The sequence below is a fragment of the Callospermophilus lateralis genome, unplaced genomic scaffold, assembly GCF_048772815.1.
Source record: "Callospermophilus lateralis isolate mCalLat2 unplaced genomic scaffold, mCalLat2.hap1 Scaffold_79, whole genome shotgun sequence".
NCBI classification, from domain to species: domain Eukaryota; kingdom Metazoa; phylum Chordata; class Mammalia; order Rodentia; family Sciuridae; genus Callospermophilus; species Callospermophilus lateralis.
In genome coordinates, this window is record NW_027515935.1 from 5,223,656 (window position 1) to 5,367,834 (window position 144,179).

General features: G+C 35.2%; 1 non-coding gene and 1 pseudogene across 1 annotated transcript; both read right to left on the reverse strand.

The window, feature by feature from the left end:
• Positions 1–5,781: 5,781 nt before the first annotated feature.
• Positions 5,782–5,854, reverse strand: Trnaa-ggc (transfer RNA alanine (anticodon GGC)). Its single transcript has one exon. It is a non-coding gene; the product is annotated as a tRNA-Ala (tRNA).
• A 3,083-nt stretch (positions 5,855–8,937) lies between these two features.
• Positions 8,938–117,242, reverse strand: LOC143640942 (mucosa-associated lymphoid tissue lymphoma translocation protein 1-like; annotated as a pseudogene).
• Between the last annotated feature and the right edge of the window lie 26,937 nt (positions 117,243–144,179).

The following is a 144,179-nucleotide window of genomic DNA, read 5'->3' on the forward strand; positions in this document are numbered from 1 at the left end:
TGATCAGAATTACCTACCTGTAAACTCTATTCCTTATAGGCTCTGATAAAATTCCAGCTCTTTACCTCCTGCCTGTATCAGGCCAAATAAAGAAATGCCTCATCATAGATAGGCAGCTCTCCCTTAGCTACAGTTTGGTTACCCACTTCGTCTTTGAGCTTTTGCAACATCTATGCCTAGTCCTATTCTTCCATATTCTATTGGGAGGACATTACAATTTGACAGCTAAGGGTGTGGTTTTGGAGCCAGACTCCGTGGGTCTAAAATCCCAGCTCTGCCAATTTTTGCCAGTGCTTCTTTGTACCATGTTCTTCATTCATGGTGTTTTAAAATAAAATAACCTCTCCTCTCAGAGCTTGATATCAGGCTGGATGCAAGAATACACATTAAGTACTGAGCATAGACCCAGGAAGGGAATAAATGCCCCATCCATGTTACCCATTGTTATCTCATTACACCAAATTTAAATTGTCCATTTCCTTGTCTTTCTCTTGTCCTAAGCCCTAATCATCATGAAGGCAGAGATTATATCTTGTTCAATCTTTTATCTCTAACATGTACTGCAAGGACTAGCAAAAAGTTAGTGTTCAATAATTGACCATTTTTAGTATAGTTCAAGTCTCTAAGAGAGTTCAGAATAAAACTTCATTAAAGCCCCCAGAGCACACACTGATTTCTGCGAATATTTACCACACATATGAAGGGTACCTCTCTAGTGTCAATTTATAATAATAGGATATTTTATTGTTATAAATATATATTTTATTTTTATTTAGCTGCCTGGTCCTGCGAGTTTACCCACACTGCTTTGCCTCACAGACAGCCCTGCACCTGAATCCTGCTTGCTTCTCTTGTTCTTTCTGAATCATTGAGTACGTCATTGTGTGTCTTAGATCTTTGTTTTTCTCATCTGTAAAGTAGCTTGACCTTGCAGCAGGATCTGTAGTGTGGTATGAAGATGTGTTCTACAGTGCCTGAGATGGAAAACATCTTAAGTAAATTATACTTATTATTACATGGAAGAATGTTCCCTATGAATATCTGTTGATTTATTTTTGGCCTCTGTTCTATATTCTTTATTCACATAGCCTGATCTTTTGAATCAGATTTCTTTTTTTGGTGACGGGCAGGCAGGTGCCAGGGATTGAACTCAGGGGCACTCAACCACCAAGCCACCTCCCCAGCCCTATTTTGTATTTTATTTAGAGACAGGGTCTCACTGAGTTGCTTAGTGCCTTGTTTTTCTGAGGCTGGCTTTGAACTCGAGATTCTCCTGCCTCAGCCTCCCCTAGCTTCTGGGATCACAGGTAGGTTAGATTTCTTTGTAAGCATTGTTATGGTTTCGGTCTGTGCCCCCAAAAGATGTGTTGAAATCCTAACACCCGAAAACCTCAGAATGTGACCCTTGATCTACCACAGAGAACCAAATTCTTGATCTACCACAGTTCCTAAAGGCTTTTATTTTCCCCTTGAACTTTCAAACTTATTTAGTAAAGAAGTTTGGGTCCAAGGAGGACTAGAAAGCTTTCAGTTGTTCTTCTTCCTAAAGGTAAGAACATCCAATTTGCATTTACTATTTATGAGCTGTGTCTTCATATCGTCACGTGATCAAGTGATGCTCTGCTTTTAAAAACCTGGGAATGAGATGAGATTCATTATTTTTTAATGTAAAAAGGATGATGGCAAACTTCACAGTGTCATACAAAACTGGGCTGTCACTCCTCCCTGCACTTGTATGATGCTGACGATTGAGAAATTAATAGCTACATGCCATACTTACAAAACCTAGGGTTTGACATTAACGCAATATTTATTTTTTTCCTTTGAAAGCAGTGTTTGAGTGTTTAATTGCAGTGGATGATTCACAGGGAGATCTTCAACCCTGAGCAGTTCCCTGGTACTTATTCAGGAGCGCATTTTTCCAAGTAAGACACACATCTACTGAGGAAGCCCTTTAGCTTTGCTCTCGTATTTCTCTTTCCACAAGGGGGCTGCTGCTAAGTTTTATTTGGTTTCTAAGAGCATGGTGAATGAAATTAAAATTAAAATAGTCAAATGAGTTGAACTAAAAATTAACCTTATGGTTACCCAAAGTGTTCTGGAAGAAAATTTAATCTGTATTTATTTATTTTATTATAATTATTATTTTTTTGGAAAGTTCTTCTTCTGGAATGAGAAGAACTTTGGAATTGCAGACTAAAATGATGTGTCTGGAAATCTAATCCTTCCATGAAAAATCTGCAAGGCCTGCCCTGTGCACATGTTCAATGTTCATGTTCCCCACTGACCTCAGCCTCAAGGAATGTCTTACGTTATGCAATGACTTCCTCTCATTTTAAGGAAGAAAATTGACCCTTATTTCTTTAGGTCATTTTTTTATTAGCTACACATGACATTACAATGATCTTTGGGTCAACATTGGGTCAACTTTTGGCTTCTACTTTACCTTTGTAGTTTTTTTTTTCTTTAGTACTTTTTTTTTTTTGCACCAGCGATTGAACCTAGGTGTGCTTAACCACTGAGCCACATCCCCAGCCCTTTTCATTTTTTTTTTATTTTGAGACAGAGTCTCACTAAGTTGCTTAGAGCCTCACTATGTTGCTGAGGCTGGCTTTGAACTTGTGATCCTCCGGCCTCAGCCTCCCAGGTTGCTGGGATTACAGGTGTGTGCCACCCACCGTCCCTGACTCTTTAGTAATTTTTATAGTTTGATTTTTTTTCCTAGATTTATTCTAAAACCGCTGGGTTATCATAGAATTATTTTCTCTTCTTCTCTTGAAGTTCATCTCCTATTGCTTCTGGTTTTATCCATCCCTGCTCCCTAAAACACCCAATAAATCACTTTCTTTTATGTGTTCATTCATGCAACTATTTCCTGCCACTGGAATCGGTCCACTAGGGTCTGCTGCCTTATTTATACTACTTGTGAGCTAACAGTGCTTTGTAAATTTAAAAAAGATTTTTTAAAAAATGTCAAAAGAAGTTTTAATAAAAGTTCACTGACCATATTGAAAAAAAAAAGTCAAAAGAAGAATGCTGTTTTATGGTAGGTAAAAATTGTATGAAATTCAAATTTCAGTGTCCATAAGTAACCTTTCATTGTAAGGAGGCCACATTTATCTGCTTACCTATTGTCAATGGCTGCTCATGGCCCATAGAAGCCCAATGGCCAATCTAAATTCTCAAGAGTTCTGGCTTCTTCTCACGGCTCCAAATCCACCATCCTTGCCCAGAGGTCTCTTATTCCTGTCATGCACCATTGCTTTGTACCTATTTTTCTTTGCTTGCTACTCAGCACCTTTTGTGTGACTCTCTAATACAGGACTGGATGGCTTGATCCCAATCTGTTCTGTTAGAGGCAGAACTAAAGTCCATGATCTCTCTCCTGACATACCCACTTCCAGCCTCATCTCCAGGTTGGAATCCCAAGTGCTCTGAATCTCAAAGGGAAGCTTGGATAGTATTGAAATAAGAGTCATTAATACTTGTCCAAAAATAGGAAGGGCTCTCAACCTGATTTTTTTTTCCTCTTCTTGCCTTTGTTTAATTGAATTTTTAAAAGCTTAGATGTTAAGAATCTCCTTTCGTAGATGTTAAATGTTTCCATGTTGGTTTTCGCCCAGGGTTGGTGCCTGCAGAGCTGGTTCTGAAACTTCACCTTGTTGGCCATTGTTCTGCCTTCTAGCTCAGTTAGGTGTTCCAAAGATTTTTTTTTTTTTTTTTTTTTTTTTTTTTTTGCAGAGGTATGTTCTACATTCAAGAGCGTTCAATCCCAAATAGAGCTATGTGGCACTGTCCTAAAGACTTCTCTGCAATTCAATATTGATCTGTTAAGCGGCACTCACTGGCTGTAGTTCATTCAAATAATTGCTGATCCCTTTAACAACACACAATTATAGAAGGCCATCAGGTGCTTTGCTAAAATCACAACAAACCACATGGAAGCCCTTCACCTACCTGCTCTAGTAGCTTAGGGGTTCCCATCAGGCTGAGGATGGCAAGAATAAAAGAGAGTTTCTGGAATCAGGCAGACCTAGGTTAAACTCTGTGTCTGCCAATTCACCCAGGAGACTGCTTGTCCTCTCCTCCACGTGGTGGTGAGGATTCAATGCATGATCTTCCATATAGTCACTCTCCTCTAAATGGGAGTTTTATCACCAGTCATCATGATGATTTCTTGAAATCATCAAGAAAGAATGAGATCAGTTAAGAATGGCTTCTTAATAAGTTCACATTGGCATCTAGTGGAGAAGAAATGGTTTCTAAATGCCCGTGTCTCTTTTTTGATCTTAGGTTGCTATGGTTCATATGTGTTTAATGTTTAGTATACTTCTGTGGTTCCTGAAGTCCACCATTGACTGAAATTTGTCATCCTACTTATCTGACTCCAATTCTTCCAATCTCCTATTTATTTAAATTCTTAAATAGCTCTGAAAAGTCTTTTTTATTTTCAACGCCCTAGCATATGATTGTCTTGAGCAAGTGGATGTCAATGTGTGGGATGAGCCAGGTGTTTCTGAACCTCTTTCTCCTGTAAGGTTTCTCTTTAGCTGAAAAAAACTTGATTTGGGGCTAAGCGCTCAGGATTGTGAATGAAAATCTTGAGATTCTGGTGCTTAATCTGCTCCTCAACTGGCTATGCATTCTGAGATGTGCTTTCTGACCTCTCAACACCAGTTTATTTCTCTGTAAAATTATTAGGTTGTACCAGAAGCTTTCCATGCATATCTGCTTATTCTAGAACCTTCTTGTTCATTACCAGAAGCAACCTATTGAGCATGTGCAGGACACCCATAGAGAAGACTGGAGACTCCTCTGCTCCCTGGTTGCCCTCTCCTGAGCTGCTTACCTCTGCCATCCACTTCCACCATGATGCTCTTCCTCATCTTGGGCCCAGAGCAATGGAGTTGGCTGACCATGGACGGAACCTTGGAAACCATAAGCCCAGATAAACTTTCCCTCTCCTACATTGTTCTTTTCAGGTCTTTTGCTCACAGCGATGAAAAAGTTGACTCAAACTCTCACCAGATGTTGGCAACTGTTCTTAGATTTCTCAGCCTCCAGAATCGTGAACCAATAAATTTCTGTTCATTATAAATGATCTTTTCTGTGATATTCTGTTATTGTAGCACAAAAGGGACTAAGGTAAATTCTGCCAAAAGAAGAAGAGAAGAAGGAGAAGGATGAGGAGGAGGAAGAAGGATGATGATGATGATGATAATGATGATGATGATGATAATAATAATAATAAAGTAGAGATGGTAAAGGGTTGATGTAAGGTATAAAGAGTTTTGTTTTGTTTTCTTTCAATTCTTATTTTACTTTGTCAATGCTTTAATCCTCCCCAAGGTAATGCCAATGTGACATATCGACCTGCCCACCACTCTCTGGAATACTGCCTTGACCTTCTTTAGAAGAACTAACCTCTGTTTCCATCTCAGAAAAGAACACCATTTTGAGGCAGTGTACAATTTTAGTTGGAAAGAAAAGGCATTCAACATGTAAGGATGTATAACACAAAGACAGGGTAATTCAACAATTGTCTTAGGGCCTCAGAAGCATTTGTTCTAAGTAACATTTGGAGGCATACAACTCAGATAATTGATACTAAGTGTTTGCTTCTTCGTAGTTAGTCGAGGCTGAGGGGAGAATCAATGGAGGGATGGATGGCATTGGGTTTTTATGCTCTTTCAGGGCACACAGTGAAAAGTGCTGTTTGAAATCTAAGTTCTGGAGTCAGATAGTGGATCCACTCTTCTTTTTTAAAAATGATTATTATTATGTGTGGTGCTGGGGATCGAACCCAGGGCCTCATGCATGCCAGGCAGACACTCTACCTCTGAGCCACATCCCCAGCCCACAGAGCCACCCTTTTTGATTGGGTAAAGTTGGAGAAGTTACTTAATCTCTTTTACTTCATGTTCTTCTTTTTAAAATAGGCATAATAATAAAATTGCAGTGAGAGTCCATTCAGGGTGGAACACATACTCACACAGAAGAGCTTAGACAAGTCATTGGGTTGGAGCAAATACCCACTCAATGCCATTTATTACCATTCTTAATGTTTTTTTATTCTCCCATAGATACATCCACATTTTATTAAAAAGGAATAACGTATGGAAACAGGACTCAATGAAACGCTTATGGAATAGTATGAAAGGAAAAGAGAAATGTAAAAAATCCTGACTATGTCTAAAGGTCCAATTGCTCATAGCCGCTGTAAATTCTTCCTTCCTATCTTTTTTACTTTTGAATTTAAAAGTGTTGCAGGAAATTTTTAAATTATGTTAGGTTTTTTTTTTTTTTTTGAGTGATCTTTCTGGAGCTTAGAAAAACCATCATGCCATTTGACTCTGGTGACTGTATCACTTAAGACCAATTAATGTACTATTGAAATGTCATTAATGAAACATGGCAAGAACACAACGCATATCAGAAGGTAAGCATTGTTTTGCCAACACCGATCTCATTTTAATAGATGCACTGTGTAAAGGATTTAATTATGCAATAAAGCAAAATAATGGGGAATTCATTGAAAATCATTAAAATGAGTAACAGAATGAATAACTCCTTTAGGAGTTTTTTCGGCAGGAGGAAAAAAAAAATGATTACTACCTGTCAAATCAGTGTAATAGATCGGATGCTCTCAGAATCCCCGTGACTCTTTGTCTTGGGTGAAATCAGTGGTGGGAATCAACAACGGAAGGGTGTAGCGGGGCGAGATAGTGACAGGAGGGCGTGAAGAAAACATAAAAAGGCTTGACAGAATTAGGGGCACTGGGTGGGAAATATCTGCCGCTTTAGGGAATCAACTAGATGATGTTTTAAAGCACTTTGTGCATTCTGTATCCCGTAACAGAATTAGCAGCTATTTCTTCCACTCTGTATTTGTTTTCTTTGGGGAGCTTTCTGACAATGAATTCTCTCTGAGTGTTTTTTTCTTTTTTTCTTTTCTATCCATGCATACTGTTGTTGGGGACGAAATGGGAAGCTGGTGGGGAGCATCTCAAAGACATAATGAGATGAACTTGGTCCAATGGACATTTAAAGTGTAAGAAAGGAAACCTCTTGAGCAGTGAGAGCTCTTAGGCACTGAAAGGCTCTTTGCTTGATACAGTTAAAAGATTACTAAAAAGTCTAGAAAAATAGATGCAAGCAGGAACACCGCTCTGCATGGGTTAGATGCCTCGGTGGAATTTTCCCATCTTGAAGTTCACAGGGCATTCGTTTATTGACTGGTGTATGGGAAGGATGTTTGCTTATGCAGACTGAGTAGATTTGAAACAGGAGAAAACAGCTGTAATGCAACCACAAGACATTGGCTTGTGCCTCAAACTAAAAGACCCTTCACAGTGAGCTCCTTCCTGGATGCCAAGCCTAGGTGACTGCTTAGTAAGAGGTTACCTGTGAGTCCACAAAGGGTTGGAAGAGCCTATCCAGGAGGCATGTGCATGAGAGAGGACACCTGCTTAGGTCATTTCTTTGCCATTGATTCTCTACCATGTCTTGTTTTGGCCTCACAGGATGAGTTTGGGAAACGTTCTCTCCTTTCTTTGGGAAGAGTCTGCAAAGACTGGGTGCTGATTTTAATGTTTGGTACAATTCAGTGGTTAAGCTATCTGGGCCTGGAATTGTCTCTGTGTGACTTTTAAAATTACTAAATCTTTTTCCTTGTTATTGCCAATTTTCTTTTAAACCTGCTTTTACGTAGGACACAAAATGATAAGGATATTATCTCTTAAGCCCATTTTAAATTACTAATTCTCTATTTTCCCTTGTTATTTCTAGCTGCATTTCAATGCAGCTTTTAGGCAGAATCACAAGTGATAAGAATATCATCTCTTAAGTCCAGTTAAGTTCAAGAAGGAAACTAGGCACAGTGGTGTATGCCTGTAATCCCAGCAGCTTGGGAGGCTAAGGCAGGAGGATCATGAGTTCAAAGACAGCCTCGGCAACTTATTGAGGCCCTACGCAACTTAGTGAGATCCTTATTCTGTCTCAAAATATAAAAAGGGCTGAGAAGTGGCTCAGTGGTTAAGCATACCTGGATTCAATCCTCAGCACCACCCCCCCCCAACAAAAAAAAATTCAAGAGGAAAATATATGTCATCAACGTTCGGAAGATTCAGATAAACATCTACCAAAATTATATCTCTATTCTTAATTCTGCTGTCTAGCTTCAACACAGATAAACATTTCATCACCTCTCGTGGTTTTGTGAAATTATGAACAAGAAATTTCAGTCCTTTCTACATAAGATTTATTTACAAACAATCTTAACTGACACTTGATTCAAGGTCCTATGATTATTAACTGAAGTTTATACATTGCTCAAGATAATATACAGATATGTGTACCTACCTACCTGTCTTTCAACCTATCTACAAAAGTAACAGTTGTCTCAGAATCTGTCAGGAAGGCAGGAGTAGAGAAAACATGGGAACAGAATTCTAGAGTCTCAGTTCTGATGTCAGCTCCAACTTACACAAGAGACTTTAATCTTTTTTCTCCCACTGATAAAACTAGGTTAAGCATGATGATCAACAGGATTCCTTCTGGTGTAAAATATACAACGACTTATTCTACAACAATGCCATTCCCATTGCTACTAACTCAGAGTGATCAAAATGAAAAGATTTTTGTTATGTACATGTACTAACACACACACACCCACATTCGCACCCACACATCATTCTTACAGAACCAACCAACCACTTTCACAAAATCTTAAAAGAGAAAAAAGAGCAAGAGGAAGTCTGTGGTTAAATAATATAATTCCAACAACTCATAAAGTCCTAAGCCTGCTATGAAACAGTTGTTGCTTATTTTCTTTGTGTGTGTGTGTGTGTGTGTGTATGTGTATATATATAATATTTTCCATTTCACAATGCTCACTTTTTAAAAGCACTATTTCATGTGAGGCATCTAATAAGAAGGTCACTTTTCAGAAATCATGAGCCTATCAGAGAAACTGAATGGTATTTCATCAGTTGCCTCGACTGGCACATTACTTCTACTGAAGTGGCAGGAATAATGATGGGTATGATAATTTGAAATAAATGCATTAGGAGTCTGGCTGCAATGACACCTGTCTGATGGTATAACACTGTTTGAATTACTAAGATATGAATGGTAGACACCATGGAATGAGTCCTGAGATGAATGATAGTGCCCTGCTCCCCCCAAGGTGGATGTGGAGCTATGGAAAGGCCCATCAGACATAAGACGTGTAGGAAGGCAAGTCTTTCTTCCCAGACTTCGGTGCATGTCTAATTTAGCAATGAGAGGCTTCCCGAAGTTCACTTCCTGCTTCTCCTCCACAGTGTCTTCCAGTCCTGAGTACTGATAAGACAAACATACTGTGAAGATTAGATGTTCCTGAAAAGGAAAAGAAACGAGGTTTACCATTTTATCAATGTTAAAAATATCAATCTTAAGATGTAATTCCCATACATAGAACAAAAAGCCATTCAGCCCTCTATCCCAGGTTCCAATTCTCAAGGCATCCTCTCCCTCTCCCCTAAATCAAAAAAGGCTGGCCATTAGCCATCTCCTTTTCCTTCCTTCAATACTGAACTGAACAAGATAATGGGCTAAACCTTTAAGAGATGACTTTAGCTAATACATAGTTATACGGCTATGAAAAAGTTAAAAACTCAACTTTTCTAAGGATATGACTTTATTAGAAAGTTTAACCATGTAGAGCTAGCTTCTCATTATCAAATCAACTAGAAATTTAAAAAAAGATTAAAGAGAAATTCCATACTAATTTGCTGTATATTCTGTGGAAAGTCATAGAACAAGGAAATGATGATTCAAAAATGCTAAGATATTTAAAAGTAGAATATGCTGCATTTTCCTAACTTCTCAAGAGTATGGATGATAAACACATATACTCTCACACGAAAGTCCTCAAGCCACTACCGGAGAAAGAATATAAGGACACTGAGAGGACCCACTGTAGATCGGTTATCTCAACTTCAATTTAATAACCAATAAAGCAGCATATGTATGGATTTTGCCAACAGACTTTTCAGTTTCAAATAATTTTTCATTAGTAGCTATAATTAGGAAAAGCAATAACCTTTAATTTTTGCAGTGAACTGAGTCTTGGATACAGGCAATGCTTGGGAAGATCCTTTGATACTAAATAGCTGCCAGTTTCTTCAGGAGTTCCTTTATTTGCATCTTTTGGATCAATATCCAGGTCCTGTGGGGGGGTGAATCAATGAATGTTATTGATGAAATCAATCAGTCACACACTGTCTATGGTATAACATCTTGACAGGTATTGCTCTCATGAATTTGACATAAGTAGTGATTCCTTACCCAGGATTAAAGAAGCAATGAAAACCACATTCTATGATTACAATAGAATTGTAAATTCTGTACTAATATATTTAAAAAGTAAAGTTAGCTCTGAAAGGGTAGTGCTAACTTTACTTCTCTTTGAAATACTTATTATCCTACTCAAGTTTCTTTTTCAGTAGAGAGAACCCCATTAGTAATTAGCTCCTGAATTCTTTCTCGTTATGATCATATGTTTAGAATATTTAAGAAGAATAAACGAATAAGCTAAAGTCAGCCCTTCCCTTTTTATTTTTTTAGAGTCAACCACTGGTGAAGGATACTGCCCTTCTGCTTTTCTAGAGGGACGCCCCAGCAACACTGGGTGGCCTAATCTGAGCAGTGCTGCTATCACTGGAGGCCGGCTGAAACTAACTGAGCGATTCTGTACTAAATCATTTGCTGTCACATGAAGCAATGGGTTCCATGAAGTCTCTATAAATAATAAAAAAAATAAATAAAGCACATATTTTTGAGCTTACTTCTCAGTTTGTCATACCTATGTAGAAAGAGGGGTACTATTTATTAGATTCTTTTGATCAATAAAAAATAAATACTAGAAATAAATGTTTGGAAAGAATAGAATTAGATTTCTATTCTTCCAATATATGACCATAACTTTACAAGAAAGTTTTATGTGTTATAATAACACAATGGAAACAATAGATTTTTTTAAAAGAAAATCCCCCCACTCTATATATGTACATGTATGTATAAATAAAATATTTTGTTCTTCTACATTTGACATCCTATTTAAGGACTGAGAAAGGCATCCTTCCTGAGTGAACTTTAGACATTTTAAAATTAGACAAACTTAAGGTATTTTGGCAAAATTAATAAATATCATGATCAATGTTTCTAAACTACAAAGAAGTAACACTTATATAAATATATCTCCCTTATATTTACCATCAACTTTTAAGTTTTTAAAAGTTTAGAAGTTTTTTTTTTTTTTTTTTGTGTTTGTGTGTGTGTGTGCATGCACGCTGAGTACTGAACCTAAGTCCTCCTCACATGTGCTAGGCAAGTGCTCTACCAACTGAGCTACATCTCCAGCTCAAAAGTTCAGTTCTTTAACATCACAATACCACTTTTATTTTTCTTCCCAGAACTAGGATTTGAAATCAGGGGTACTCCAACACAGACACACATCCCAAGCCCTTTTTTATTTTTTGAAACATTGTCTCATCTTGCTAAGCTGCCAAGGATGTTCTTGAACTTGTGATCATACTAGCCTCCTGCCTCAGCCTTTTGAATTGCTGGGATTATAGGTAAGTATCACCAAGCCCAGCTAATATCACTGATTTTATTTTATTTATTTTTTTTTCACTTTTACTTCAAAATTTTATTAACAGGTTAAAATACAGAAAATAATAAATTAGTAAAGCCTATGTATGTTTCCAAACATTTGATTGACTAGGATTCTGATTTTTCTATTGGGAAGATTGTATAAATCTCAGATATCCCAGAAGAAAGACCTAATTTTTTTTTTAATTAATTTTTATTGTAGGTTGTTCAAAACATTACATAGTTCTTGATATATCATATTTCACACTTTGATTCAAGTGGGATATGAACTCCCATTTTTACCCCATATACAGATTGCAGAATCACTTCAGTTGCACAACCATTGATTTACATATTGCCATTCTGGAGTCTGTTGTATTCTGCTGCCTTTCCTATCCTCTACTATCCCCCCTCCCCCCTCCCCTCCCCTCTTCTCTCTCTACCCCCTCTACTGTAATTCATTTCTCCCCCTTATATTTTCCCTCCTTTCCCTTCACTTCCTCTTGTATGTAATTTTGTATACCCCTGAGGGTCTCCTTCCATTTACATGCAATTTCCCTTCTCTCTCCCTTTCCCTCCCACCTCTCATCCCTGTTTAATGTTAATCTTCTTCTCATGCTCTTCTTCCCTACTCTGTTCTTAGTTACTCTCCTTATATCAAAGAAGACATTTGGCATTTGTTTTTAAGGGATTGGCTAGCTTCACTTAGCATAATCTGCTCTAATGCCATCCATTTCCCTCCAAATTCTATGATTTTGTCATTTCTTAATGCAGAGTAATACTCCATTGTGTATAAATGCCACATTTTTTTTATCCATTCGTCTATTGAAGGGCATCTAGGTTGGTTCCACAGTCTTGCTATTGTGAATTGTGCTGCTATGAACATGGATGTAGCAGTGTCCCTACAGTGTGCTCTTTTTAGGTCTTTAGGGAATAGACCGAGTAGTGGAATAGCTGGATCAAATGGTGGTTCCATTCCGAGCTTTCCAAGAAATCTCCATACTGCTTTCCAAATTGGTCGCACCAATTTGCAGTCCCACCAGCAATGTACAAGAGTACCCTTTTCCCCACATCCTCGCCAGCACTTGTTGCTGTTTGACTTCCTAATGGCTGCCAATCTTACTGGAGTGAGATGGTATCTTAGGGTGGTTTTGATTTGCATTTCTCTGACTGCTAGAGATGGTGAGCATTTTTTCATATACTTGTTGATTGATTGTATGTCCTCCTCTGAGAAATTTCTGTTCAGGTCCTTGGCCCATTTGTTGATTGGGTTATTCGTTATCTCATTGTCTAATTTTTTTAGTTCTTTGTATATTCTGGATATTAGGGCTCTGTCTGAAGTGTGAGGAGTAAAGATTTGTTCCCAGGACGTAGGCTCCCTATTTACCTCTCTTATTGTTTCTTTTGCTGAGAAAAAACTTTTTACTTTGAGTAAGTCCCATTTGTTGATTCTAGTTATTAACTGTTGTGCTATGGGTGTCCTATTGAGGAATTTGGAGCCCGACCCCACAGTATGTAGATCATAGCCAACTTTTTCTTCTATCAGACGCCATGTCTCTGATTTGATATCCAGTTCCTTGATCCACTTTGAGTTAACTTTTGTGCATGGTGAGAGAAAGGGATTCAATTTCATTTTGTTGCATATGGATTTCCAGTTTTCCCAACACCATTTGTTGAAGATGCTATCCTTCTTCCATTTCATGCTTTTAGCCCCTTTATCAAATATAAGATAGTTGTAGTTTTGTGGATTGGTTTCTGTGTCCTCTATTCTGTACCATTGGTCCACCTGCCTGTTTTGGTACCAGTACCATGCTGTTTTTGTTACTATTGCTCTGTAGTATAGTTTGAAGTCTGGTATAGCTATACCGCCTGATTCACATTTCCTGCTTAGAATTGTTTTTGCTATTCTGGGTCTTTTATTTTTCCATATGAATTTCATGATTGCTTTCTCTATTTCTACAAGAAATGCCGTTGGGATTTTGATTGGCATTGCATTAAACCTATAGAGAACTTTTGGTAATATCGCCATTTTGATGATGTTACTTCTACCTATCCATGAACAGGGTATATTTTTCCATCTTCTAAGATCTTCTTCTATTTCTCTCTTTAGGGTTCTGTAGTTTTCATTGTATAAGTCTTTAACCTCTTTTGTTAGGTTGATTCCCAAGTATTTTATTTTCTTTGAGGATATTGTGAATGGGGTGGTTGTCCTCATTTCCATTTCAGAGGATTTGTTGCTGATATACAGGAATGCCTTTGATTTATGCGTGTTGATTTTATAGCCTGCAACTTTGCTGAATTCATTTATTAGCTCTAATAGTTTCTTTGTAGACCCTTTTGGGTCTGCTAGGTATAGAATCATGTCATCTGCAAATAGTGATAATTTGAGTTCTTCTTTTCCTATTTTTATGCCTTGAATTTCTTTCGTCTGTCTAATTGCTCTGGCCAGTGATTCGAGAACTATGTTGAACAGAAGTGGTGAGAGAGGGCATCCCTGTCTTGTTCCAGATTTTAGAGGGAATGCCTTCAGTTTTTCTCCATTCAGAATGATGCTAGCCTGAGGCTTAGCATAGATTGCTTTTACAATGTTGAGGTATGTTCCTGTTATCCCTAGTTTTTCTAGAGTTTTGAACATAAAGGGATGCTGTACTTTGTCGAATGATTTTTCCGCATCTATCGAGATGACCATATGGTTCTTATTTTTAAGCCTGTTGATGTGATGAATAACATTTATTGATTTCCGTATATTGAACCAACCTTGCATCCCAGGGATAAATCCTACCTGATCATGGTGCACAATTTTTTTGATATGTTTTTGTATCCGGTTCGCCAGAAGTTTATTGAGGATTTTTGCATCTAGGTTCATTAGAGATATTGGTCTGTAGTTTTCTTTCTTTGAAGTGTCTTTGTCTGGTTTAGGAATCAGGGTGATGTTGGCCTCATAGAATGAATTTGGAAGTTCTCCCTCTTTTTCTATTTCCTGAAATAGCTTGAAAAGTATTGGTGTTAATTCCTCTTTAAAGGTTTTGAAAAACTCTGCTGTATACCCATCCGGTCCTGGGCTTTTCTTAGTTGGTAGTCTTTTGATGGTATCTTCTATTTCCTCAATTGATATTGGTCTGTTTAGGTTGTCAATATCCTCCTGACTCAATCTGGGCAAATCATATGACTTAAGAAATTTATCGATGCCTTCACTATCTTCTATTTTATTGGAGTATAAGGATTCAAAATAATTTCTGATAATCTTCTGTATTTCTGAAGTGTCTGTTGTGATATTGCCTTTTTCATCCCGTATGCTGGTAATTTGAGTTCTCTCTCTTCTTCTCTTTGTTAGCGTGGCTAAGGGTCTGTCGATTTTATTTATTTTTTCAAAGAACCAACTTTTAGTTTTGTCAATTTTTTCAATTGTTTCTTTCGTTTCGGTTTCATTAATTTCAGCTCTGATTTTAATTATTTCTTGTCTTCTACTTCTTTTGCTGTTGTTTTGCTCTTCTTTTTCTAGGATTTTGAGTTGAAGTATTAGATCATTTATTTGTTGGTTTTTTCTTTTTTTAAGGAATGAACTCCAAGCAATAAATTTTCCTCTTAGAACTGCTTTCAATGTGTCCCATAGATTCCGATATGTTGTGTCTGTGTTTTCATTTATCTCTAAGAATTTTTTAATTTCCTCCTTGATGTCTTCTATAACCCATTGATCATTCAGTAACCTATTGTTCATTCTCCAAGTGATGCATGATTTTTCCTTACTTCTTTTATCGTTGATTTTCACTTTCATTGCATTATGATCAGATAATATGCATGGTATTATCTCTACTCCTTTATATTGTCTAAGAGTTGCCCTGTGACATAATATATGATCTATTTTTGAGAAGGATCCATGTGCTGCTGAGAAAAAAGTGTAACTGCTTGATGTTGGGTGGTATATTCTATATATGTCAATTAAGTCTAGGTTATTAATTGTGTTATTGAGCTCTATAGTTTCCTTATTCAACTTTTGTTTGGAAGATCTGTCCAGTGGTGAGAGAGGTGTGTTGAAGTCTCCCATGATTATTGTATGGTGGTCTATTAGACTCTTGAACTTGAGAAGAGTTTGTTTGATGAACATAGCTGCACCATTGTTTGGGGCATATATATTTATGATTGTTATGTCTTGTTGGTGTATGGTTCCCTTGAGAAGTATGTAGTGTCCCTCTTCATCCCTTTTGATTAACTTTGGCTTGAAATCTATTTTATTTGAAATGAGTATGGACACTCCTGCTTGTTTCCGAAGTCCATATGAGTGATATGATTTTTCCCAACCTTTCACCTTCAGTCTATGTATGTCTTTTCCTATCAAATGCGTCTCCTGAAGGCAGCATATTGTTGGGTCTTGTTTAGTGATCCATTCTGCTAGCCTGTGTCTCTTAATTGGTGAGTTTAAGCCATTAACATTAAGAGTTATTATTGAGATATGGGTTGTTCTTCCAGCCATATTTGTTTATTTATGTTACTAAACATGGTTTGTTTTCCTCTTTGATTATTCCCCCCCACCTTTACTGTACTACCTCCCGCTGTTGGTTTTCATTGATATTTTCCATTTCCTCTTCCTGTAATATTTTGCCGAGGATGTTTTGAAGAGCTGGTTTTCTAGCTGCAAATTCTTTTAACTTTTGTTTATCATGGAAGGTTTTAATTTCATCTTCCATCCTGAAGCTTAATTTCGCGGGATACACAATTCTTGGTTGGAACCCCTTTTCTTTCAGTGTTTGAAATATGTTATTCCAGGATCTTCTAGCTTTCAGAGTCTGTGTTGAAAGATCAGCTGTTATCCTGATTGGTTTACCCCTAAATGTAATCTGCTTCCTTTCTCTTGTAGCTTTTAAAATTCTCTCCTTATTCTGTATGTTGGGCATCTTCATTATAATGTGTCTAGGTGTGGATCTCTTATGATTTTGCACATTCGGTGTCCTGTAGGCTTCTAGGATTTGGGATTCTGTCTCATTCTTCAAGTCTGGGAAGTTTTCTCGTATTATTTCGTTGAATAGATTGCTCATTCCTTTGGTTTGGACCTCAATACCTTCCTGTATCCCCATGACCCTTAAGTTGGGTCTCTTTATGTTATCCCATATTTCTTGAATGTTCTGCTCATGGTTTCTTAACAGCTTTGCTGAGCTGTCTATGTTCTTCTCCAGTTGAAATACTTTGTCTTCATTGTCTGATGTTCTATCTTCTAAGTGTTCTACTCTGCTGGTAGTATTCTCAATTGAGTTTTTAAGTTGGTTTATTGTTTCCTGCATTTCCAGGATTTCTGCTTGTTTGTTTTTTATAACCTCTATCTCCCTGTATAATTGATCTTTTGCTTCTTGGATTTGTTTATGTAATTTATTGTCGAAGTGGTCGAAGTGGTCTTTCATTGTCTGATTTTGCTGTCTAATGTCTTCCTTGAGACTCCAGATCATCTGAAGCATGTATATCCTGAATTCTTTATCTGACATTCCATCTGCTGCAGATATTACCCCTTCTAAAGTTGAGTTGACCTGCATTGCTTGTGGTCCTTTCTTTCCTTGTCTTTTCATACTGATCGCGTTTCTTTCTGCTTGGTGAAACTGTTGTGTTATTGATTTTTCCCCCTATATATTTATATTGCTCTTGTATAGCTGCAAAGTCTCCCTCGCAGGCTTTGGCGGTGGCTCTGCCCCTCCTCCAATTGAGGCAATGTGCCTTCCACGCCAGGAGGCCGCTGTACCTGTACTTTCGATGGGCCTGTTCTTTCGGTGGTCACAGGTCCGCCTACCTTGCAGGCGTGAGCAGCGGCTTTGCCCCTCCGCTGGCCACTAGGCCTGTTCTGTCTGTCGGTTGCAGATCTGTCTACCTAAAAGGCGCTGGTGGCGGTTCTGCCCCTCCCCCGACCGGGGCGATGTATCTGGCGGGCCACTGGGCCTGTTTTGTCGGTGGTCACGGTTCCGCCTACCTTGCACACGCGTGGAGCAGCTGTTTCATTAGTGCCTGGGCACACTCTCCTTGTTTACCTCCCTCAGGCCCTAAGTTTGTAGAGCTTGGGGCTGAGAACCCGCAGCAAATTTGCTTACCTTCTGGTAGCCACGCCCCCGTATCTGGTGCAAGAGACCTCAGTTGTCAGCACTGGTGGGAGCTGTAGCTGGGAGACCCGCGCCGCGCGGCTCCCGCCGGCTCCTGCATCAGCGCCGCCTCAGCTCCCGCCGGTTCCCGTGCCGCTGCCACGGTTCCCGCCAGCTCCGGGCAGCTCCCTCGCCGCTCCTGCTAATTTAGAATCCGCTGGGAAGGAATCTCTTTGGCCGATCTTTGGTGACTTCCCCTCTCTGCTATGGCGGGCCCCTGGCTCCTTGCAGGAGTTACCGAAGGGAGAGGTGGAACTGGCTTGTCTCTGGTCTGACACAATCTCTGGTTTTAGATCCCAGTTCGCTAATTCATAGAGGCTTGGTTAGATTTCCTTCCCATCCTCTCAAGGGGGGGAGCCCTTTCCCGGGTGGGCAGGGCCGTTAGCAGAGCCGGAAGGGCACGTGCCTTCTGTCGGGCCAGGTGGGGACCCTTCTGGCTGCGCTGGGCCGCCAGGGGCGCCCACAGAGCCAGGCAGATGGCGCCCGCGTGGCTAAGAGCCGGGCGGGGTGACCCTTCGCAGAGCGGGCGGGCCGCCAGGAGTGCCGGGATGGTGGGAGCTGTCTGCCGGCCGGGCAGGGACCCTTCTCGACGAGCAGGGCCACCGGGGGCGCTTGTAAAGCTGGGCGGCTGCAGCCTCGTGGCTAAGAACCAGGCGGGCGGGGTGGCTGTTTGCAGAGCAAGAGCGGGATGGCTGGAGCTGTCTGCCGGCCTGGCGGGGACCCTTCTCGCCGAGCAGGGCCGCCGGGGGCGCTTGTAAAGCCAGGTGGCTGCAGCCGTGTGGCTAAGACCCAGGCGGGCGGGGTGGCTGTTTGCAGGACAAGAGCGGGGCCTCCAGGGTAGCCGGGATGGCGGAAGCTGTCTATCGGCCGGGCAGGGACCCTTCTCGCCGAGCAGGGTCGCCGGGGGCGCTTGTAAAGCCGGGCGGCTGCAGCCTCGTGGCTAAGAACCAGGCAGGCGGGGTGGCTGTTTGCAGAACAAGAGCGGAATGGCGGGAGCTGTCTGCCGGCAGGGCGGGGACCCTTCTCGCCGAGCAGGGCCGCCAGGGGTGCTTGTAAAGCTGGGTGGCTGCAGCCGCGTGGCTAAGAACCAGGCGAGCGGGGTGGCTGTTTGCAGAACAAGAGTGGAATGGCGGGAGCTGTCTGCCGGCCCGGCGGGGACCCTTCTCTCCGAGCAGGGCCGCCGGGGGCCGCTTGTAAAGCCGGGTGACTGCAGCCGCGTGGCTAAGAACCAGCCGGGTGGGGTGGCTGTTCGCCGAGCGAGAGCAGGGCCGCCAGGGTAGCCGGGATGGCGGGAGCTGTCTGCTGGCCGGGTGGGGACCCTTCTGCCACGCTGCTCTGGGCCGCCTGCTGCTTGCAGAAGCGGCGGGTGGCCGCGGGATTGGACTCTGAGCCCGCGCTGCCGGTCAAGTTTCACTTGTCTGGGGCAAACTGTCACGTCTAATAAACTTACTAATTCTCGGCAGGTCTCCTTTCAACAGAATTTTGCTAGAAGATCCTCAGTAGGTAGAATGTAGCTGTTTTAATGGGTGTTTCTGATCCCGTTAATGTGGAGATATTGAAAGTGCTGCTTCCTCGCCGGCCGCCATGTTGGATCCCCTACCATATGATTTTAAAGAAATTTATTTATTTTCCTGCAGCCATAGTGTAGAGAAATTCCTTATTTAATTTTTCTGTAGTAATTAACAAAGATAAGCCCTAGAATCCACTTTAAATAACCTAACCTTACAATCATACAAGAAATCTATAATAAATGACGAGTAAAGAAAAAAGTCAATTATAGAAATTTAAACCTTTTTCTTTTTTTGAAATCAATGTCTAGCTGCATTTTTGGATCCTTTTCTCATTTTTAAGCCAAAAATATATACAAGAAAGAAGTTTGAACTTCAAATTTATACATGAGATATGTTTATTAACTATAAAATTCAAAATCTTTAGAAATTTTAGAAATACAAAATAAAAACCCATCATGGAAAAAATTAGGTAATATTGATGAACATTTAAAACAAATTAATAATCATTAACTCAAAAGGAGTTTAAATTAGTATCTATTTGTGGAAACTATTTTGCTATTGAATATACAGAGAGAAAATAATATTTTTCCAGACTGACATCCCTGTGTTAAGAGCTAAAACTACATTGATGGTCTTTGAAGAAATTTCATACAGTTCTGTCTCTGGGTAGTTTTCTGTGGGCTGCTGAATTGCCACTTAGTATCCAGATACCCATGTTTTTTCATCTGTTCTATCGGAATAATTTTAGAGGGCACAGATGAATAATGCTCTTCATGGAGGCTATGAATACCTGTATGTTCTATAGTGCACAGCTGACAAAGCCCCTGGAATACACTGTGCAGATTCTATTTGGTTAACCGTTATCTGCCACTCACATGAATTTTCTTTCAAAAGCTTGTAATAACCTTTTCACTTTAGGCATCCATGTCATCCACATTCCCAAGTATAAAAGTTTGAATCTTTGTTTTCTGAATTCCAGGTTCCATTTCTCTTCTGGTTCAATGTGGTACATATAATTATGTTTTTTTCTTTCTTTTACACTGTGTTTCTAATAAAAATGTTCTCTGTTCCAAACCTATATTTCCCAGGTCCAGCTATGTTTAGAAAATGACATAGATAATTGTATTTGATAATTTATAAAGGAGAATTGAGAATAATTCTTGCTCATGTTTCCCTTCCTTAGAAACTGAACCTTTTCACAACTGTTCCTGAAAAGGGAGGATCATAATCAATCAGATAAATAAAAAAATGTTGATTGATTGTATATTCTCTTCTAAAAACTCTCTGTTCAGATCCTTGGCCCATTTCTTGATTGGGTTATTAATATTATTATTATTACTATTATTATTGTTATTATTATCATCATCATCACTATTATTATTATTTACTTAATTTTTTGAGTTCTTTTTGTACCCTCGAGATTAGTGCTCTATCTGATATGTGAGGCGTAAAATATTCCTCCTAAAAGCTAGGCTCTGTCTTCACCTCACAGATTGTTTCTTTTGCTGAGAATAAACTTTTTAGCTTGATTCTATCCCATTTATTGATTATTTGTTTTAATTCTTATGCTATAGGTGTCTTATTAAAGAAATTGGGGCCTAATCCCACATGATGAAGATTAGAGCCTGTGTTTTATTCTATTAGACACAGAGTCTTGGGTTTAATTCCTAGGTTCTTGATACATTTGGAGTTGAGTTTTGTGCATGGTGAGAGATAGTGGTTTTTTGAAGAGGCTATCTTTTCTCCCTTACATGTTTTGACACCTTTGTCTAATATATAATAATTATATTTTGGGGGGTTAGTCTCTGTGACCGCTATTCTATACCATTTGTCTGCAGTCTGTTTTTTTTTTTTTTTTTTTTTTTTTGCAAATGCAATGCTGTTTTTGTTACCATTGCTCTGTAGTATGACTGAAGGTCTGGTATCGTGATACCACCTGTTTCACTCTTTCTGCTGAGGATTACTTTATCTATTCTTGGTCTCTTATTTTTCCAGATAAATTTCATGGTTGCTTTTTCTATTTCTGTGAGGAATGCCATTAATATATTGATCAGATTGCAGTAAATCTGTATAGTGCTTTGGTAGCATTGTCATTTTGAAAATATTAATTCTGCCTACTCATGATCAAGGTTGATCTTTCCATCTTCTAAGGTCTTTTTAAATTTTTTCTTTAGGGTTCTGTAGTGTTTCTTGTTTAGATCTTTCACCTTTTTTATTAATTTGCTTCCCAAGTATCTTATTTTTTTTAAGTTATTATAAATGGGGTAGTTATCTATCTTCATTTCTTTCTCAGAAGATTTTTCACTGATATACAAAAATGCCTTTGATTTATGGGTGTTGATTTTTTATCCTGCTACTTTGCTAAATTTATTTACTAGTTCTAGAAGTTTTCTGGTGGAGTTTTTTGAGTCTTCTAGGTATATAATCATAACTGGCATTTGCAGGTAAATGGACAGCATTGGAGAAGATAATGTAAGTGATGTTAGCCAATTCCAAAAAAAATATAAGGAGGCTGATTCATAATGGGGTAGGGAGGGGGAGCATGAGAGAAATAGATGGATTCTCAATAAAGAATAGGGTTGGAAGGGAAAGAAAGGGGGCAAGAATGGTGGAATGTGATAGAGACCATCATCAAAAGTACATGTATGAAGACACAAATTTGTATCACCATACTTTATATATATACACCAGAGATGAAACACTGTGTTCTATACATGAAATAATAATTGTAAAGCTTCTGTTGTCATTTCTTTAAAAAAATGATAGAAATATAAAAAAAAATTGTTCATAAATTGTATACATTAAATATGTGCATGTTATATATAGAATATATACATATATATATGCACATATATGTTTATATATAGATCTAGGGAAAGGCAAGTCTCTTTCCTGAATTTTTAAAAATCAATTAATTTATTAATATGTTCTAACTTGATAATAGAGCAGAATGCATTTCACTTCATAGCACACAATTTTATTTCTCTTGTTGTACAGAAAGTATAGTTACAAAACCCATGAACCTCTAATTTGTGTACAACAAGATTTTCATCTCCTTACACCATCTTACCTACCTCTATACCATCTCCCATCACCTCCATCCTTGCTGTCTTATTCAAAGTTTCTTCATTTCTTCCATGCTACCTCCCACTTTCCTCATTGTGGATCACCATCCACTTAGCAGAGAAAACATTAGGTCTTTGATTTAGGAGGATTGGCTTACTTACCTTAACATGATATTCTTTAACTCCATCCATTTACTTCCCAATTCCATAATTTTATTCTCTTTTAATGTTCAGTAACATTTCACTGTGTAAATACACCATATTTTCCTTATCCATTTATCTATTGAAGAGCATATAAATTGGTTCTATAGTTTACCTATTGTGAATTGTTTTGCTATGAGCATTGATGTGGATATGCCTCTGTATTATGCTGTTTTTAGCTCTTGTTGGTCTAAATTGAGGAGTGGGATAGCTGAGTAAATTTTGGTTTCTTTCCAAGTTTTCTAAGGAATCTCTTTATTCTTTTCCAGACTGGTGTCACCAATTTAGAGTCCTAACAACACTGTAACAGTGGGCCTATTTCCTCACATCCTCACCAAACCATATATTTGCTTGTATTTTTAATAATTTTTATTCTTATTGGAGTAAGATTAAATTTTGGAGTAGTTTTGGTTTGCAATTCTTTAATTGCTAGAGATGTTGTTTTCAAAGCAAAACTCAAACACACTTTGTTATAATTAGTAACCGAAATATTACCACTACATGTATAACTACTTGGATTTTATGTTTGTTTGTGAATACCAGATTTCATGAAAATTTTAAAATATCAATTCAATCAATTATTTAAAATAGTAACCTGTTATACTTTTTATTCACCATATGGTTTACTCATGCATCATCTCTATATACATAAACCCAGGGTACACCTATTTTTATCCCCAAACTCTAAAATGATAGGGTTTCAAAACATGCTCCCAGAAATTGTGGAAGAAATATGCATATCACCTGCTCCATGTATTCCTTTCATCACATTATCTTCTGGACACAAAATGCAAAACTCACACTTATCTTATTCTTCTCCCAAAGCCTCATTTTAATGAGAGCATGGATTACTAAAATCATCTATGTCTGCATTGCCTATTGTTTTCAAATTTCAATCTATGGTGAGTGTACACTTGATTCTTTCAAGGATAGTGTGTTCAACTACCCCCTGTTGAAATTATCCCTGATCTTATCACTCATTTTGTACTTTGCCTGATCTCCTAACATCCTTATTGATATCTATTTCCCCAAGTGCCTTGTTGTGACTGACTCTTCATGTGTGCTGACATTCCCATTTACACATTAATAGAAATTCATTGAATTGCAAAAAGGGCCTTTGGTCCCAATCCTAAACTCACTATTCTTTCTTACCCTACACTGGAATCCTACCTACTCTCTCTATTTCACTGCAATTTCTCTTTTACATTCAGTAGTACCAGGTACAAGATCTTGGCCATTATCTATGGATTTAGAGGATTCATCTCTGCAGAACATAATTCAAAACTATGTATCCAAATCAAGGGCCCAACAAACTTGTGTGCTTCAGATCTTACCTAGTTTTCTATTTTCATACTTACATTTCACCTTACATTCGTATAAATATCCTAGTTGCCCAATACGCGTATTCATCCAGCAGAATGACTCCTAACCCAAATCGAACATGATATGACCCTTAACCATACTCTGTTACCTCAATCTATTTTCACATAACAGCAGGTCCTGAGTTTATCTTGCAATACAGGTGTGTAGGGAATCCTACAGCTGCTGAGAAGCTCAAAGGTAGATGCAGAAATGATCCCTGGAGCAAATGTAGGCAGCTAAGTAGGACCTGTGAGGTCTAAAGTCATCTTCCATGGCCAAGAACCCAGTCAGGATGAAGGGATGAGGCTGAATCAGCCTCTCTTCTCAATGCAGGGAAGATGGACACAATCAGGTCTGTGTGGATTGCTGATCCCGGGCTCCTAGGGTATATAGACCTTTATGTCTTGTGAAAATGTCACAGGAAGTTAGCAGCCTCCATCTCATGAAACCCATGGAAACAACAGTTAGGACAAAGTGGTTGCCAAGGCAGTGACCTCATTCACTTCCCTGAAGGAAGTGACCTCACCTCACTTCCTTGGTGTTGGAACTCTCTGAACTTGGGATCCAGGAGGCGAGGCATCCAGAGGCAGTTCCACTCCCAGTGGGCTCACTTGATTGTCTGTACCAAGGCCAGAGTCATTCTTTGTTGGTACCTAGTGATGTGTGGATAGCCAAATGCCTTGAATGGTCTCAACAGGGGCCTTTCCTGAGAAAGAAGTGTTGACTCATTGCTGGCTCCGGACAACTACACAGAGATGGCCAAGGAGACCAGAGTTGAGAGAGGACAGGCCACTACTGAGGAACATATTTTCACCCACCAGTCAGAGGACAGAGTGGATAGATGAAGACCAAATACAGGGGTGGTTAGTGAGTCTCAGTGGGTGTGTGTTTCAATTTGTGGTTTTGTCTCATGTTCTGAGAACATGAAGGAAAAAAGTTTGGTTTTTTTTTGTGGTTGTTGTTGGTTTGAAATGGACTGTTAACTAGTGAGCCTTTTTATGTCAGTGGATCCCACTCGGTTTGTGGTTAAAGAGAGTAGAGAAAAGAATGCAGCTGTGACTCTGTCCTGTCTAGTGCAAATCTTTGCAGAACTCCTCATGGCCAATTGATGAATGGACTGCTGCTTGCCTTGCAGATGGGCAACACCTACCAATATCCTAAGTTCCTGTATTATTCCTGAATTTTGGCCACTCTCTGAAGGGGTTCGTGGTTTTGTGTCCAAGATGTGTACCGCATTCAAGCTCTGTGACATGGCCATGGACTGGATTCCTAATGGGCATGCCAAGCATGTCAGAAAACTCAAAAATTAGCATGACTGGTAAGGATCTCTCTGGAGAATCCCTGCTTGGATAGATAGTAACCCAAGTTGCATGATTACGAGCTGTCAGTGCCACAGTGTTCAATTAAAGAAAAGTTTTTCTCCAGGCTTCTTTCTTCCCTATTGTTCTGTTCCCCTGAATGTCAGGGAGGTGTTTGCCTTAGGGCACTCCTTTGGGACTCCTCAAAAAAACAGTTTCAAATGGAAATGAAGAGGCCTAATCTGTTCCTTTTAATTAAAGTGCTTTGTAAAAGCTGTGTCTGAATCAGACTCTTGGCCCTGTGTGTGGCTGTGAATTACATTCTCAGCACCCCAGGAAACTCCAGAAAAATCCCATGTGTCCATCCCAATCTAAAAGAATGAAAAAGTGTACTATTGGATGAAGTCTCTAGCCTTCCTCTGATCAGGATCCTGACCCCTATGAAGTCAGAACAGGGATCCTCTGGGTCAAAAGAGTTGTTGCAAGCCCTCCAGTAACTAGCACACAGGTGTTTGGGTTTTTTCATGAGTCCAGTACACATAAAGAATCTACTCCTGGCAGGCAAGAGGCCTTAATTTGACAAGCAGAGCAGTATTAACTACAGGCCCATTATATCTATCCTGTTTCTCAGGAAGGGTGTCCAGGCCACCATGACATTTGGCATATGATGGGTATGGGAGCTTACTTTGCACACCATCTAAGACTGCTCACCCTATAGAAACCTCAGCCAGATTGTTATGATGAGTGTCTGTATGGAAGAAGATGAGGGCCATGTGGGAGTGTTTTTGTTAGAATAGTGGTCTTTTGTGTGGTGGTTGGAAAAGATGACTGGGTCCACCTCAGCTTGAACTCTGGTATGATGCCAATAGAGACTGAGTTCTGGAACTGATCTCAGAGAACTATTGCCATGAATTATGTTGGGACTTTAGAAGGCTGGGCATTAGAGGAGACTTTGGAAAGGAGATCTAGGCCGAGAGTGGCTTTCTCCACAGCACTGGGAATCTCAGCCAGGATTTCACATTATTTTGCTGTGAAAGCCTTTTCAGCTACAGTTGAGAGCCAAAACTCACAGGAACCTCATATTTTAGACCCCAATGGGCCTGGATTCCTGTGATCTTTCGCCATTCTTTGGGAACCTTGCCTGCATGCGATCTCCAGAGCTTTTACTGACAGGAGATTCCTCAACACTTAATGGCTACTGAATGAATCAAAACCCACAGTGTCAACTTCTTCATTCTTGAAATATGGCTAGGCCAATACCATGAAGTTTTTGAGAATCCCATGACCAGAAATCCCTGGAGAACCTTTAGATCTTAGCGTGGCTAAGAACCAGCCGGGTGGGGTGGCTGTTCGCCGAGCGAGAGCAGGGCCGCCAGGGTAGCCGGGATGGCGGGAGCTGTCTGCTGGCCGGGCGGGGACCCTTCTGCCGCGCTGCTCTGGGCCGCCTGCCGCTTGCAGAAGCGGCGGGTGGCCGCGGGATTGGACTCTGAGCCCGCGCTGCCGGTCAAGTTTCACTTGTCTGGGGCAAACTGTCACGTCTAATAAACTTACTAATTCTCGGCAGGTCTCCTTTCAACGGAATTTTGCTAGAAGATCCTCAGTAGGTAGAATGTAGCTGTTTTAATTGGTGTTTCTGATCCCGTTAATGTGGAGATATTGAAAGTGCAGCTTCCTCGCCGGCCGCCATGTTGGATCCCCTCGACCTTTTGGGTCCCCTTCTTCCTCCGGGAGAAGTCTTTTCTGCTGCCCTTTAATAAATTTCTAATTTCTACTCTGACCTTGCCTCGGCGTGTGCTTTCTGGTGTTATTCTTCAACATTGGGGAAGCAAGAACTCGTCACTGGTCAACAGCGGTTTCAATGGTTTCAGAGGTCTTAGTTCATTGATGGTCAACTCCAATTCTCAGAGCCTAGGGTAAGGCAGGACATCATGGCAGAGTAGTGTGGCAGAGAAAAGAATATCACTGATTTTAAATAAAAAATAAAAATAAAAAAGGAGAGACTTACAAGTGGGAAATCAGTAACATTTGCATCACACATTATTATCTCAGGTGGTTTGTGGACTATACTTGTATAGATTATCATGACGTTGGAAAACTCAGCTGCAAATCCTAATTGAATCTGAAAACCACATTGAAATTTAAGACACATACTTTCTGGAAGTTCTGAAAAAGAACAATAGGGACAACTTACAAAGAGTGCTTGGTAAATTTTCTGATAAAATAGCTAGTATTCTGTATAGGATAAAATACAATTAGAGACTTTTCTTTTCCTTAAAAAATGTTATATAACCAATATTATTTAAACACAAATTTTTTCTGGCTAAACATATCAAATCTTTTATTATAATTCTTGCCCATCTGCATATATACTTTACTTAGTGGTAATCAAGAGTATATGCACAATGATAGATATATTTTCACTGATGTCTCAATCTTCATGACAATAATTTTTTCTGGTGCTGGAATGAAATCCAGGGTCTCATGAATGTTAGGCAATGCTCTACCAGTAAGCATTTTTCACTTTTATTTGAAGACAGGGTCTTGCTAAGTTGCCTAGGCTGGCCTTGAACTTGGGATTCTCTTCCCTCGGCTGCTGGAATTACAGATGTGGGCCACTGCACTACCTTCTCTTACCATTTTATGCTATTAAGAAACCCCAAAAACCAAAAAAGCTATCTTCTTACTAAATTTGTTACAAATACCTTCTACCTGACTTTTTAGTCTTATTTTATAGAAGGTTTTGTTTCCTATTGATCTTTACCACTGTAACTTTGTGTTGTTCAGACTTATTTACAGAAAAGATATTCAATTTTAATTACTATGCAATTATCTGGAATGCCAAGATAATATGTTTACAGCACTTTACCCTTTAATGTGCTCTAATATGTTAATTTGCTAAAACTATTATGAAAAGAAATATGCTTTATAGGCATTCAATAAATGTAATTATTTTTCAATTATTTCTAGCAAGAGATTCACAGAATAGATATTTGGAACTCAAGGGAAAAATCTAAAATCTTTATTAAAGTCAATAATTCAAACTTATTTCACTAAATCATAAAAGGTAAACTGCAAAATAATTGCCAAAATGTAATTTAGGCTACAGATAGGATTTTTATCTCACCTTTTCCCTTTTATAACCCCAAACCAATAAAGTGTCACAGAGAGAATGGCAGTAATATTCATGGGCCACGCATGTCTTTCAATCACAGCAATCCTATCTAGTAGGATTTCACTCTCATGTTATAGATAACATGTTTACCAGGTGGTAGAAACTAGGTCAGAACCCAGACCTGACTACACAGCTACACATTTCAGTAGTCACAGTATAAGACAAGCTAAAGACTACATACTACACAAATAAAAAAAATCTCATTTAAAAAACACAAAAATAAAACATACTCTGTTAAATTTTAGCAATGGTAAAAACAATGGGCTAAAATTTTTGAAATCTTTAACATAATATAAATTGGCATAATATCTATAATTTAAACATTTGAATTTGCCCACTAAGCCAAAAATTTTCACTATAAAATTGGGAGGAAATCTATTTAATCAGAATTAAAAAAAACCTTAACAATTTAAAGTAAGTTTATGGTAGAAAGATTTCACAAGAAATCTACCATACCATGAGCCTTGGCCCACTGTAGATTGCACACTAGGGATTCTGCAGGATGAGCTGTGCCCTGAATTCCTGAATTGGATCGGTGAGTGCTCTCTTCTCAGACAACTGCTTTGAATCTCTAGAGCTTGTTTGCCTTTGGTAAGGTGACATTTACCCATATCTAAAAAAATAAGAAAGTAAGTAGTATTTTTAAAGCCAGCAATTCTTTTGTTATGTTTATAACATTTAGCCAAGAACTCTCTTATAAATCAGATTATATTCTCAAAATGATCCACTGACTCAAAAAGTGTTTACTGAGCACTTACTCAGACATAGATTAAGGTGCCAGTGATGTAGCAGTAAGCAAAAACAAAAATACTGGACCAGTTTCTAAGAGCTGAAAGTATTTTTCTAAAAAAGCAGTCATGATAATTTTATGTCTATATTGGCTTACACTATGACCCAGCAATTCTAAATCTTAAATTTATATCCCAAAGAAACTCTTGTAGGCACACTCTAGGAGATATATACAAGAATGTTACAGCAGCACTATTTCCAGTAGGAAAATGCAGAAGTAACTCAAATGCCCATCAACAGGAGAGTAGGTGGAAAGAAAACTTAATATGTTTTAATAGTGGAATTTTTACACAGAAGTCACAATGAATGAACTATAGTTATGTAATAATACCAATCTTGGCAATATAATATTAATTGAAAAAACTTTTAGTCAAGTCCTGAGAGACTACATATTGTGTAATATCTCTCTATAAAGTTAAACACAACCTAAAACAAAAATATACTTAATTTTGGGGGACATATGGAAATTCTTTTTTGCCCCCTTTCTTGGTACTGAGGACTGAACCCAGGGGCACTTAACCACTGAGCCACATTCCTTGTCCTTTTTATTTTTTATTTTGAGTCAGGGTCTCACTAAGTTGCTGAGACTGGCCTTAAACTTTCGATCCTCCTGCCTCAGCCTCCTGAGCTGCTGGGATTACTGGCATGAACCACTATCCCTCGCAGAACATATAGAAACTCAATAAAACTATGTAAGAAAGAAACTGAGGGCTGGGATGTGGCTCAGTAGTAGAGATGTTTGCCTGGCATGCATGAGACCCTGGGTTCCATCCCTAGCACTACAAGAAAAATTCACACACCGCGCCCCCCCCCCAAAAAAAAAGAAAAAAGAAACAAATTAAGTAATAATAAATGGTGGTATTTAGAAATGATTATTATCATGGAAGGTGGCAGGGAACAGATAGAGGAAACATAATTAGATGTAGATTTCTGTAAATGTCCTAGATTCCGGTTGTGCATCGGTTCACAATACATACCTCAGAAGTAAGTTTGTCAGTACTACTAATTAAATAAGCTTTTTTGTTTTGTTTCTGTAGTGCTGGGATCAAATCTACATACTAGGCAAGTCCTCTACTACTAAGCTACATCCCCAGCCTGTTTTATTCTATTTTTAGTCAGGATCTTGCAAAGTTGCCCAGGCTGTCCCCGAATTTGGGATTGTCCTGACTCAGTCTCCCAAGTCACTGGGATTATAGGCTTGTGCCACTGTGCCTGTCTAAATAAGTGTTTATTTCTAGCAGGTCTTGGAGTTTAAATATGAAGATCATTTTCAGATATCTGAAAGCCAAACTGATGAACTAGACTAGTGAGCATTCATTTTGCCATTTCAATCAATTGAATAGGCTGTACTGAATAGTACAAAAAATTATGTTCTGGAGCTACAACTATTACAGCGATCAATTTATTTCACATATTGTTTTACTTGTACATAGCTGAAATTGGCAATTTTAATTAAGGAGACATGGTAGATCTAAAAAAGATCAGCAAAAAGCAAAAAACTTTCCTGAGACGTTTATAAGAAATTAAAAAATAATCACATAACATACCAAGATGTCATTTGTTGTCATGGCAACTTGGTAAGTAATCCTATACGGGTAAGTGTGGAACTTTTTTTTAATACTTTAAAAAATAACTTTATTTAAACTGGAACAAGACAGGGATACCCTATTTCACCACTTCGATTTAACATAGTTCTTGAAACACTGGCCAGAGCAATTAGATGAAAGAAATTAAAGGGACACACATAGGAAAATAAGATCTCAAAATGGCACTATTGGCTGATGATATGATTCTATACCTGGAAGGCCCTAAAGTTCCACCAGAAAACTCCTACAACTAGTAAATGAATTCAGCAAAGTAGCAGGATATAAAATCACACCCATAAATCAAAGGTGTTTCAGAATATCAGTGACAAATCCTCAGAAAAGGAAATGAGGAAAACTACCCCATTCTCAATAGCTTCAAACAACAACAACAACAACAAAACAAAAACAAAAACAAAAAAAAGACTTGGGAATCTTGGATAGGCAGAATTAATATTATCAAAATTCCAATGGCATTCCTCATAGAAATAGAAAAAGCAATCATGAAATTCATCTGGAAAAATAGAGACCCAGAATAGTAAAGCAAACCTTAGCAAGAAGAGTGAAGTAGGTGGCTTCACCTATACCACACCTTAAACTATGCTAAAGAGCAATAGTAACAAAAACACATGGTATTGGCACCAAAATAGACTGGTAGACCAATGGTACAGAATAGAGGACACAGAGACTAACCCACAAAACTACAATATTATTTTATATTAGACAAAGGTGCCAAGAACATGCATTGGAGAAAAGAGCCTCTTCAACAAATGGTGCTGGGAAGTTGGAAATCCATATGCAACAAAATGAAATTAAACTCCTATCTCTCACCATGCACAAAACTCAACTCAAAATGGATCAAGGACTTAGGAATACAACCAGAGACCCTGTGTCTAATAGAAGAAAAAGGAGTCTCTAATCTCCATCATGTGGGATTAGGCCCCAACTTCCTTAATAAGACTCCCGTGGCACACAAATTAAAATCAAGAATCAATAAATGGGATGCACTCAAACTAAAAAGCTTCTTATCAGCAAAAGAAACAGTCTGTGAGGTGAATAGAGAGCCTGCATCTTGGGAGCAAATCTTTACCCCTTACACAGCAGATAGAGCACTAATCACTAGGATATATAAAGAACTCAAAAAGCTAAACACCAAAAAAACAAATAACCCAATCAATAAGTGGGCGAAGAACCTGAAGAGACACTTCTCAGAAGATGATGTACAATCAACAGACACATGAAAAAAATGTTCATCAAAACTAGCAATAGAGAAATGCAAATCAAAAACACTCTAAGATTTCATCTCACTCCAGTCAGAATGGCAGCTATTATGCATACAAGCAACAATAAGTGTTGGTGAGGATGTGGGGTAAAAGGTACACTCATACAATGCTGGTGGAACTGCAAATCGGTTCAGTCAATATGGAAAGCAGTATGGAGATTTCTTGGAAATTTAGGAATGGAACCACCATTTGACCCACCCAGCTATCCCTCTCGTACTCAAAGGACTTAAAAACAGCATACTATAGGAACACAGCCATATCAATGTTTATAGTAACACAATAGTAATTCAATTCACAATAGCTAAACTGTGGAACCAACCTAGATGGCCTTCAGTAGATGAATGGATAAAAAAAAATGTGGCATATATATACAATGGAATATTACTCAGCAATAAAAGAGAATAAAATCATGACATTTGCAGGTAAATGGATGGAGTTAGAGAAGATAATGCTAAGTGAAGTTAGTCAAACCCAAAAAAACAAATGCCAAATGTTTTCTTTGATATAAGGAGGATGATTCATAGTGGGACAGGGACAGGGAGCATGGGAGGAATAAATGAACTCTAGATAGGACAGAGAGGTGGGAGGGGAAGGGAGGGGGCATGGGGTAATTAATGATGGTGAAATGTGATGATCATTATTATCCAAAGAACAGGTATGAAGACATGAATTGATGTGAATATACTATGTATACAACTAGAGACATAAAAAATTGTGCTCTATATAATAAGAATTGTAATGCATTCTGCTGTCATATATAAAATTTTTAAAAATTAAAGTTAATACCTAAAAAAATAAACTTTTATTTATTGCCTAAAAATAACTTTATTCATTTGTTTTTATGTGGTGCTAAGGAACAAACCCAGTGTCTCATTTGTGCTAGGCGAACACTCTACCACTAAGCCACAACTCCAGTCTGGTGCTTTCTGCTGTTTTAAAATAGTTGAAATATTCACTCATTCATGATACTAGGGATTGAACCCAAGAATATTCTGCCTCTGAGCTACATCTCTAGCCCCTTTTGTCCAAGCTGGTTTGTGATCCTCCCTGCTTCAGCCTTCCAAATAGTACACCGAGCTTAAAATATACTTTAAAAATGAAATTAGGCTAAAAACACTTTAGAGGCTCTGAAGCACCTTAATGGATCTCAGTATAAAAATAACTAATATAATCCAAATATTTTACTTTTTTGTTTGTTTGTTTGTTTTAAGCAGAAGAACCTTTTCTTCAATTGACACTTATTGGGAAGCCCAATGTGTAAATGAATTAAAAGCAGAACTTCTCTGGAAAAAAGCAGGAGGGTGGGGAGAAAACCCAAAGCCCTGGCAGGCTACATTAAGTAAGAGAGTGGTTAAGTCATGGGGTATAACTAAAATATCTACATTGACAAAAACATGAAAATAAATGTGACTGACAGTTGCTAGTGAAATAATTTACACTCAAACTGTTATCTCAGGAACATCCATGAAACTCATTTTTAGGGAGTGCTAGTTTGCACTAGCATTACCTTATTTTTGGTCTGGACCATAAAAGGACATTTCCACAACACTGTAATCTACTGATTTAACATATACTTATTCAGACCTGACATGAGCACAGACAGCAAGCACTGTACTAGAAGGCAGGGCAGGGAACAAGAGGATATAGAAGACACAACATTAGACCTCTAGGATCAAGCCTTTACAGCAGGCTTCAAAAATACTAAGCTCACCAATTAAAGAATGAACTTGACTTTTTCTATCAGAGTGTCAAAATTTCTGTAAGATTCTCTCTCTAATCCCAGAAGAGACTGTTCACTGGCCTTTTTCCCCGCTTTCTTCCAGGCAAGTACAGTGGGCAGCATCAAGGCACCAGGCACAAAAACAAGGTATAGTTCTGAGGATTACTTTATCACTGTGTCTGATGTCAGCCCTGTCAGCTAAGTGATACTGCACAAATGCCATGAAGCTAAGACTGCACGGAGAGAAGAAAGGAATTAAATAGCAGGAGCTCTGATGAACATTACATTTAAAAATTGTTTTATAAAATAAATGTCAATTCCAAATCCACAGGGTACTAGTAAGAATAAAATAATCACCAAACAGGGAAACCTGAGTAGGTTTATCTCCCACTCCTTTTTCTGAGTTCATTTCTTTCTTTAAATTTTACCTTCTGCAACTTCATCCAGGAACACAGTATTTTTTTTATCTTCTAATAATCTATCTTTTAAAAATTTCATGAAGATTCCATTTGCCAATCCAGAATGCTGGATTTCAAAAGCTTCTGCTCCTTGACACCTTAAAAACACCAAGAGAAAGAAGTGAAATAAACCAGGCACAGAAAGCCAAAAGCCACATTCTTATTTACATGTGGAGGCTAATCAAATCAAACACAGAGAAGCAGAAGGCAGAATGGTGATTCCTGGAGACTGGCAAGTAGGAGGAGTGGGAGTTGCTGGTCAAAGGACAAAATGCTATTAGACAGTAAATATCTTGAGGTGATGAATACGTTAATTTGTTTGATCCATCACTCCACTTTGTACTCCATAAATACATAAAACTATACTTTGTCAATGTCCACTGAATAAGAAATTAAAGAAAGAAGATTTTAAAGAAGCAAATACTTGCTACCTGGAGTATCCATATACAGTGATGAGCTTCATTCTCTCTCCTCCTCCCCTACAATGACATCCCTAATTAAAGAGTTATCTTTAAGCAGGAACTAAATGCATTGGTGCTTAGTAATAAGATACCAAGACATTAGGTACTGATGTCAAGTATTTAAAACTTTGCACCAAGAACATCAAGGAGGCAAATTTATGTCTAGATATCTATGCATCTAGGCATCTAATCTCCAATCAAAAGAAAACATCAAAGAATAAATAAAGGAATCTCAACATAACCATAAAATTTTCTTACGTGGCATATCCAAACACAATATTGGCAGTGACTTTTAGTGCATCCAAGATTGGAATGGTGTCATCATAATCATTTCTATTTAAAAGGAAGAAAGGAGAGAAGGACAGATATGAAAAGTTGAACAGAATTCTTTAAAGAATATAAATAATATAATGAAAAATACAATATATTTTTAGTATAAATTATTTAAAATTACAGGTTCCAAATTGCTTCATCTAGTCAGCAATTTATTTACCAAAAATAATCTCAGGCTCCTAAACACACAAAAAGGCAAACAGTCACATCTTCTGTCAGCTTTAAAAATGGAGGTACATTTAAACTTGGGCATTGGGTTTGATTGGTAAATGCTGAGAAAGTGAAAAGCAGTAAATCCAATAGTCATTGGTTCTGTTCCTTAGCAATGCAGTGGCAGGCAAATGGGATCCAAACCTTTAAACATTTGCTTCAGCTATCCTTTCAATATTTGCAGATCCAGGGCTAACTGACGTGTCCCAACTCTAGAGGAATGGTTTTGTTTTAATTCCTGAAGGAATAACTGTAGTGACTGTCAGAAACATGTTCAGGCATTCTGGAGAGTTAACTCTTTGTAGTGTGATAACCATGCCTCTTAGTTCTTCACTTTTATTCTCTGACAAACAGGAATAGAATAAAAATAATTTGATATACATAGAGAAACAAGGAATTTTTTTCTAGTTTTCTTCTTTCAGTTTCAATTTATAATCAGAAATTCAAAAATTCAAATTGTTCTTGACTTCTTACAAGTTTGCCTTAGGTTTATCAAGGTGGATATTTAACAACAAAAGTAATTTAATAAACATTAAAATTTTACCTTTTCCTACACATATCCAACAAGAATACATTGAGTCCAGTTTCTTTTTCTTGCATCAATTTCAGTATATTTTGTACACACAGGCAATTTTCAGACCTATATGGATTTGGAGCATCTACAGGGACCATAAAGCTGTTTTCAAAGTTTTCATAACCATGTCCTGCATAATATAATAACCCTGGAGAGAGGGGCAGGGAGAAAAGAGATAGATGGTAACTCTAAGAAACACCCAATATAAATTCAGTCAATGTTAACTTCCATTTTAAATTATTGGGGCAACAGTCTTTACTTAAATTCTGCATTTAAGACATCAAGATGCAGTATGAAGTGTATTCTAATTCATACAAGAATATATTTATAATATGAATTGCAGTTTTATCTCAGGTTGTATAAAGAAAAGGGTGTAGGACTGTTTTCCTGGCTCATTTATCACAAAAGGTGAAGATTTCCTTCAGTGCACAGAAGTCTTAAATTCATCTGTTTATTCCTGGCACAAGGAAGGAGCTTAGGAAATATATAAAAGATGAACAGGCAAGCAATGTTCAACATCATGAGCCACTACGAAAATGCAAATCAAAACCACAATATCACTTCACACTTACTAGGTTATCTATAGTAAAAAGACAATAAAAAGTGCAAGTAAAGATGTAGGGAAATCGAGATCCAATTACTTCTGGAGGGAATATAACATGATGTAAGAAGTTTAGAAAGTTTAACAATTCTTTAAAAAGGTAAACAAAAAATTACCATATGACCCAGCAATTCCACTCTTAGGTACATACCCAAGAGAACTGAAAACTTAAGTCCACCCTAAAAATGTGTACCCAAATACTTACAGCAGCATTATTCATAATATCCAGAAAGTGAAATCAATCCAAATACCTACCTGCTGATGAACAGACAGGAATAATGTGGTATATTCATATAATGAAATATTATTCAGCCCTAAAATAATAGAGTCTGATACAGGCTACATTATGGATGAAACTTAAAAATTTTACACTAAGTAAAAGAAGGCAGACATAAAAGACTATATATTAAATTTGCATTTATATGAAATGTTCAGAATAGGCAACTCCATAAAGATAGAAAAAGGTAGGGTATGGAGGAAAAGTACTGACTACTAATGGGTTTCTTTTTGGGTTAAAGAAAGTAGAGAGTTGGTGATCACCAGTGCACAACTTTGGGGACAGTCTGACCCACTAAATTATACATTTTAAAAGTAAAATTGATACTAAGTATTCAAAATATTACTCTATTTCCTCATCAGTGACTTCACTGCTTATTTTAAATCTTCATGACTTTTATTCATTGATTGCCCTATATTTTAACCCCTCCTCAAAGAGCATCTCAAGTTCAGACTCCTGGGCAAGTTATCATTTGCTTATATCTTTCTAACATACTGCAATCTCTCCCTGCTTTGAAAAGTGGTGGCAGTACATTTTAATAATCACTGACTTTGACTAACATTGTACAGTTGTACACACACTTCATTTTTTCTGATAGAAAATGATCATAGTGACATGTACTTTCATACAATCTAATTTAAATACATATAACACAATCTATAAATTACTCCTACCTACATAGATGAGAAAATTAAAAAGATTAAATGATTTGCTTAAAATCACACAACTGATAGGTGAATAGACTCCACAGACAGTTCTTTGTCCCATTATATTAAGGAACTATAATTTTCTTGGGAGAATAGATCTTGTTTTTTATTCTCTATATTGCTCTCAGCAGTAGCACATTTCTTATCTGGACTGTGGATATGCTAGGAATCCAGTAAGTACTTACTGAACTGCATTATATCAAACTGATCAAGACAGAATCAGATATAGAGCCCTTTTATAAAAGGTCTGATTTAAGTAAAAGTGGTGCTATTCTAACTATGGATATTAGAGAGCATCAAGCAGAAAGCCTGGGTGCTACCCACATCATATCATTGAACATGCATAGCTTTAGTAAGATTTGGTCTGGGAGAAGAAGCAAATCAGGGAGGGAAGAGAGAGAAGGTTTGTTTCCAATCATCTAGGGGAAAGCTAGGTATGGTTCTACTATGTTAGTCATATGCTCAGCCTTGTAACTGCTGAAATCAAGGTACTTAAACCAAAATACGTCTTCTTCCCAAGAAGATTCATGAAAAGTATAAACATTTTCTATTACAGCCTGCAACCAAATTATATTAAGTGTTTTTATGTAAAGTAGTTGAGATTTATTTTAAAAATTCCATCTCCAGTAATAATAAACTAACCCATTACTCAAGGACAGAAGACAATATAGATGTCTATAAAATCTCAAAGAACCTAACATGGTCAGAGATATAATTCTGCACAATAGATCTTTAGGGTATTTATTTCTCTGGAATATGATTTTCAAGAATAAAATTTGCCAAAGCTATTTATTTCTGACCACAGAAGTGATATTCACTTCTCTAGAAAACTCTCCCTCCTGAGAGGATCTGCGCTCCACCTAGCACAGTGCTCTGATGAGGTCAACCCCACCTCTGGGAGACTCAAGAGAGCTTGGTATGCCAGGTCTGGCTCCAGGACAGCACTTCAGTTATGTGACCTCATATAATCCTCAGGACAAGGTATATAATATTATATTATCATTACCCCTTTACAGATGTGAAAACAGACAATAATAAGTTTATAAGCTTACCTGAATTCAAACCACTAAGAGATAGAATCAGAATTTGAATGTAGGCCAGTTTATCACTGTGCTGTATTATACTGTCTCTATTATTTACTGCTGACTTTTACTTAACATTATTCCAGAAAATATAAAGTATAAAATGTTAGTATACCAGTTTCTCACCATTTTACTACTTTATGAACTCCTCTCCCCCCACCTCCTTAGAAACCTAATGGAGGCCCAAAGCAGAATGCTGCCTAGTCTAAATCCTCAACCTAAAAATAAAGGTTGAATTAATTTCTTTAATAAATTTTCAGGAAGTCGTCATTGCTGCAATATTTTGAGCACTTCAAGGTGCCAGGCATGGAAGTAATTATTTGCTCTTACTTTTCCTTTACCAATCCCTTTAATTTATTACTAATCATTTTTTGAGATCACTGTTGGCTTAGAAAAGGTAAACCACCTTAGTTACACTGCTTGTAAGCAGAAAAGCCAGAGCCTGGGCTAGCTTACTCTGAGGCCTCCTTCTTAACCACTGAGCTGTCATGAACTGAATAACAAACTCTTTCTCAGTGAACAAGTCTTCTGCCATCTTTTGACCAGACACTTTTATTTCTTCCCCACAAAAGCACAGATAAGCTGCAGCCAGTGATGAACATACTAAAGCATTTGGTGGATGGATAATAAGCCAAACAGCTACTTTTAACCTTAGCTATCTGTATAACTAAAAATCTTTATCTTACTTATCTTCAAGGACACCTAATATCATTCAATTATTTCTATTTTTAAGGCATTTGTAAACATAAGTTTCATATGTTTTGAATTACTTATTTTCTGTTCTACTGTAACTTATATTTTACAAGCCCATAAATAACATAAAAATAATAATGGCATATACTTGAGTCCCTATGTTTTTCTAACCTAAAGTTGTTCAAGCTGAAATCCCCATGACTCTACCTTCACCTCCTCTCCACCACTCAGGTACTACCAGTCATCTGGGGATATCAATCAGAGTCAAAGGCACAGTCCAAACAAAAATGAAAGGTTTATTTATGAAATGCCCTAAACCCTCAGGCCTTTAACACACATTTAATGTAGATGTGTCTGATGTTTTGGATAGTCATAATACTTCAAAATAAAATGCAGCCACTCTGTTAAGACATGAATCAGTGGGATTTAAAAATGTTCTAGCTTCCTTAAGCTACCATTTTGCCCTAACATGTCTCTTTACTCTATACCCCAAGATGATGTTTTTATAGTGGGGCCTCAACTGAAATCTTTCCCCAGCTTTTTATATTTCTGGTTCTCTATTTAGCAGGGACAAGTAAAGGTTTTGATTTGATTAGCCAAATAAAAAGGCTTAAAAAGCAAGGTGACACTGTCAATAAAAATAAGAATAGATACTCAAATACATACTTTTTCAGAGAATTCCTTCACTCTCAATAGTTTACCAATCCAGAAATCTAAATTTATCAATATTTTTTCTTATATCTCATTGCTTCTAAAGAAGTTTTGAAGACTTTTCCTGTTTAAGCCATTTAGGTACCTTAAAAACTGGGATGGATACACTTAAGCAATCCACCTGAGTCTAAGATGAAAGTATAAGTCAGTAATAGGGCATCTTAGTACAGTATATTCTTTCCTATTTTCATAAGAAAAATGGATGGTTGCACCCATCAGTTATCATCCCATAATGCTCATTAGCAAAGTTATACTATTACAACATGAACATAATAGCTGAAGTTGCAAATAGTAGTTACCTTGTTAACTTCAGCTGTGCCACAGTGGTAATTCTCATTATTCAGAAAATGAAAGTTATTTAAATAAGATTTTTTTCCTTTGGTACTTAACCACTGAGCCACATCCCCAGCCCTTTTTAATATTTTATCCTTTTCTAAGCATTATTTTTTTCAGATTTTTTATTTCTCTTTCAAGTCCATAGGTATATTGTCCAAATTTATCCTGACTCCAGTCTTCATATGCAGAGATTTTAGTGCAATTTGATCTGCTCCATACTCCTCTACCCCCTCCCCACACCAAATGAGCTTTGTTTGTTTTCTCTAAGTGGTATGACACCATCTGGTGTTTTCTGCATTTGACCCAGAGCTATGTCTAGCATCATCAGACTAATCAAGAGGTGGGAAGGGACAGGGTCAGGCATGGGTTAGTGGCACAAATCACTTGGTAAATAAAAAAAACAGATATAACATTTGCTCCCTGCATAATAAAATGTGTATTGCAAGATTCCAATAAAATCCTGTTTTATTAATCACCAGCAATTGGAAGTTCAGAGTTTATGTTTGTCAGATTGATGCTGTGGATAATATGAAGTATAAAATTTCAAAAAGACATTGAGAGGCAGTTAAAGACACATTTATTCTTAGCCCACATTTTCACATATGTTAAATTCCTCCCAGAAAGTATTGGATGATTAAAGTACAAGTGATTGAAGATAATAAAGTATCTATGTCGTCATCCTTCCCATTCAATCAATAATTGTGGCCTTATACCATTTGCAGACATTGTGCTAGCTGCCAAAGATATAAATGGGAATTTTTGAAACTGTAGACTTTTTAAAGATATATGGAAAGACTAAAATAAATAACAGGAAAATGAGATAAGTAATCTGAAGTCAGCTTCCATAGACCAATAATCCCAGAAAGCTTAGCAAGAAAATTAATGGCAGAAACTAAGCTTGGATATTTCATAATTCTCTTTTAGCCACACAGAATTAAATCTGTAATTCTGAGAAGACTCCGGCATAGATATGAAACTTTTACAAAAACACACAGAATATAAAAAGTACATTCTTGGCAGAGAGATGACTCATATGCATAACAAAGGTTTCTGTTTGCCCTGTAACTCAGAAATCTATAAATATAGAACATATCTTATGTGGGGAACTAAATATCTCTGCCAAAGCCTTGAAATCACCAACCAATGGACAATATTTTAGAGTCTTATAAATTAACCAAGTCATATCATACAGTATTTAAATTATAGTCCTATAATATTTTACTACATAATTAAGCTGAAAACATATAGTATTTATAAAATTCCATGTTTTGAAATTTAAATCCAAGTTTAGACAGATTTTATACTATGTATTATTTAACTAACCACATTTTATATTAGAAGATAATTCTGTTTTAAGAAAAACTTCACAAAGCACACTAACATGGGCAAAGTTTTAACTTTGAACACAATGGATAATAAAAATATAGAAAAAATTATAAACTAACACATTAGACCCTGAAAACATAGAAATTACAAGGAATGAATTGAAGCCTTTTATTGTGCTATACTTTAACCAGAAAAGCTACTGAAACTCTTTTTCCAAGTCACTGATTTAATCTACAACTTTTTTCGACTCAGAAGAAGCAATATAAAATGTGAACTGGTTTATATCTTGAAATGAATGGATATTCAAATACAAGATTGGGGCAACTTGAAGATACAACTTTGGCCTTACAAATCAAAAAGAAATAAAATTAGAATGAAGACACTTCTTACAAGTTTTAAAATGTAGACTGCTAAAGCTATTTTTTCTAATTCTTTGTCTTCTCTGAGGTTCCATAAAAAGGTTTCAAAAGGCATTGTGGGCTAACATAAAATAACTACCACTATGCATGAAATTTCTTAAGATATTATCTACTTAGAAGATAGAATCAGATAGTAAGTTCAGTGAATCTGTACATAGTCACTTTTCTAAAACAGCAGACTTTTGGCTATACCACCTGACAATTTCTTTGTCCAAGTCACACTAAAAATAAGACTTTAAATAATGGAAATGTTGAGACATTAACTATAGCAATGTGAATGAGCGCCACTGTAATAAGGATTTCTCATCAACTCCTGGTTTATGTTATATTAACATATGAAAAAGCTATTTAAACATTAAGATTAATACATCATAAAACAATGGTAATGCTTCATACAAAATATAGTTTTATTTGAATCACAACTACTCACAATAGCTATGAATATCCCCATTCAAATTGCTATCATGAATATTGTATAAAATGAGAAGAATAAACTAAAAGTAAAATTAGAATACTGCTTTATAAATTATAATATGTCAGGCTAACAAATGGTAGACTTGTCATATTGAGCAACTAAACGTCTAAATGATCATTCAGCACTCATAGTGTACAAAGAAAAAAACATTGGCTTTGTTGCCTCTAAAGCAGTTGCTCGATTTTTCATACTGTCATTCTGCTCTATTAGCAAAGCCTAACACAATTAGGTATGAATATGCAGTAATAACATGCAAATTGTTCCCTCACAATTGCCCTAAGGCAGCAGTCTCAGCCTTTCTAAGCTTGATTCCTTCTACATCATTACAGCCTTGGCATAATTCATCAGAATAAAAAATACCTCAGCCTTATTGCAAGTGGCCAGCTAGTAAAATCATTGGTAGCTGTTAACCACTCTCCCTCGATGGGTTTGTTAGCGATGCTGTCCCCAGCTCCCTGCCACTCCTGCTCTTGTACATGTTTCCCTTGGGTAATGTTACATACTACATTTGAGCCTGCCAGAACAATTAACCCTACTGTTAATTAGAATGAAATGTCAGGCGCACAGATGGTACAAGCTGGCACCCTGCCATCCCGCCAACTGCTGCTGAAAGCAGCAACCCTACTGCTGACAGCTGCTCAGCCATGTCCCAAACCAGCAGATGTAAAAACTTTCCAGCTGAGGAAGGTTAAAAAAAGCAAAGAGGAGGGGTTTCTTATCCCAGTAGTGATGATGACTGTTTTAGAGCTATTGTATCTGTTACCTGTTGTCATACTGTACCAATCAAGAGGAAGTCTGCAGAGAGACACAAATTTAAAATAATGATACTAATAATCATAACATAAATAAACACAATATGACTAAAACTCAAGACAAGCACAAAAATAGTATGGGCAGCAAACAAAATCATTGAACTTTTTCCATGAAATTCTCAGCAAGTCAAGTGGTATATTTTAATGTACATTTTCAAAGAGGAAAATACCTCTTTGCATTCCAAAATCAAATTATTAAAATGGACATGAAATATTGCCTCTCTAAGCTTCAGACAAAATATGCACTTTGTTTCCAGAAATCATACCTAGGAATGAAATTATTATTGTTCCTGATATCTTTCATAGTTCACATTTATGAATATATTGTGAGATGATAATTTATGTTTGCCTCAGTTTTCAGACACATATATATTGTGACCCAAAAGAAAGAGGGAAGCATGAACCATGAAAAATGTCAAAAACTGAAGTCTGATTGGACAATAAAATCATAACTGAATATCATTTTGGTTAGAAACTAGCTTCAAAATTCTGACTGGAATGTTGTACTAAATTTTACGGCTGAACCAAAATATTAATAATCTCATGAATTATTTGGAAAGTCAACCTATTTCTAAACACAAGAGGACCATAGCGTAAATCCCTACTACGTATTCTTTACTTTAAAAAACAATTTTGTGTCTGATTGTTATTAAACATGGAAAGTGTAGAAATGTGAAAGCAATCTCATTTCAATTATGCTATTTTGAGTCATTCTCTTTAACAGCATGAATGCAGGTGGATATTATAAACTAAATGCCACAGGAAATATGCCATAAAATTTAAAGTTCATGCTTCTGCCATTTCTACTTCAGGCAGACATAGTTTTTTGATAAATAATTCATTCAGTATTACATAAGTATGCACACATACCAAAAAACACAATCTAAAATTCTTTTATGTATTCAAAATGAGTTAAACATCATATACATAGTAACCATTCACTAAGCAGAAAGAAATGATACTAACAGATATATGGAGCATATAACAGTGATTTTCTGTCATGCATAACCAAAATCAACTCATACTAAGAGAAGATTTGGAGGGAAGGTATGGAGTGATTTACAGTAAAAGAAAAATTTTAGACTGACTTGGTAAGGACAGGGAAGTCTGTGAAATTAAGAGAGAGAAACAATGGACAAAATAGGATACCAAGATGAATAAACTAAAATAATTTATTCTAAAAACTCAAAAATTCTGTTGTACTACTTTATCCACTGTGCCAAAATTTGGTATGTACAGTGTAACTTAATATATCCAAAAAGACTAAAAAACTGTTTCAGTTATTATTATCAGAAGGAAAGCAAGTGAATTCTAAGTGTCAAAACAAAAAATGACAGATGATTAATACCCTGTGAAGTCAGAGCCAAAGCATTCCAAGGTTGAAACCACATACATGAGTACTATTTAGGGGATGAGTAGATATCACTAATATGATAATGAGTATAACTAAGATATTGCTTGAGATGATAATTGGCTTTGTTGAACATTGAACATCTCACTAGAACACACCAATATCATCAATAAAGTCTACTACTACTTCTAATTTTTTTCTATTTGTTCCTACATTTCTATATGACTTTATAAAGTATTAAAAAGAGTCTTCTTTCTTACTATAGTCCTGAAATAGATATATGTACACTGACGTTTCACAAATGAAGAAACAAGTGGTGTGTCAAAAATATAATAGAATAGATATATGAAAATGTTTTGTGCTAACACAAAGGAAGAATTTGATATTTGTTAGAAACAAATTTAAGCTAGGAAAGCTAATTTTTTTTCTTCAGTTGGTAATGTTTTTGTACAAGCAATGTAAATGGAATCTGTGAAACATTATCTTATATTTTACTATTTTATTCCAAAAATATTATTTGAGCAACCAACTATAAAATGTCAGACCCAAATCAAGAGAACAAGGGTGGTGAAGGAAGTGAGATAAACCTCGCCCTAAAGAAAATTAAGTCTAATGTAAAAAGACAAACAAGTAAGCAAATATAAAAGTAGTTTATGCTTTTCAGGAAAATGATAGTCTGAAGAATCATGAGGACATATGAGGGGAAGGATCAAGTCCTCCTCTGTGGGAGAAATCAAGAAATGTTTTTTAGAAATATGATTATTAATATACTTGAAAATTAATATTCTTTAAAATATTCAAAAATATCACATAGCATACAAAAATACAAAAAAATTAATTAAAATAAATAAAAATAATTGAAGATAAATCCACTCATCAGATGAACAAATAATACATTAAACAAAACAAAATGCTTGGGATTTTAGCACTTCTTTCTATAAAATATCTCTTTGCAGGTAATATATTAAAATCAAGATACTGCTTAAGTTCAAAATATGTGCTCAACTGGAAAATGTGTTACTTGCAACTAAATTTTAACTTTAGAATGACATATTAAAAATGCCCAGGATATAATATCAAAGTTTCCCCTGACTGCCACAGTAATTTGTTATACTGAAAAATAAGATGATATTAAATTGAAAATATGAGCATGGTCAAAATCTATTTGAGTCTGCTTTTTCTTTGGACAAAAAGGAAAATAATACTTGCTAAAAAATTAGAGTATACATATAATTTATGCATAGCATTGTATGATTTTGCCATTTCTGTTAGAATCCCATAACATTAATCATATTCTACCCATGTACATAAAATTAATTTTCTAGAAAAGTGTATAATTGCAATCTGGTAATTCTCTGTCTTTATTCTCTTAACTTACACTTTTTTAGGCATTAATGCCATTAGATATTAGAATGTTGAACATTGGCTAACTCACAAATGTAACAACTCAAGTCATATCATTCAGTCTCACCAGAAATTAGATAAAATATATATTTTTTTTCCAAATATCCTATTTTGGTGGCTTTTCTGTCATTCACAACTCTTTTACAAACAAGGGCTGATTCTTATTCTCTATAATTATTAGTACACAGATTTTGATTTTTAGTTTTTGTTTTCCATGCTGTACATAGATGAAAGTTATATGTTTATATATTTTAATATGAAAGTGAAATTTATCTGTTTTATTAGTTGCAACAATTGATAGTAAAGGTTTTTATGAATTTATGAATCTTTATGAATTTATGAATTTTATGCACACATTGAACTTCACACAGTCTATACAACATGGAAGATGTCATCCTCACTATTGTGTGAATTTCTCTGGATCACAAACAAATATCTGAACTAAAGTCCATCCCCAGATCCCAAAGCATGTCCATGTTCCTTCTAAATTAACACCATCTGTGAAATCAATTTCAAAGTCCATCAGCATAGAGTAACAGTATTACTGCCATTTTGTTGATCATGCCTATTTTCCTTTATTTGAATCAAATGATAGAGATTGGCTCTGTGTGTGTGTGTGTGTGTGTGTGTGTGTGTGTGTGTGTGTGTGTGTACACATGCCCAAAACCGGAGTTTGGAGCAAGATAAGCACTCACTCTACAACTGAGCTTCTAAAAGAAGGAAACATCTATTCACCTATCTTTCTCAGCCACCACCACAATAAATGTCAAAGACCTCTAGAAAATCTGGAGAAATGAGCCAGAGACTTTTAGTAAACAGTTGTGAAAGTTTCACAGTATAGGCATTAACCATTTAAGCAGAAATAATGTAGCTTCTGTTTCCTGCATAATTAATAGTTCAAATGTGTGATAAATTTGCCAGAAGAAAAAATGCATTTAAATTGAAAGACATGCCTATTTAGAAAAATGTGGCAAGACTTGTCTGATAAAGTGTGACATCTTGCTTAGACCTTTTAAATCTCCCACATAGGGCTTCCTTGGTATAAGAATAGGGATGAAAGAAACAGAGAGAGAGAGAGAGAGAGAGAGAGAGAGAGAGAGAGAGAGAGAGAGAGAGAGAGAGAGAGAGAACAGATACAAACAGGCATATAAAAGGGGAAATGTAGGGAACTTGTGTAAATAATTAATAAGATTAAATATAAAAATATAAGAATGTAGAAAAAATATCCCCTCTGATTCTAAGAAGAAAGATTCCAGATAGAGCTGGTTTGCCTATGTGAGGACCCCTGTTCTTTTAGTTCATTTGTCTTGGTTGCATTGGAGTATTATTCTTAGGAAGGATGTTTTAATCATTAAATATCTCTTGTAGGGTTAAAGCACTATTATTACTGTTAGAAAAATTATGACATCCCTGGGGGGAAAAAAACTTTATTTCTTAGCTCAAAACTTCCTGTTTTAAAAACATGGATTTTGAGAACTTGAGAGTCAGAGTAATTTGCTTTAAATTAAAAATCATGACCATATTACCACTGAGGACTCCAGAATCCTGAGTGCCCTGTGGAGAGAATAATGGCAGCAATCATAATGGATGGTATTTCGAGGGTCCATTCTTGAGCAGCCAGTGCTCTCAGACAATTCCATATACCATAACTTAGATGGTACTTTGTGTACAAGTTCCTTCAACCTGTATTAAACAGAAGAATGAGGAGCCTTTCGTCACTGTTTTAGGAAATGAGAAGAAGAACAAAAGAATGACTTGATTGTAGTTTTAATGAGAAGAGATCTATGCTTAACCATTCCACATACTAGGGTATTGACCAAGATTTGAGAGCATTTTTTTCACAATAGTCCTTCTACAGTATCTATTAATTTCATTCATCCCTGCTCTCCACTGCCAAAGGAATCTAGTCAACTGTACTTTTTGTATAAAATATGATTAGAATCTATGGCTTGAAATCAATGTCCCATAAGGTTTATATTATATGTTAGAAGTTATTAAGAGCCATTGTATTATTTATACTTCATTTTAAAAAATTAATTCAAATGTCTATTAGATATTACTTTGTTCATAAAATTCATGATTATTCCCAGTAATTGAAAGCAATAGAAAGAAATAGCCTACAATTCATGTTTGTGTTAATCAAGACACTATGGCCCTATCCCTCTAGATAGTCTGCATTATTATAGTTCATCTTTTTAAGAAAAGGCAGATTGATTATGCTCTCCCTTCTCTCCAGAATAGTCACTTTCCATCCTGTCCTGAAACACTTCTTTCCAGCTAGCAAGGCTCAGTTCTCACGCCACCGCCTTTACAAAGCTTTCCCCAGACACACTGCCTCAGGCATCTCCTGATCTTTAAACTTCTATTGCAGTGTAAAACTCTTTCCAAGATTCATCACACATCATGTTAGATTAGAACTATTTATATACATGTCTTATCCTCCTTCCTAGATGAGAAATGGCTTTGGTCTAGGAACCCTCAGTTCTATCACAGAACCAAGCATCGTATTTTTTATAAATTCTCAATTAATATGTGTGTGGTTTTGAATGAATGATGAGTTGAAGCCGTGGGATATGTAAAGACAAAAGAAATAGGAAATACAAGATTCTCACTGGGCTGGAGAAAATGCCTTGAGTGTCCTTTTCATATTTCCACATACTGAGATCCCTAATGTTTCTCCTAAAGATAAGCAAACTTGCATAATATGTGCCTACTGTATTTTGGTAATAAGAAGACACAGATAACACAATCCTGTAAGGAAAGCCTTTTTCAAAACTATCTAAAGATATTACATATTGTTTTCGTTTGCCAGTACAACCATAAATCCCTACATGAAAAGAAAAGTGGAAAAACCTCTAATCTGGCATAGGATGAATAAATCCAAAGTTCCACATTCCAGTTCAGCTTCCCTTTGTGCCTGCAACTTTCTCTAGTTCTCAAGGGAATGAAAAATGAAAGACATACCAGGCTCTGTAGAAAAAATACAGTTGATCTGATCTAAAATTGTTACAGCTCTTTAGTGACTTGTGAGGTATGATATTCAATTTCTATTGAAATAATATAAAATGTGCTTAAACTTTAGAAATAACAAATGAAGGTACATACATTTAAAAGAAAAGTATCTAGAACTCTATTTTGGTTTGTGTGCACAAGGAACTGTTTTAGATCTACATAGGTAAGAATCTGATATGTAGTCTCAGCCCTTGTAGAGTTGACACTCCAGAAATTCAATCACCATAAATCAATCCATCACATATTTAAATTTTGCTAAATAACAGAATAGAAAAACCTTTTTGGTGAGCATTTAAGTGAGGAATCTTTTATAATCTAAGGAACTGGATGACACTTCTTCAAAAACATGACATAAGAACTTAATATTGAAGACTATTCATTTTCTAAATTTTTCAAAATTTCTATATATTTCTAAAAGAATAATGGATGATTTAAATTTGAAGAATTACAGATCTGCTTTAGAACGTATAACCTCCACTCATACAGAAAACATGTCAATTGTTGAAAAATGTGTATCAAACTTAATATGTGTATTTTTATGACTTTTGTAGATGGATTTCCTAATTGGGATGCATGTGTTTCAGTGGTGTTGTTTATGAACAAGTGTAGAGTATTTTAGCTGGCATTTAAGCCAAATAATTTTGCTAGGATGTTCTGATATATTAAGAGGAGGTTTAAGGTGCCATATAACTACATGTGTAACTACACTCTTATTGCTGACCTTACAAAGCACTTAGTATCTTATACTTCACTAATGCTGTCTCTACCACCACAAGCAATTTATTCTGCCTCATGTTCCTTAAGTGCTCATAAATCAGCATTAGATCCTTTTACTGAGTTGCTGATTTTAAGCCAGCACAGTAAGAAGGAGCATTTGGATTCAAAGTATAATATTGGCACACATATTGATTTTAATTAGTCTAAATAGTTCATTACACTAAAAATCACACATATCATTTATTACATCAAACCTAATGGCATATGATCAAGGATTTAATATGATAATGAAGTAGATCAATTATCACTCATAAAGGAAGTCATTAACAAGTGTAAACATTGTCAAGCTGAATACCATTACAAATTATAAAGTCACAGCAAAGACAATTTGCATATACACACTAATTATATTTTACAATCTTCTATTTAAAAAATGAATATGATCTTGTTTTTAAGTTCATTGTCATATATCCATCAATACTATTTTAAGGTATGCACAAGCATTTTAACATAAGTTGTCTGTTTAAATACTTGTGACTCTATCTGGAAAATTCTTATGTTACAAAAATAAATTAATATAATTGACTGAAACTTAAATCTATTTAGACTTCTATCTTTACCTTGAAAACTAAAAGTTTGTTTCCTTTGGCAGTTTAGTGGTCTGGTTTGCATAAGAATAAACAAACAAACAATGAGGGTCAATGAAATATGTCTGATACTTGAGATACTGGACGTGATTTTTTTATCTTTAATTAAATAATAATAGCAACATATACTTACCTTCAGCAAGGACCAAGATAATTGCAAAAAGATTTCAGATTACAACCGTATGTACTCATTTATTAATGCTTCTTTCAGCTTTAACATTACCAAGACATCTTAAATAAGAGCAGCCAACTGTGCACACTGGTCCTAACTCAATGCATTGCCATTTATCATTAGTATTGCTATCATTACCCATTGCTTAGGGTCCCTTCACTCTGTTTTAAATCCATTTGACAGTAGTGCACATTCAAGCCTTTCAGAATTTATTTTTCGGGTAAGAACTTGTGAGGTAGTGTATAAAATATTTCCTTGATATCCAGATATAACATGATTTAATTGTCACCCTCTAATTGTTAAACTTCCCCAAACAAATGCAGTCTCAGGAATTCTTCTAAACCTCTCTAGAAAGTTCCCAAACAAAATATGAACCCTTGCTATTGACAATGATGTATATAAAATCTAAAGTTGCATTATAAGTGTTACTGAGTAGTAAATTCCCATAGCTAAAAAAAAATAAAAAAAGAAAATATCTTCCTAAAAGACTATCTCATTCTGTTGTCAGGAGCAAATTCAGAAATCACACTCTGAATTCCTCACCTGGTTCCTCTACTTCATCATATGTGCCTCATAGAACACTGAGGATTAAATGAGTTCATACCTATGACTAATTTGAAATGTTCACTCAGAAGTGGGTACAAAGAGGCAATGTTCAATTGTCTTACATTTTCCTAGTCCAGCAGCTTCCCAGAGAAAACTACAATGCACCAAGTATGCACTTCTCAGTCTCTTACTTTACCTACTGCACCTGGCACAGAGTCTGCCACAATGATACAATTTCTTAATGGTATTGAAACTGGAGTTTGGGGAGGAAAATAGATTCCCCAATTCAGCTGGTAGGCTGCAGGCCTCACCAATTTCCTTTCAGGTTCTTGTCTTACAATTTTAAAGAATAAAATCCCCAGACAATAATGAAATGGAAGAGTGAAAGGAGTAGGATTTACTTAAGTGAGAGCAGATAGAATTTCTTTGATGCCAAAGGGGATCTGATAGTATTATAGGGGCCTCCTAGGAAACTGAGTGGGACCTTCTAGGAAACTGAGGCAGTGTGAAGATCCCACCCGCATCCCTGATTCTTGAAAATAAATAAAATATTTTAGACATGTCACTCAGAGTAACCAGGCAATGAGATTATTAAAGGGATAAGAAAAGGGAAAAGGGGACATTATCGAGGGAGAGAGTGTGTTCTCAGAGAGGAAAGGAAGAGCGTGCCTCTCTAGAACTCAGATTTTATTGGGGAACCCCAGAGAAGTTTCCAGAAAGCTCCATCAAGATTCACTTTTGGACTTTTGACTGACAGCAGGATGACATCAGATTTTCAAGTCCCCCCTGTTATGACAACTCTAGGTCACTTTGGCCCATGCTGACTGGTTCTAATTGGATTCTTAACCATAAATTCTTATAGAGTTATGGTTAGGAAGAATTTTATCCTTATCTCCCTGCCTTCTAAAATCTAGTCTGTTAAAAGGGTCACAAAAGTCTCTTGCTTCAGGGTAACTTGGGTTCTTATGGACATTATTTCGGGCCTGCATTTCTCCTGCAGATAACAGATAGTTTGCTGAGGACTGTAACCTATCCTGCCCACTTAAGCCAGACAGGGCTGCAGGTAGATTCCTTCTTGGAAAAGAAAGCATGGGAAGGGGTGGGTCAGCACATTTTATAGAATTATCACCTAATGTCATATTCCTACCACTCCTTTCTGTTCCCTAAGAGTATTACCTTACCAAACACTTTCAAATAAATACATCCTCCTTATTGCCATTATCTTCCAAAAGCTAAATTGTAAAATTGTCTTCTCATTAGTATTTCTTTGCAAGGAGAATGTTAAGCTCAGATTCCTTATCATAACATTTCTCAGTCCTATTGCATTCTGACTCTACCCAAGGTGTGTGTGCTATAGACACAACAGGTTCTCATTGTGTCCTAACAAGCATTGGCTGATAAGCTTCTGTGTTCTACATATCCTAGGTTTGCATCCTGGTGGCTTCTCCCTCATCTTCCCTGTTAAATTCCTAATGATTCCCCAATATCTTTTTTCAAATGCATTCCATTCTTCATGAGGAGCTACACTTTTCTGGTTAAATTATTTAATCTTTGTGAGATTATGAGGTTATGTACATATTGCATACAGTGTCCAGTATATAATTGGTGCTGAAAGCATTGTGATTACTACTGCTGTTTTTATATTTTGTTTTGCTTAGATATTTCTGGAACTAGCGATGCAATCCAAGGGCACTTAACCATTGAGCTATATCTCCCCTCCTTTTTAATTTTTATTTTAAGACAGGGTTTCACTAAATTGCTTAGGGCCTCATGAAGTTGCCCAGGCTGGCCTTGACCTTGAGATCCTCCTGCCTCACTCTCCTAAGTTACTAAGATCACAGGCATGCACCACTATCCCCAGAACTACTATTTTTAAATTTGTTATAATTCCATCATTCAAAAAAATGAAGCCTCCATTTTTCAACCAGGATGCAATGAAATATATACACTGGGATCAAAGCACTTAGTCCTGAAGGTAAAAAGTCCCCCAAGTCCTAAAATGTGTGTTGCCCAGTGGGACACTACCAGTGAGAAAAACAGAGGTAGTAGTTCAAAACTGTGTAAACAAAAGATATGCAGACTGCCTAGAACTAGAGCTTAACAAATGATAAAGAGGCAACTACTGTGGGGGAGGAACAACTCCAAAAGGCAACAATGTTGTCAAAGGTTATCCTGCAAAAGTTTTTTTTTTTAATTAATTTTTATTGTAGGTTGTTCAAAACATTACATAGTTCTTGATATATTATATTTCACACTTTGATTCAAGTGGGATATGAACTCCCATTTTTACCAAATATACAGATTGCAGAATCACATCAGTTGCACAACCATTGATTTACATATTGCCATTCTGGTGTCTGTTGTATTCTGCTGCCTTTCCTATCCTCTACTATTCCCCCTCCCCCATCCCTTCCCCTCTTCTCTCTCTACCCCCTCTACTGTAATTCATTTCTCCCCCCTTATATTTGCAAAAGTTTTTAAAAATATTTTTTAAAACATTTAAATATAGGAAAATCCTATTATTTCATGAGCTCTACCACTGTTTTATGTCATAAGCAAGCATAAGCAATGTACCTGCAGATTCATCTACTTTGCAGGAAGTAAGAGAAGAGGCACACCTCCACCTCCTTTCATGATCTGTCAAATAAGCCCTGTGCTTTCTCTGTCAAGATCACAAGCTTTGGTGAGTTAGTCATGGGGTTTTTTGTTTTCAATTCAGATAAGCTGATTGTTTTCTTTTGAACCAGAGTATACAGACCTGTTGGCAAGTTGAGAGGAGGCCTCCAGGGAATACACTGAGGACTACAGTAGAGCCGACCCAAAAGCAGTACACAAACTGCTCTCCAGATTCCATGGAATGCACACACATACTGCCTTAATTCATGCATCATTAGCATCGGAGTGCAGTGCAGCGCGCCTACCACACCTGGCTTGACAGCTGGATTGAAAGAACCGTTGACAGCTGGTGCTTATGCACTTGCTTGAAGTACAGGGGCTGATGATGGGCTTGCCTAGGGAGCTAGAGCCCTGCTGAGAGGTTATATGTTTGATGAAGGTAATAGAAGTTAATGAGAATATTTTTGCAAGAGTTTGGGGACTAATGTAACAACATTACAATAAAATGCACATACTTGGCAATTCAATACGTAGCTCTGCTAAATATTGTAAAGCCATGTAAACATTTGAACAAATGTCTCATGTGTTAAGACATAAGCTCCCACAGAGCTGTATTTTTAACATTAAATGGCTAAAATAGAATCAGTGCATACGCTCGTGGCCAGGGGGGGAAGTAAAACATCCCTGTAAACAGGCAGGCATTTCCCTTTAACTCGTGGCCACAACGCATGCTCACCACAGAGCCACGGCAGGATAGAATTTATGTTTAAACCCAAAGGCTTTGTTTTCCCCAAGTCAATGATTAATATTTATATTTTAGGGCCTTAGGTAGTTTCATCCCTCACAACAATTAAGTTTGATTAAGCAACTTAAAATGCTTGGTTGTTTGCTTCTATTGCTGGTTACATTCAGAGCATTTCTTAATACTTGTGAATATTATCCCAAAAGATTGGATCCATTGTATGCCCAGGATCAATAGGCTAAGAACATAATTTTCCCTAAGTATCCTGCTCTGACCACAGCATTCTTTAGCATCCACAACAACAGCAGTAGCATTTTCAGATTCACAGGCCATATAGAATTAAGGTAAAAATCTCAAATTGGCTTTTTAAAAAATTTATTTTAATTAGGTATATATGATAACAGAATGCATTTTGATTCATTGTATGCAACTGCAGCACAACTTTACATCCACATCTTTCTCTGGTTGTACATGATGTAGCATCGTACCATATGTGCAGTCATACATGTACCTAGGGTAATAATGGCCATCTCATCAAATTAGCTTTTACATCCTTCCTGACCTTGGCTTCTACTGAAACTCTCCCTTCAGGCTCTGGGCAGCTTATCCTAAAGTTCTCTCAAAATACATTTTTTCAAATACTTTCTTTAGTGTCTCTCTATACATTTGCTTGTATTACCTTAACTCACCGTGTTTCATGATATAGGTAAAAAATCACCTCTTGACCACATTTGCTTCTTCTGAGATATGTAGAAGTATGTAAGTGGCTTGAAATACTACTGTGAGATTTTTAACAGCTAAGTATTCTGTTACATTTATATTTCTTCCAATTCATTTTTTAAATAAATGAATTAAAAACAAAAGCAAGAATAGAACCAGGTTTCAACTTTCAGGATAGTGCTGAGCCCTTCCAGTTTATATTGTCCTCTGGCTATGAATCATGGGAAGATATTCAAAAGGTAGAAAGAAGAAATCTGCTGGGAGCCATCAGCCAAGTAGGTATGACAAATTCCTTGCCAGTTTACTCCCATGCTGTCTAGTGGAAGGACTTCTGTAAGGTGACCTTGCTCAAGGACCAGGGCAGGATCCGTGTTTAGGTTGTTCCCCCTTTAGAATAGGGCGGTTTAGCATAATAGGAGATTAGGGTGTTCCCCCTTTAGAATAGGGCAGTTTAGCATAATAGGAGATTAGGGTGTTCCCCCTTTAGAATAGGGCGTATCCTGCTGCTGAGTTCCTCTTGAGTGCTTAGGGTCAGACAGTATATTTTGGGAGACAGATGCCCATGTGGAGTGGATTTGGGCAGAGAGTGGATTTGGGAGAAGTGGATTTGGGCAGAGAACGTGGATTCCCCCAGAGCGTGTTGGTAGACGGCCGGTGTGAGTGCGGGAATAAAGAATTGCTGTTTGAATCTACAAGCTGTGTGGAGACTCGTGATTTGGGCCCAGCCCAAATCCAAATCTCTCCCTCGACTTGCCTGTAGTATAGGTACCTATACTAATAATAGCAGCTACCAATTTTAAGCATATTTGATATATTTTTAAATTTGTGACTCATAAGACAACCAATGAGATATTATGACTCCCATTTTATAAGTGAGGAAAATGTGCCTCAAAGAGGAAGTTAGATCACTTTTCTTAAGGTCACAATAAAAATGTGATGAAAGTTAGATTTTGTAAAGTTAATCTTTACTGAACAGTTTGTACATGTCAGAAACTGTTCTAGGTTCTTTCCCATAATAAATCATTTAATCCCCCCAACCATCATGAAGTAGGTACTAATATAAATTTTAATAATGAGAAAAATAAAGAAACAGGAGAGGTTGAACACCAAATGCAAAATGGTCATTGGTGGGGCTAGGCTTGGAACTCAAGCAATTAATTCAGCACCAACTTTCAACTACTATGCTATAGCAATCCCAGCATCTCTGACATCAGCTCACACTTTCAGATGCTATGGGACACTGTCTCAGAAGGAGCATTTATCACACAGTGTTTTATTGTATATGTGTATATCCACCTGCCTTAGTTATTGAGAACATGGACCATGGCTTTCTCATTACTGTGTATCATATATTGACTAATATTAAGCATTATAAAGTACATTTTCAATAAATATCAGTGGCATTATACTCATGTGCATTGCCTTAATTCAATGGAAAGGAACAAAGAGACAATTCTCTAGGAGTCTTTAGCATTTCTAAATATCTGAGGGAGGCATGTTCAGCTATTTGTTCCCGATTATCTTCTCAGATATATTTATGTTGTGAACAGCCTTAAAATACAGGGATGGTGTCCTTATGCAAACTTAAAGCTTATATACAAGAGGTCAATGTTGCCTCCAGAACAAAGAATAGGTGTGCATACTGCCCATTATAAAAACCTAGGTTCACTAAACTCAGGTTTCTTTTCTGTCCCACAACCCACTGATTACATAAATTTCTATCTGGGCCTCACATAGAATTTATGGGAAAGGAGACTGACATAAGTAGGAACATGCTATTTGCTAGCCATGAATAATAAAGCCCTTTATCTCTGACACAGGAATCTTGTGTTGTTTGCAAGCATCCTCAGATCTGTGGCAGACAAACATGTTAGCTTGTAGATAAGAAAGATCTTAGACCCTCCACAGTTCTTGTCTAAAACTAAAGTCATGAAAACAAATTTTCATCAGGCTTTATGGGTAATCAGCAAGTTATTTCTGCAGTGGAAATTATAATTTTTTTTAAATTCTTAATTTTTTATTTACTTATGCAGTTGGACTCCAGTATTCATACTGAGAATTCCACCAACCATGGATCAAAAACATTTCTTTTTTCAAATTTAGTATATGCACAGGTCCTGGAACCAGTCCCCCATGGCTATGAAGGATGACTGTATTTATCTCTTAGTGAAGAAATTTAAAGTCATCCACAAGACTAGGATCATAATTAGAATAAGATACACTTCATATTGGTATAAATATGTCAAAATTGACTATTGTCATGAATGACTAAAAAAATAAAGAATAATGAACTCAGAGAAAGGAGGAGAACAAAATTTCATGTATCATTGACTAGTTGCTATAGCTGGTTAAATAATGTTTTAACCATATGAAAATATATTATGGAAGCTTTGACACCATTGATAAAAATCTAACTGAATTCTCTGTTCTGTTTCCTCAAATGTGCTGAGAAGATTGTGGCTTCCTTTCTTATTAATGCAGGAACATAATGTTAAATATTATGACAGCAGATGACATAATATTAAATACCTGTTAAACTCTAGGCACTATGCTATGTAATGAGATGACAAAGATCAGTGAAGACCCAGTTTAGTAGAGAAATAATTGTGTATGTCTTGGACCAACCCTATGAAATGTCTATTTAACAGATGAAGAAACTGAGGTTTGGAAAGATTATATAAAAGCTAGTATGTGGCAGAGTTGATTCTTGAAAAAGTTCATTTGATGTCAAATTCTCATTACTCAACACTGTGACAGACTAGAAATAGGTTTATAATTAAGAAAATTCTATAACTGCAAGTAATTATCCATCAGCTGCCTGTAAAACTTTAGATTTTGGATCTGCTAAACTTTTATGCTACAGTGGGAGAGTATGGGTCATGAGAGTCGTATCTGCTGAATAGTGCAAATTAAAACAACCAGAAAAAAACCTGCTGACAAAAAGCCAGAAAGAAGAAAGTGGCACTAATTGAGAAAAATTTAAAAAAATAAAACAGCACATTAAAAAATAGCAAACACCCTTAAGGATGTTGTTTGATCTTTAGAACCAAAGTTCTCAATTATGGGAACTATTTTTAGAATGCAATTAACATGTCATCAGTACTTTCAGATTATGCTCAAGAGATCACTGTAGACTAGACAGAGGACAGACAAGAGAATTTTTATTCCTTTCAACAAAAATCATGGATCACTTATTCGATATAAATTTTGAAGCAAAGAAATAATCTTTAGCAAATAAGTAGAACATATCCTGAATCATTTTAAAACAATACTTCACCTAGTTTTCCATTTGACTGGTTTCCATCATTGAAACAATGAAGTATTCTACACTAAATATTTTAAGTGTATGCTAAATTAACTAAGACTGATGATTGCAACCTGATCTCAAAATATATAGCAATCTCCATGTATTTGTGTCTATTTTATATTTTTTAAAAAAAATTTTGATAAAAATTTTCTCACATAAGAAAATAAATAAATACAATTCTATTAAATAAGCAAACAAGAAGAAATAAGTTCTGCAAAATGCATTGTTATTTTCTTTGCAGGGAGGAATATATATTATATTAAAATGTATTACCCACACCTGCGTGGTGCTTTTGCATCTATGATGCGTTCCTTTCCTCCGCCCTTCATTTATTCATATTAAACCAACATTTATTAAACACAAACTCATGAGAAACTGTAAAAGAGACAGAGCCAACATGGAAAAGGAGATGATGCACTAGAAAAGCAGGAGAAAGATATGAAAACCAATGCTATAGAATCATCAGGATAACAGCTCTACTAATATTATTTTTTGAAGAAACAAAAAATTATCCACCTGCTCAGGAAAATAGCATTTAAAATAGTTCATGATGACTATGTCAGAATATTGATAAAGAGAACACTGGCAGTATCAGGATTTGGATAAAGTCACAAAGCAAGTTTTGGGAAGGAGATATAGAACAGTTAAATTCCATTTATGTTGTATGATGGTAGAGTTGGGGAGAATGGCATTGGCAAAGAGGAAGGGGACACTTGCATGATGAGGCTTACAAGATCACATCCTTTAACCAGCTAGGAACCAATTGGAGTGTTCAGAGTAAGCAAATGACAAGATCACAGTGTGTTTCACAAAAATCACTCTGATTACACTGTGAGTGAAGATATATAAGAGACAAAATCCCCAACTACAAAGATCCCTTAGGAAGTTTTCTTTTCTATGAGATGAGATAAGACCAGAACTCAAACCAACACCATTGGCCTAAAGCTGAAATGGGCTTTGAGACACAATTTAAATGAAGAGTAGATGAAAGGTCTGGTGAGATGTGGTCTGAAAAACTGAGAAGAATAGAAGATAACACTAAGCTTAGGAATTCAGACAATTGTGAGGTACCATTATCAACAAGTGGAAACAGAAGCTGATGAAGGGGGCAAAACAGGAAATGACTTTGATTTGAAGCATGTTGACTTTAAAATTTCCCCAGAGTATATGAAGGGACATACAAAGAAGACAGAAGAATATGAAAATGAGTAAACGAGAGAGAGCTGATCTAGCACTCTGCACTTCCAGGTGAATGGAATCCATGACAGTGTGTGAAATCACTCAGGACAAACATACAGAAGGATGACCACATAACCTAAGAGTACCTCAATTTTTGAGGCATATGTGGAAGTCGAGCAAGAATAAAAACAAATAAAAACAAAAGGAACCTCAGGGAAGCAGACTCCAAGGAATAAGGAAAATTTAAACAGATCGTGAATGAGAGCATCCAGTGCTACAGGACTGGAAAGAGGATGAAGACTCGAGAGCACTTAATTAACTTAAAATTAAACAAATGAATGGAAAGTTGAGGGTAAAAAGAAAAACAGATTGCTTGAAAATAAAATATGCTTTGCCATAGATAAGAGAATAGGTAATTAGCACACTTTTATAGCCTACTAAAATATTCAAAACTGCCAAAAGAAATATTATATCTTGATTCATTATGAAGCAAAGAAAGGTTTTGTGAGTCATGAAGCATTTTGCTCTAAGTGAAATCTTCTGTCACTATTTATGCATATGGAACCCACAGTGGCCCTGTAAATACAGACAGGACACAGAACATCTGTTGTACAAACAGAAATTATTCCAACATCTTTTTTTTTCCTCTCTATTCACTGACTTTTCATCACAGTGTCTGATAAGAAGTGTAAATAAGAAGCATATTTTTAATTTCCACTTCTGTGTTAACCCCTTGAACACTTCACTTTTCAATACTGACATATTTGTTTATGCTTTTTGTGTGTGTCATTTCACAATAATTAGTGGCAAATATTATCCTAAAATAAACATTTTAAACTTTCCCCCAAATCCATAAAGCTATGTAATTTCCTAATATGGCACAAAAACATTAATACTGATTTCAACTTATATTTTATAAATTGTAAAACATTCCATAAACAATCAAAAAGTAAATAAGACAGATGTACTTATGGTTAAAAAGCCCAACTTCATAAAATTAAGAAGCAATAAATGGGATGGTATCAAACTAAAAAGCTTCTTTAGCAAAAGAAACAATCAAGAACTTGAAGAGAGAGTCTGCAATTGGGAGAAAACCTTTGCCACCTGCACCTTAGAGCATTAATCTCCAGGATATGTAAAGAACTCAAAAAAGTTCACACCAACAAAACAACCCAATTAACAAATGTGAAAAGGAAATGAACAGACATTTCACAGAAGGAGAAATATGATCAGTCAACAAATTTGTAAAAAAAAATGTTCAACATCTCTAGTAATTAGAGAAATACAAATCAAAACTACTCTAAGATTTTATCTCACTCCAGTCAGAATGGCAATTATCAAGAAAACAAGTAACAATAAATGTTGACAAGAATTTGGGGGAAAAGGTATACTCATGTATTGCTGATGGGGTTGCAAATTGTTGCAACCACTCTGGAAAGTATTATGGAGGTTTCTTGGAAAACTTGGCATGCAACCACCATTTGACCCAGTTACTCCACTCATTCGTTTATACCCAAAGAACTTAAAATCAACATACCACAGTGACACAGCCATGTCAATATTTATAGCATCTCAATTCACAATAGCTAAGCTAAGCAACCAACTTAGGTGCCCTTCAACCTATGACTGGATAAAGAAAATGTGTTGTGTATACACAATGAAATATTACTCAGGGTTAAAGAAGAATAAAATGATGGCATTTTCTAGTAAATGGATGGAACTGGACACTGTCATTCTAAGTGAAATAAGCCAGTCCACAAAAACCAAACACAGAATATTCTCTCTGATATCCAGAAGCTAACACACAACAAGGTGGTTGGGGAATAGAATTTCATACAATGGGGGATGAAGGTAAAAGAGGGGGCATGGGTAAAAGAAAGACAGTATAATGAATTGAACATAATTTTCCTATGAATATACAACTAGTATATTTGCACATCATATAAACCACAAGAATGGGAAGTTATATTCTATGTATGTATAATATAGCAAAACACATTCTACTGTCATGTATATATAAAAAGAACAAATAAAATATATACTAAAAAGTCCAAATTCAGTGATTTAAGTGACTTATCAAATTTTACATGATGAGAACCTTGGCTTCTGCTTTACAGATTTGCCTGGTACTTATCTTTATCCCAGAAAATGAAACTCATTAGCAAATTAGCACATTTGATATTATGTAAAATATTCTTAATTTTAAAATCTCAGAGAGAAAATATATTGTCTTATTTTCTTTTTAATGGAAAATTTGTTAAATTATGTTTAATAGGATGTTAGGTCTGTGAAAAGTGTAAGAATTTTTATATAAACAATAAACAAATTTATTGTATTATGAGAGACTGTAGCATAGACTCTAGAACCACCAAAATAAGTACAAATCCTTGCTATACTATTCACAAATTGCATAAGGTTTAGTAACATCACTTTAACTCTCTGTGCCTCAGTTTATTAATTTGTAAAATGTGACAATTATAATTCACATTTCATAAGTTTGTTATATGAATTAATATATTTATGCACTATGTAGGTGTTTGCTCTTGCTGCTTTCATTCTAAAATGTACTCAAAGATTCCTAATGAGATATAAGAAAATAACAAAGAGAATACATTTTTCTTCCTTCTGGCAATCTTTTAATTTATTAGGACTGTAGACATCTACTGAGCAGACTAAGAGGCAGAATAACAAGTTTATAAATCATATTACTACATTAGGAAATATTGGAAAGTACATGAGTATGGATGACTTGAAGATAGAAACCTAGCTTTCAAATTATTTACTTTTCCCTGTTCTTAAAATTTAAGTATTTTCAAAGCAGAATTATTGTTTGTAAATGAGAAGACATAAATTAAAATTGTGTAAAAGAATAGAAAAAACTAATGAATAAAATCAAACCTCAGAAAAAGTTTTGGGAATAGTGGGAACCCAGGCAGCACTTAAGATTTTATGGAAGCATCCCATGGTCCTCCCCATTAGAAATGATTGTTTTTATTTGATTCTGCTGCCAACAACACCATTCACCATGTCTCTCATTTCACTATTGTTTGGGACTTATCTCATCCAGTTTCCATCTAATATCCACTTCCAACAATCAAGCTAAAAAGGAGAGATAGGGTGATGCAGACATTTTTAGCATACCAGAGACACCCTCACCTATAATCATGGTGTACAATTCTAGATGAAAGGAGGCAGAATAGCCGAGGCTAGGCAAATGGCCTCTGCTCAAGAAAAGTCACTATAATTTACTTTATAAAAATATGAGTTCATTTACTTATTTCCATGAAATAGATTCCTGTTACTTGGTCAAAGAATATTATTTTTAAAGTCGTTTAAAAGTACTGCCAGTTTCTTTTTCAGAAAAAAAAAAAAAGTTCTGATAGACTGAGGTTGTCTCTTGCACCACATTCTTAGCAATATTGGATATTATGATTTTTTAAAAGTAGCACTTCAACATTACAGGTTAAAATGATAGCCATGATGTTAACTTTAATTTTGTGATGGTTTGAGACCCTATAAACTTCTAATTAATTCTTCTATTACTCTTCCTTCCATTTTTGCTGAAGGCTATGTTATGGTTTAGATGTATGATGTCCCCCAACAGCTATATGTGAGACAATGGAAGAATATTCAGAGTAGAAATAATTAGATTATGAGAGTTGTAACCTAGTCAGTGGTTTGATCCACTGATATGGACTTCCCGGATGGTAACTGTAGGCAGATAATGTGTGGCTAGAGGAGGAAGTTCACTTGGAGGCATGCTTTGGGGGTTTATATTTGTTGCTGGTGAATAGAGCTCTCTCTTCTTCCTGGCTATCATGTCCTGCACTTCTTTCCTGGATAAAGGAAAAGATATTCTGCTCTACCTTGGGTTCAGAGACATGGAGTCAGCTGACTATGGACTGAATCTCTGAAACTGCCCAAATAAACATTCCCCCCTCTAAATTTTTCTTGTCACATCTTTTGTTCACAGCCATGAAAAGCTGACAAAAACACAGTTCAAATTAATTTCTCTTACTTACAAACAAAATTTGAAAAACAAAAGTTAAAAATAAAAACAAAGACATCTATATCAGGATCAATTTAACTAGTGATCATTTGGAAATAGTGAGTATGCATCAACAGAAAAGTGATTTCAAAGATAGATATGAGAGCTCAGACATCAGAATAACAGGAATTCCGAAAGACAAAAACAATAAATAAAGGAAATATTTTAAAGTAGCCATTGAGGAGAATGTCCCTAAAATGAAGATTGTCCTCAATCTTCAAATTAACTGAAGCACTCAGTTCCTAACTTCTGGCTATATTAAGGAGAAGACAGAAGTCCTAATCATATAATAGCAACATTCCCAAACTCTAAAGCTAAAGAGAAATCTTACAAATTGTCAGGAAGGAAAATCAAATGCACACAGTTTTACATAGATATAGCTATAAATACAAATATATATATATATATATATATATATATATATATATATATATATATATAATAGATACAGATATATTACTTATTAAAGCAAAAACATATCTGTCTTCAGGTTATTTATCAGGCATTTGGTAGGATATCTATCAGTAGAACAGCAACTCCAGAAACTTCTGACAAAATAGAAAAGACTGCAACTAACACTGATCAAGATATCATTCATCTTCAGAAATGAAAGTAAAATATTTAAGGCCATATAAGAATTAGAGTATACACCTACTAACTCCATCTGAAAAAAAAATGCAGGCAAAAAAAAAAAAAAAAACATCTAATCAATTTACAAATTAACCCAGTAAAAGGAATTAATGAGGATCAATGAAGTAAAAAGGATATAACAGTAATCAAAGAACATTGCATTTATGATCAGATATTCACTATATACACAATTATGTTATGTGTGTTTTATATCAGCTATTACATTTAAATCAATATGGATAGATACAAACATTAAGCACTCTCCTAAAGATTGCTGATATTCTACTAAAATCACTAACCAATCTCATGCAAAGATAGCAGATTTGGGGGTTAATGAGAAGGGGAATGTAGGTTTCCTTAAGGACTTGTTTCATTTGGGGAAAAACAGCAAGATAAAGTATTTGGAAACCAAGTTTCAGGTATCTGATTATACTCCCCCCACAAATCATGTGCTGAAGTCCTGATTCCCACAATGTAACCTTTTTGGAAATGGGGTTGTTGCTGATGAGGTGCACTGGAGAAATGCAGGCTCTTAATCCAATATAATTGGTGTCCTTTTAGAAATAGGAAATCTGGACACAGACATGCACAGAGGAAGAATGCAACTTGGAAAGGAAGTCCAAGATTAGTATGATGTATCATCTACAAGACAAGAGACAATAAGATTTGTAGCAAACTATAAGAAACTAGGTGAGATAATGGAACAAAATCTCCCTCAGAACTTCAGAAAGAACCAACACTGTGGACACCTTGATTTCAGACTTGTAGCCTCCGAAATATGAGCTAATAAGTTTCCATTGTTTTGTTACAGTGTCTCTAGCAAATTAATATGTCAAGTGTGACTTTTTGGAAGAATAAGTCAATGTCTTTATTTTCAGATATTAGTAAAAATGCATGTATCTGGTTACATATAAAAACAGGGAAAGGAAAATATGAAGATGAATAGAATGGAAAGGAAAAATAGAACATCTGCATTAAGAGGAAGGTAACACAGCAACTTGGTCAACAAGAAACACCAGAAAACATTTTAAAAAACAAAAATGTTTTGTAAAATCAAGCATATTATTCACTTTACTATGTTGAACAGATGAACTCATTTACAACAGAGATTCTCTCAGACTCAGTTTTTTTAAAAAAGTAACCATATTTTATTACAAGAAGCAAATTTATATAGATAGAGATTTAGACATAGATATAGATTTACATGTAGACATAGATGTAAAATGATTCCTGATCATTAGGTTCTCCTCTTTTCCTGGAGCACGCAGACTATATTCCAGCCCTTCAACAGCCACCTGGGTTACATGATTAGTTTTAGCCAATGGGTTTCTAACCAAATAAATTAAGAGGGACTTTTGCTTTTCCCTTGCTATAGTGGACCCTAACATCTCAAGTCAGGATGGCAGAATCACAAGACTGAAACAACTTGGATTATTGAGGAATAAATGGAGGGTAACTGAGTTTGAAAGAAAATTAAAATAAATTGGATTTAGAACCAAAAATAAATTTAAGTTTTTTTAAGATTTTGAAGTCAGGATTAATTTGTTAGTGCAGTACAGCTTTTCCTATCTAGATTGACACATTCAATTAAAACAAAGCAAATTTAAACAAAAAATTGGAAATAAAAAGATGAAAAAGGCAAATGCCAAGTAAATGCAAATACGAAGTAAGAATGGATATATGATGAGAATGAATGGTAAGTTTACAAGCACAAAAAGGACAATCAGTAATGTTAAATGATGAGAAAAATCACAATTTATAGAAAAAATATGTTAAACTCACACACAGAAATAGAAAATAATAAATCAATAAGATGACAGTTTAATGGAATAAGGCAAAAATTATTAACAGTGCAATAAACTATTAAATTATAGTATAAAACTTTAGCACATTAATGAATTTGATAGCTCTAATAGACAAAATATAGGTAAGGTTATAGAACTACTGCTATAGATATTTCCCTTAATGAGAAAATATACATTTTCTTTATGTGTTTAATTTAACCACATTTCAATACTTAACAGATTTTTGGAAGTTTATCTTATAATAATTCAGTAAAATTAGTCATTAATAAAGTATTAATTAAGATCATAATAAGAGTTTGTTAAAATGAATTCTGAGTGGAGAGGAGGACCCACTTTTACATGATACCTCTTCAAAACTGCTTGTCTCATCATCAATATCAATATAACTACGAATATTATACAATATCTCATTTGGTAATTATCCCCTATATACGAACAGCTTTTGAAATAGATAAAAGCTTATTTCTTTCATAATGGAGGGCAGAAAAAAGTTCATATTCTTATGAAGTCCTGTCACAGTCTAGCTATAAAAGAAGCAGACTTTAATCACGAACAATGCAAGATACTTTAACTCAGAAAAAAATATCTCAAACCAGTTACATTCTAGGCTTGAAAGATCCAGTCCATGCATCACTGTCCTGTCAGCCTGTAATAGGATGACCGTTCATCCTGGTTTGTCCAGGACAGTGTGGTTTATGTCTGTTGTCCAGGTGTAATTATTAATAGTACTCCCTTTCACTTTCAAAAGTGTCTCAGTTTGGACAATAAATTTTATAGTCACCTTACCATGGAGTGATACAGTTCCACTGCTTAAGAGGGTAGGGATCTCAGGCCATTTCTACAGAGGTTAGTGAGGACACCAACACTATCTATGGTCCTCTTTTTAATGTCATGCTTTTCCTTATATGTGAAAGAACCATCAAAGGAATTAAATATTAACTAATAAAGATAATAAAACCATCAGGAGCAGTATTTATGACTCTAACCCAATTAAAAATATATATTTGTTCTGATAGATAAGGAAATACTAATTTCCTCTGAATAGGATATGAAAATGATAATAATGTATTAGAAAAAATATAATAATATCTTATTAAATATATAAGGTATATTTTCCTAAACAACTAAAAATGCAGTCAATCAACTAAGTATAAAATAGAATACAATGTATGCCAATGTGTTGAAAGGATTAACATCAATGTGGTCACCTTCTGACACTAAAAAAAAAAATTATACTAGGTAAAGTGGCAAAGGTAATGATAATGACTTAGGCAATATAGTATCTTTTAATTCTGTCTTATCCTACTCTGCATACTTATTTTGGAAGCTATGTTGACTTCTATAATTTTACTTCTATGAGTAAATACTAAATCATAGATTAATATTAAAATCTTCCACATTTTATGATGTAAAATAAATTTACTCATTATTCCATTCTCACTACTCAGTTAACACACCATAAATATGCAATACAATCTATTCTTCTGTCTATTTATCTTTGGTTACATAAGAAACTATGCCTTTGTCCCTGGTAAATCCTTGAGGACATACTGTCCCTATTATTTAACATCCACTACTTTCTGCAGTGCACTTCACTTTCAAAATTTCTACTAACAAAAATGACTTCCTTTATCTATTCATGTTCAAACTCCAAAGCAAATGACTCACTTGCAAAAAAAATGAAAGAAATATTTTTCATTTTTTAGTCATTTTATAATCAATATTATTGGCATTGGAATTGATAGTCATTTGATTTTTACACATTCTTCTTTACCAGCATTATTTTGATTGGATTGCTTTAGCTACTTGTCAATTTGTATAGATAAATTAATTTCTCTTGAATCCCTGTCAAATCAATGCTTAGTCACAAACTTTCACTTTTCTTTGTCACAGAAATCTATAACACCTTCTCTCAGATATTTAGTTAATTAGTGTAAGCATTATCATTAAACATTGGACTTGAACTCTTTGTTGCTCCTTGTTTTCTACAGGTGGACCAATTGATCATCAAAGTTATGATAGCAATAGAAATAACAAAATTAGATTCTTCTCAGAAGTCTAATAGAGTTGTCAAGAAATAGAAGAAATTTGTGTTTTTAGAAAATTATTAAAATCAAAAATTCTTATCAATGGATTCCATTTGCTGTACTAATCATTGATAACTGAATGAACTACTGAGATAAGGGTAGACAGTTGGGGTGAGGTTGGAGAAAGGGGTTCACTAGGAGAATAGCCTTGGACTGTATCTATCCCTGGATCCTTCTCTCTCTCTCTCTCTCTCTCTCTCTCTCTCTCTCTCTCTCTCTCTCTCTCTCCCTTCCTGACTTCTTCAGCATGCCTTTTCACCAACTCAGATAAATGGAGTCAGGAGACCATGGACGGGGATTTCTGTAACGGTGAGCCAAAATACACTTTTCCTTCTCTGAATTGTTTTTGTCAGTTATATTGATAACAGAAATGAAATGTTAATTAACACATAATCTATAAATGAAAATTGAGAATATGGAATAAAGTTGATCTTAGAAAAATCAAATAATACCTTTTAATAATTTTTACATTTACATTAAGATTGGAGCTGGGAGTGGTGGCACACACCTGTAATCCCAGTAGCTTGGGAGGCTGAGGCAGGAGGATTTCAAGTTCAAAGCCAGTCTCAGAAAAAGCAAGGCACTAAGCAACTCAATGAGACCATGTCTCTAAATAAAATACAAAATAGGACTGTGGCTCAATGGTCCAGTGCCCCTGAATTCAATCCCTGGTACCCTCCCTCAAAAAAAAGAAAAAAAGAAAGAAAGAAAAGGATAAAGATTGGATCTAATTTCAAAAATTATTGAACTTCATATCTTTTAAAAGAAAGGTCAGTACACTAGGAAGTAAAAAATTTCTATTAGTAATACCAGATGAAAACTTAAATTTTAAATAAGGACTAATTTTAGAAACATGTGTATGCTTAAAAGTAGTTTATATTTCTCAATTAATGAAAGCAGATGAAGAAAATGCTTTTTATAAATTTCAGCTATATATAGTTTTGTTGAGGAAAATGTTTTTAATTCCCTTTGTGTTCAAAACCAAAATTGTTAAAATTTCCACATTAAACAACTAATATGTTAATATATGTGACAAAAATATTTGTGATAAAAATTACAATAATTATTGATTCTAAAAAATACTCTACTAGGCACAATATCAAACTATATCTTCTAAAATGAAGAAGGAAAACAAAGAAACTTGAATTTAGCCATTTAGCCTAAATCAGATTCATGGTTTTATGTGATGCCAAATGCAAAGCCAGTGTCATTTCTAGTAACACAGGAGTTGTGCACGAACAATAACAATATGATTATAGTAAGTAAGGGAAATTTAAATAATGATATAAAGCAGAATTAAAAATAGTAGGTAAGAATATAATTCCAGTTTTTTGGAGAAGTACTTAGGTGCTAACACTCAAAAAACTAAAGCAACTGTCTTTAAATGAACTTATTATTATTATTTTGAGATATTTAATTTTGCTTAAGTCATAAGACTTTTAAGATTCATTGTTCCTCCAATGGCATCACTATTTACAATACAATTGTGTAGTAAACTGCATACAGGAATAATCTACAAGCTCACAGTCCTTAAGAAAAAGTGACTATTCCTAAATGACAACGTCAAGTTACAAAACTTTAAGGGCTGGGAATGTTGTTCAGTAGAAAAGCACTTGCCTAGCATGCACAATGCCCTAAGCTCAATCCCTAGCCCCCCCAAAATTATAAAACTTTGAATCTTTATATGTAAATAATTAATATAATGTGTTTTGATATTTTGGTAAAATTTCAGATTTATTTTCCTATTTCAGACATTCTACAATGATAATATTTGGCCCCCAACCCTGAATTCAACCAAAGGCTAATTTCAATATCCAGACATTCAACATTTGGCCCATATTCAACTCCCAGATGAGAAAAAGATCCCTCTAAAACCCAGTGTGTAATCCTAAAAGTAATCCAGGGTAAGACCTTAGACAGGGGTTTTCAAACTTGAATGTGCACAGGACTCACCTAAAGATCTTGTTCCATGCAGATCCTGATTCAGCAGGTCTGATGTGGAAGTAGATATTCTGCCTTTGCAACCATTTTTTATGTCATGGCCCACACCTGGAGGAGCTGGTTCTTAGAGGAAAACATCATTTCTATGTGTAAGTGCACACCTGCACATTCTGACCCAGAATTTCTGGGAACCAATTCTATCTACTTTACAAAAGTTTGTGTTGGTTTCTGAGGCTGGTGAGAGGGGAATGGAGAGAATCAAATTACTTCTTTCATTGCTTAAGAATGTTCTGCTATGTAAATATAAAGGAGAAGCATAAAGGAGTTCAACAATCCACACAGGGCATACTACAACAAAATTGGGGAAATGACTAAGTTACCCTACATTATTTCATAGGTACAACATATTCAAAAGGACTATACAAAATTTCTATTACTCAAAAAAAAAATAAGTTGAGGGTAATACAAGGAAAGCTAAGCAAAAACTGTGACTAGAAATAAATAAAAATGGTGGACAAATAAGAATATTCAGCATTAATTCAAATTTAAAAGGGACAAGATAAAATGGGATAAAGTACTAACCATCAGGATAATGCAGGACAATAGAATGCTATAAGTACTCTAACCTGAGGGAAAGGTAGTTGGTAAAAATAGATCTGATAAATTAAGAGAGGTATGGAAATTATTATAACTTGAAAATGGCTAAGATATTGAAAGGTATTTCGTATCAGTCTATAGGTAGAAAAAATTAAATCTGTAAGTACTAGAAAAATCTAGCTCCCTCCCCCCAAAAAAAGCTATGTAGAAAAATATTTTAGAACTTGAGAATACATAAATCAATCAGTGACCACACCTTACCAGAAAGATGTCATGTAATCTAAAGTACAGCAAATACTTTCTTGGGAATAGATGTTATTGTCATAATCATTATTAATACATCTGAGCATCAATAATATATTTGGGCTATACTTAAGATAGAAATAACTGCATCTGTATGAATTTGGAATTCAATCTAAAGGACAAAACACAGGAGAGTAGAATAAAATAAACTCAGGGGAAGATCCAGAAATCATTTTCCCAAAAATCACTAGAATATACTATGTAAGTATAATACTGTTACATCAGTCCTTATGAAAAAGGAAGAAAAACAAAAGCTATGTTTATTAAAAACAAAACAAAAAAAACTTGAATTAAGAATATGCTAATGAAATAGAATCACTTCTGTCTCATTTAGTCTAGACCTGGAATATTTTCTTACTACTCAGCAACCAATGATAGCATAATATGGGGAAACCATCCATTATTAACACAGAGGAGTAAATGAAGCACTTTGAAGAGAACTACCTTTCAGACCACCAAGTCTCGATTGGCTTAATTGCACCCCATTGTACTAAGTGGTACTTTAATGGGAGGGAGGATGTAATGCAACTACAAGGCACTTGACACAACAGGGAATATTTTACTCATCTGAGAGGATACTTACAGATACTGCAATGATAACAATTGTCTAGTGCCACTTCACACAAACACCTCTCCACATTTCTATGTATTAATTTACTTTTAAATTTGTCACTGGAAGAAAGGGTGATTCTTGCACACTTCAGAATTTTGCAGAAAGCTAAAGGATTTTTTAACTAACATCTAAACTAAATTAAACTTTAAACTAAAAGAGTCCTTCAAACTGCTTGAAGCAACAACTGTATCTTTTGTATGCACTGAGGTGCTCTGTGTGAACCATTATATTGTGTGTGTGTTTGTGCGTGTGTGTGTGTGAACATGTTCATTTTTAAATGGAGTAGGAGTAGCAATGTATTTGTCTCTGAGAATTTATATACATTGTGAGTAGTGGGCATGCAAAAAAAAAATGCCTTGTCGCTGTCCCTAGGTCACCAAGAAACAAGATTCACTTTGAAGTTCTAACCTCTTTTTGACCACAATAAATAACAGTTGGCTTAGATTTGCTCTACCAGGGACCCATTGGAATCCACATCTGCCTAGAGGACATGGCCCCATTAAACATAAGGTGGGTTATCCCTGGCTGGGCTGCCAGAAAAGGCTTTAGCAACACTATTCAAAGACAGCAACAAATATCTTTTGATGTAGCTATCTCACTTTGGGGAATTTATCTTTTAAAATCATGGTGTATATATACAGAGCAAAGGTATATACTTGATATTGTGCTTCCAAGTGTTTTAAATTAGCAAAAATTTGGAAACACAAACATGCATATGCCATGCTAGAGCACCAAAGAACTAAGCTATATTCTTACAGTAAAATATTAAGAAACATTACAAATAATGAAGTAGAAAAAATATTTTGCATTATTGAAAAAAATGGCTAGGTTAAAGTAGATGAAACAAATGATCAGTTAATATGCTAAGTAGTATTCAATTTTGTTTGGATATTCGCATATATAAATAAATTATAGAATAAAAGGATGTGGGGTATTTGAAACATAATTTATTGGGAATGGTAACATTAGACATCTTAATTCTTTGTGCTCTTTTGTTCATATTCTATACTAGAAACATATTACACATGAAAATATTACCTACCTTCACATTTGGGTATCATAATTCTTCCTAGGCAGGAATCTATTTTTGAGGAAATATTTTAATGTGCCAATTGTACCTGAACATGAGCTATTAGTAGCATGGAAAGAAATGTCAGCAGAAGTCAAGAAAGGTGAATATAAGCTATTTAAGATGATTTGGTTAATTCAGGAGAGGAAAGGGGAGGACAGAGAAAATGAAGAGCAACAAGAACATGAAGAGCAATGTATGGAAGCAAGGACAGTGTAAAAAATCAGCCAGTAGAAATGCTCCTGAATTGGTATGGGAAAAGGACATTGAAATGACTGGTATTCAATTCAATGCATGTTTTTAAATATTTGTTACTTGTGTTCTTTAAACCCTCTCCAGAAATCTTTAATAAATTTTGACATTTGACACACTCATAATGTTAGCTGTGAGGATGCATTTCTTAGCTGAGTTTCTTCAGTGTGTAGTGCAAAAAATGCTGGGACAACCTAAGGGAGGTGTTTAGAGGCATAGCAAAACCATAAGAAGCTGAGTCTGATGACACTCACAACATCTTGGAAACCTCCACCTTTCCACAGGACATGGAAACCTAGTGGTATGAGTTAAACTTAATGCTTTGTATAGATTTCTGCCCCAGTAAGTCAAAAAGGCACAGCATGGAGCCAAAGAGGATTGTTCTTGCCCCTTAAAATATGATAAAACTCACCTTCAAGGTTTTATATGTATTTTTCTCTCATACCTCCTTTCCCATTTCTCCATTTTGGATTGGGAATGTCCTTTCTGTGCCTATCTCCGTTTTGAAATGGGAATGCCTATCCTATGTCTAGGCCTATCTCATGTATTTGAAAGCATAGAACCTGTCTCATGTACAGGTTCATGGTTTTAGCTTTTCTGGATAAATACCAAAGAGTAGGATAGCTGGGGCTTATTTTGGTTCCAATCCTTTTGAGGAATCTCCATAGTGCTTTCCACAGTGGTTGTACTGATTTTCAGTCCCACCAAAACTCTCAAGTTTCACCCATGTCTAATTTAAATAATATTTTGATGAGACCTTAACTGTAGTGTTAATGCTGGAACATGTTAAGTTTGGGGGGACTGTTGGAATGGATTAATGTATGCCCTAAGCAAGACTGGCATGAATTTTGGGAAGCCAGGGGAAAGAATTCTATAGACAAAATTGTGTTTCTCCAAAATTTATATTCATTTGTTCAATGTGATGGTATTTAGAGATTGGGCCTTGGGAGGTAATTAGATTTAGATGATGAGGTCATGAAGATTGTCTCTCCATGATGGAACTGGTGTCCTTTTAAGAAAAGATGTGAGAAAGCACACTCTTGTGTGTATGCTTGCTCCCCCCACTCCTGTCTCCATGTAAGGACACAGGAAGAAAGATCATGGTCTGCAAACCAGGTATACAACCATCACTAAAGAATGAAATCAGCTAACACCTTAAACTTGGATTTCTTGGCTCCAGAACTGTGTGAAAATAAACTTCTTCTTTTAGCCACCCAGTCCATGAGATTTTGTTAGTGATTCAAACAGTCTAGTATGCTGGTATTAAGAAACCAGGGTACAATTGCATTGACATCTGGATTGCAATTTCAAATTAAATTAAAAAATTAAAAAGATGAAATGATTAGCCTGATTTGTGCCACTTGCCTTTTGGAGAAAAATTCCATTTTTTTCTGACCTTAGCCTAATACTTTACAATCATTTTAAACCTTCTTTAGTTTCTATACATCCTATGGGCCTGTTATTTCAACCTGGCATTCCTCTCCTCCTTGAATGCCTTTCTACTCAATTATTACCAGTCTAATATTTGAAAGTGATGTAACCCTGACTCAGATTTCTCTGTTTCCACCCTCAATTTGCTTTAAAAATTATGAAAAAACCCTCACACTCCAGTTTTTTAGGCTTTAGGACTATTTTTCCTTTTAAAGTTAGTCCTCAGCACCTGTAGACACACAGAGAAAACCCTGGCTTCCTGCTTCAATTTTCTCACCTACATCTACAAAATTTGATTCTGCCTACCTGCTCATATGAATGTCAAAATGTACATTTTAATTTCTTTCAGCAGGAAATTGTGGACCTGTGGCACCTGGACCAGTAGATGGTATGGTGTTCCTCACACCTAACATTAACAGGATTTAGAAAAAGGTATTGCAAGTTCTACAGATTCAAACCGAAAGACATGCATAGGAATATAGGCAGGGACTGGGAAATGAAATACTGTAAGGAGAGTAGTGGATGGGGGTTTCACAGAGTGAAACAAGAAATTAACCCTGGTGACTAAGAGGAGAACCATTGTTGTGGATGCTTTGCTGCTGTGCAATCTCCTCAGCCAATGCAAGTGCCTGGAACCAAATATGAGCCCATGAATTACTTGCAAGATGAATAAATGATGAGATGATGACTACATCTGCATACTTGGCTATTAGGACAAACTTTCTAGGAAACACAGAGAAGATTGTTTCTTGATAGTAGGGGATGTTACATAACTTGCTCCAGATAACTTATCTTTTATTTAGACAACACTCAACCAGGTTTCTTAGCATCCTCTATTCTTTCATTAACAGGAGAAGTAGTTCTAAAATAAAAGGTGTCGTTCTCTGACCTCATGAATTCTAGTGTTTTTGCCCTCATGATGCACTCGAGATTTTCCTGTCAAGCCCATCCTGTTCACATAGACTTTATTCTAATAAAAATCCCTCATGATCCTTTCTTTTTCCTTTGGATCATGGGGTGAAGCTTTCAAAATATATGGATGAGAGATATTATCTAATTAGTAAAATTTATGTAGCCAACAGCACTTACTGAATAAGTAAGGAAGAGTGCTCCCTGGTGCCTCACTCCTTGATTCTTGTTTAATACATGTGCTTTTTGAAGACAAAGGGCCCCCCTTCTCACTCCTCCATAAGTTACCACTTAGAATCCCAGATGGTATGAATTTCAACCTTGATAACAAGAGACTGGTATCAAGGTTGTCTTTCAAAAGTTTCATATATCCTCAAATTTTATAATTAAACTATTGAGATATGTCTCCAAATATGTCACTTTGAAAGTTTAAATTTTTACTTACTATTTATATTTTTGTGCATTTGCCTTTATGGGGAAGAAGGAAAGTAAGGTTTGAACCGAAAGCAGTTTAAGCTTTAATTTTGAGTCCTGTACTTACTAAATGTTACTTTCTATTTCTCATTTCAATTCCCCAACTGTAAATGGAGACATTACAGATAAATTAGATAAGTAATGGATAGATTCATGATAGATAGATAGATAGATAAACATATATACATTTATTCCAGACTATGTTGCTAAAATAACTCAATATAGATATGAATGTATAACAGTGATAAGCATTTATTCATAATCTATCCCTGTTGAACATGAAAATTGGCCTGAAACAGCATGGTGAAAGCAGAAGAGTTACAAGTGACAAGTAATATGAGGACAGGAGAAGCAAGTAGGTGATAGGCTGACCACTACAAGTAAGGGGTGTGCCATTTGTCCTGAAATAGGAAGCCTTTGAAGAAATAAAACCCATTAAAATTTTGCCATATCCTATCTGCAATTGTGCAATTTCCTCATTTGAAATATGTAGTCAATCTCAGTTATTTTTCCCATTGTGATTATTATTAAAAATCCTTCAACCTAAAAGCATTTCTGTGTTTGTTTTCCAAAGTATCTACAAAGAGAATATTGAGGAAGATTTTTTTCACACTCTGCAATCATAATTAAATTTAAAAAAAAAGAAAAAGAAAAAAAATAAAAATCAAGGGATGGGATGAGTGACTTCATGGGAACCGAGAAGGAGAGAAAACAACATAAGCCCATGGAGCTTTCTTCACAAAAGAAAGAATCTTTCAAAAAACCTATGTGAGCCCAAGAAGTGTCCTTGAAGCAGTAGCCAATGGATCTTTGAGTCTTCCACAACTTTTCCAAGAGAAAAGCTGGAAGCTTTGTTGGTATAACAGTAACCAGAGTTTATACATAAAAAACTGAGAGATCCACCACTCATGATTTTGACAATGCTGGGGTGAGAACTGTCTTGGTATTTTTTTTTTTTCTTTTTGAGGAACATTTATAGAATATTTTGAATTTTTCATGTCACCAGTGATATGTAATTAAATGACACATCAATGTAAAATTAGTCTTTCAATACAATTTTTCTAAAGGTAATTATATGTAATTGAAGAGAAAAAGAGTTGCTCCTACTTTAAGGTGGTGATCATATCATACCATCATTTATGATTCATATAATAATCATACCCACAGCATAATAAGATCAAAATATGTGTTTCTAAGCAAGGATGCTGATTAAGTAGCATAGTATACCAAGGAATTAAAATTTAAAAAGCTTCCAGCAAAATGCCCAGTGTTTGCAAAGATATAAATTTTTGAGCCGGCTGGGAGACAATTCTCTATGGATTCCTTATATGTCTGCATGTCTTGTGTAGTAAGACATTGGCTTCTTTTGTTTTTCAAAGTATCTTTTCCTGGATGTTTGTATAGCAAACATTCTTGGAAAATACATTGTCTCCCTCCACAGCAAGGCAAGTTTGCTTATGGTCAAGAGAAAGAAAGATGAGCAAACTCCTTCCAGAAGTATTAAATACAAAGACTGGGTTTCCTACACTCAGGGTTCCTCTCCAACTTTTCTGTAATACATACTGAACATTCAAGCATCTCTATCAGCCCATTCACATGGCCTCCAAGAAATGTGGGGGCAAAAAAAAAAAAAAAAACTGACACAAATGGCCAATACTCATACCATGAGAAATAAAGTTCTTTGTGCCAGACTCAGGAGTTTGTCTTCTGCCAGCCTACAAGGAACTGCAGCAGTCTCAACTGTTACCTTCCAAATAGAATAAACTCTTGATCTTTCATAGTTTTGGCAGAGTCAAATGATCAAGAAAATCTATGATTGTTTTGGATAGCATTATTTCAATTTAAAATTTATTTAAAATGTTTTGGGATAACATTTTAATTAGGACAGATCTTTTAGTAGGGCAATTTTACATGTCAAAATGTGTCATCTCTCATATGTCCTAATGAAAGTGGGCCCATCATATTTGTGAGTCAGAGAGAATGGTATGCTAACTTAGCCCCTCCTGATTCTATAAAGAATGTACTATAAAACTGATAGGAAAAATATTTGGAATGACAAGGGACTGCTCTGATTCTGCCACCAATTGGGAGAGACCTCTTACCACTTTAGCCTATCTAATGGGAACCTTGGGAAAATAATATTCAAGGAAGCTCATGGTTTTTGGTCCACTACTGTTCTATTATTTCAAGATATGTAGCTGCAAACAAATTACATATTCTCTTCAAACCCAAGTTTTTATTCTCTGAAAATGGAAGTAAGGACACCTTTTATGATTATTATGAGACAAATAGACAATTTATACCATTTTTTATGTGTGTATGACTTGACACAGAATAGGACCTTAAGATGCTAATTATTACCATAAGCAATTGTACTAATATAAATCATACCTACAAACGTTTGAATTCAGCTTCTGAAGATTAGTCATTCCATAGGGACATAATAGAAAATATGTTTTTGTTGAGTCTGAATGAAATATATTCAAGAAATTCTAATATAATACCATTGATTGCACAGTTGTTTTTAAGTACATCTGATATGCTAATTGATTTCTAAAGTTAGAGAAAATTAATGATGGCACAAAGTTCTTGAGACAGAGAGAAAGAATTTGAGATCAAGAACAGGGAGAAAATTCACACTTTCACAAGAATAAGACTCAAAGCAAACATTAAATTTCAACTGGTAACAGTTGCTCATAGTCTATTATGGTAAGTTTCCTAGAGAACAGTTATAGATGTGACAGATTTTCTACTCAGAAAATCTATATATGTATGTTAAGGGCCATCTCTTCTTTGTCTAAAAAGCATTAAGCAAAATCATTGTAGTAAGCCATCCTTGAAGTCCAACTCAGAACATGTCACCTCCCAGGCCCTCTCTCTGTCTCAAGAACATTGTGTCATCATTCATTTTCTCTTTCTTCAGTAAGCATGATAATTATTTTAGTAGGTACTTAAGAACAACTGTACAAAAAATGATATTAAATTTGAATTTCTTGGACAGTTAAATTCATAATCAACAAAATACATTTTCTCTTATGTCTTTGCCAACTTTTGTCTTTTTTTTTTAGTTTTTAAGTAATACATGACTTAGTTGCCTGTTGTGATTCTACACATTTCTACACAAGATTCTAACCATTTTAAATATTACATTTAAAAATAGCCAAAATCAGGAAAATATGTTAACAGACACTATTTGAAGATAAAAGAACTCAGGTAGTTACAAAATATGCAGGAATGTGCTGATTAATTAGTACATTAGACACTTTAATTGCTTCCAGTAAATATGCTAGAAGAAGTTAACACATGTATCTTAAAATAATACTGTACAGCACAAATGTAGATGTACAGAGAGAGAGGACATGAAATCCCTTTACAGAATCAAGGACAGTACCTTTAATTTCTTTCTTTTTATGATGGAATTGTTTTTCTCATGAAGTTTTGTCAGGCCCTTAAAATTGATGTCATTTTTGATTAATTCTTTTTGTACTCTGATGACAGTTAATGGAATGATTTGAAAGCTATTTGCTTTACAAAAAAGATCCAATATACTGCCTTTTGTGCCCATTCTTAAAGCTTTTACTTCTTTCTCATGAAATAATTAGTGAAAGAGAAGAAAGATTGCTGTAATTACTAAGCATTATAAACTATATCTGGGTGCTTGACATGAACAGTACCTGTCATTAAAATTAGATCACTTGTCTCATTTTAAGGAAATGTTACTTTTTACTATTTTAATGATATAATCTGAAAAATATCTTGACAAGATGCTAATTCTGAAAATGGAATATAGGACCTTAAAAATATGCATTCTTTTTGCCTTATTCAGAAATCTATAAGTAATTAAACTTGTGTCTCCAAGTATATCAATTCTTTATGATTGCCAATATAAAACTGGATCAAACTTATCAATTATTTCATAAGAACAATTAGAGTTCAAGCATTATATTTGACATCAATTTTTTAAATAAAACAAAAAAGTTAATAATATCTTAAGTAATCAAACGGCATGCTTTAAGGACAAGGCTATTGGTAAAGGGTTTAAATACACATAATATTTCCAAGTGTTTCTTGTTCTCTATTAAATTTAACATTTGTGTTTGCAACATTTTCTTCATCAGTCTTTTGTTCATTGGTATAAGAATAAGACTACAATATAGAGAATAATTTTTTCGTGATTACATAGCAATTTTCTCATTATACCAATGCACTCTACCCATAAATTTATGTATCTTTAACAAGTGCAATCGAAATATTGTCAAATGCAGATAGCAGAAATACTGAAGACACAAAGGGAAAAAGGTATTGTGAATAATAAAAGCATAAGTCAAAAAATTATCAACAGATTTCCAGGCTGTTTTTCCAGACTTGAAAATATATAACTATCAAGTTATATTCTGAAAGAACCAAAGGTCTTAAATTATCTTAATTAAGCATTCTTACTGTGGCAAGAAAATCCACAAGCTATACAAATATATTTTTAATTATTTGGATAATTAAATGGTTTTTCATAGCAAAATTTTATATAATGCATTTTATATTTTCATGCTAGACATGGTATATAATTATGGTAAATATGAAAACCAACAATAAAAATATTTGAAATTAATGGTACCCAAAGTTACCCTTGAAATTTAATGCTTTCCCCACCATGAAACAACAAAGTTGATTCTATTAAATGTGATAAATAAAATGTAAATTAAAATTTTAATAAGGTGCTTGTTAATCCATTTGTTCACAGCTAACTTGAACTCAGTTAAATTAGCTCCTTATTATGAGCACTAGAGATATGATTTCTTCTAAATGTCAAGGGCAAATAAGTGCTAGAGGACTGCTTGTCCTAAGATAGCTACATAAAGTGTTAGAAAAATTATGAACTAGACACTTTTTCTGTGATGCATTTCATTTAGAAAATCAATTCTGTGTTGTTAAAGATAGTAAAAGTACTCTAAGAGCAATCACAAGACTGGATAAAAATGCCAAAATATATCCATATAGACCTGTTATGAGGTATTTATACTTACTCTGGTTATTTTATCACAAAGAATTGCAGGAAAAATAGTTCTCAATTATTTGTTGATTATCACCCGATTACTGAGCCACAGAGTTTCTCCTGGAAAGTGTAGAAAATATATAATGTTTGTTAGATGTTCTCTAATCTTCAGCACAGTATTTCTCAGCTCTGTGAACTTGCAGATCGACTAGTTAATATGGTATAGCTAATGGATTTATAATGAATTCAGCATAAATCTGAGCATCAATTTTGGATAACTTGGAAAAATAATTCATCGTGAATTAAAAACGAAACAACTATTAATTCATAATAATGATTAACAATACATAGAGAGAGATGAATGTTGTTTTTTGAAAGTTCTTTATACTAGGAAGTCTGAAGCTAGACCATCACTGAGAACTTGAGCCATCAATTAAGTTTAACCATTTAGAGTCAGTTCTTACCTTCTATTTGCACTGCATCATACAAGTCACTATTGTAGGGGATCTAAAATGACAATATGTGGTAAATGGCTCTGGAAGGCAATTCTCAATGCCCATATCAAGCCTGGGAATTTTGGGCAGTATAAAGTCAATACTGAGCTTCTTTATGCAATGTCAAGTCAATAATCATCCCATCTATAATGTGGAAAAGGTTATGAGATATTTGTATAGTGCTAGCGACTTCATAAAATGAAAATTAAAACAAAGAAGAAGAAAACCATAAGCCATAACTTACACTAATGGTTACTAAAAGTTACCTAAGAAGTAGTGGTCCTGAAGCATATTTACCACATTTCAAATTAATTATAGGACATAGAACAGCCAATATTTTGGGGAAAAAAAGTTGAAGGATTTGTACTTTGTTTCAAACTTCATTGTTATGTTGCAAAATTCTTAGAAGAAATCATAGATGCAATTATTTATGAACTTATGTTAGGCAATAGGTTCTCAGAAGTAATATCCCAAACACATTAAACAAAAGAAAATATAGCTATTTTGAACTCTATCAAAATTAAAAACTTTGTGCTTTAAAAGGTTCCATGCAGAAAATGAAAAGGTAATCCACAGAGTGAAAGAGAATCTCTGAAATTTGTATATTAAGTGGGTGATTTTTATCTGGAATATGCAAAGTAGTTGAAATTTAACAGTAAAATGACAAACCAATTTAAAACTTGGGCACAGGATGGGGACAGTTCTCCAAAGAAAATATGCAAATTTTAATAATTACACAAAAGACCTTCAGTACTATTAGTGACTAGGGATATGCAACCCAAACCACAGTGAGATAGCCTTTCTAGGAAGACTTAAAAAAATTAAATAAATAGGCAAACAATAACAAGTATTGGGGAGTGTGCAGAGAAATAGGGACCATTCCTGTTTAAATTACAAAATGGTACAGCCACTTTTAAAAAAGAGTTTGGCAGTCTCTCAAAGTGTTAATCAGGGTTATCATAGAACTCACCAATTCTACTCCTGGGTGTAAGCCCAAAGGAAATAAAAATGTATATTCACCTGAAAATATACACACAAAAGTTCAGAATAACATTATTTAGAATAAACAAAAGGTAGAAATTATCTAAATGACCAATCACTGATGGATCGATAAGTAAAATATGGGATATTAATATAATAAATATTATCCACCCATTAAGTGTGATGTGTTGAAACATGTCACAAAATGGGTGAATTCTGAAAACACATTCTAGGAAGAAGCCATGTACAATTGCCAGATTTTGCATTATTGATTTACATGCACTGTTAAAATATGCAAGTCATTAGAAACAGAACTATTTTAGTGGTTTGCCAGAGTCTGAGAGAAGGGAGAATGCAGGGGGCGGAGAAATTGCTAATGGAAGTGGAGCTACTTTTTGATGTGATGGAATGTTCAAAAATTAATTAGTGATAATGCCAAATTTGTCAATATACTAAAAATGATGGAATGGTATTCAGGGCTATTAGTGCATATCTCACTAGGATTATAGGAAGAAAGAAAAATGTTTTTAAATAACACAAGACTCATCTTCAAGTTATGTTCAATTTGGGGAGAGGATTTCAAAGAAAACTTTGTGGCAATCTGAAAGAAATATTGGTTTAATAACTATAAATAACTACTCAGTGGAATTGAGCAAGAAGGCAGTCAGAAACTTTAGAATCCACATGAAATGGAAGAAAAAAGACAAATGGTTTTGACTAGATTCTGGAATTAGAAGATTATAATTACCAAGTATGTATAAGAACTATGACACAAAACCAATGGGGTCTTGCTCAGATTAGAATCATACGAAAAGCACCTTTCTTCAAAAGTTAGCAGGAATGATGAAAATAGCTTTCAATAACAATAGGCTATGATAGAAGACTATCACAAATGGAAAAGGAATGGACATATTAGAAAGTATTTAATGTTTCTACAAAGATAAGTGATTTAGAAACACATATTTAAAATATGTGATGAAAACTGCATGTATTGTTAGTTTAATTTTTCTAGAATTTTTAAGTTAAACAAAATGTAGTAGGTATTTCTTATACCTTTCCCTAAAAAGGAAGACAGGTGAGAATTAGAATTGAGCTTTACTAATGGTAAGATAAGCACTGAAAAGATAAAACTACCCAAATATACAAGAAAATTAAAACAGATAGTTACAATGGGGACACAGAGCAGCATGATTTTTTTTATAACTAGAAATGACTTTTTATTATTCTTTATTTACTGTTAAAATTTAAACAAAGAGCAATGCATTTTTTTATTTTTTATTGTTAGTTGTTCAAAACATTAAATAGCTATTGACATATCAGCATGATATTTTGAATGGTATTATTTTGAGTGTTCATTCACAATCTTGAAAGCAGAAGAATATTGGTGAGATTACATGAGAGTAGAATTTAAAAATAAAAAAAAATCTCTCTCAGAGTATAGCAGGGGTATCAGTGGCTAAACAGGGATAATAGAATGGTGCTTCCCAGACAACTCCAAAACACAGATAAAGCTGACAAAATGCAGCAAAAATTAAGTAAAATGGAAGATTTTAACTTCTTAGTCATCAACTGGAATTCCCACTGGATACCGGTAAAGCAACTGAAAACATTTCACTTGGCTTACTAACAATTTCATCTGCCCAAAGATAAAATAGATAAGATAGGTGGGATGGGGTGGGATGCTCTGAATATTTTTTTTCCAATAGGGATGGATTGGATGGCAAAGTGGAAGTGACAGAGACTTTGGGAGAAGGTGCTACTGACATCTCAGAGAAAAGTGAGTAGAGTCAGATATGAAGCTGCTCCCAGTGTCCCCAAAGGTAGAGATACTTTTTTCCTTAAGTCTGTATCATTTATTTTGATGTTTCAGTATCTTTCAAGAAGTAAAGAAGAATGCTTTAATTAGAAATCCTATGCACAAATGTATGCAACAAATAGGGGAGAAGGATCCAGTGGAGACTAAAATAAGTGTTTATCTAAGAAAGTAATTTAAAACCAACATGAAAATTTTTGTCTTTAGAAAACAGATATAAGATGGTCAAATAATAACTGGTCAATCATTTTTTACATGACTGACATAAAACTTTTTAACAGTTAAATAGTTATTAGTCTTTATAGACTTGGGAAAAATCTTAATAAGTTGATTCTAAACATAGATTAAAGAACCTTAAAATAGTACATTACTAGGCACCAGCTGAATGTTTGAGAAGTTCATGTGATTCTGAAATAGCATAATTGTATTTTACCTGATTTCTCAATGTTCACATTATCTGAGCAATTGAATGTATATCCTATACATGCAAATATACACAATACAAAAATTACATTCTAAAATTCACATTCTCGTTCTTTTAATTTTTAAGGCAAGTCTAGTGCATTTTCTATTTTTATGATAATGATCTGAAATGGCCAATAATATGAAATTGTGCCAAAATACTTCATGATCTTTAAAAATATTCAGGTGTCAGCCTTTCATATTAGGCCTGCTGAGGTTAATGAATAAAGAAACATTATCATTATGTCTATTACTAAATTGAAATTTTGCACAAATAATCCACATTTGAATGTTTGCAAGAAAGTGTTCTCTTTATTATCTCATTAGGGTGTGGGATAGGGATCAAAGGAAATAAAAATCATTTGACAACATTTTTTTCCCATGAGTAGGGAGCCCATTAGAGAGAGAAAGAAATAAACACAGGACTGGGGTCCAGATAAGAGCTTAAGCTCTTTCTGTTCAAACCACTGGGATGTGCTATTGTAATATATTCACTGGCAAGAGATACATTACTGAGCAAATGATGGAATCTATCATATACAGAAAAACTGACTTCCCATCAACTGCATAATATGGAAAAAATGTAATGAGGACTGTCAAAATGTGAAATAGTATAAAATATATTCATCATTCACATATAAAAGAGAAAGAGAAGCACCTGCCCATTGCAGACACCTAAAGGTAAATGAACAATAGATGGAAGGGTGGTGGGGCCTCCAGTCTGGAATGGCGATGTTCATATTTACCTTGTGCTATATTTATTGGCTATTTTTTAACTTTAATAAGACTTGAAAAATTGTTTCAGTGAAGGTGCAAGGTGTAGACATGTCCTGGCCAAAAGGCAATAATTACAATACGGCATAAGTCAAAAAGCCACAGGCTGTTAGAGTTCAAATTACTATTCATCCAATCCTGGTTAAATCCAGTAGGCAACTGAAGAGAAAAATCTAAGCATTTATAAATATTTATGTGTTCTGTACAGAGAGGTCAGAACATTACTTCTTTTATTTATTTATTTTTCTAAAACCAAAAAGTAAAAATCTTCAAAGTCCTTCCACTGAGTGACATTGGTTTACTCTTTATCCATTTTTTCACATTGAAATATAAACATAATGTTACTAATTGATTAACCAACTACACCTGTCACAGTCAATAAAATCATGATGAGTAAAACCAATAAATGCTTCAAATGGGTTATGTGAATTGTTTTCAAGAAGAAAATATAAACATGGAGAATTACATTCTAATTTTTGCACACCTATTTTAAAGTATAACCAGATGAAAATCTAATAAATCATTTGGGATTTGCAAGCAGCATACAAGTTTGAAACACTTTTACTAGAGAGTGACCACTTCTTTATATGTAGTTTTTCTGCTCACCATTCCAACCAGAGGAAGGAAATTTCTGTTATTCTGAATTTCATATATTCAGATTACTCCAGTTGTATTTATTTATTTACGTTATTTTTTCTTTTTATTTCTTCTAATTAGTTATATATGACAGGATATATTTTGACATATTATACATATATAGAATGTAATTTCCCATTCTTCTAGTTGTACATAATGTAGAATTACAGTGGTTGTGTATTTGTTCATGCACATAGGAAAGAAATATCTGATTCATTCTACTATCTTTTTTTAAAAAGACAGTGTCTTGCTATGTTTCTTACACTGGCTTCAAATTGTTAATTTTTTAAAAAAAATTCTTTCCTTAAAATCTTAGTATTCATTATTGAATGTTATAAAAATTACCCAGGTTTTCAAATCTACTGACAACTCATAGCAAAAGTAGTAAAACAATTTGTGATCATTTACCAAACTTCAGTCCATAGAAACTTATTCTTGTAATCTCTAAATCATTCTAGAAAATTTCCAGAAACAGGTAACTAAAAGGAGACATAGTATATGCTTTCCTACATAGGAAGATCTCTCAAGTAAAAGAAGGTGTTGAAATGAAATTCAAGGCCTCAAAAACAAGTTTCATTTATTTGGTAAAAAATTTCAAAGGGTAGATTTTTCACTCCAGACAAGAGAAATGTTTTGAGAATTTAAGCTAAGTATTTATTTGCCTGAGGGTAGTGAGTTCTCTGATGATGGAGATGAACATTAAAATATATGTTAGTTATCCATTCAGTTGCTCAAAATATTTCCTAATTGAAAGGTGAAATAGGGAAAAAAACATTAACATGCTTTAAAATTCTGAATCCTATGGTTGGTTCAAAGAAAAAGACATATAATTTTATGTCTTTTTTTTGGAAAAAAAAAGACATAAAATTATATCTTTTTTTTCCATTCTTTCTCATTTCATTAAATTAAGTAGGTGTCTTAGATAACTCAAAGAGATTGTAAATGATTAAAACTCTGAAAAAAACAGCTGTAGGTAGAGTATGGGAAAATTATAATTTTCATTTAGCAATGATGAGAATTTAATTATTATAAATATTTTTTAGGATCTTAGGAATGTGTGTCAAGAATTATTTTCTAAAAAATAACATACAAGGATATCTCAGAGCTATACATGGGATAATTAATATTACTTATGGCTATAAATGTGAAACAATTTAGCAATGACTGATAAATTATAGTTCATGGAATAAGAGACAACCACTAAAAGCAATGATGTGGAACTATATTTATTTACATGAAATGATGAGAAAACTTATCTGTATAAAAACCAAATCTCTCTTTCTGTGATTAAATGCACATCAATATAAATACACCTACAGAGACACATTTAGACTCAAAGTTAAACATGGACATCAGCATTTACATTTTTCTTTATTTTTCTCTGCATTATTTAGCCTTATTAAAAGGGTATATATTTTCAACAAATAATTATTGAATTATTCAATAACTGAAATCAGTTTATGTTAGGAAAAGAGTATCTAAGGAAAGGAAGAATGAAGGAAAATATGTTGATTGATATAGAGAAAAATGAATCCAAGTCAGCACACAAGATTTAATATATAAAAATAAATTGAATTAATATGAGCAAAAGAACAATTGCATTCATAATAGTAGTAAAACCAATCCAATGCTTAAGAATGTATTGAAAATATTAAATAAACACTGAGTTACTGCTGCATGAATGCCAGGCCCCACTTCAGGCACAGAAACATCAGTCCCCCATCTTCATGGAATTTTCATGAAGGTTGTGTTCTTTAAACATTCTAGATAACATTTCAATAAATATTCTTTTATGAGTAACTTTTCAAAATTATATGCTGTTACATGATTCTATAAAATTGTATTCTAGGACATTTGAGTTTTAAAATTGTGATCAGCATGGCTAAATGTTTTGCAATGAAATGGTACTCTGAGTATGCACTTATATATAAACAACGGAAAACCTGATTATGTACTTACTTAAACCTAACATTTTAAATAGTTCTAAATTTGAAGTAATATCAATTTCAAAAAAAATCATACAAAGAAGGAAATAAAAAACAAAAGGATAATTATCAAATATGCTAGTGCAAGAAGCAGAGGTCTTTGCTATTTAAATTAGAAAAAAAGTGCATTCACTACTAAATTTTCCAGTAGTCCTTCCTCATGTACAATAAGAGTTAAGTCCTATATTTTTCAAAACTGAACAAATTTTAAAAACTAAATCAGATCTTTTAAAAAATTATCTATATAAAAAAATTGCCTCCTTTCACTTGAAAGTATAGCAGTATGTTACCTTATTAAAATACCAATATGTAAAATATATGTCATTAGTAAAGAAAAAATTAAAAGTCTTTTCAACATCGAGGTTAGTAGGTTTACAAAAGTGACATAGTTTAGACACATAAGATTATTTAGTGAACTAAAATATTAAAGAAAGGCCATCAAAAGTAAAATGTCCCTCTTAGGCATGAGGCAAATCCCAACATAGCATACACATTTATAATTAGGCAAGCTTCAAAATGTGCTAGAATAAAAATCAAAGTCCACTACCAAAAAATTTGTAAATACTTATTCAAACATTGAGTATGTGACACATAATATTACTTAACTCCCCAAAGATTTGTTTTAATATACTTTCTTATATTAGTGCTTGTAAATATGAAGGAAAGTAATGTTTTTATATTGCTTTTGGAATTATTCACAATTTATACACAGTATTTTGTGTGTGTACATGTGTGTGTGCATGTGTGTGTGTTCTAGAAATTATGCTTAAAATATGTGTACCCTGGAATTATTATTCCAGAAATTATGCCTACAAGAATTATTTAAAATAAAAAAAAAAGTATTTTCCACATTTTGTGCAGATAGTCCACAAATCTTAACATTACTATGAGAATATTTAAAATAAATCAGCAGACTTCCCCTCTTCCCATTTCAAGTAATAAAAGTATAAAAAGAGTAGCTAACAATAAGCACAAAATATAACCTAATGGCCCTAACCAAAATTTTATGTGATTTATCCAAGAAATTGCACATTGTCCTTGTCTTATGTATACTTTATATATCAGTTATTAATAAAAATTAATCCCTCTAGGCTTCTACTTATTGACTCAATCACTATGCTATAATGTCATATTAGGTTAGTCCAAAATGGAAAACAATTTATTCAAATGTTTACTGATGAAATACTACTCAGTTTAAAAGAAATAAACTACTCAGACAAACAACAACATTGGAAGAATCACAAAAAAATTATGCCAATTACAATAGCTAAATACAAAAGTATATACTTTAGGCTTCCATTTATATAAAGTTGCAGGGTAGCAAAAACTCATATATTGTAATAGAAATCAATGGTTCCCTGGGATATAAGAGGGGGCTGGGAATTAACTGTAAATTGTTATAAGGCAAGGGTGTGCTGAGAGAAATGTTGAGTATTTTGACTGTGAAGTTTACTACACTGGTATATATATATACTCACAAAAAGTTTAGAATATCCTATCCTAATCTCCATATATATATGCATACATTTATAAAAATATATCAAAATCTATTCTTAAATTTGGCACAATTTTTGCTGTATAAACTATGTTTTAATAAAAATTTTAATTTTAGGAAATTAAGTGAATAGGAGGAAAATAGGAATAATTCTTCAGAATTAAAAAAAAGAGTTGCTATTCTGCTCCACATTGAACACTTGATAAATTTGTACAGAATGGATTTATCACAAATAAATATGGAGTAATTGAGCAAGTTTACCATTATTTCTCACATTTTATAGACTGAGATATAACATTGAATCTCCAGAAATGACAAAATTAGTCAACATTAAACATTCTTCACAGGCTATGGGCTAATAAATACTGTTTCAGAATTCAAGTAATTGCAAGTACAATGATATTTCCATATGTATCCTCTGCATAAAAATTCAACTGGAGGCCTGGGCTTGTGGCTCAGTGGTAGAGTGCTCACCTAGCATGCATGAGGCACTGGGTTCAATCCTCAGCAGCACAAAAAAATAAAATAAAAGTTATTGTGTCCACCTACAACTAAAAAACAAAATTTCAATTGGAGGTGATTAACATCATAGATTACCTAAATTCACCGATATTGTATTGAAAAGAGTATTGTTTGAGATAATTCTATTCTGGGTCTTGGAAATCTTTCATCATAAAAATCTTGTTTAAGAGTTAAGTTGAAATTGTAAGCCATTGGCTCAAATTGTGAATCATTTTACATCAAATGTTTTAAATATTTAATAGACTTGTTCACAAAATGTTTTGATTCTCCTATCCTAATCTCCATGAAATGCTTGAACTTCCCTTATTTAAATTAATTCTCTAACAGAAATTGAAGAAAACAAAACTTCCTTCGGAGAGCATATTGTCTAAAGAAATAAATTGCATCTACATAAATACATATTGTTAATGGCTTACTAAACATTCTGTACTCATCAAGTCATAAGTAGAAAACAACTTCATTCTCTATTCTTCTGAACCATGAGTTTCCAGGAGTTTTCTTGACTTGATTTTGTTAGAATTGGATGAAATTCTGGACAGTTTCACAGTTTCTTTACTTTCGTTCAGATAGATAAAAGTCAGTATAGTCTAATTTTTACATAAATTCTGAAATAACCCATAGAAACTGATAGTGAGATTAGATGCTCATGAAGCAGAGTTCTTACCGCATCACAAACTTTAAAAAATTTCTAGGAGAACAATCAGAAGTCACAGTGAGACCTGAAGGGTGAAGGTATCCCCAGTGTCTTCATTTCCTGCATCAAACTTTCACCTCTAGAATAATAGCAAATATAACAAACATACAGCAGGGAGAATTTAAATTATGAAATATTGTCACCTCATACCCCAGAGGGTTGCATAGTGGATGTGACATTCTTCATGAAGGGATGCGTCATAAATCCACAGAGTTCAGGTTTATTCATTATGAGCAACCCACTCTGTGAGTTTTTCTTGCTCCCGATGACATCTTAATTCCTATAGCGTTTGGTCTTAGATAATTAATAGACCTCTCATCACTTTATAAATAGCAACAGTGTTTGAGTTGTTATTAGATAATTAATAGACCTCTCATCACTTTATAAATAGCAACAGTGTTTGAGTTGTTAAAATGACCTGTCCAGTGTAATAGTCAAAATTCCAAACTGTCAATTATTGACTTCTTCCCTCATTTGGTATAGTATTGTATAAACACGGATATATAACCAATGTGATCCTGCAATCTGTACACATGGTAAAAATAAGAATTCATACCCCATTTGAATCAAATGTATGAAATATGATATGTCAAGATTGAATCAAAGTGTGAAATATGATATAGCAAGAACTATGTAATGTTTTGAACAACCAACAATAAAAAAAATAAAAAATTAAAAAAAGATCATTAAAATGTTTTGAGAACCAATAAAAAAAAAAGTTTGCAGAGAAAGAGGCCATTTCTGAGTCAGCATCCTCATTCTAAATTATAGTATGCAATCCTTCCAAGATAAGGCCCAAAGAGAGAGAGAGACAAAGGAAATGTCCCTCTGTCCCCAGGCTTATGTGGCTGGTTAGAACCATCATCATATAGCATTGATGTACTTTGGGATTCTTATGCTTGGAGATCATTCTAAACCGGATTGTGTAGTTTGTAGGTTTCCTAAAAATTAACTCCTGCTTTATCTCCAGTTGCAATTTTTATGGTGCAGGCAATGACTCTGCCCCTTCCAATAACTTCACCTCTGCATCCTTATGTTCTCTTTTGAATTTTCCTTGTTACTTCTCCCTTCCTGTTAGCCTTTGTGGCTAAAATCCATCTCAAGGATTCCCCTGTGTTTCCCATGGGTCTACTTGCGTCACAGAAAAAACTTAATGCACACATCCTCCAACTGTGAAGTTGCAGTTTGTTGCAAGGCAGCCTTCTTTGTCTTTACTGCCCTTTCTACAGGCTCTTTCCTTTGGAATCCTAATGTCAGTTATCAGTCAATAGTTCTATATGTCAGGGATGCACATAAAGTTCAAAGCTCTTCTCACTGGATACAGGCGGATGAACATCTTGCTCAGCTCCCCTGAAGGAGAACTCTCTCCAAAGTTATTCTGTCAATCCTTCAACACTCGTCCATTCAACTAGAAGTAGTCAGCTATTAACATTAGCAGAATTGTTTTCGCAAGTTATTAGGTTGTCCAACATGAGTGTGGACATGAGGGTCCTTGGCAAGGATTACATAGTTAGCCTCAGATAATCATGACAAAGAATAGATCCCAAGCCAACACCTACCACCTACATACTCACTCACACATTCTCTCTCTCTCTCTCTCTCTCTTTCTCTCTCTCTCTCTCTCTCTCACACACACACACACACACACACAAACACACACTCAAATAATCACTTTTAATATTTGGTTATACTATTAAGTGAGATAGATAGTGTTAAGTGCCAAAAGAGTAGAATAAATTAAAAGTAAGGGGAACATGAATAAAGGAAAAGAATTACCTCTAACATTCTAAACACTTCCAAAAGCCAAGGAATATATACATGGAATATAAACAGCTCATCCCACATTTCAATCCCTTTGATAGAATATGATTTTAACATTGGGCTAAAATATGCCTCCATGGCTCTCTGGGTTCCTTGTTCTGTTTTTGAAAACCACACAAAACAAGTTTGTATTTTAACCATAAAGTAGTTCTTTGAAACTTTTTCCATATTTCTATGGAGTTCTCCGTCTTCTTAAGCTTAGTACTATCCCCAATACTTTCAGTCATTTCTCAAATGTCCTGACTCTCTCACCATCCTGAGTGCTCACCTCCAAGCTGTCATGTTATGATGTTCTGTCAGTATTCATCAAAGTAGTTCATCAGAATCTGGAAAAGATTATAATTTGATAGAATTTATCTAAATAGTGCATTTCTAAAAACATAGTAAAAATTACAATACCTTGTTTTGATAAATTCATCATATTCTTGCCTTTTTGAATTCTCTGTTTAAAAAAAATCTTGATACTGACTTTTGAAATAAGAAGATCAATTAAATAGAGGTTTACAATCTGACCTGTCAAGACATAATCTCTTAAATCCAATTATAACATCCCAACACCAAATCCCATAATATTACATAGTACTTCAGAAAAGAGAAATCAAAATTATTTTGAATAATGATTTTAACATAAAATCTAAATTAGAAATAAGATAGGAAATTGATGTGAGACGTAAAACAACTGATTTTTCTATTATATCAAGCCAAAAATACTAATTCTATATCAACTTTATGCAAGCTAAAACAGACAATGGAAGTATAAAACTCCTAAGATACTTCTCTCAAGAAACTTACAGTATATTTGAGAACAAAGAATATATAAATGAAAGACTGTGTATGTTAGCATTTTATTTTAACAATTTTGCCAAATGAAGGAATGGAGATCTTTGGGGATTCATTGAAGAATCACTGTCATAAAAAGAAAAACGCAGGACATCTGTAGAACTGAATCATATCAATAGAAAGGATAAAACTTAGCATCCATTGCAGAAAACCCTGTGTACAAAGGCCAAGAAAATTATGAGCAAGGTTTATTGGAGCATTACAAATAAATTGTGGAGAAGAGAAAGTAATGTGAAGTAATGTGAAATACATGGAGAAAGGTGGGGTGGGGCTAGAGTATGTGAGGTTTTAAATGATGAATGAGAACTTTGGACTCCAATCCACTGGACACATAGTCACACGATTTGATCCACAGAGTGGTATGCATGGAACAATATTTTAGGAGGAATAATCTACCTGAAGTGTATGGAACAGTTGGGGAAAGAGAGGGTTCAGTTGGTGTGTTGGTTGGCAAATTAGCAGCTATTATGGTTTCAGTGTTATGTGTGAGACAATGCAAGGTTTGGAGGAGAAATGATTCGGTTATACTCTTTTTAAACTAATCCGTGAATTAATCCCTGATGTGATTAACTTAGTGGTAACTGGAGTCAGGTGTGGTAATTGGAGGTAATGGAGTGGTAGCTAGAGGGAATAAGTCACTGGGAGTAGGGCTATGGGGTATATATTTTGTATCTGGAGAGCAGTCTTTCTCTGCTTACTGGTCATCATGTGAGCTGCTTTCCTCTGTCACAGTCTTCTTCCATCTTGCTCAGCCTCATCTTAAACCCCAAGGAGTGGAGCCTGCTGTCTATGGATTGAGACCTCTGAGACCATGAGCCCTCAAATAAACTTTTCCTCCTCTATAGTTGTTATGGTGGGATCTTGTAGTCACAGCAGTGAAAAAATTGACTAAAAAAACAACCAATAAATTAAATAATCAAGGACTCAAGAAATGCTGAATCTGTGGAAATTCATAAAAATAGCAATCTGGTAATAGACTTAATGTGGAACAAAAGAGAACATCCAAAGAGTCACAAAGTTAATACTGTTGTCACTAGGTTAATGATATAGAATGGAAACTGAATGAAACTTTTGTTAATTTGAGGAGAAAGTAAAACATCTAAAATGTCTGGTAAGTGGGTTATAATGTGGGAATAAAGATCAGTGGGACCAAAGCTAGAAATTTAGATTCTATCATTTTCACCAGTTTCCAAAGATGAAATTGAGATGTAGGGAATTTAAGTGAGAATCAGAGCTGGGACTAAAGCCCATCCTATCTAACAAAGCCTCCACTCCAAATATCATACCAGGCTAATTACTTAAGTATTTACATAGGAAGAACACTTACTTCATAAAGATAGAATTTAAGATTTGCAGGAAGGATTTGAAGTGGTTAAGAACTGTTAATTCCTTTTGCCTCCAAGCCAGATGTTTGTTTATAAATGTGTGTGCATATGTATGTAAGTAATCATTCATTTGCTAACTTGTTCAAGAAAGAGCTTTATAAGTGTTCAATGATTATGTAACACATTGAACTATAATGAATGAATCTGATTATGCCAAAGCACAAAAATAATTATATTCAAGAGAATAAAGTTTCAAAAGGCTTTTGCTTATTTAAAAAAAAAAAACTTATACCACTTCATATATATGTAGCAAAATTCCAAGAAAATTACTTATTACTTCATTAATTTTTTAACATTCATTACAATATAATAAGCATTTATACAAATGAGAAATCAAATAAATAGACAAAACAAGGGCACCTGACTCATTCTTAAATAAGAATATTCTTTGCTGTTGATAGGGCATGTTACAGTTGACAATAAGAAGGATGAAGGCAGAGTATAAAATTTGGGTTTGAAAATTATTAGTGGATTTGGAGAGAGTAATGGAATGGGAAAATATACTATACTATTCAAAATTAGTCAATGATTGAAATATTATACAATATGGCTAACAATATCTTTATCCATATTTTCCATGTTTTGCAACAATACAGAAGTATTAAATCAGATTCCAACTGTATTTGTTTTAATTACATGAATCTTTAAATATTAATTTTAGCTTTTTTTCTAATATATTGGGTCAAGGAACCATTGCTTTTTTTCTGTCCAAAGCCTTTTCCTATCATTTCCTTTTCCTGATAATAGATGGACTTTCTGATTAAATACATTGGCCATGTTATCCATGCCTGGCCTATTATGATTTCCTACATTTTGAGGTTTGCCTCTGTGATGGAAGTGCACCTTTTACCCAACCAAACATAATTGGGATCCTGAAAGGTATACAAATAAGGAGAAAGAGTTTTATGTTATTGTTTTTAATTGGTAAGCCAGAAATGGCTACTTGGTAACACTTTTACCAATAGCATAGATGAAGACAGTTCCTACCAGGAGAAAAGGAGGCCACCAGAGCGACAAACCAATTCTAGAGATGGAATCAAATTAAATTCATTGATATGCCTAGATTGACTATAACCACAATCCACTGACCTCTTGATGCATGACTAACAGTTTTTCAAAAGTTAGCCTAATTACCTTCTGTTTCTTACCATTGAAAGAATCATGGATAACACTTCAGAAGATTGTTTCTAATTCTCACTAGTTGTAGATTTAGGCAAATCATGTCTCCCTGCATCTGAGTCTTTTAACCTATACATGATTGAAATGGGATTGATCCTTAGATTATTGTCTTTCCAAACATGACATGATTCTATGAACTGATATGTCATTAATTTATAATATTTTCACACTATATCCTACATTAATTCAAATATTCCATTTCTATCTATTTCCCTGATTATAACCATGCATAATTCCTACATGATTGGATCAACAAACGAGAAAAGGCACAAAAGGAAGTCATGACCAGTGGTATATTGCAGGGTTTAATTATTAATTGGCACTGTTTTCAGAAGAATACAAATTGTAGATAAATTATCCCCACCCCAGAAAAGCTATTTATTCTCTACAGAAATAAAGTCTGTTTTTTTATGTCTGTTACTAAGTATTTTATGTTAGAACTTATTATCTGAATAGAAAAAAGTAATAAAGTCTATGACAATTAGATTTGATTCAGGAAAGTTTATTAAACACTTATTCTGATGAAAAAATAATTTACATATCACCCAAACTGGGTCTCTTTGGGTCTCAGGCTTAGCGCTTTTCTCTGCACATTAAACACTCAATAAATGTTTGTTAAATTAAATTAAATTGAAGGAGTTGATTTTACTGCAGCTCACATGCCCTTCCATGATTAATGAATCATCACTAAGTGAGAAATTAATGAGTGTGCTCTATGCATCAGGAAAAAAATGTATTCTGTTTTAGAAAGGAACAAAATTTCACAGCAGGGAAGAAGACAGACAACTCCGGGAATTAACAAGAAAAAAGCTTGCAATAGCAGCTACTGATGTGTAGATATACTCAAAATAGTTCCCCAAATCACTACCTGGGAGCTGACATACTCACTAGCTTCAAGTTAATAAAGGCTTCACAAACCCCTTTTTTATACAATTAGAAAGGAAAAAGGAAATGGAAGAATCTTTTCAGGATATTTCCAAAGCAGAAAAAACTCCAAAGTTCAGATTTCTCACTGCTGCCATGTTTCTAGTCCCTCAATTCACACTTTTTCCTGCTTTCCATATCAGAAAACCAGCACACACAGTAAATCTAGGCTGACCCAAAAGAAAAGAGGGGGCCCTGAACAATGAATCAATGCCTAGGTAGCCAAAGGGAATATTTCTGCATGCACATGTAGTTTGGCAGGGAACTTCAGCAAATAGGGGAATCTAAATAATCCAGCAACCAATGGCAGGAAGATCACAGCACAGAGCAGCTGCTACTGAAGATGGAACTTAATTATCAGTGGAAAGAAGCTTCATATAAAGAAGGGTTTGAAGGGTTAAACAAATGAAACTGATAAAAAAGAAACATCAAGGAGTCTGGTAGTGGATAAATCAGGATATGGTTCAAAAAGAACAAGTTATGGAATAATTAAGTAGGAGACAAGGAAGAGATCCCATTTTTGGTCAAAGATTTGAAAACACCATTTATTCCCACTGGAACACAGCAATGGGCAAAGCCATTCATACAGAGGATCTGATGCTGAATCAGCAAGATAGTGTCCCAAGGTTCTTTATTTCTTAGTTATGAACAGAATTGGTCTTAAATCTAGACCACCAGAAAAAAATGATTGAGATAATGTATGTCAAGTATTTATCATAGAATAAATATTTCACTAATGCCGTTTTTACATTTTTTTCAGTTTTATTATCTGAGGACAAGAGAGGAAAAAAATTCTCATGAGTAAAGCAATCATTGTCTTGTTGTTGATGGTTCCATGTTCGAATAAAAATATCATGTGCTATGGATACACTATAAATCATAATTAGTGGCCTTGGGAAATAATGAGTAGGAGTAATAGAAGAAACAAACAGAACATGGCTTCACACTCTTGGCATACACAGGGTCCTTTCAGATGACTAAAGTATCTATAGAGATTAAAAGGAGTCTACCCTCCTCATACATTCTGTGGACACTACTGAGTATGGTCAATGGAGATGAGGGTCTTTATTTTTCATTCAGAATTAATTGTTAATGTACTCATGTAAACAAAGTAAAAGAGCTGGTTATAAAATTATATCAATGTCCCCTTTATTATTATTTTTTCCAAAATTATCCTTCACTAATTTTCCCTATTCCTCTCTTCTCTTGGTCTGAAAAAAATAATCTCAATAATTTCCATATTTTCCCTTACTTGGTACTAGTAACCAAAAACAAAAACAAAAATGAGTGTTTGCATTTGTTTGGTCAAGGTATATGTAGACATGGAATACAGTTTTCAGATAAGACTAACATTGACATTAAAATTTAATGGCAATTAATTTTATTTCTTTAAAATGGAGACAATAATTATCTACTAAAACAAATTTCTCCCACACTTGTCAATTAAATGTAGAATAACAATTTCTCCTTTACTTTCAAAGTTATATCCACCCACAGCAACCTTCACATAAGTCACTGACTTTTTTTTTAAAGAGAGAGTGAGAGAGGAGAGAGAGAGAGAGAGAGAGAGAATTTTTTAGTATTTATTTTTTAGTTATTGGCGGACACAACATCTTTGTTTGTACGTGGTGCTGAGAATCGAACCCGGGCATGCAAGGCGAGCGTGCTACCACTTGAGCCACATCCCCAGCCCAAGTCACTGACTTTTTAGTCTCTCAAATTTTAAAAATCTGTGTGAACTACTTTCCTTCAATTATACTAGGATTTACTTATCCCTTCCTGTAAGACATCACCACCATTACATTTTAGGGCTATAATTTTGAATTTTCCATGACTAAAAGTATGACACTGTCATGAGGATTTTATTTCTTTAGAATTATTATGAAAATCATTAATTGTAAGATTTTCAGCTCTACAAATGATGCAGAAATTTAAATCCACATTTTTTAAAAATACAGGCTCAATGTGGGATAAAAGAAAACTTGTTAAATTTTATATCAAAATAACTACTAAAAAGAAACTATGTATACTTTTAATACAGGAAGTTGTAGCAATAAGTATTCACTCCTGCCAACAGGTTATTTTCTTCATTTATGATCCCAGGTTTTACAGTGTATTCATCAGGACAGCAAGAGCTAATAGGGGCATAAAATAAACTTAAAAATTTACCAGTCTTATAAACATTTGCACTGCTATATTGTTCATTAGTTGGAAGCAACAAGACAGCCTGTTAGGTAGCTGAATATAGAGTATATTGGAATTGCACCATATGCTGTTTCAAAGAAACATCTGACTTAGCCATGAACATGCTTTTGATTTATTAGTTGACTTCTGTGCAGACATATGTGATTTCTTGATTCTTTTATTCGTGTCACATTTTGATGCAATCAACCCTCATGTTCTCCTCTCCTTTTCTTCAATTCCTGGGAGAAAATACAATCAATCACTGAGGAAATGTAGTGGGTAACAGCCCTTTTTCTAATACAATATTCCTTTTCTTATGCTGCTGTTTTAAAAAGTATATTTTTGAAAGAGAAAGTAAAATGAAGTGATTTATTGGTGATCTTCCTCTCTACAGATTTTTGAATTTGGAGTGACTCAATTTGGCAATTTTCATATTAGAAATTTATTTAAAAATGATTAATTTTCTCTTACCTTTACACTAATTTCACCAATAAAAATTTGTAGCTTGTCTGATCATCCAGAAACTAGAATTCCAAAATAGAAATGTGATTTTAAAGATCAGAAGGGTATATGTTCAGAAGGAAGCAGCAAACCCAATACTGAAAGGAAAAAGAAATGCATTTTATAATGTTAATAGCTATTTAGAATACACTAAATATATGCAGGTGAATATCAAAGAATTTTACCTGAATTACTACAGTTAATGCTCTCAACCACCCATAAGGCAAATTCTAGACCTAGCCCCATATTGTGGTTAAATTAACAGAGGTCTCAGGATTGGGAGTCACTGTCCAAAGTCAGAGCCAGTAAGTTACAGAACCATGAATCAAGCATAGGCCATTTGGTGCCATGACTTGCACTTGAAAACATGATACTCATCTGTGCTCTCTTAGCTTCTATTCCCAAATTCCTTAACTATGAATATATTATCATTGTCTTCAGATAAATATGAAAAACTGAGAACAGCAAGGCAGAGACATCCAGGAATCTGAAAAAATTATAAATACCCTCATCTTAGAGATGACATTTATAATTTTATAAGTGATTTGTTCAGATATTCTTACAACTAAGAACCTTTACTTAATCACCTAATTATTTTGGAATCAAGGTTAGAACCCAGGAGTCCTGCCAACTGTATTCTTTCACCAACTACCTTGGTACTTAATAATTTCAGCCCCTTAAATCCTAGTCTGAGATGGAATTTGGTTTGATAGGAAGGGAAACACAGGAGGATAAGGTGAACTGCTATCATAATTAAAACTACTTAGTGCTAACCTTGATGCTAAATGGGGAGGTGAAATATAATCAGGGTTTCAAAGGTCTACAAACAGATCAGACTAATGGGTGAGATGTAGACACAGTATTAAAGTAGGTATAATTAGTTCATCTCGCCCACTTTCTAATGAGGAATGAAACTGAGCTGCCTTGACTACTGGGATTTTTGGTTGTGATTGAAATGATTAGTGGAAATATAGAACAAAATAAGCAGAAATAAAGGGAAATATTTATATATTTGTATATCATAAAATGTATATATATTTGTATAAAATAAAAAAATAAGCCATGATTCTATTTCCTCTTGAATTATTTGCAGCTCATTTCCAACTGTAGCACTGTGAGAAAATTGCTGTATTCCAGTCCACCAGTAACTCATGTGGTTAAAGCAAGTGGTCAATTCTTAGTCTTTATCTACATTTTGAATAGTATTGAGAACAATTTCTATATCCTCCCCCTTGGTATCTAGAATACCCCATTTTCTTGTTTTTTCTCTCCCTTCACTGGTTCCTCTTTGTTAATTTCTTCATATGGTTTCTCTTCTTCCCTCCGATAGTTACATGTTGGAGTATCCCCAGTATAGTGCTTGTTTCTCTTTTCTATGTGTTGTACCAAAAGTGTTAAAGAAAAAAGTGAGTTTCTATAAAGGTAAATTAAAACAAACAGGCAAAAGTGTGAAATTAACCTAGATTTCACATCTGTTTGTGAAAATTGCTTTCATGTTGAAAATGCATAAAAGTAAAAATAAAGACTTTGGATCTAGCAAGTGTGTAAATTATCATCTCACAGAGAAGTCTGCAACATGGTATAGACAAAATTGTCTAATAGTAATACAGCAAGTGGAAAAGTAGAAACTAAACAGAGTCTGAGGACTTCAGAAAAACTGATCAGTCTGAGAAACAGAATGAGGATCAGAATGGCATTGTGTGAACAAAAGCCCTGCAGTAAAATGATGTGAACTCTTCCCAGAGTCCCAATGCTCAGTGGAAGACATCTAAACTGGCTCTTCCACAGAAAACTCTTCTTTCAAGTCATTACCAAATAAGTCTACAGACAGAAGCATCTCTCAAAATGAGTCTATAGTGTAGCTATTTGCAAACTGAACCAATCAGGATTAAATAATAAGACTCATGTTTTTGAGAGAGTTGCATTGTCAGTAGCCAGAAACTAAAAGAAAGCAACTATTTGTTACTTAATATGTAAATTTGGCTTCTAATATTCAGAATCAGGAAGCAGAGCCTGAGAAAGCTACTTATCCCTCAAAAAGAAATAAAGAAAGAAAAAAAAGAAAAATAATGCAGAATCTCCACTGCCCTTCTCAGAGGTGATCAAGGAGCACAATGAAGGAGGAAGAGAACAGAGATAAGTATATACAATAGAGTAGAAAAGGGAGCTACTTCTAGGGATTAAAAATGGAATCTAATCACAGGACATTTCTGTATTCCTAGGGTATAGAGAGCGATGTAAATCCACATCCTCCAAGAAACAGAAGCTAAGACAGCAATAAATATAAAATAATTTTATTGGATCAAATTCCTATGTGTTTTGGTTTGGATGTGAGTTGTCCCCCCGAAACTCACATGTAATACAATGCAAGAAGGCTTAAAGAAAAAATGATTGGGTGGGACGGCCTTAACCTAATTAGTGAATTAATCCTCAGATAGGAATTAACTAAGTGTTAACTGAAGGTGGATAGGGTGTGGCTGGTGGAGGTGGGCCTTCAGGGTGTGGTTTGTGGTATATATTTTGTATCTGGCCAGTGGAGTCTTCCTGCTTTCTGATCATCATGTGAGCTGCTTCCCTTCACCACACTCTTATTCCCTAATGTTCTGTCTCAGGCCCTGAGGAATGAAGCTGCCTTCTATGGACTAAGACCTCTGAAACCATAAACCCTCAAATAAACTCTTCCTTCTCTACGATTGTTCTGATTGGGTCTTTTAGTCACAATATAGCTGACTAAAACACTAAGTGAAAGGAAATAGGGAGAAAATGGGGTTCAGTTAAGGCTGGGACAATGATACAAATTGTCTTGTCCTTGGTCCAAATTGGATGTCCATGCTGTTGGGTTCATAATAGTCTCTGATTCTTCACTGTGATCATTCATGTGCCCATCATGTCAATTCTAGGCTGGCCAAGTTATTTTATATACTAGGTTGACTCATGCCTTTTCCATGGTAGATGCTTTCTGGTGATCATTAAGGCTAAAAAGCAATTCATACTTTGTACATTCCCATATGTCAAACCACTTGCATCTACTTCAGGGCTCATCTCTAATCATCTGGTCTTTTCCTTCCAGACCTCTGAAGATCACCAGACCATGGACTGCTTTGCAGGAATGTATAAATATTCTCACGTCTGTTTACTTCTCTTTCTATACAAAGTGGATAACCAGGTTCACTACTTCTAGTGATTTTTCACTGGGAATATCTGCCCTCTCTACCATCTTGTGTGGCTGTGATGTAGTTATCTTTAATTCTTAGCTTATAGTCATTACATAGCCAAGATACTTATAGTTCTAACCTGGGTTTTTTCTTTCTCCTTCTATATATGAATATTTTCACCAGACCCATACAAATGTGAATCATTTCTGATCCCCTTTTATCACTGGAATAGAAAAGTCTTTATTGATCTGTTTTCACAACAGTGCCATATCTGATGCAGCAGTTGCACTCAGAGCTTCTACTGTTAGACCTGAGTTAGTTTATGGTAATTTTCCTGACTCAATCTTTTTGCTGCAAGAGCTAGAATGACAATTAATTTAATATAAGATAGAGAACACTGTCCCTGCATCATCTAGCTCTTGAATAGTGGCACTGAGCTCCACCATCTCCACTGGAATCAAATATTGTTTTGATTACTATCTTGGTTGAGGCTTTGGTGGGACCAGTTTCAGACTTTTCTATTTTTTCTTCTCCCATTATTGTAGCTCTTACTTCAGGGACCCAATATTGGCATTAATCCAATTGCCTAGTTGATCAGTTTCAAATATATATTCAAGGATGAGGAAGTGACCCATTGGTAGGTCCTGAGTAAATCTGAGGGATTAAAAGAGATTTATGAACTCCAATCTGAAGAATGAACATGAGATCCCCATAGGGTCACTGGAGTGGGAGATAGTTGGGAAGGAGTTCTCACTAGAAGAAATAGCAGAAGTGATGGTCCTGGGGCAGAGTAGTGGGGCATGTAAGACGAGAAGCCCTCATAGCATCTTCTCTACAGCAGAGCCTTTCCCAAATCACTTTTGATCACAACGTTCAATTTCCCTCGATACCTGAAATATCTTGTTATTGTTGTTTTAATTATCCATCTTCTATCATTAAAAAAAAAGACGTTTCATAGGGGTAAACACTCTTGTCTTACTCAGCCCAGGTTCTAGCGAACTAATTTATGAATTAATAAAGGCCTTGTTCCTGAAGCACAAAGGAATAATGGGAAAGTTATTGAAAGAGGAAGAAGCAGAAGCAAAGGGCAAATCTTGCAGCACTTGTAGGCCAAAGTCAGAATTTGTGAGTTTAACCTAAGAAAAATAGAAAGCCATCGAAGGGATTAGCAGGAAAATGAAATTCTCTTAATTAGCTTCCTAAAATACTATCCTGGCTGCATTGTGCACAGTGGATTGAAAGGAATAGGAGTGAGTAAGGGAAGATCAGTTAAAGAGGTCCTTGTGGTGCTTTAGGAAAGATGATCAGTTTGGACTAGGAAGAAGTATAAGAGATAAAGAAAAATCCTAGATATGTAGTCCTCAGGTTATCTTGGGGGAAAATAAGCTTAAGAACCATATTTTTGAATGATTCCTATGTTCTCATAATGCTAGTTGATAAGTGGGATATCTTCAGTGGTAGGAAGCAGATAATCAGTGGATTATGAAGCTTGGAGTTGAAAAATGGGGTGATCTAGGCAGAAGGCAGTGAAATCATGAATATATGCCCCATTAACAAAATGGATCATTTTTGTTTGGCAGGAACATAAGTACATAACTCCTCTAATATCTGGTCAATATCTGAGTGATAGATGGTGAATATTTAGATGGACTCTGAACAGTATGAATAACTTTAAATCAGGCTTCACAAACCTGGTTGGAGACTAAAGAACTTGGAGAGAAAGACGAGGAACTATATCTCCATACTCATTAGCATCTCTCTAGCACCTAGACATATTTGAATAATTAATAAACAGATCAATTGAATCTGGCTGGAAGTTACGGATTAGTGTGGAGGAGGGGAGTGCTATAGGTAATAATACTTCCCACCTGATGAAGCATTCTAATAGCAAGATGAATCATAATGTGACTGGGAGAAGAAGAGATGGGATTAGACCTAAAGTGAAATTCATCTTAATTGGGTGAGGATGAAGTGGCCAGTATTATTGAATAGGAGTTCCAGACATTGCATAGGAACTGCAATAATCTTGTTTTATAGCTGACAGCAATGTTAGATATGCCTTGTCAGGGATTAGGTAAATCAGTTTAATCAGATAAGATTTAATCCCATTCTATAACATGAAGTCACAGAAAGGAAATGTCCAAACCACTTTTTTGGCTTATTTAAACACAAGTAAAATTCAAGCAAATGAAGATGGGGGCTAGTGGGACTACCACTCACTCTGATGCCCTAGGCTTGTGGCTTTTCTGAGGCAAACAGTATGACAGTTCCTAAAGACCACTTGTTGGCTTCCTGCAACTGAGTGTCAACCTAGCACCATCTGGAGACTGATATTTAATCTTGACTTCCCTGGATCTTGAGTGGAACACAGAAGGATGAAATTGCTTGAGGAATACAGCAAGTTAGCCTATCTGGGGTGACAGTCCCCAGGTATCAAAGATGTCTGGTTAAGAACTTGCTGTTGAGAAGTTCTGAGAATCTTGGGCTCTGATCCTTGTGAGTTAGTGACTGAATGTGTAGGGGAAGTGTACCAAATGTATGTGCTACAGGTGTACTCTCCAATAGAGTAGCTACTAACCACATGTGACTACTTAAATGTAATTAAAATTAAATCAATGAAAAATACAGCTCTTAGTCACACTAGCCACTTTTCAAATGCTTGATAATAGACGTGCTAGTGATTATCATATTAGATACCTATAGAACATTTTAATCATTGCATAAAGTTTTATTGGATAACTCTGCTCTAGACTTTCTAAGCTTTTTCATTTGTAAAATGGAAATGTATTTCTTGCCTGTCTCATGGAAATAGAGGCTTGAATGAGAAAATGTGGGTGAAAAATGCTTCAAAAAATGTTGCATGCATTATAGGACAGTGTGGTAGTATGATTATTGCCTCTTTTCTGGCCCGTACATTAAACCCCCACTGCCTAACATCAGCAGCCTCCATGTACCCATCTCTGTCCTGCAGGAATGAGCCATCCTGTGAGAATACAACCTTTTCTGAGGACATTCTTTAGGCTATGGAAGATGTTTACTGAGCATGGCTTCATGTAACCAGCCAGCCTCTCCTGGTTCTTATCAAAGCTGCTGGTAGAAGCCTCCCAAAATCAGTCTTGCTCTGTCCTGATCACCTGAACCACACCTAAGCCCCTCACCCCCCAACCCCCCGCTAATCTCTTCTGTTTTGAGGACAATATTTTAAGTTGACTGGGAAAATGGCTTCAGTCCAGTATGGTTACCACATCATCCAGTAGCCTCAAGCAGGGCCTGCTTCAGTGGTATGTGACCTGTATATTTACATAGGGCCTTATTCTCAAATGGGCTGTGTTATAGTCTTCCTGAAACTCTCAATAATGTCATATTTGGACATATTTGTAATAGAAATCCAAAGGAACACTGGAACATACACATGAGCAGAGACACAAGCAAAATTATGTCAGTCTATTTTGTTCCTTCTAATTCCCCTGCAGTGTTCATGATATGTTAAGGTCTGTAAACAAGTCAAGATGGCGCCTGGCATTTTGCCAGAGGGAGTGGTTTGTGAAGTAATGCCAGCAAGCCATTTAGTGTGGAGATTCCTTATTGGTTGACTGTTGTATCTAGTTTACGTTAATTAGATAAGCTGTGTGGAATGTATATATACCCCTCCTGTCCTACAATAAACGGCTCCCACTCCTGCTGTATCAATGTACACAAGTTGTTCATCACCCCCCAGTTATTTTGCTGAAGCCGGACTGCGGCAATGCTATCCATGATTATAAGTAGAAGATGAAATTCAGATTAACTACCAAGTATGTCTATTATGTCCACACTTGAGTACACAATATCCCTAAATAGGCCATGCTTTCTATTTGAACCAGAACTTGCTTCAATAACAGAAAGATGATGATGTTCTGAGAAATAGGAAAAAACAAGGAAACTTATCATATTCTTTATTACTCATATTCATTCCCTGTATTAGGGACTACTTCCTCTGAAAATGATGAAATAGAAGGAAAGGATAAAACAAAACAATCTATATGTCCTTTTCCATTCAGTCTGTCTTATTCATCATTAAGACAAAGGTAGGCTATTAGTAGATTGTGTATGTGTGTGTGAAGAAATGAGATTTTAAAAGTTGAGATACTTTTGAGCAGAGTTCCCACTGTTCTAGTAAGAAAAAGGAATGTTTATCTGCAAGCTACAAAAAAAGGAGTCATGCAATTTTGTCAATTCCACATATGAATTAAACACTCATATTTGCATTTAAAATAGGCATTGTGTAAGATAAAGATTAATGGTAAATATGCTGATAATTGAAAATGTTAAATTTCTTTACTTAGAATTGTATTAAATGGCAAACAAACATCATGACAGGTGAAAGACAGCAAAAGAAAGGATATTGCTTCCTATTTTAGTACCTTATATTATACTTTTTCCTGCTGTTTGAAAAAACATTTTCATTTTGTACTAAGTTCTGAAATTATGTAGCCATCCTCAGTCACATGTAGTTAGTTAACTTCTCATCTCATTCATTTAATATTGAGTAATTAAATTTAAAAAATAGATTTTGGCAGGTGTGTAAGTTTAAAGTGTCTCCAAAATGAGGGAAACTGACTAAATAGGCTCCTTTACTGAGAAGAAGCACAGCTCACTAACGAAAAGGACTGGTGTCAGAGTCAGAGTTCCAGAAGTAAAATTCTAGTCCTTGTCAACTTTATTATCTAGATCAATTTACTTAATCTTTTTGTGCCTCAGTCTGCTTATCAATAAAATGGAACTTTGATAATAACAATGCTTTGTGTATAGGATTGCTGTGAAAATTGTGTTCATTAATAAATATCAAATACTGGAGCTGGTTGGCTCAGCAGTAGAGTGCTCACCCAGCACATAAGAGGACCTGAACTGGATCCTCAGCACTACATAAAAATAAATAAATAAAGGTATTTTGTCCAACTACAACTAAAATATCTATCTATATATTTATATGTTCAATATATATATATATGTATATATATACATATATATATATATTGAACACTGAAAATAGCATCTGACATATTTAAGTATTGCAAAATACCACGTTACTATTATTTCATGAAACAGAGCCTACTTTTGGTCAGAAATCTGAGTGACATTTAGTGCTGTATTATAAATTAACATTCTTTTTATTAAAATTATAAGTGACAACAAATATAATTACATTCACTAAACACTGTGTAAGCATATATTTATATGACTTGAGGTCTTGATAAGTAAGCAGGACTTCAACATGATTTCCTAAAAGTGAGTATTTTCTGGTAGTTTTTATCTTTTCACTAAACATGTCCAGACACTCTATAAATAATCAACCCATAAACAGCTAGACTTCATGATTGTTGCTTTGTGTTTGAGTTACAAATACAATGGAATCAGGAGAAATATAAAATCCAAATTATACATTTTTTTAGTAATCCACTAACCACATAGAAAAAAAGTAACTTATAACAAAGGTAGCTGAACAAGTTTGCCTCAATATATCTTAGAGACTTAACCAGGTATGGATGTCTAGGCACAAATCATACATTTAATTGATTGAACACAACTTAGAAGGTTCAATCCCACAGAGAATAAAGCCCACAGAATTTAGAAATGGAAAGCAGAGTTTGTAATTACAAGGACCTAAATTCTTATATCTCTAAACAGTTATGAAACTCTTCCATGTTCCACATCTTCTGGGATTTTCAATGTAAGAAGGAAATAACTTTCCAGACTAATAATTAAAAACAATAATGTAACATTTATCTTTAAAGAGTTTTGTGGGCTGAGAAAACAAATATTTTAACCTGTTTCAAAGTAAGATAGTATTTATCAAAGCACTCTGAAATCATTTTACTAGAAAACCAAAGGATATATTCATCCTTTTGAAATAATTCTACTCTCCTCAAATTATCCTCAATTTTTTTTTTTTCACTCTGGCTCATATTTTTATTTCCTTTTGACTTTTTCCCCTCCTCTTACCATACAATCCATCTAAGGAAGAGCTCTTACTCATGGTGTTAATATCCTCCCAAACATATAGTGTAAAAAAAATCACTTCACTGACCATGATTTAGGATTTTTTAACAAGACAACTTTACAATGATTTGAAAGGAGTCAAGAAACCATCAATTTTGATATTTCCCATAGTAGTAGCTAAAAATAATACTTTGAAGTTATAAACCTCTGTAAACTCAATATGATAAAATAGAATTCTCACAGATGGTATGACACTGGTAAACACAGTTCTACATATTGAGGTCTAGTTTCCTTCTTAGAAGTTTTAGGAATCTAAGTAGATTGATTCTGCACCTCTACTACTCTGGATAATGTCAAAGCCTAGCTAAATGGCACTACTGTTTGACACCTACCTTGGTGTCTGTGTCTGTACAAAGTATCTATAGACATCTAACAATTAACTCCTGGATTCACATAGATTCAAGCCAGAAGTTCTCAACATTGATCTAGTACCTAACTTTTATTTTTATACAAGGTATTGAAACCCCAAAAGTTCTATCCCTTGTCCAAGGATATGACTCAGTGAGTATGGTGGGCATAAATGATCAAGTCTCCTTCACTCCAAGACCAGCTCTTGCAACTCCACTCACCTTTATCCACTTTTCAGGTAATTTCTGTAGCCCAAAGATTATCGGGAGTAATTCGTTAGTCATTAGGTCCTTCTGATAAAATGCATTAACTCAGAAACTCAAGAAGCATCTGGACATTTAGATATTCCCCTGGCTGTTTAGAAGTCATGTGATATTCCAATACACCCATATAATCCTTTATTCTCCTCATGGGTTTTGAGAGATATAAGAATGTTGGTATCAGACTAGGCCTCAATCTTTGCAATAATGAGTGAAGAACCCTTGGTCATATGGCCTTATCCAGAATCTTTATTGTGCCAGAGACTTCTTTTGAAGAGATTTCTTGCCAATAATAGTCACTACAATCTTTCAGGTTTGGGGAACTGGAAAAAAGAAATAAGCTAAGCATTGGATGCTGAAACTGTTAATGTTTCAGGTTAAATTATTGCCATACATACTTTTTTTTTTCTTTACCTCATTTCCTTCCTGTTATGGCATTAAGATATACAGTACAAATAAACACATGCAGAAAAAGAAAGTGTTTTACAATTGGCCCTTATTCCTCTAGGGCCAATATAGAACCTGTCTGCCTGAGAGGTGAAGGGAGTGTACTCTTCTAAATTATAAGATCAACACAAGCATGGAGAAGTTCCAAATTGGGACTATGCTAAGAATTTAGGACTTAGCCTGTCTTATGGATGTAATTATGCTATTGCAGAAAGCCTGCAGACATGGAAAAGATGACTTCAAATAATACATGCAGACAGCCCAGAGGCCAACATGTTTAAGTGCAGAATGGGTTGAAACTACAGCCATAAAAAATTGGCCTTTAGAATCCTAATCCATTAAAACAAAAAGGACTCTTTGAGGACATGTGAAACAGATGAGAGATTAAGAAACTAAGGCCCATGACAGTTAAGAGACCTTTCAAAGGTCACGTTACTGTCAAAGACAAATCAAAGCCTGTCCTCCTTGTGTATTTGGTATTTGCAATTGGCTCTTAATATTGCTATGAAGCAGAAGTCCAACCCTTAAATTTAAATTTAAGTAAATGGCTTAAATCTATAAAAAAGGAGAATTTTGAGATATGTGAAGACTCTGGGAAAAACGATTACATATTTTCCTTTTGTCACTATTCAGTGAGCTATCCATTCCTGCACAGCCACTGCTTTTGGCTACAATGAAGCTGTGGAAACATTTCTTCTGGATTCATCTATTCCCTGGAAAGGAAACTCAATCTGGCTTAAGAGAAAAAAATTCTCTCCAAGTAATGATAAATTGTCTAAATTGAAAGCTCACACCATAAACAAATCTGAACAGCACAGACATCTTACAAAATTAAATTTCCATCTAGTGAATTTGAATGATGTTTTGAGAAAAGGAGAGGATGATATTTTAAGCTCTGCTTCATATGATTTCCTCCCATCATTTTGTTTTTAAGGCTTACTCCCAAGGTAACTGAAAACATAGTCATAAAGGGTTTTCTTCCTTATTTCTATATGATTTCTTCTTAGTGAAATGCTGAATGTGGTTTAAATGTAACCACTACAAATACTGTTTCTACAAGAAATCAAAGGCCTACAAATTTTGATGTATACAGAATTATGTTATTTTACTGAAATTAAATATAAACTAACATATTATTGGATATGATAGGAAGTCTAGCTGCAAAAAATTTTCAGTATAAATTTATACTTTTCTTTTAGCATGTTACTGAAACTAAACTTTATATTTTCATTCAGTATATATAAATCTGATTCTTTTAGTGTTTCAAATTCACCAGAATATTTCCTTAAATCCAGTACCACTGTGTAGTCAAAACTAAGATACAGTTGATTTAAATTACTCATTCAGAAAACTCAGGAATGTGAGTTCTCAATTTTTTATATAAAAAATACACATGGAATTTTTATATAACTGTAATCAGGACCCTAAGTACCTTTCTGAATTTATCTCCCATTTCTCCCTATCCTGTCCAGCTTGAGACTCCATGCAGTGACGGTTTCTCATGTTTGTCTCAGGCTTTTCCCCTGCTTTGCTCAGCTGCTCTGTTCTTTAATAACACATGCCTGAATTCTACCTAGGCTTCCACAGCTAAGTCAGGTCCTTCCTAGAGCTCAGCATTTCCATACTAACCTAGTTTGGAATAATCGCATATTCCCAACAATCATTGTAGTCCTTCCCTCTCTTCCTGCTGCACCACCAACTTTTACTTTATAATGTAAGTATTTAGGAAGTATTATAGCAATTTAGAGTAAAAATTAAAAATCAAGCAACTTGATTTCAAATCTTGCCATTCTGTTAACTAACTATGGATTTAAGGCCTGACCTTTTATCTTTCTTAGCTCTAAGTACATCATTTAAAAAATGGAGATAATTATAGAACCTCTCTCATAAGTTACTGTAATAACCTAAGATTTTGTGGTATGTGTATACGTACATAGCTTTGAAAGGTGCCTAATACCTAGTAAGTTTTCAATAAATGTAAACTATTACCAATACTCTGACGTCATCATCATCATCATCATCATATCACTTGTAGTTGAAAGAGATTCCATTGATAACTGGGTTACCCAGGAAGAGCTTCCATTGATAACTGGGTAACTCCAAGGCTTTGTTTTCTTATCTGAATTAAAAGTATTAATCTTTGTTATTAGTTATTTATTGCTGCCTAACAAATTATCCCAAAATTAATGGAAAATATTCATTAGCCAGGCATGGTGGCCCATATACCTATAATTACTAGTGACTAGGAAAGCTGAGGCAGAAGGAGTGCAACACAAGGCCAGCCTTAGCAACTTACAGAGAACCCAACTAAAAATAAAAGTACTGGGTTCATAGTTCAGTGATGGAGGACTTCTGGGTTCAGTCTCCAATAACCCATGACACACAACAAAAAATAATTCATTAGTTCATAAATTCTAGGGATCAGAAATCTAGGCAATTCTGACATTATATTCACAATTTAGAAAACTTTATCTGTATTTTTCAGAAGATACAACCTATGTATCTTATATTATAAAATGACCCTCTATATTCTTTACATATTTAGAGATTACTTTTGTATTATCCCTCTCATTAGGAGTTTACCTATGTTCCCTTTGTATTATTCTTTCTATTGCTCTTATAACAAATTACCATGAACACAGTGACTTAAAACATTAGTTTAGTTTATTGTCCCACACTTCAGCAGTCCAGCACCATCACCAATCTAAGGTCACGTAGAATGGGATTATGAACTTGTCTAAGCAATGACTGACTTACAGTATAAAGTATGTTAGGCACAGTAATGATCCTCCAAAAATGTCCATACTCAAACCCTTGTGAATAAATTACTTTAAATAATAAAAGAGACATTACACATGTAATTTCATTACAAATCTTGAAATAGGGCCCCGTCTTATTACAAGAATCCTTAAATGCAGAGAAATTTTCCTGGCTATAGTCAGAGACAGAGACATAGCAGAATGATTAGACAGATGCCACATTGCTGGCTTTAAAGGGGAAGAAGGTGGCTATAAGCAAAGAATGTGGAAGGCCTTTGGAAGACCTGGAGACTTCAGAAGAAAGGCAGCCTAGTGACTACATGATCTTAGGTTGCTGATGGTGTTGGACTGATGAAGTGTGGGACAATAAACTAATAAGCTAATGTTTTAAGTCACTGTGTTCATGGTAATTTGTTATAAGAGCAATAGAAAGAATAATACAAAGGTAACATAGGTAAACTCCTAATGAGAGGGATAATACAAAAGTAATCTCTAAATATGTAAAGAATATAGAGGGTCATTTTATAATATAAGACATTAAGAATCATTAAAAGTAAAAGTCTCTAACAACACAAATCATGGAGCTATTTTTTAAATCATTGTATGATAACCAATTACTTATCATCAAAAAAATGAGAATACAAACTATTTTATTTTTATTTAACAAACACTTGTAGGACATTTACTATGTGGTAAATAGTTATGGATGCTTTGTAAATATTAGTCATTTAACAAAGTTAAAGAATTAACCATCCAGCAGGATATGGTGGTGCATGCTTGTAATTCCAATGACTCGGGAGGCTCAGGCAGGAGGATTACAAGTTTGAGGCCAGCCACAGCAATTTAGCAAGATCTTTCCTTGAATAAAAATGGTGGGGGGGGGCATAACTCAGTGGTAGAGTGCCCCTTGATTCAATGCCCAGTACCATACACAAAAAGAATGAACTATCCTTATTTTACAAATAACAGGAACGGGATTTTGAACTTGCCTAACAGTGCATAGTTTGTAAGGGGAAAAGCCAGAATTCACTTCAAATGCTTTGGCTCCAAGTTCATGCTTTAGCCACCACATTTCTTTAAAAATAATTACCAAATTATATACAACAATCATAATGTAATCATATGTATTCCCAGGAAATTGTTTCATATGTATATATATTTTTTATTCAGACCACAAATAATCCAGTATTCTGGGTTATTTTATGAATTCATTCATTCAAAAGTCACTAGGTGTCTCCTGTGCCACAGAGAAAGAAAAAAAATAAACCAGTGACTTTCCTCTTGAAGAGTTCACAGATTATTGACAAGAGACAATGACAAAATGATGTAATAATTTATATATGACAAAATAATATAAATTCATTCAAATAAAACCATCTCTTATTACCCCATTTTCAATGAGTTAATGATTTAAAAGGAAGAAAAGTATCTAAACAATTGTGTGACATCTTAAATACTACAGTAGGCCTAGTATGGTGGTGCATGTCTGTAAACCTAGTGACTTGGGAGGCTGAAGCAGGAGGATTACAAGTTGAAGGCCAGCCTCAACAACTTAGCAAGTCCCTAAAGCAACTTAGTAAGACCATGTCTTAAAGTAAAAATGAATAAATAAATAAATAAAAAGGACTGGCAATGTAGCTCATTGGTAAAGCACTCCTGGGTTCAATCTCCATTTCCAGTAGAAGCACACAATTAGTGCTAAGACACACAGAAAAAGGCATAATATTTCAGGAATTGGCTGAGGGGACACTGAAAATTTTAAAGAAGGAGAATGACATATGGAGTTTTGTATTTTTTTGAAAAATCATTCTAATGAGCAATGGAGAGAGGAAATCTAAAGAGACCTAAGGCTAGAGGACACCATCTTGTTAGTAAAGGACTTAAAGGAAGAATGAGGATCTGAATTAAGGCAATGTCAGCCAAGAGGGAATGGAGTTTTAGAGTGGTATTAGAGAACATTATGGACAAGGACCCCGAATATGACTGTCCCTATTCCCATAAACATATAGGCCTCCCTCAGAAAATAAGAGCACATGAGAATAAGGAGAAATTAGAATCAATGGCTATGTAAATACCAAACAAAAGAAGGGCAGAAAAAGTATTTGGAGTATATGAAAGGTCTTGGTGTGTTTCCAAGGAGTTTGGATATTAATTTTGAGAAATTAGAGTCTGGAAAAATGTGCTCCAGTCCTTGAAGCCTGTGAATATTTCCTTAACCTGGTAAAGGGGAATTTGCCGATATGGTTAAAGTTATGAACCTTGAAAAGGGGAGACTCAACCTACTCAAATGGGTTTTCAAAAGGCTATAACCAGGGGGACATAACCATGGAAGTAAAGGAAAAATCTTAGAAGGATGAGAAGCTCTGAACCCATCACTGCCAACTACAAGACAGGAAGAAGGCCCCAATCCAAGAAATGTGGGCAGCCTCTGGAAGCTGACAGCCAGCAAGGAATAAAGAGACCTCAGTACTACAATAGCAAGGGACTGAATTTTGCCAATGACCTGAATAAGCAAAAAATAAAATTAAAACAAAACAAAAAAACAAAAAATAGATTATTTGATTGAAACTTCACAAAAGAAAACAGGCCAGTAGATAGCTTGATTTTGGCTCTTTAAGACCCAGTTGGATGTCTGGCGTACAGAACTCTAAGATAATAAATTGGTGTTGTTTTGAACTGTTAACGTTGTGGTAATTTGTTATAGCAGCAATAGTAAAATAACATAAGATCTATGTTCAACTTTTTCCTAAAAAAATCAAACATATTCATTTAAGAACAATGTAATATGCTAATATAAATTTAACTTCATAAAGTCAGCAATCTTAAAATATGTTAGGGGCATAAATCAATGTCTTCCTTACATTTTTATTATTAAATTCCTTAGAATCTAAAAGTCACTAAAAGGCTAAAAGAGGATATAAGATGCTATTGTATTTTTTAAACGTTTTTCTTGTATTTAAAGGTAAAGAAATAATCAATTTTATTTTATTTTTTTCAAGTTCTCACAGTAAATGAATGAAATATATTCTGGCTTTTAGTTCTTAAGCCTACAGCCAAGTCTAAAAACTCATAGCATGTCTGCAGGAATACATAAATCCTAGGTTTAAAACAACTAATGTGTTGCATTTACAGAAGTAAATCATTCACTCAAAGTCAAAAAAAGCCTTGGTTATTCTGTCCCTGAATTGATATTCATAAGCTCTTAGAAAGTTAAGAGCCTTGTAAATCTTCTGTCTAGTTCATATTTTTATCAATATTGCCAAGCAATACTTCTGGCCCCCAACAGGTTTTTGTTAAATAAGTGAAAAATGAATAAGTGGAAAATATTTTTAAGCAAATATTTTAAAAACTGGAATCAAAACTTTTTTGAAACCTCAGCTTACCAGTCCACTACAAAACTAAAGATGTATACTATACCTAGAGGTTAAACCCAGAACTTACTTTAAATATTTTCAATAGAAGTCTTGACTGTTATACATATTTCCCTATCTTAAACAATTTCATTTAACAGAGCACAAATGTCTTCATAGGTAGGTTATCATTATTATCAATACATAACTTGATGCTCATGTGACCTATACAAAGCTTCATGAACTAGAACTGCTCTCTGAAAATGTAATCTATGCCAGTCTTCTCTCCCCTCCAACAAAAATTTAGTTAAGTACAGTACTTCTGGGAGTTATTCCATAAGTGCCACATAGCTGCCTACTTTGCAACTGTTAAGTGAAAGACTTTAGTCATCTTCAAAGGGAATTTCTTACTCTCTAGAACATAAGTATCCGTATAAATGTTATGGAAATTGCATAATTTTAAATTTTTCAAAGCATTCTCATTTCAACATATAATCAATATAAAATTAAAGAATATTTTACATTCTTTATTTTCTTCCTCCATACCTTGTCTTAAAAAAACCTGTGCATATTTTACACTTAGAACAGACCTCAATTAAGACTAACCCCATGTGGTTAATGGCTACCATACTGAACAGCTGCAGTCTAGAAATCCTCTGCTATACCTAAGTGAACTACAAACCCTATCAACTTGTACTCTCCACTCCATCTCATTTGTACTCTAGGTTTACCAGGTGGAAAAAACTTTGATTCATTAATTGAAGTAGTTATCATCCTTTATCCAGGCCAACTCTCTGCCCCTCCCCACTAAAGGTCCTTAACATACAAAAGGCAATATTCCAGGTATAATGATGTCAAATTATGTTATCTTTAATGTAAAAATGAATTTAGACTGTATTGGTGTTCATGCGTACATTTTATCTTTTCATGTTTCATACGTGGAGTAACATATGTTCCATAGAATAATTCCTGAAATAAAATATAAGTCAAAAAATAAAAAAGCAAAAATGAAAAGGAACTTCTGTAACACTACTTTCAGAGAATAAGTTCTCAGTGTTTAACAACAGACTCCTGGTAAGACTGAGCGCACTCTCCTAAGGGGTTTGTGACAAGAACTAAAAGGTTCTTAAAACCTACTGTGTGCAGGAAATCTTTACTTCTTAAACTACTCTATTTCGTTCAAACTTTGGCGCTTCCCAAAGTGGGCTGCACATCACTGCCTGATGGGCGCTCTTCCTTCGGATCCCTCTCTGAAATTCTGACTCGAGGCCCTGGGGTGGGCGTGCTCCTAAGAGCTGATGGGAAGAACTGAGAGAGAGCCTGGCCCAAGAGACCACCACCCTGAATTTACCGGGCCCTCGGGCGCATCTTTGCACTGTGGTCGACCTGCCTTCCGGAGCCCGCGGTAAAGGTTTGTCTGCATGCACCGCCCTACAGTCCTAGTCCGGACACAGCCACCTGGCCCGAGGGTTCCCGCCTCACGAGGTCGTCCCGCTGCTGGCCGCTCAGGGCGAACAAGGTGCGGAGGCACCTCATCGCCACCCAGCGGTGCTTCTCTGAGCGCCGGATGTGGCGGCCACCCGCAGCTTAAGCCCTGCCCCCGAGAGCCCCAGCTTCCAGGGGGCCCCTGGACACTGTAACCTCTTCATGCCAGGCCCCGACCCGGGGCCGACCGGTTCGTGACTCTTCTGCCAATCAGAGACGTTTTCTCCAACCAATCACCGTGCGCGAGGTGTCCTCTTCGGCCCTTTGGTCCTTCGACTCCTGCGAGTTCTCCATCTCGGGGCCCTCTCGGGTTCTCTGCACTGCTCTAAAGCGTAGTGCTCACGGGTGGTGTTATTTCCTTTTTTTTTCTCCCCCAGCCACTTCCGGGTCCTGCGTCGCTCCGGAAGCCCTGGTAACCCACATTCTGCTAGGAAAAAGCCAAGCTTTCCAGAGTATGTTTCAGAAAAAGTTACGTGGAGCGTGGGCGTTCCGCAGACTCCTAAGGTCAGTGTCTGCCCCAGAGCGCCCAAGTGCAAACCTGAGGTCCTGCTTACAGCTGGAGGTCTTGGAATTTCACGGCCTTGTAATTCTCGCCCTTTGCTTCAGTTTCCCTGTTTATTGGCTTCCTGTCTTCCTGGAAGAGGCAAATCAAAGTGTCTTGATTTTGGGAAACGCTGTAAAGCAATTACAAACGCCTTCAGATGTTCTTAGGTTCGCGCCATTAAGGGCGGGGGAACAAGCAGCTAGAATTGAACCCCTCTGCATTCCACGAATTGCCTTTTTTAGAGACGGACTTTGATGTGTTTTCCTCTTGAAAAGATTTACTTCTTATCAAAGTCTTTCTAAGAATCATACAGGATCCAAGCTTTCAGTAAAATCTGAGGATTCTTATAAAGGATTACATGTGGTACAAAAAAATTGAGTAATTAAAGTGAAAACCCATTTGCTTAGAAGTTTTGGTTTTCTTATGGGAGAAGATACTGAGAATTTTCTTATAAAATTGCGGAGTTGAGTGTATTTCTTGTTGATTCCTTATCAGGAATGTGAAAATCATGAGCATTTTCCTTTGAGTCTTTAAAAGTCATTGTTTGCGTATTTAGTTAGGGATCATTTTCTGAACATGCAACATTTTAGTAAAAGGCTTTTCACAGAATGAGACCTGGTAGTTGAAAGTTCAGGTCTAACATGTTTTTTTGTATTCTGTGGTGTCCCTTGCAAATTTTTATGTAGACAATTTTTAGCCATTACAAGGAGACTGAGGCTCCCTCCAGCACAATTTCTAACTAACCACCTACTTGTATGTTAAACTACTCTGATCTTGCCAATAATATCAGTTACTTGTATCCAGATAGATAAGAGTTCAGTGATCTTGAGGCCTTTGAAAGAAGGGAGATAGTGAAATTACTGAACGTAAAGAAGAACCTCTATTTTATTTATTTATTCTTTAAAAAGAAAATAAAAATCTTGGAACATAGAATACTAAACAAAGTCAGGCGATTTGGGTTCTAGTCCGTATTCTGGTTTGCTTTGTCGAACTTTACCACTTCAACTTTTCTTCTCTTCATTTTTAGAAGTTAGAAATAGCTCTGTGGACTTAAAATTGTTTCATAAAAAAATCCTATAGAAAGTTCCTGGAGCCATGCAGAACAGAAACAAAGCAAGCCATATATTAACAAGAGCAGCTATTTATGTGTTCTGTTTTTATAACAGGGTTCCTGCTTAAAATAATTCATATCTTTTTAATTTTTTTTGTTTTTAGTTGTAGATGGATGCAATATCTTGATTTATTTATTTCTATGTGGTGCTGAGGATCAAACCCAGTGCCTCAAAGGTGTGGCAGGCGCTCTACCACTGAGCTTCAGCCCCAGTGCTTAATTTATATATTAGACTAAATGATCTGCCTTTCCTTCTAGCATTGAAATTCTTTTTTCTTAGGACAGTTGTTCATTTGTATTCGACATACATTCATTTGATTATTAAAGTTTTCTAAATTCTGTATTGGCGCTCATAATAATCCTTGCAATAAGGAGCACAAGTATTTTCCATTTTACATATTCAGTATAAACCTTACAATATGTTAATGGACTTGCCCATTGTGACATGTTTAGTAAAGTTGTAGCCCCATCTTTTTTCTCACAGCATCATATAATTTTAAAGTTTCTGCTCCTCTTGCCCATAAATCTTGTGTTCAGATTCCTATAGCACAAGAAAAGTGTGTACTATGTACATAGTCTATTTCCAGACAAAAGTTCTATTCTCAGTTGCTTCCTTTTTTCTTCTCTTGATGACCTAGGTTGGACAACCAAGAAATAAATTACATGTTCTCTTGATCTTTTTCATGTGAAGTGATAGTAGTTTCTAAGCATTCTATGTCTCTCTTCCACTCATCAAAATGTAGAAGAATTAGGAGAAAAGCCCTGAAATTGGTCAATTTGCCCCATGTCCATTAACCTGGCACTACCCTTTTAAAGCCTGGCCCCATGGTTTCTGTATGTAATAATGGAGGCAGGGAAGGGTAGTATGTGTTTATTTTCTTACCATATTTCCATCTATACAATCAAAATATCCTTTTCTATATTGTTTTTTACTCTATTTAATCAATTTTCTTTACATAAGAACTCTGCCTTCTTACCTGCTTGTCAGTTAAGATAAAATTCCATAAGGAAAATTGAGATAAAATGTTGTCATTTCTTTTTCCTTACTATTAAAATACAAAAACCGAGAGCTGTGAAGTCATTCTCTCTCAGTCATGATCTCTCCCTTCCAGTGTTCAATGGATGAGTTGGTATCGCCTCTATGTTGCATATATAGTATGTGTTCATAATAGGTAAATGATGAAGTGCCTATTTATTTCAAATCTGTTAAGATTTGACATTCAATTCCTTTGAATTGTCCTTTGACCACACTTAATAAAAAAAAGAAGAGGTAATGTAGATTAGATACATCTCAGGCAGCATGGCAACTTTACTGCATTCATTTTCATTTTCCATCTGACTACACAAAGAAAATAAAATAGTAGAGTATAGGTTCAAAACTTAAGATCTCCAGTAATAGTGTTTTATTCACATACCTCATATGAAATCTTACTCTAAAACTTTTAAAAACCTACAGAGGGACAAAAATGAATATCTGGTCCCATCTACTTCGATTTGGCAGCATTGTCATTCTAAAAATTAGTCAATTATTGTGAAACTGAAAAAGAACAGTCTGACAAGGCGTACATGGGTGAGTATGATAACATACAGATTAATTGTAAATCACATGTTTCTGCTGATAAAGTTTACAAGGCTGTAAATTTAAATGTGGAATTTTTGTCGGAAGTATATATTGACAAATATGTTTAATGGTAATACATCCAGTACTGAGTGTCTCGAAGCAGGTCAGTAATAATGTGTATATTGATAGCAGCAATGTAGGAGATGTTACTTGGTATTATAGTGAAAATCCATGTTATCCCCTTAATCATAATTACATTAATATTGACGAGCCCTTGACAATACCCACATTATTATTGATAGATTTCTGTCAATAACATGTTCTTAAATAAAATATATTTATTCATTATTTGTACTATACTCAACAAAAGCTGTACTGTACATCCTGAATTTTCTTTTTTCCTCATTGAGATAGTCATTTGTTTACTTGAGATGTAGATGAAAAAGTTTCAGTTTGAGGAAATGTAAAACATAAAAAGAAAGTGTAAGTTATTTAAGCAATAAGGTCATTATGTTGCTACTCTTTGTAAGCAAATTTCAGAGTTTTTTTTCCCCTATGAAGAAAAAGCAATGTGACATGTCTAGTGATAAAATGTCAGCAGGAGACCTTTTTAATAGTTTGTAGTGCTGGATCACTTTGTCTTAAACATATTTATGTGACAAGTTAATCACACTAACACAAGTAGATATACTTTTTATCTGGGCATAATTTTGCCTTAAGCATCTTTTTCACATATCCTTAACACAGTAGAATCCTTCTTTAACCCCAATGTTCTTTATTCTAAATCATCACTTTAATTATTGACTTTTATGTTTGTCTTTGCATGGATAATAAATGTTTCCCTCTTGGTTAGCCTTTTAGAATCTTAAAGTAATATACTTTAGAAATGGGGGAGAGTGGGTCGCAGAATCACTTATTAAAAGTAAGAATAGGGAGAAACACTGTTTTTGGCTCTTTGACAAAAATCAATTTGAATTACACCTGATAGTGTTTGGATTCAGAACAATTCCAACTTTAAAAAGTTACTTTTTTTTTTTTTTTACTGTTCAAGTTTGAGCCTACATTAAGGAAACTAGGTACTAATCTAAAAGTACCAATAATATCGTAATTGTTAAAGATTACTTAAATTCTTGAAAGTAAAGTAGAAATAGACTGACCAGTGTTTGGGCATTAGTACTGGCAATCAGTATAATAATAGAAGTCAGGAAAATAGTGACTTACCAAATTTATAGAGGATTTTTTTGGATCCAGAGTAAGGGTGTTATAATCTCCTTTTTGATTGCCATAGTTCTTAGTGAAGTAAGTTAAATTACTTTGACTTAACCAGAAAGTTGTTAGCATCTTGGTTTTGAATTGTAGGAATCCTATAACTGGTCTCCTGGAACAACAGTTTTCCTTTGATTCAGTCTTATTGAACTCTGCCATTAGATTAATCTTTTAAAATTTATGCTATTATATCTCTTCAATGGTTACTCATGCCTACAGAATCAATGCAGTTGCCTTAACATAAATGCTTTTTATAATATGGTTAAACTGGCCCTTCAGCCACTCTGATCATGGCAGATGTCTTTTCTTTCACTTCCAGATGACAAATGCAACCTCACTAATGTAGGCTAAATAACCAAGAACACACAGCTCACAGTGATACCCATCTCCAGCTAGACCATGGCCAAGAGCTCACACATTTCAGGGCTTTTGCATAACCTGTTCCCTTGCCCCAAATATAATTTTTCTCTTTTCTGTTTGGAGAGTTTTGTGAACTTTTATAGTGTATTCATATTTTAAGATCCATTTTTTACTTCGGAGATCAATGGACAGTTCTGATTACAATAGCATCCTATTTCTTTTAAAATGCTTGAATCAAAGGAAGTTAACTGACAGTTAATATTTATGTAGACTCTCCGGTACCTAGGAGAATGCCCCACGTTTGATAGATTCTCAATAAATATTGGTTCAGTTGAAGAACTATTTGTCAGAGAATTAGAATTAACTAAAAAACAAACTGTTTGCATTATATTATGAATAATTTTATGTGATTTAAAGGCATTTTTCTTTGTTTCACACCATTTGTGGAAGAATCTTATTATATAACAGTGGAAGGAAGAAAATTTTATAATCTGATTAATTGAACTTCTGGTTGGGAGAGGGCTGGGTAGAGTTGGGATGAGGGAGAGGGAAACTAAATGTAGTTATATGTTGATGAAGAACCCAAGGTTGCAAGTTTGTCTTGGACTGTCTGTACTGTGTCCTGCGGAGCAGAGCACCCTGGAGTCAGATATTATCAGTGTGCATTCCTGAGGTTTTTTTTATTTCTAGATAATAGTCACAGCCATGTTAGTGGGGATTAAGTAGCCAAGGGAACTAGAACCCATCCCTGTTCTGTAAAAATCCCGCGATATCTGCTTTCAGACAAGATACAAGTTAAAAGTTGGATATGCCCCACTGGATCATGTCCCTTCTCCTCCTGCCTTTCCCTCCTACATGTGCACATAGTGGTGACATCATGTTCATGGATTACCCACAATTATATTTTCGTGGTATAGTCACTACTTCCTGGGGAAAAATTCCTTTTACACAGGTTTACTAAGGTATTAGTATTAGTAATTAAGATTTCAGTCTTTTAAAATGAGATTTGCCAAAATCATTTCAAGTCTTGTTCTTTTTATGCTCATCCCTAATTAAAGCAGCAACAATATAGTAATAATACTGCTTTACAGTTTCCAAACCATTTCCATAACATCTAGTTTAATCTCAACAACCTGATGAGGTAGCTGTTATTTCCCACTTTTCAGAGAAGACTCTAATGCTAATGATTTTTTTAAAAGTACATAGCACATAAGTGCCAGAACTGGAACTTGACTTTAGGCTTGTTTGATTATAAATCAGCTTTTTCCACTCCTTCACAGTTGCCTGAAGAGGAATGTAGAGCATGGTGGAAGTATTACACGTTGTTGAACTGTGATGTGTAATGGACAGTGTTTACTCTATGTTCATAACTAAAAGAAGTCACAAAAATAACTAGTTTGGGAAAATAAAGCCTAAGACAAAAACTAGAGAACCATTATTTGTCTGAAGGAGAAAAGACTGAAGAGCAGTTTAATAATAAGTCTTTTGGGTAGATTAAAGAATCTTAAGCAAGGAAGAGAGTGAGCCCAGCTGTTCCTAATCTACACTGAGGCCAGCCCTACGGAGGAAAAAAGGAAAGAAAAAAATGTTAAACTGTAACAGAAAGGATAAGAGAATTTCTTTTATAAAGTATTGTTAAATATTAGATCTGTTAGACACTGTGTTAAGTCTCCTTTTCTGGCAGTCATTAAACATTTCTATCTTAATTAAATGTTCTAAAGTATGATTCTTGCAGATAGGAGTGTTTTGAAATGCCTGATCCCTCTTAAAGACCACTCCCTTTAATGAGTTTCTCACTAAATATTAATAAGGAACCTGAGAACCAGATATCTTCCCAACTCATCCAATTCATCTGGATGCACTCACAGGCTGTGGAGTGTGTACACTGATTAGCTACCAGATTAGTCATTGTATTGCATGTAAGTTAAGCAAACACTGAGCAGCTACTATGAGCCCATCATTACTGTAAATTCTAGAACTGTAAGATTTGATATTCATCAGCGACAATCTGGAACTCTCTGAACTCTACTAATTATAAGGCAATCCAAAGGAAAGCCATCTGATCCAACACTGGGACTGTGAGATCAGACTGTTGAAATTACATTGGTATCAAGTATGGTTAGAACTTTCCAAAAGTAGTTTGACAATAAGAGAGTTCCCCTTATCTTGCTGACCATAGAATATGAAATCTGGAGAATATTCAGAGTCATAGATGCTCTTACAATAGACGAATTACTTATGCCACATTCTGACATCCTGAATTATAGAATTTTGCTTGAGGAAAACTGAGTTCGGTGTGGCAGTTTGTAGGTGGCAAGTGATTTGAGAAATAAGGCATTTCTTCTTAACTAACTTATGTTTAAGGAAAGAAAATGTATTCTCATGATAGGAATCATAGTACAAACACTTGAGAGCCCAAGTAAATGGCATAAATAGTTGCTGCTGGAGTTAAAAATCCTAAGGATCAATGGGAACTGGGGATAATTACGAAGAAGTTTTCACAGAGAATGTTGAAATAGAGTTGGAATGTGGAAAGGCAGAGATAGTTCAGAGAAGTGAGACTAGCTGGAAGGGAAGATAAGTAGTTTAGGTATATGAGAAAAGGCACAAAGGTGTGACTGAAAGATGCTCTGGAGCTAAAAACTCCTTTGGGGAATGGTGGGTTATGAGGCTGCAGAGATGGAGTCAGGCTGGGGCGACCTTAGGTGTGAGATCTTGGTGTTTTATCTTGAGAGTAATAATAAGGTAATTTGGTAAATACGGGCAGATAATTTTGTTAGTTTGGTTTAACTTATAATGTTTTTTTGTGTTTTTTCCTTCGGTTCCATAAATGATGTAAGTAAATTAAGAGAAAATTTGTTAAGTGGTTTGTTAAATGGTTTCTAGATATTTAATAAAAGATATTTTTGAAGGACAAAGATACAGTGACCATGAAGGATACTGGAAATACAGCAGTGTTAGTATTGAGGAAACTATAGAAGAGACTTCTATCATTATTTTAATTTTTGATTCTGAGGATTGAACCCAGGGGTGCTTATCTGCTGAGTCACATCCCTAGCTCTTTTTATTTTTTTTTATTTTGAGATAGGGTATTGCTAAGTTATCTAGGGTCTTGCTAAACTGGTGAGGTTGGCTTTGAACGTGTGATCCTCCTCTCTCAGCCTCCTGAGTCCCTGGGATTATAAGAGTGTGCCACTGTGCCCAACTCTAGATTATTTTCAAGCAAAAAGGGCTCTGCCTTTTCAGGTGACTATTTTTACACAGAATGGGGAAGAGGAGTATGCTAATAATCAATCAGTGTTTCTGAGACACAACTGATGGTAATGTTTAAATTGTGTGAAACTGAGAGCCAGCCTGGCTTGGGTTGAATGGTGGCTCTCCAACTCATCAGGTATGTGACCTTAGAATTGCTCAATTTCTGAATTTCTTAGGATTCCCATCCATAAAATTGGAAGAATAAAGTAACCAACTTCTAGAGATGCTGTGAAAATTCTATTAGTTAGATTGCTAAAAACGTTAGCCCAATGCCTGGAATATGGTCAGTCACCCATGACATTAAATATTGTTAATATTTAAGTGTGTATGTAGATGTATATGTACTTGATATAATCTTAATATTATTGTTTACCCATTTTACAAATAGGTATGTGGTGTGTAATTAGGAGAATTAAGTAACTGGCGAGAAGATTATAGAAACAGGAAACTGCTGGCTCAGAAGTAAAAATCAGTTACAAATCATAATATGTATCCTACTTCCTGTGTTGCCAAATAAACAAAATGTCTGTGACACACTTTAGTCAAGCTAGTGGAACCAGCTTGATCCCTCATAGAGATTAAATAAATCAGATCTAGAAACCTGATTTTAATAAAATTTGCCAAGAATCTTTCTTTGAATTTACTGCTATAATTAGTGCTCTCCATCAATTATTACTTTCTTTCTGCTTCCAGCCCCATAGTAGGTTTGTTTCCTGTTGATTTTGAAGTTAGACATGGCTATGTGACTTGCTTTGGCTAATTCAATAGTCATGGGCCACTTCCAGGAAAGGCTTGAAGAACTGGAAGTACATTGTCAAGGTGAAGTTTCATCTCTAGACCAGTAACGGACCTGAAGCATATTTATTTCAGAAATATTCCTTGCTTTGAGTCACTGATGTTCAATTTCTGTTTAGCATAGAACAACCTGGCACTGAATAGCCAATAAGAAATTCTGAAGCTCATTATAAATAGCAAGAGACGCCAAATCATGGTTTCACAGAGCTGAGTACACACCTTTTGTGCCCTTCGTTTGTCTGCTCATTAATTCTGGTGGTAGATTGGAGTGAAGTTGGAAACAATCACCTGAACAGATAAAGCAATGACCAAGACACCGCTCAGTTAACAGATGGAACCAAAAATCTTTCCTGATATGGTTTTCAAGTCATGAAAAGATACTTATAGCTGTTACAAATAGATTTTTGCTTTAAGTTAAATAATTTTTTGGAATACCTCTCTATTTCTACTTCATAACTATAATGCACATGGCTTCAGATTTTAATAAAGCCAGAAATTATGAATATCTGGATAGAAAAAGTTACTTTTCCACTTTGTAGAAAATGCTTCTAACATTTAGAAATCTCTTTGATTGGAAAATATTTTAAGCCAGATGAGGTAATGATAGCTCTTCAATTTGTCCTTTACATAATGTAGCACCATTCTTTACATTTATTAATAGTCAATATTTCTGTGCTGAAATTATAGTCTAGATAACACACTTTTCCACTTAATTTTCTTTCAACATTGGATTGGTTATGAAACTGCTGTAGAAAAAGTAGGACATCACATTCTTTTCGTCAGATATAATCACTTAAAAAATAAACTCTACAAGGTCCCCATTAACCTTCACTTGTGAAATGCAAAGGCCATTTCTCCATGATAATTTTAGTCTTTCATTTGTATTTGATTAGTTGACTATTCTCTCCTCAAATCACTTTTTGTTCTTGGCTTTAGTATTAGAAATGCTTCCAGTCATTCTCTTATCTCATTGGCTACCAGTTCTCCTTCTTGTACTCTGGTTCCTGCCCCTTTATCTACTGTCTCAATTTTAGAGGACATTTAGGTCCCACTCTCGAATCCTCATTGTCTCCATCTAAACTTTTTTCCTATCTGATGTCATCCAATCCCATAGCTTAAAACTATACCCTAATTTACATCCACAGCTCTGATATTTCTTCTAAAAATTGGACCCCTATTTTAAATAGTCTGATATGATTCTTTCCACCCCTGGATGCCTAAGAGTCAATTAAATCTTAAATAAGCCAAAATGGAAATCTTACTTCCCTAGCTTCCTCTGTCCCCACTCAAATCTGTTTTCCTAAGTTTTCCACCTATAATTAAATGGAGCCACAAATTCCTGGTTTCTCAAACCAAGATTGAAAGGGCCACATCCCAATTCCCAGTACCTATATCTTCTCTCTTAGTTAATAGTGTTGTCTCTGACCAACCCCAGCTCTCCCCACAGAATAAATTGAATGCAGGGGTGCTTTCATTGATGAGATATATCCCTAGCCCTTTTTATTTTTTATTTTGAGAAGGAGTCATGCTAAGTTCTTAGGACCTCACTAAGTTGATATGGGTGGCCTCAGACTTCTTGAACTTGTGGTCCTGTGGCCTCAGCCTCCTGATTCATTAAGATTACAGGAATGTGCCACTATTCCTGACCCAAATTAGCTCATTAATAAAAGATAAACCCAGCTCTGACTTTGATAAAATTATCAAATCTTATTTGAGTCTCTTACTCAATCTCCTCTTTGTCACAATAAATCAAGCCATTGTCTTGTCCTGCCAGAGCCATTTTACCAGAACTTTCCACATTTACCACTACACAATTCAAGCCAGACTTGTAGTCACAGAAATGAAGATTAGGCAGTTTCAACTAACTCTCTTCAAACTCTCTGGTGGACTTGAAAATAAGATAAATCCAAACTTCTTACTTTTGCCTTCAAGGGATCACATCATTTAATTCTTGCCTATATTACACACCACACTCCATCAAGATCCCTGTCATCCGGCCACCCCAGCCATCGGGTCTTTTGCATGTGTATGTACTCTCAATCTTTATCATTAAGTATCTACAACCCAGAAGTTATTTTCCAGCCAGCTTTTTCATAGTAATCTTATTATTTCCTCTAATCATTCTCTATAACATTTTTCTAGTTAGTTACCTTCACAGTTATTATCCACATATGGTATTTTATTATTTATTAATTTACTTTTTTTTGCTCTTCATATACCCACCTGAAAATAAAATTGGAAAAAAACAAGAGCCATTCTACTTTGTTTTTCTCTAGCATAAAGCAGGCTCTTACCACATATTAGTTGAATGAAAACATTTTCTGAATGTGGTATATATACAGAGTGGAATATTACTCAGCCATAAAGAAGGGTGAAATTATGGTATTTGCCAGTAAATGGATGGGACTGGAGACTATTATGCTAAGTGAAATAAGCCAGTCCCCAAAAACCCACAGGCTAAATGTTCTCTCTGATAGTAGGATGCTTCCACAAAATAAGGGAGGGGAGAGGAGAGGGGAGAGAAGTTCAATGGATTAGACAAAGGGGAATGAAGGGAAGGGTGCTTGGGAATTGAAAAGACAGTGGAATGAATCAGATGTAAGTTTCCTATGTTCATGTATGAATACAAAACCAATGAAACTCCACATCATGGACAGTCACAGGAATGGGATCTTAATTAGAATAAGTTATACTCCATGTATGTATAATATGTGAAAATACACTCTACTGTCTTTTATATCTAAAAATAACAAATAAAGAAAATATTTTCTGTTCTTTACTGAGTTTGTATAAGAGTTCATTCCTGGGGAAGGCAGGAGGGAGGAGGTGTACATTACAGCTTGAGGGAACCTCAGAAATGACCAATATTACTAACATTATTCTTGTGAGAAAACATTGTGTGTTAACATGAAGATTTGGGAAACATTGGTGTATTAACATGAAGATGGAAGTTGCTGAGGAATTTTCCCAGGACAGGCTTGAGAGAGTAACAGAAAGCAAATCTGACTGTCACTGCATTAGATGACCCCACAGGGATCTGATCCTCTTCTTTGAAGAATCAGTTACTTATTTTATTTTTTATTTTTTGGTGTTTGTGGGGGATCAGCAGCCAAGCTAATTCACTGTAACTATAATTCCCACAAGATTTTGGTCAGAGAATGATGGTACTGCTTTAATGATGGTACTGCAATAATAATAATAACTTAAGAACCCGAATATGGGGTGGATATTAATTTTTTTTCCCTGTATTCTAACTGGGATGTTATATTATAATCTAAAGATTATGTTAATGAGGAAACAGTCAAAGCTTAAAAACAAACAAAAAAATAAACCTAGAAAGTGAGTTAAAAAAAACCTGAGGACATTCTTACAATGGAGATATGTCTGTGGGCTTTAGAAGGTCAGCTCCTTCTTATACAATAATGTCTGCCCATGAGCATCTACTTTCTCTTTTCACTGACTGTGTAATAGACTCTAGAGAAGATTTGCCCCACCCCACTCCCACCATTAAGAGAAGGGATTTGATTTGAATGCCTACTAATTAAATTTTAGGAAGTATTTATCAAAATACTTTATCAAAAGAAAAGTAAATAAAACCCATTTATTTGTCATAGGCATAGAAGAAAAGCAATAAAATCCATGTGATCCAAGTAAACCATTAAAAATATAAATAGATAAAACAAAGAGATAAAATGAATAGTAAAGAATCCATTCCATAGTTTCTCCTGCCCATCTCTACAAGATTATTTTAAATTAGTTTTTTACTAACTTGTTCTGTAATCTATGTGTATTATGTCATGGAGTAGGCAAACCCAGAAAACCTGTTAATTATTATGACAAATTTTACAAAGTAAAAAGAAGTCATGGTTTAGATGTGAAGTGTCTCCCAAGAGCTCATATGTGAGCAAATGCAAGAAAGTTTGGAGGTGAAATGATTGGATTATGAGGACCTTAATCTAATCAGTGCATTAACCCACTAACCAGGATTAATTTGGCAGTAAGTAGGCAGGTAGGGTGTGAATATAGAAGGCAGATCACTGGGTGCATGACTTTTGAGGTTTATACTTTGTTCTTATGAGTGGAACTTTCTGATGCCTGAATATTGTGAATTGATGCTCTCATCTTTGATTCCCTTCCACCATGATGTTCTTCTTACTTTGGGCCCAGAACAATGGAGTTGGCCATCTATGGACTTTGACCTCTGAAACCCTGAGCCCCAAATCAAATTTTTCTCTGTGATAATTGTTCTTTTCTGATCTTTTGGTTACAGTGGAAATGAAGCTGACTAAAACAGGAAATGATGTAGTTTGTTAAAAAGCAGCCAATTTATGGGCCAGAATAATCCATAAAGGAAAAACAGATGATGAATACACAGGGGTGGTTTAGGTAATAAAGCTATGCTAATCTGAAACAAATAAAATGATATTTCTTATGTACCTTTACCACATCTGTTTTGCAATCCAAATTTCTTTGGCATCCAGAAAGTGTTGGTAAGAATTTGAGATGACTGGGTGGGAAATGAGAAATGGTGGGAAGAGGAGGGAACACTTTGATCGTTGGTGGGTAAATCTCTCATCTTTTGACTCCAGTAGAGAGACAGAACATTCCCACATGGTAGCCAACTAGTGAGATCCCCAAGGCTCTGCTGTTGTGTGACAGGGCAGTGGGAGATGGTGCAAGAGCACAGGAAGTACAGCAGGCAGGGTGCAAGATAGTCCAGAATGTCCTGTGATTACTGACGTGTGAGGACAGACTGTGCTGGTGGCCTCTCCCAAAGTGCGTCAGCTGCCTCCTTCTGCACCCCCTCCATACTGCACAGATGGCCCACTGGTTCTTCTCGCTGCTCCCTTTGCTTTCTAGAGACTGGAGTGCTGTTGATGTTTGTAAGATGTTAAGTATGTTTTGCTCGTTTGAATATGTTGGAGGATAAATGAAAAAAATATATTGTGATTTTTGTGTTTTTACATTATCCATTTTGTCTCTCTCCTCACTTAGGACTGATCTGGAGAAATGAAAATAGGGAGTTTTTATCTGCAAAAACTTGTCACTGGGCATAGAATCTGCTGGGGATGAGAAATATCTTTCTGACAAAAACAGTTGCTGTCCTTTGTTTAGCAAAGGATTTGTTTTTTTAAAACCAATATTCAGACTCATAGCAAGAAGCACAATAGCCTTATCCACTTCAGAAATTAGATTCCTCTGAAACCCAGTGGAGGACATACTTGGAACACAATGCTTTATCATGAGAAGTGACACTTATGTCAAAAGGATCATTTAAAGTTTAAAGCGTTCCTGAAATATCACCATCTTTTAATGATTAATTTCTACCTTAGGCAACTTAGCTACCTATTGACAAATTATTCTTTATATTCCATAAAGCACACATAATTTTTTCTTGACTTGTTCTTCTTAAATATATACTAAGTCTGGTAGTATTATACATTTCATTTTTTCCTGTTTCTCTTCAGAACTTAATATTATATCTTTAGCCTTCAAAAATTCTACAAAGGATTACACTAAAATATTAGGTGGATGTGTTTATTTTCATATATTTAACAAAATTATTTATAAGACTACTCACAGTCCCAAAGATCAAAATAAGATAAATATTGAGTTCTTAAAAAATAGATGGAAGCAAGAAGACGATACTATAATGATACTATAATGAGAGAATAAGTACCCAAAAGTTTTACGTAATAAAGCGACTTGCACTTTGTTATTGAAATAAAGCTTTTTGCATCCCCTTACTTTTCTCTGCTTCTTCTACATTTTTCCTCCTGTAGTCCCAATGTTGCTACAGCCACCCATGTTTCTTTCTGCTCCTTCCCACACTAGACATCTGTCAGCTTATTGCTCTTTTTCTTCCTCATATCAGTAAAAAGGTACACTATGAAGTCGTGGCTCACAAAACTAAATGTTAATTCTAAATTTGCATGTTCAAATACACTTGGCTACAATGGAAACTTTTAGTTTACATTAAAAATCATATTCGTGGAAGACCAATTCCTCAAAAAATTATTTCTGTTTTTCTATTATTTATCTTCAAGGTAACAGGCCTATAATTTACACGGACCTATCACTAGAATTTTCCTGCATTAGTTCATTGTAAAGTTGTTGCAGTGTCTTCAGAAAACCAAACTCTCAAAAAGTTCAATGTTACAGATAGGTTTTTATCACAACCCAGTTAAACTGAATTGCCTATATTGGTTTATTGATTATTAAAGCTATTAATACTGTTTTTAAGGTAAGTAAGCAAATACTCTGGAAATTGCCTTAATTAGTTTGACCTAGTGATATATTTTTGCATAATATGTCATTCACCCCAACACATCAAATATTTGTCTCTTCTGTGTCATGTTTTCTCTCATTTCCTTGAGATATGGCAGTCCTATAGGAAAATATTATTTCTTTCTCATAGGTTTTCATTAGTACTATTTGCATATATAAGATGAAGTATTAATCATTTGATATAATTAGTATGTAAGAAAGCTCAGGAACCATTTTTTAGATGCTGTTTACATCTTTTAATTAGAATTCAAGGTTACATATATTCTTAAATTTTGTTCTCTGATGGCATTTATGTGGTTGGATTTTCTCCTAAGAGCAGTGTATACCTGAATTTTTACTGTAGTAATTTTTTAAAATATTTTTTGTTAGTTGTAGATGGACACAATTCCTTTTTTTTATTTATATGTGGTGCCAGGGATCAAACCCAATGCCTCATACATGCTAGGCAAGCACTCTACCACTGAGCCACAACCCCAGCCCACTGTAATAAATATTTTTTAAAAGTGCCACAGTTTTTAGATAAGTAGAAAGTTTTATTGGTGTTAACTGAAACTGTTGAGAATTAATGTATATCTAATTTAATGTGTGAATGTGTATGTATTTGTTAGTTTTCTGAGAGAGATGTGTTCTAAAGTCACACTTTCCAAGCATTGGCTTTGATTTTAATGTGAATTATTAGTATCCTACTTCAGTGTTATTATGCTAGCTTTGATAGGAACTTTTATTTCATGTCTTCTTGGAAGTTTGTAGAATACATTAATGTCTCTGCTTTCATGAAGAACATGTAAAGAGAAGGAGTCCCTGGATGGTTTTTCTCAGAGAAATGGGAATAGTGTGACATCTTGCAGCCAGAGGGGCCATTTTAATTTATTTTAAGAAGCTGTTGTTACCTCTACAGAAGCAACATTACTACCCAATCACCAGAGAATCTTTCTTTTGTTTTCCTTCTACAAACATGTCAATCGATCTCCTTTTGAATTTTCTATCACTTTCAGGTGTTTGTATCAATAGATTATTTTTTATCTAGGAAAACCATCTTCTGCCTTGTGGACTGCATTATTCTCCATTGCCTTTTATTTTTGAAGTACTTATTTACATTATTTCTTTCTCAAAAAAATTAGTTATTATAATTTTCATTAAAGTTAGAAGTAAATAAGGTACACGTGGGCCATCTCTGGGCATAAGGCAATGTAATATTCATGTCAGGGACTATTTATTTAGTCATGTTTACCAATAAATATTTTCTTGAGGATTATGTATATTCCTTTTCTTTTCATTTTTCATTTTCCTTTCCTTTTCTTCTTTTTTTGAGGAGTGAAATTGGAAGTGGGAGAGTTAATTCAGATTGGTGTATTTCCAAAGTAATTCACTGAAGCTCAAGGAAAAAAAAGACATTTTATTTGCTTTTAAAAATAAAATTTTAATTAGATTTTAAAGAACTATATTTATGGCTAGATATTGTGTGTGTGTGTGTGTGTGTGTGTGTGTGTGTATTGTGGTTTGACCCTGGGGCACTTAACAACTGAGCAACATCCCAGCCCGATTTTGTATTTTATTTAGAAACAGAGTCTCACTTAATTGCTTTGTACCTCACTGTTGCTGAGGCTGGCTTTGAACTCACTATCTGGCCACAGAACCAGTGATTTGCTTTATCTGATTCATTTGGATTTTATGCATTACACTTATCATTTCTTACAACTGACTGAGAAATCCTGCTGAGATTAGAGGATTAGGCAAAACTGAATTTCTGAGAAATTGGGATGAATAGGAGAAATGTGCTTAGGAGATTAACAGTTTTTCCCAAACACCATCAGTATTTCTTTTTTTTTTAAAGAGAGAGTGAGAGAGGGAGAGAGAGAGAAAGAGAGAATTTTAATATTTTATTTTTTAGTTTTTGGCGAACACAACATCTTTGTTTGTATGTGGTGCTGAGGATCGAACCCAGGCCCCACGCATTCCAGGCAAGGGTGCTACCGCTTGAGCCACATCCCCAGCCAATCAGTATTTCTTAAAGCAGATAAATAGTTCAAAAATAACTACCAAGCTTTTTTTTCAAAAACTGACAATACAAACTCTAGTTTTAATTAACACTTTGTACTCCTTCTACTTCCCAATTGATCACAGTCAATTATTTACTGAAACCTCACTCTGATTTCCATTTTTGTTGCTGGCAATTTGCCATGACAAGAAGTTCTCATTTCCTTCCAAGAAGATTGGAAGGATTTTTTTTTAACCTCTCAATTATACAAACTGGATTTGCCAAGATTGTCTTACTGAAGAGGTCATAAGTAAAATCATTTTCTAAAATATTTTTACAAAATAATTTCCCTCAATTACCTGATGGAACCAAAGTAATTAAGATCCTCAAAGGGGTCTTGAAAACATTTAACAGATATTTGGCATGTACCATAAATGAAACAATATCGTGTCAAAGTAAGACAAAAGAGGCTGAACAAAGATGAGAGATTCTTTTGCTAATGCACTGTATGAATCTAGCAAAAATGACCATGCTGTCTCTAAAACAACTTATTTTTATCTAAGGTTAGAACCACTTCTATAGTAGTGATGGCTACTGTATGTAGATTTGCAACTATATGAAGAGAAATATATGTCATCTTCTTTTGCTGGGTAATATTTGTGATTAATATACATCTCATTAATGAAAGAATCACATAGATGACTATGATATAAGTGATATTATATATAGTAGTTGCAAAAGAAAGAAAGGGAAGGAAGGAAGGAAGGAAGGAAGGAAGGAAGGAAGGAAGGAAGGAAGAAAGATGGAGAGGTAGGCAGGCAGGCTGGTAGTCAAAGAAACGAAGGAAATGAAGAAAGAGGAACTTGGCCTAAGGGAAGGCAAAAGAATTTGAGGGTGACTCAAAGGAGCAAGTGTAGCATGGCCCAAGAGGAATCAGAGACAGTGGCTGGATAATGTCTTTGGAGTCAAGTGAGCAATTTTGATTTTTGTGTCCTGATAGATAGAAATCAGTTAAGTGCTTTTACAGGATAATGCATAATTATATTTGAATTTTTAAACAAAGATATGGACAAGTCTATAACCTATTAGTTCTTTCTTAGTAATTACTTAGTATTAAGTTTTAAAGAATGATACTTTGGAGCTTATATGATATTAGATTAACTTAAATGATAATGGTAAATGCATTTACCTTTGTCATTTTCCTCTTGTTTCCTTTTTTCAATCACTTTAACAATGAAAACTATTTTTTTAAATCAAAAATTACTTTCAACACAACCTATAAAAATATAGGGTAACCAATAACAGAATGACTTCTTCAATTCAAATTGCTAGGAGATAAATTAAAATCTCATTCAAGATAACTTGCATTATGTGTGTGAAATGTGCATTGTAAAAGAAGAAATCAGATTATGAATTCTTTTGTGCACTATTTTTCCTCTAAAATGTAATATTTAACATGAAATTTTGCCTTATCTAATCAAGTTATTCTCTGGGCTCTAAACAGTAGAATGTTAAATTTCATGTGTTTCAAATGCTTTTCTCAGCAAAGAGATGACAAATGTGTAACTAAAACAATCTATTTCCTATTAGCCAGTAAATTGCTTCAATTGTTTTACTAATATTTTAGGATGAGAGATGGTTAAGTGAAATTCAATATGTTCAAAGTATTCCATTAGAAGGCCATTTCTGTGCACACAAAGGAAAAACAGTCAGTGAAGTTATTCTCTAGCAATTCAGACCAAAATGTTTCCCTTCTATTTCTGAGGTAAAATTCTTGCATAGGCATTTTAGGAGGCAACTCTTTTCTAAACATTTTAAAAGTAAAATTGACACTGTGCATCTATAAAATAGGGTGTGTTAAATGATGCCCATTACTGATTGCCTATGGGCTAGAAGGTAGTGGGTGGAGAACAGCTGGGGCAGTGTGGTGCAAGCCTGCAATCTCAGCTTATTCCAAGGCTGATGCAGGAGGATCGCAAGTTGGAGGTCAGCATGGGCAATTTAGCAAGACCCTGTCTCAAAATAAAAAATAAGAAGGGTGGAATGTAGCTGAGTGGTAGAGCAGTGTTCTCTACCAAGGTTCAGTCCCTAGCACTATGCACACGCATGTGCACACACACACAAGCACACCCTGAACACAGACTGAGGTCCTGAGTTCTCCCTGTGATATATCACAAAAAAAAGAGGCCATGAAAGTTCAGTGCTCATTCGTTCTGAGTCAAGCACAGTGATCCATTTTACAGATAAACATTTTATTTTCTTAGCTAATAAGTTATATATTCTTATATACCCGAAATTTTAGGGAAGCATCTAAAGAAACTGGAAGTGTCTTTAATATCTTATTTTCAGATTAAAATTTTTTTCAATCCCTTGTGAAGGTATTTGCTACTATTTAACAGTATTACTTGTGGTGTTCTATAAAATAACCTCTTTTCATGATTTCAATTTGTTTAAAAAATAAAGTCAATGTAAATTTTTAAATTTCCTGTAGATATTATCTATATTCATTTCAAGGGTTTTTCCCTTCTAATTTCTGACTTCCTGATTTTATGCTTAAATTCATAAATTATATTCTAAGATAAAGTTAATTTGTCAATGAACACTGGATCCACTGGCACACATCTATCCCTCAGTCTAACTAGAGAGATTTTATTTGCACACAAGTGTCAAAGAAAAGTGGTTTTAATATTCTAATCTGTTGGAAAATGGTGTTAGTAAAAGAAAGCGATACATTTTGTTTATTTTAATTTCAAATGTGCTTCTCTGCTTTCTTCACATTTTCTTCCAACTCTGAAATAGAATCATGAATTCGTGGAAGAAAAAGTCTTTGAAGAAAGCTGCATGGAAGTTGCCACCGTTAACCATCCTTCAAGTCACAGCCCATCTCTCTCTTCACAACAAGGAGTCACCAGAACTTGCTGTTCACGTCGACACAAAAAAATTTTCTGCTTCCCAAATGCCATCTGGTGTGTGGACAGAACTCCTCTATCTAACAGGTACCTGGATGAACCTACTGGTTCACAGGCTCTGTCCCTGCTGTCACATTGCCACCTATGAGCAGGGAAGTCCTAGCTCCTAGGGCTGAGTAAGGGACAATACTGTGCAGCAGGTAGGAGAAGGAGTCCACTGGCATATCCCTTAGGGTCAAAAATAGTAATTATGTCAGTATTAACAACAGGAAGAAGAAAAGATGACTAACAATGTTTTTATTGCTTCAACTCTATAATTTTTTGTTTGTTTGAGCAAGGACCTATATACCCAGGAACCCCATATGTAAACTCAAAGAGCCTGAAATGACTGTCAAAACAGTGAAGGACAAGTGAAACTGACATTGATATGATTGAAAGTTATTCAATAGTACCTAAAATATACTAACATATTCAATGTAACAGTGAAAATTAAAACTATGCCTACACAAATCTTTTATTAACCTATACTTTTGATCCAAAAAATATTTTTTGGTATGGTTATATGTTGTCCCCCAAAAGCTCATGTGTGAGACAACTCAAGGATGGTCAGAGGTGAAATGTTTAGATGATGAGAGTTGTGACCTGATGAGGGCATTAATCCACTGATATGGATTAAGTGGTAGGCAGGTAGGGTGTGACTAGAGAAGACAGGTCTCAGGGCTGTGGTTTGGCAGTTTACACTTTGTCCCTGGCAAGCAAAGCACTCTGCTTCTTCATTGCTATGTCCTGAGCTGCTGTCCTCTGCCACAGCCTTCTGCCATAATGTCCTGCCTCATCTTGGGCTCAGAGCTATGGAACTGGCTGACCATGGACTAAACTTCTAAAACTATGAGCCCCAAATAAACTTGTCTTCCTCTACCTTGTTTTTGTCAGGCATTTTGGTCATAGTGATGCCAGATCTGACTAAAACCTCTCATATCAAACTTAGGAAAGAAATTTTGAGAAAAGTGTGTCCACATGGATGTGCTCATATACACACACCACACACAGGTTTGAAGATAGGCAGAATGTGAAGCTCTATCTATCTTACCCCCTGTTGAAAACAAAGTTTGAAAGAAATCCAGAACAAAAATTTTTCTTTCCCAGTGAACACTAGAACTTCAAGTTTTTTTTTTCTTTTTGTTGATTGTAGAAAATTATAATGTAGAAATATATAGGCTTTTAAATAAATCTTCCTAAAGGAAATCATGAGAAGTAGCATTCTTGTCATTTAAATACTGCATTATCTGTTTCTAAAGCTTAAATACTATGGAATAACTGAACTCACACTAGCACAAGGAAGAAAAAGGTAAGCTGTGAGTTGGTGATTTGGGGCACTCACATGGGAAAGAGAAACTCATTGTTTATTCATGGACAAATTTGTTGAAAACCTATGCTCTTTAGGATACCTTAAGAAAAGCAACAGAGGGACTGGGGTTGTGGTTCAGTGGCAGAGCACTTGCCTAGCACGTGCAGGTTGCTGGGTTCGATCCTAAGCATCACATATAAATAAGTAACTAAAATAAAGTTATTGCATCCAACTACAACTGAAAAAAAGGCAACAGGTAGATTTTTTCTTAAAATACAATTCGTTTCTTAGGTAAACTTGTTTTAGACCTTAACATAACTGTGTCTGATAGGGAGGTTGTCAAAAAACTATCTTCTTTTGTGATCATGACCTTAAAGGGGATACCAAGAATTTTAAATTCTTGTTTTCAAACTATATGTTTGAGCTTCTAATCTATTTTCCTTTTTCCTCCAAAGGACTAAGCTGCTTTCTTTGGCTTTGTAATTTATAAAGATCCCAGATGTATACAAACCCATATCCTATGGTTCATACTATTCATTATACCGACCACATGAAGAACTGGGGACACTCCAAGAAAAAGGTGCAAAACTTCCTCACACGATAGCAATGCTCAGTGTACCCTGTATATTTAACAGTGAGGTGCAACACAAGAACGTTGTGCAGCATAATGTCCTAAGGGACAGCATAGTGCCTGCAGCTTAAAATTACACAAATTCCAAGAGATTTTCTAAAAGCAAAGAGATCCTTTTTTAAGGAATGACAATTGCATGGTACAACGACTATGGTTAAAACAGGACACCAAAAGGTCATAATGAAATGCAAGCTGTGAAATAGGTGTATTCATTCATTTTCTTTGTGAGTACAATGTACATTTCTGGCAATGTGCTAAGTGAATGATAGCAAGATCCAGTCTTCTTTGGTATTTGCAGTTTACTTGTTGACATGGACCCTAAACAGGCAGAAATATAATTAAACAACCCAAGTTTAGAGCAAGATGCATTGTTTAGAGCAAGATGCAATTGACAAGAGACCACTTAAACTTAATGAATCTCCAGAGAAATATAAATATTGAGAGAGAGGATGTCTGTGGTCTCTGAGTATTCTCCAGGGTGCTCTCTATTCTATTCTATCTAAACTGCCTATCAATCAGGATGGCTTGTGTAGACAAGAGCATGCCAGATACACACCCTGGTGCACAAACACACACACACACGCACACAATTCACACAGACACATTCCCAGACACACACACTAATACAGTAATACACACAGCATGCACATAATACATGTATACATGCAAACACCCACCAAAACACACACACACACACACACGGTATGTACTAATGGTGAAGATCAATGTGGATGGAAAGTTGGCAGAGACAAGGGACAGGTAAAAGATTGTAAGTCTGCCCAAAGCGTTGAGACTTATTGTTCTAAGTGAAATAAAAAGCCACACAGAATTTTAAATAGCAGAGTAACATGAACTGACAATGTTTTCACAATACCTCCACTGCTGTAATGAAAAATAGTTACAGGAACTAGAAAGAAAGAAGGAAGAAAGGGAGGAAAAAAGAAGGAAAGGAGAGAGGAAGGGAGAAGTGGAAGGAGAGAAGCAGAAAAAAGTCTCTCTTTAGGCTATTACAGTAGTCCAGGTGAAAAAGAAACTTAGGTTGGGCCAGAGTGGTGTCAGTGGAGGTGGAGAAAGTTTGGTAGATTTGGGCAAAATATTTATAAAGAAGTGATGACAAGACTTGCTCAGGAATTAGATATGTAATAAGAAGAGTTTAAACATGTGGGTAGATTTACTAAAATTGAGAAGGCTGGGAAAGAAGTGGAAGGAACTGAGAGTTCTCTGTTAGCCATGGTACATTTTAAATTGATGTGGTCTGTGTGGAGATGTCAAGGAGCAGCTGGTTATATAAAATGAAAATTGAAAGGAGAGATCAGGAATGAAGTTAGAAATATGAGAGTGATGGAGTAGAGATGGTATATAAAGCACAGTTTGGGATGAAGTTGTAAGGTAAGAGTGTCCATATAGTTGAGGCTGAGCAGCTGGGAATGTCCAGCCTTCCAAGGCCTGCAGAGGAGGGGGGTGCTGCAAAGAAAATTGAAGGAACTATCTATGAAATTGCGAGAGAGCTTTTAATCTGTTTTTATCAGTTTTACCAGTGTGTGAACCCTCTGAAAAGAAATAAATTCACTTTATGTGCTTTCTCTTGCAAAAGTTGAGCATTTGGTCAAAGCAAAGTTGTAAAGCTATGTCCATAAATTCTTGGATATGCCTTCATCCAAGAAATGCAGCCCAATTTCCCTTCCGTTGTATGTGGGTAACATTTAATGTCTCACTTATAATTCACTGGATATGGCAGTAGAATGAAGCATTACTATAGATTCTATTATAAAAAGACTGCAGCTTCCATATCAGAAGCTCTTCCTTGCTCTGTCTTGCTCTCCAGTATCATTTGCTCTGAGGGGAGCAAGGTGCTCTATAGAGAAATGTTCTGTGTAGAGAAGAGTTGAGGGTGCTAACAGCCAAGATCAACTTTCTCACCATGTGAGTGAACTAACCCCAAAGTGGATCTGTTAGGTTCTCGATGACCACAGCCCCATTCCACATGTTCCCTACACCTTCCTTACAATCCCGAGTCCGTGTCCTCTAGTCAATGGCTGTCAGAAAGTTTGAGATAATGTGTGTTGTTTGATGGTTTTAAGTTTTTGGGGTGATATGTTATGAAGCAGTAGATGATGAATTTATCAGTATAACAAAAACAGAAAATGTCATGTAACTTTGTATAAAAAGCCTTCCCCACTCTACTTATCGCTTTACTCCTAAAAGAAAAAAAAAATCTGGCTATATATTAAGAGAGACTGGTATTGATATGACCTTTTTTCTATACAAAATGAGAGCTTTTGGTATGGATACATGTGTGGTTAACATCTTCCACAATCAGCTACTTTACTCAAAGCAGACAAACTTCATTAGTTTTATGGTAATGAAACAACCATTACTAGAGGTCATTTCTAATGAATTATGAAATTGATAAAAAATTACAAGAGGGGAATACCTTAGATTTCCCCCTTGCTCCCTGGAATTATAAGGTTAAGACCAAGGGAACATGTAGAGAAAAAGAATGAAGAATCTATGAAGTGTCAAGGAGAGGTACTGGAGGGCAGGCTCTATTACCTGGCTGTGAGACCTTGGAACTGTATCCAGCCTGTTAGGCCTTGGCATCTGCACCCGATGATGAAGTTCTACATTGCATGTGAATGAGAGGGTTAAATAAACACAGGCCTCGTGAAAGCCCTTTGAACTTCCAAAGCTTTAGGACCATCACCCAGGTTGTCTTGGTCCATTCCTTCCCTTATGGAACCTGGAAGGGGAAAGTGGGTGGAGCCCAGTGGTTCAGTTTGAGGAGAGAATGCATTTACTCAGGCATTCCTAAATGTCCCCTTTTCAAATTACTGTCATACTGTATGAACTCAGCCCATCTGATTCCAAACCTCACTCTACTACCTAGGTATCTCCATCTAGCTGATTTGCCTGATCAGTTATTCTTCTATTATTATCAATAATATAAGTGATAATTAAGAGCTGGGCCTTTCTCCTCTTTGGTGATTCTTGGTTTAAACTCTTTCTGAATTAAAGATACAGAAAATCCCATAGAATATATGAACCAGAATCAGGATAGCTAGCATTTTTCACTTCAGTAGCTCCTCTCATTTCACTCTATTGCAACCGCTGAAAAGGACAATACTAATCACAGCTGCCATTGTAAGATGATCAAGGTAGAGGTGACTTTCTGACATAGAACTCATGCTTTGAGAAACCCTTTGCAAGTGAAAAGTGTTAAACAAAACATATGTGCTCAGTGTTAGTTATTGAGATAACTTTAATGGTAGACTATAGTTTTTCCATTCTTGTGCTTCTTCCCCTTCCTACTTTTAGTATACATTAGGAAGAAGGAAGCTGAGGAATCTGCAGGTTTCCAGAAAGAGCTGATTAAAATTATCAGACTGGCCTAACTAGTCATCAAAAACCCCACATAATTAGGATCTATTCATAAATAATTAATTGAGAAACAAATTTTATTTGTTTTCATTTCCCTTTGTTTTTGTCTTCCTAGAAATTTGTGTTTCTGTGTGTGTGTGTGTGTGTGTGTGTGTGTGTGCCTGTGGGGTGTGTGTGTGTGTGTATGTGTGTGTTTGTTTTGGTGGAAATCAAACTCAGGGTCTCACTCATTTTACTCAAATGCTGTATCACTGAGCTACATTCAGTGGTAAATCACCTTTTTTTGAACAATCTTTGCAAGGGTATTTATTTTTAAAATGACTTTTTCAAATTTCAGCAAATTTTATAATATTATCTGTATTATGAGCATATTTAGTTACAACTGATAGATTCATTAATTGTTTAAGATGGTAAAATATTTTAATATGAAATATTTTGAAAACACAGAAAAGTCAAAGAATAAACAAACATTTGTGTTCACACCATGAAGATTCAACAAATGTTACTGCCTTTGTTTCAGATATGTCTATTATTTTCAGAAATGAAGAATCATAATTATAACCAAAGCTTTCCTGATCCCAGTTCCCCATTCTCCCTTTTGCACACTTTGTCCTGAAATTTCTATGTTATAATTTTCATGTATGTCTTATTATTTGCTCTATGCACGTTTGTATACAAATTGAATGAAGTTGAATTTCAGAACATCTTTGGTATATTATAGATGAAGGGATTTAAAGACTTGGGGAAATAGAAATCTGGAGTGAGTTTATCATGTAGACTGAAGAAAAAAATATACACTTAAAAATTGAATTCTCACTCCCTGTAGAAGACCTTATCTCTGGGCACTAAATTTGGGGGCTTACTATCCTCACACTTTTTCAAACTTCAGCAAATTTGAGAAACCAAACAATTCTCAGTGGGCACTGACAGGGTACCCTACACTTTACCTCAATGTGGTTGAAGTTAGCATTAGTCTTACAAGTGAGGGCCTCGGTTTCACACAGCACCCTACTTCAGATGCCAGTCACCAGGCCAGGATGTGACACATGCTTATAAGTCAGGGTTAACCACAATGCCCTCCTATGGCTTGTAGAACTCAGGTAAACACTTTCCTTCTGTTTAATCGTTTATTATAAAGGGTGTCACAAATGACATAGATGTTCAGCTGGATGGAAGACTCAGAGGGCAAGATATGGGAGAAGGGCAGATTTTCCATGCCTTCTCTCAGTGCACACCCTCAAGGCACCTTGAATATTCAGCAATCCAGAGGCTCCCCTAACTCAATACTTGGGCATTTCTATGGAGGCTTCCTTATGTAGGAATAATTGATTAAGTCATTGACTGATGTTGATGAACTCAACCTTCAGCCTTGTGCCCTCCCCTGGAGGATACAGAGAGGTAAGAGAGAAACTGCCAATTCTGATCACATGGTTACGTCCCCTGACAACCAA